The sequence below is a fragment of the Schistocerca cancellata genome, chromosome 1 (assembly GCF_023864275.1).
Source record: "Schistocerca cancellata isolate TAMUIC-IGC-003103 chromosome 1, iqSchCanc2.1, whole genome shotgun sequence".
Classification (NCBI taxonomy): Eukaryota; Metazoa; Arthropoda; class Insecta; order Orthoptera; family Acrididae; genus Schistocerca; species Schistocerca cancellata.
Window position 1 is genome coordinate 152,692,560 of NC_064626.1, and position 144,179 is coordinate 152,836,738.

At 39.6% G+C, this 144,179-nt stretch overlaps 1 protein-coding gene across 1 annotated transcript; it reads left to right on the plus strand.

Annotated features, from left to right (window-relative positions):
- The first annotated feature begins 5,593 nt into the window (after nt 1-5,593).
- Nucleotides 5,594-111,455, plus strand: LOC126167300 (lysosomal alpha-mannosidase-like). The gene is made up of 17 exons (XM_049920466.1): nt 5,594-5,720; nt 47,672-47,774; nt 48,827-48,908; nt 54,230-54,419; nt 55,705-55,906; nt 61,054-61,190; nt 66,571-66,704; nt 75,406-75,625; nt 75,743-75,942; nt 76,083-76,273; nt 90,773-90,978; nt 91,056-91,272; nt 96,714-96,831; nt 96,915-97,191; nt 104,635-104,886; nt 105,221-105,370; nt 111,160-111,455. The coding sequence occupies exons 1-17, from the start codon at nt 5,631-5,633 to the stop codon at nt 111,382-111,384; spliced, it is 2,994 nt and encodes a 997-aa protein (XP_049776423.1). The 5' UTR covers nt 5,594-5,630; the 3' UTR covers nt 111,385-111,455.
- The last annotated feature ends 32,724 nt before the right edge of the window (nt 111,456-144,179 follow it).

Below are 144,179 nucleotides of genomic sequence, written 5' to 3' on the forward strand. Positions count from 1 at the left end.
TGGCCCCTTACGTTTTGATTTTCAGTCATGCAATGAAAATGGGATATGGAATATGCACTATCAATGGTCAACTTGACCATTGATAGAGTAAACATCGATTTATCGATAGCATTATCGGCTGTCGCCTATCCCTACTTTAGTTAAGACAAACTATTGTACCTCGTTGGTCTTGATTTCAGTTGCTGATTTGGTAATCAGGTCAGTTCGTACTTGCAGTTAAATTTGATGTAAGTGCTGTGGTTTGTTATTTTTGTGCTTTGTGTTGTTGTAAATGTTTCTAATTATGGATAAATTTGTAAAAAGCAGGAAGAGGAAAACTGATTTTGATTCGTCCTCTAGCGTTAGGATAACTTAAAAATATGTATGCACTACTATAAAAGCTAATTACCTAAGCCGTTTAATGTTAGCAATGGAGTCGTTATATGGAGGCGGGTAGAACTTTGGGGGTTGCAATATTTCAGTATTTCACACTGCAGTGGAGTGATAAACATAATTAAAAATAATATTAAATTAAAACCATTGCATAAAAATACACTTGAATTTCTTGTGTCTCCCAAAAATCCCTTTGATTAATAAAAATATCGCCCAAACGCTGATCGTTGCATTTCTTTAAAAAAAAGTGATCTGAATTCAGTCATTATTAGCCCAAATGGCAAAATATCACTCAATCTGGTCAGGCGGGTGGTACTCAGTTACGAAAACTGGTTCCGATACGGAGCGATGGGGAGGGGTTTGTGGAGAGCGGACGTGGTATGTGATGAGAGCACATACTATTGTTCATTTCTAAAGGATTTTTTCAGCGGACTGCTTGAATTCGTCCGAGCTGGCTGCGACCTGTATCTCCCTCCTTATCGTCAAAAATCTATTTACGCTCTTGCAATACTATAATAACCGAAGCCAAGAATTTGGTGCACAATTAAATCTTAAAATAAGTGTGCATTTATTCACTATCTGATGAAGAAACATGGACAATTAAAGGAAAAAAATATGTAATATGAGAGTTTCAGCTTTTGGTGTGATGCATTTATTTTATTTGGAAATAATGTACAACAACCAGTTTTTCCCAAAATCTCCACCGAACGGAGCATCTCTGCGCCTTGAGGCGTTGAGCTAGCAATTGGGAGGCGAGATGGTTCGAATCCATCCGCCAGCAACCTTGAAAATGATTTTCTGTGGTTCCCCATTTTCAGTTTAGACAAATGCCGCAAATGGCCCTTACTACAGCCCACAACCAATACCTTCCGATTTCTATTTCTCCTGGCAGATTTCAATTCCCTTACAAATCTAGCCTCTCTCCTTAAATGAAAAGAGCTGTATCGAAGGCGCGCTGAACGTCTCCATGGAGACTCCAGGCACTAAAAGCCATAGTTACATCGGATGGCTGTAAGCGATCGTCATTTTTTACTATGTATCTGTGCACAAAGATGGCCAGTTTGTGGAACGGCGATATATCATATGTTTAAGTTTTACTACAAGAACGATGTTCTATTGTGGAATGTCTCATTCGTAATATCTTTAGAACTGCAAGTCCAAACTTCATAACGCTAGGGGATCTGTAAATAATTGGCATATAAAAGTCAACCTATGTTGTACATCGTAGATGGTTTTTTTGCCATCAAATGTAGTATAAACGTATTATCATGGATAAAAACAAACTCATTAAGGAGGTCGCATACATTAGAGGTCTAGTTGAACTCAGTGCGCGAATAAGTGTTAAAATCCCAAAACTGTAACTCATAGTGCCTGTGTATTCTGTTTTGTTTTATGAATAAATTTGGTTGCCATAGTTTTAAGCTGACTATTGATATGATAATTTTAAAAAGTTTTGATTACGTAAAAAATGGAAGAATTTTAGTGAAGTGAAAGATTCTTTAATAAAATTTGAGATCGAATTTAGGAAATTGGGATGCTTAGATGTGCAGAAGAAATTATGAGTTGATTTCAGATGAGTCACACATTTAAATAAAAGATTCTAAGAGGATAAAGATAGCCATTGTCAAGAGATTTGAACCCATTTAACTTTTATAAGTTATTCAGCCCAACAGTAATATAGTTCTGCTCTAACTTAGTGAATCTTATATTAGAAGACTGAGTTGTATTTTTTTAGCAAAGAAGCAATATGTTATATTTGAATTATAATTCGTTTGCCAGTAGAGTGAAGTTATCATATCGCCAAATAAACAAACATTTAATTGTGCATTTGGATATTTCTTATATATTCTACATATTTAATACTGTTTTGAGAAAAGTTTCTTGCACAATTTTATAGACCAAACACAATTTGTATGAAGGTCTCACGAAAGCAAATTATGTACATAAAAATAACATAAATATATGCGTTTTCAGCATAAAGTGAATAACATAAGTCTTTTTAAGGACTTCTTTAAGAAACTGGACCCCCCCTCCCTTTTGACAAAATCCTGGCTATGTTCTTGCTCACCTCATAGACTCCCTTCCTCGCAGCATTCAGACGGTCACTGAAGTGGAGGGCCTTTTCACAGGATACTGCATGGTAATGTAAGCACATGCTTTGTCCTTTTGAGGGATGAAAGAATCTTACGTATTAAGAACCGTGAACTGCTTGTTCTCCTCATTTCGTGTTTTCTAGGTATTGAATTCAGTAAAACAAAACATAAGTACCGACAGTTGGATTCAATCTTAATCCAGTAATCGTGCAGTTGCTGATCTGTCCACCGAACGAGGCACCAATGTTTCTTTTTAAGTCACTGTACTAAGTACTGATTTTTCCGACCTTTATGGTACCTCCCGAATTCAAGCGCCTTTTTCACATAAGAATCCCTAGGAATGACACACAGCAGATTTTCTTGTGGGTTTTTAGGGGGTGCAGGCTTCGTGCTGAGTGCGAATGAGGCGTTCTTGTTGTTGTTGTGGTCTTCAGTCCTGAGACTGGTTTGATGCAGCCCTCCATGCTACTGTACCCTGTGCAAGCTTCTTCATCTCTCAGTAAGTACAGCAAACCTACATCCTTCTGAATCTGCTTAGTGCATTCATCTCTTGGTCTCCCTCTACGATTTTTACCCTCCACGCTGCCCTCCAATACTAAATTGGTGATCCCTTGATGCCTCAGAACATGTGCTACGAGCCGATCCCTTCTTCTAGTCAAGTTGTGCCACAAATTCTCCCCAATCCTATTCAATACCTCCTCATTAGTTATGTGATCCACCCATCTAATCTTCAGCATTCTTCTGTAGCACCACATTTCAAAAGCTTCTATTCTCTTCTTGCCCAAACTATTTATCATCTATGTTTCACTTCCATACATGGCTACACTCCATACAAATACTTTCAGAAACGACTTCCTGACACTTAAATCTATACTCGATGTTAACAAATTTCTCTCCTACAGAAACGTTTTCCTTGCCATTGCCAGTCTACATTTTATATCCTCTCTACTTCGACCATCATCAGTTGTTTTGCTCCCCAAATAGCAAAACTCCTTTACTACTTTAAGTGTCTCATTTCCTAATCTAATTCCCTCAGCATCACCCGACTTAATTCGACTACACTCCATTATCCTCGTTTTGCTGACAGAATTACAATACCATCGTTTTTATTTCTTCTCCATGGATTTTAATACCTACGCCGAATTTTTCCATCGTTTTCTTCACTGCTTGCTCAATATACAGATTGAATAACACCGGGGACAGGCTACAACCCTGTCTCACTCCCTTCCCAACCACTGCTTCCCTTTCGTGTCCCTCGACTCTTATAACTGCCATCTGGTTTCTGTACAAATTGTAAATAGCCTTTTCCTCCCTGTATTTTACCCCTGACACCTTCAGAATTTGAAAGAATTCCAGTCAGCATTGTCAAAAGCTTTCTCTAAGTCTACAAATGCTAGAAACGTAGGTTTTCCTTTCCTTAATCTAGATTCTAAGATAAGTCGTAGGGTCAGTATTGCCTCACGTGTTCCAATATTTCTACGGAATCCAAAATTATCTTCCCCGAGGTCGGCTTTTACTAGTTTTTCCATTCGTCTGTAAAGAATTCGCGTTGATATTTTGCAGCTGTGACTTATTTAACTGATAGTTCGGTAATTTTCACATCTGTCAACACCTGCTTTCTTTGGGATTGGAATTATTATATTCTTCTTGAAGTCTGAGGGTATTTCGCCTGTCTCATATATCTTGCTCAGCAGATGGTAGAGTTTTGTCAGGTCTGGCTCTCCCAAGGCTGTCAGTAGTTCTAATGGAACGTTGTCTACTCCCGGGTCCTTGTTTCGACTCAGGTCTTTCAGTGCTCTGTCAAACTCTTCACGCTGTATCATATATCCCATTTCATCTTCGTCTACATCCTCTTCCATTTCCATAATATTGTCCTCAAGTACATCGCCCTTGTATAGACCCTCTATGTACTCCTTCCACCTTTCTGCTTTCCCTTCTTTGCTTAGAACTGGATTTCCATCTGAGCTCTTGATATTCATACAAGTGGTTCTCTTTTCTCCAAAGGTCTCTTTAATTTTCCAGTAGGCAGTATCTATCTTACCCCTAGTGATGTAAGCCTCTACATCCTTACATTTGTCCTCTAGCCATCCCTGCTTAGCCATTTTGCACTTCCTGTCGATCTCATTTTTGAGACATTTGTATTCCTTTTCGCCTGCTTCATTCACTGCATTTTTATATTTTCTGTTTTCATCAATTAAGTTCAATATTTCTTTTGTTACCCAAGGATTTCTGACAGCCCTCGTCTTTTTACCTACTTTATCCTCTGCTGCCTTCACTACTTCATCCCACAAAGCTACCCATTCTTCTTCTACTGTATTTCTTTCCCCCATTCCTGCCAATTGTTCCCTTATGCTCTCCTTGAAACTCTGTACAGCCTCTGGTTCTTTCAGTTTATTCAAGTCCCATCTCCTTAAACTCCCACCTTTTTGCAGTTTCTTCAGTTTTAATCTACAGTTCATAACCAATAGATTGTGGTCAGAGTCCACATCTGCCCCTGGAAATGTCTTACAATTTAAAATCTGGTTCCTGTCTTACCATTATATAATCTATCTGAAACCTGTCAGTATCTCCAAGCTTCTTTCATGTATACAACCTTCTTTTATGATTCTTGAACCAAGTGTTGGCATATAAACTTGGACTACGTAGTAACTCCCTCAATTACAGTCACAGTTACAAATGTCTTTCACTTTTATGATCCCAATTGTGCACTCGGTAATGTGAGTGGCTCCTTCGTAATAAAGGTGGAAATTAAAATTTCAGCCACTTCCTGTTTTGTGCTATCAAGCGTCATGTTGCGATGAAGTGGAGAGAATGAAGTGGAGAGATAAGTGAGGGACATTGCTAGATACGTTTTTTACATCAGTAGATTTATCTGACATTTCAATGAATGTACCAAACAAGGGTGTGGTGATGAAGTGAGAGATAAGCGACGGACGTTTCTAGGTTAATTTCATACGTGACTAGGTTTACCGAATATGTTAATTAATGTATCAAATCAGGATGATGAAAATGTTCCTCAGAGTGGCACTGATAAGATAAATGTACACTGTCATTTGGCCTCCAATTCATGGAGATAAGCTGCCAATATAAGTACAGTAGTTTCTTTCGTAACTATGTTACTTGAGTGACAATAGTTGTTGAGACGCATGTTCACGTCATAAAAACATGTATTTGATTTTTATTTTGGCATTACCTGCTTTTACAGTGTCTCTTCCTGTTCGAAGCACCGTAGAAGATTCTACTTGCGGATATAGCGTAAGTAAGACGAGCATTAATCAAATTTGTAAAGCAATTTACATTGTCAGAATTATGGAACCATTTCAGAATTATGAATTATGCCATTAGAAACCTTCATCAAATTACAGAAATACGTATTTTAGACAAACACTGAACGATGTGGCACAGTTGTAAGACACTAGACCCACACTCTTCCCAGTAGGGACCCTGGGTTGAATCTTGGGAGTGTGTGTACGTGTGTCATGTGATTTGCCGACACCTTCACTTTCAACATGCCTAGGATTCTAATAATAATAACAATAAAGTGCATAACTGTTTAATACGATAATACAACTTGCAAAAAAATACAGTTCAAAGACATAGTTTCAATAGGATTCTTTAAAAACTTTGACGAACTCATATGTTATGAAATTAGTTAAAAACTGTAAACAAACCGCCACAATTTTGCAATGTTGAAATAATGCTCCGACATAGCTCTACGAGTGTCCGGTGTGCCCTGTGAATGTGGCAGCATATATGTTGGGCAAACAATTCGCACGGTTGCGGAGCGTTGTACTGAGCACAACCGTCATATAAAACAAAGGGAGCTTGACAAGTCGGCCATAGCGGAGCATTGCCTAGAAAACGGACATAAAATACAAAAGTGTTGGCTCATGCGTCTACATATTGGGACTCCGTTTAAAGGAAGCGGCCGAGATTCGCTTAAACAACAACAATTTCATCAGAGGCCAGGAATACACACTCAGTAGGGCATGGGGACGGGCGCTGGACATCGAAAGAAAGCAGAGACAGAAGCGCGACGCGGGAGCGGCAGTTTCAAACGTGGCGCCTGCCCCTGGTGCCACCCGACGTCACCGGTGCTGCCACGGGCAATAGCTCCGCTAGCTGCCCAGGTCGACTTACGCGCGCGCGCGCCACACTGGATCGATCTGATTGGCTGCTGATGATGTCATCATGCCTATATTAGCGAGAAACCGTTGCAGCCCAGGCAGTCAGTGAACTGACAACAATGGCGGAGATGGCCATCGAAAGCTCGAGGATTTTATTCGAATTGACGCGGCTGGAAAACCGAGTCTGTTTTATTCATGAGACGTATTCTGTGTTAAAAATGGCTAATATTTTTCAGTGTCCTTGCCATTTTCGAGACTCTTCATTCTCATGGTAGCTATTTCTCGGACAGTTAATAGAGAGTTTAGGAAACTAGGGTATGTAAAATACAAACACTTTTTAGGAGGCTTCACATGACCAACTCTCCCCCGTCGCTCTCACGCCTCGTTCATCCGGCTATCCGAATCTCGGGTTTTTGTAATTTCCGTAAAAAAAGTCACTTAAGGCAACTGTCTGGATGGTTCCTTTGAAAAGGACATGTCCAATCTCCTTCCTTACCCCATCCCTATCGGAGTATATACAATGACGGAAAAAATCGCAACACCTAAAAATAATTAATATACAGCAATGAAATTTCAGGAATACACTTATCTAGATAACATATTTAAGTGATTAATATTTAAGTGACTAACACTGCAAGATCGAATATTAACGTAAGCTCGAGATAAGCCATTGCGAAAGTGAAAAGCTAGTACATTAGTAAAAGGGGTAACCGTTAGAATGTTGAGTGCAAGCACGCTAATGTGTATGCATTATGTTGTACAGGTGCTAGGTGTCATTTGTGGGATGGAATTACATGCCTGTTGCACTTGGTCGGTCAATACAGGGACGTTTAATGCTGTTTGTGGATGACGCTGGAGCTGTTGTCCAATGATGCCCCATACATGCTCGACTGGAGACACATCTGTTGACTGAGCAAGCCAAGGCAACATATTGACTCTCTGTAGATCATGCTGGATTACAACAGCTGTCTGTGGGCGAGTGTTATCCTGTTGGGAAACCCCCTGGAATGCTTTCCATGAATAACTGCTCAACATGTCGAATCACCAGACTGATGTATAGATTTGCAGTCTGGGTGCGTGAGGTAACCACGGGAGTGCTCCTGCTTCTATGTGAAATCACACGCCAGACCGTAAACTCCACGCGTCGGTTCAGTGTGTCTAGCATGTGCACAGGTTGGTTGCACGCCCTCAGCTGGACTCCTTATAACGAACACACATCCATCTCTGGCACCGAGGCAGAACCAACTTCCATAAGAAGAAACAACAGACCTTCATCCTGCCCTCCTATGAGCTCCCGATTGACACCACCGGTTGCAAATGGCGGTGGTTTGGGGTCAGTGGAATTCACACAACAGGACATGTGGTTCGGAGCTGTCCTTGAAGTATCCGGTTTGTAACAGTTCGTTGTCTCACTGTGGTGTCAACTGCTGCTCAAATTGCTGCTGGAGATCCCATACAAAGCGCCAGAGTCATAAGGTGAACGCGATGGATTTCCCTCTCGGTAATCCAACGTGGCCGTCCGGACTTCTTGCGACTATACATTCTGCTGACCACCGCTGCCAGAAATCATGTACAGTGGCTACATTCCTGCCAAGCCTTTCTGCATTATCGCAGAAGAAGCATCCAGCTTCTCGTAGCCCATTTAAGGCCCCCACGCACGCTACTGCATACTTGACAATCACGCTTGCGCAAGTGTGCTTGATCAAGCTTGCTTGGGCGTGTGTAGGGTCGAGCATCAGGATTGCACAAGCAGCTTGACGCTTGACCGAATTTCGATTGTGCATGCTTGTGTAAGCCTCCAAGCGTGTCGATGTTTGCTCGTGTGTGCCTAGAGAAGGGAGGCTTGAACAAGCATACATCTGTCATTCGGAGACAGACTGTGGAGAGCGCGCGTTTATTTAGAGTTTGTGTCGTTTCCTTCTTCGTTCTGATGTCGGACCGGGAAGTGTTGGAGGAATTTATTACGTGCTACTAAAGACATCCATGTTTATGGAATAATAAAAGCAAAGAATATCATGATAAAATGAAAAGAAACGCGACATATGAGGTGCTTCTCACAAAGTACAAAGAAATAGAGCCATCAGCAACTAAAGATACTGTTATTAGGAAAATTAATACATTACGAACGAATTACAGACGAGAAGAAAGGAAAGTGATAACACTTACAAGTCAGTCCGCCGCTCGTGGTCTCGCGGTAGTGTTCTCGCTTCCCGAGCACGGGGTCCCGGGTTCGATTCCCGGCGGGGTCAGGGATTTTCACCTGCCTCGAGATGACTGGGTGTTTGTGTTGTCCTCATCATTTCATCATCATCCAGGAAAGTGGCGAAATTGGACTGAGCAAAGATTGGGTAATTGTACGGGCGCTGATAACCACGCAGTTGAGCGCCCCACAAACCAAACATCATCATCATCACTTACAAGTCAGGGGCTGCAGCAGACGAAGTTTACAGACTGTTCTGTGGTACTTCGATCTTTTCAGCTTTTTAAGTGAACAAGAGACACGAAGATGCTCTTCGAGTGATTTACAAGGAATAGAGGTAGTGGTATTTAGTTACAGTAGCACTGTTACAATTAAGATATATGCCTATGCTTTTATTTTTTTATACTATACTGCAATACACATTGTTATCTTTTACATTTTTGTTTACTGCTAATGCACAAAATTATGTTGCCAAGGAACTTGTCCTTTATTCACAGAGTAGTTCATAAATTCCTCCCTCACATGTTTAGCATCAAGTGGAATGTTTCCTGCAGTAGACCTTTGCAATGGTAGCATATTAGAATCCTCTCTTGTTAAGGCATAAGGCGTAACGAGGTACAAACGATTCAGATACGTTTCCTCATTCATCCTGAGGTAATTATGCCAGTCACGAGGATATATCTTCAATTCACTCAGTAAATTTGCATGAGAATACGATTTTCGTTTTTTAAGCCACTCTTTACTCCACATATCGCGTTTCCTCTTTTGTTTTTTCGCGAAAACAGGCGAAAAGGCTGCAACAGCAAGCGCATCGTCGTCTGTGTTCGACTTTTCCAATGTAAACAAACTGATGCTTGTACATGCGTGCTTCAGTCGTGTGGATGCGCGAGGAATTTGTGCACACTTGAGCAAGCACGCTTGCGCAAGCGTGATTGTCAAGCACGCAGTAGCGTGTGTGGGGGCCTTTACATGCACTCGTTAAAACTCAGCGAGGAGTTGATAACGGCGTCTTCGCCGCCTTAACGGCATTGTTGATTAACAACAATTCACGACATCCAATCACAATTGTAACCAACGCTCACGCCCGTTACATCGCGTGTTTAAAGCAAACCTGATTTGGATCGTCACAGCGGTGGTGCTAGCACCACTCTTATGCGACTCACTCGAAATGTGAATAGACATCATCTTTCAGATGTAAAACACGCCTACCACCTTTAATTTACATCGCACAACTCTTCGGTGTTGCGATTTTTTTCCGTCACCGTAATACACTATTACCGCGGATACAAATTCTAAAGATAAACGAAACAAAATAACAGTGCAGCGCAACTCGTGTCTTCTCGGTGAACATCAACAAACTTCATCAGATTCCTAGATAGTGGGTCACTAAACTCCCACAGTTTTTCTGCTACTTCGCTAATGCTGTTCCACCAAGCGGCTGCCACTTAAAAGCGCACAGTAAAACGATACTGTACTCCCATATCCCTTCACGCCACCGGACATGCCCAAGCTTCCCCTTACCCACCACCCGTGCGACCTTCGCCACAACCGCGGCCTGTTGCACGAGCGGGTGTCCCTTAAGGAGCTGCTTATTCTTAACGCCCACCCTATCTTCACCCCCGCGACTGGGTGCACGTCTATCATGTCGCGGAGAAATGGGTAAAAAAAAAGTGGCGTTCCGGCAGGAGGAAGCCTGCCCCAGAGGACCAAGCAGCAGTAAACTACTTCGAAAACCTCAGGAAGTAGCGTGATGCCAATTCCAACGAGAGGCCATCAAACCACCCCAGAGGTCAACGGAGGAACAGCAGCCACGCTGCTTCCCCTCCCTCATCAACTGACTCGATGTCAGTCCGTGAATTAGTCCAGTGCAGTGCAGTACTGTACTGTATGCACTCATCAGCCGGAATATTGTGACCACCGATCTTATTATTCATATAACCCTGTCTAGACGATAGCAGCGTTACCTGGTGAGGAATGGGTCAGACACACGCACGGTGTGTGTACTACCAGTGAGCGCGCTGTCTGCGTGTAGAAAGGGGAAGGCGCACGACATATTTGAGTCTGATCAAGCGTAGATTGTGATGACCTGGAAGGCTCGGCACGAGCATTTCGAAAACCGCACAACTTGTCGAGTGTTCGAGGAGTGTTGTGGTGAGTGTCTTCAACAAGTGGCGAAACCAAGGTGACAAGACGTCCAGACGTCATGGGGTTGCATGGCCACCCCTCATTACTGATGTCTGACTTCGCAGTGTGAATCAGAGTTTTCAACATTGGTGTTCCTGAAGAAATAAATAGGCCTATATAAACCGCCTGGAAGTTGAACCAGTCCTAAGGATAAAAATAACATCTTTTGAACCGTATTTGGAGTTCATAGTGAAAAATAAACAGCTACATTGTTCTCACTATTAGAGGATAATTATAATATAACTGTGAACTGTAATTATGATTTTATTGTTAAAAGTTGACGCTTGAAATACATTTCCAGATGCCAAGTTTGTTTTGTTTGCCGATGATACAAACATTGCAATAAATAGCAAATCAAGTTTAGTCTTAGAAAGATCAGCCAATAAAATATTTGTGGACATTAATCACTGGTTCCTAGCCAATTCTTTGTCACTAAACTTTGAAAAAACACACTACATGCAGTTCAGAACTTATAAGGAGTGTCCCAAGAGTATATGTCTAACATACGATGACAAGAAGATAGAAGAAGTGGACAGTGTTAAATTCTTGGGATTACAGCTTGATAATAAATTCAACTGGGAGGAGCACACCACAGAACTGCTGAAGCGTTTTAACAAATCTCTGTTTGCAATGCGAATTTTGTCAGACACAGGGGATATAAAAATGAAAAAGCTGGCATACTATGCCTACTTTCATTCCATAATGTCATATGGGATTATTTTTTGGGGTAATTCATCAAGCCAAGCTAAAGTTTTCCGGGCACAAAAACGTGCAGTAAGAATTATATGTGGTGTGAACTCAAGAACATCCTGCAGAAGCCTGTTTAGGGAACTAGGGATACTAACTACAGCTTCTCAATATATTTATTCCTTAATGAAATTTGTCATTAAAAATATATCACTTTTTCAAACCAACAGCTCAATTCATGGAATCAATACTAGAAATAAGAATAATCTTCACAAGGATTTAAAGTCACTTAGTCTTGTACAAAAAGGTGTGCATTATTCAGGAACACACATTTTCAATAACTTGCCAGCAGCCATAAAAAGCTTAACAACCAATGAAATTCAATTTAAGAGAAGCCTAGAAGATTTATTGGTGGCCAACTCCTTCTACTCCATTGATGAATTTCTTAGTAAAACCAACTGATTTGTATATAAGTACAACATAACTTCTGCACAATTTCAGTGCAGTAATGTGTTCACTGAAAATTTGTGTGTGTGTGTGTGTGTGTGTGTGTGTGTGTGTGTGTGTGTGTGTAAGTATAATCTAACTTCTGCACCATTTCAGTGCGGTAATGTGTTCATTGTAAATAAGTATTACAGTAGTTGTATTACATGTTTATTACCTTATAAATAAATAAAAAACTTTTTTATTTTAAATTCAGTGCATTAGTATTTGTAAAATGACTCTTAGTGTTCATTAAAAAAATGACGATCATTCCACTTGGGACCTGTGGAATGGTACATTAGCTTATTTGTTTTAGTTGTAAATATTTGTCATGTATTCTTGTTTTTCTGACATGTTCCACATCCTGGACGACCTCCTCACTACGGATCAATTGGAATGAATGTAAATCTAATCTAATAATCTAATGCTGTGTAGACTTTAGAAAGTGTTTTAATTTGCTTCGTTATCAGCCACACGATAATTTGATCTTTTTGCCTCCTATAAGTGCTATTGGGGTCTTGGCGGTATCATTAGAAATGTTAGTCGTGTCAGGGACACGTACAGCACAAAAGCGTACAGGCCGACGTCGTCTGTTGACTGACAGAGACCGCCGACAGTTGAAGAGTGATAGGCAGACATCTGTCCAGACCATTACATAGGAATTACTAACTGCCTCAGGGTCTACTGCAAATACTATGACAGTTAGACGGGAGATGAGAAAACTTGGTTTTCATGGTCGAGCGGCTGCTCATAAGCCACTTATCATGCCGATAAATGCCAAATGACGCCTCGCTTAAGGAGGGTAATCATTGGACGTGAGGTCTGGAACATGACAAGGAATTAGAATTCAGAAAGCGGACGTAATTAGTTTGATACTTAACTTTAATCCATTAATGATGAACGTCGCTCTTGACGGTACATGATTCACAATATTATCTGTTCAGAATACATTCTTGAACAATATGGCGCCTTGCTAGGACGTAGCAAATGACGTAGCTGAAGGCTATGCTAAACTGTCGTCTCGGCAAATGAGAGCGTATGTAGACAGTGAACCATCGCTAGCAAAGTTGGCTGTACAACTGGGGCGAGTGCTAGTGGAGTCTCTCTAAACTAGACCTGCCGTGTGGCGGCGCTCGGTCTGCAATCACTGATAGTGGCGACACGCGGGTCCGACGTATACTAGCGGACCGCGGCCGATTTAAAGGCTACCACCTAGCAAGTGTGGTGTCTGGCGGTGACACCACAGCAATAGTTAAACGTTTCCGTGATGGGTAACGTCTCTCTTGTAACGCCTGCCACTGCAGTTTGTTGACCATCTCTGTAACGCTCCCGCGACGATTAAACGATCCCGTGACGAAACACGCAGCTCTTCTTTACCTCCTCTATCAGTCCTACTTGGTAAGGATCCCAACTGACACTCAAGAATCGGTCGAATGAGCACTTAGTAAGCTACATCCTTCGTGGATGAGTGACATTTTCTTAAGATTCTTTCTGTGAACCTCACTCAGGCATGCTTTTCCTACTATTTGTTTTATGTGGTTATTCAACCTAAGATCGATTTGGATAGATACTCCCAGATATTTTACGGTAGATACTGTTTCCATCAATTTGTCATCAGCAGTGTAGTTGTACAGTCACGGATTTCTATGTACGCATATGTTACATTTATTTACGTTCGGGTCAATTGCCAGGGCCTACACCATTCATCAGTCGTCTGTAGGTCATTCTGCCAAGAGGTACAGTCTTTTGGCACCGCTACTTTCTTATAAACAACCGCATCATCTGCTAGCAATTATAAAGAGCCTCCGGCTCTTTCTGTTTGACCATTCGTATACTTGTAAACAATAACGGTCCTATCACATTTACTTGGAGTAGTCAGGAAATTACCTTTTCAGCTGTCGATTTAGTTATGTTAAGAGCGACGTTTTGAGTTCTATCTGCAAGGATGTCTCGAATCCAGTAGCAGATTTGGTCCGATATTAGGTAAGTTCGGTTCTTTTTGTGCATAAACGGCAGTGCAGGACGGTGTCAAATGCCTCTCTGAGGAACACAGCATCAACCTGAGCGCTGCTCTCTACAGCGCTATGGATCTCTTGGAGGAACAGGGCGAGCTGAGTTGCGGAAGATACACTACTGGCCATTAAAATTGCTACACCAAGATGAAATCCAGATGATAAACGGGTATTCATTGGACAAATATACACTCCTGGAAATGGAAAAAAGAACACATTGACACCGGTGTGTCAGACCCACCATACTTGCTCCGGACACTGCGAGAGGGCTGTACAAGCAATGATCACACGCACGGCACAGCGGACACACCAGGAACCGCGGTGTTGGCCGTCGAATGGCGCTAGCTGCGCAGCATTTGTGCACCGCCGCCGTCAGTGTCAGCCAGTTTGCCGTGGCATACGGAGCTCCATCGCAGTCTTTAACACTGGTAGCATGCCGCGACAGCGTGGACGTGAACCGTATGTGCAGTTGACGGACTTTGAGCGAGGGCGTATAGTGGGCATGCGGGAGGCCGGGTGGACGTACCGCCGAATTGCTCAACACGTGGGGCGTGAGGTCTCCACAGTACATCGATGTTGTCGCCAGTGGACGGCGGAAGGTGCACGTGCCCGTCGACCTGGGACCGGACCGCAGCGACGCACGGATGCACGCCAAGACCGTAGGATCCTACGCAGTGCCGTAGGGGACCGCACCGCCACTTCCCAGCAAATTAGGGACACTGTTGCTCCTGGGGTATCGGCGAGGACCATTCGCAACCGTCTCCATGAAGCTGGGCTATGGTCCCGCACACCGTTAGGCCGTCTTCCGCTCACGCCCCAACATCGTGCAGCCCGCCTCCAGTGGTGTCGCGACAGGCGTGAATAGAGGGACGAATGGAGACGTGTCGTCTTCAGCGATGAGAGTCGCTTCTGCCTTGGTGCCAATGATGGTCGTATGCGTGTTTGGCGCCGTACAGGTGAGCGCCACAATCAGGACTGCATACGACCGAGGCACACAGGGCCAACACCTGGCATCATGGTGTGGGGAGCGATCTCCTACACTGGCCGTACACCACTGGTGATCGTCGAGGGGACACTGAATAGTGCACGGTACATCCAAACCGTCATCGAACCCATCGTTCTACCATTCCTAGACCGGCAAGGGAACTTGCTGTTCCAACAGGACAATGCACGTCCGCATGTATCCCGTGCCACCCAACGTGCTCTAGAAGGTGTAAGTCAACTACCCTGGCCAGCAAGATCTCCGGATCTGTCCCCCATTGAGCATGTTTGGGACTGGATGAAGCGTCGTCTCACGCGGTCTGCACGTCCAACACGAACGCTGGTTCAACTGAGGCGCCAGGTGGAAATGGCATGGCAAGCCGTTCCACAGGACTACATCCAGCATCTCTACGATCGTCTCCATGGGAGAATAGCAGCCTGCATTGCTGCGAAAGGTGGATATACACTGTACTAGTGCCGACATTGTGCATGCTCTGTTGCCTGTGTCTATGTGCCTGTGGTTCTGTCAGTGTGATCATGTGATGTATCTGACCCCAGGAATGTGTCAATAAAGTTTCCCCTTCCTGGGACAATGAATTCACGGTGTTCTTATTTCAATTTCCAGGAGTGTATTATACTAGAACTGACATGTGATTACATTTTCACGCAATTTGGATGCGTAGATCCTGAGAAATCAGTACCCAGAACAACCACCTCTGGCCGTAATAACGGCCTTGATACGCCTGGGCATTGAGTCAAACAGAGCATGGATGGCGTGTACGGGTACAGTTGCCCATGCAGCTTCAACACGATACCACAGTTCACCATGAATAGTGACTGGCGTATTGTGACGAGCCAGTTGCTCGGCCACCATTGACCAGACGTTTTCAATTGGTGAGAGATCTCGAGAATGTGCTGGCCAGGGCAGCAGTCGAACAGTTTCTGTATCCAGAAAGGCCCGTACAGGACCTGCAAAATACAGTCTTGCATTAACCTGCTGAAATGTATGGTTTCGCAGGGATCGAATGGAGGGTAGAGCCACGGGTCGTAACACATCTGAAATGTAACGTCCACTGTTCAAAGTGCCGTCAGTGCGAACGAGAGGTGACGGAGACGTGTAACCAATGGCACCCCATACCATCACGCCGGGTGATACGCCAGTATGGCGATAACGAATGCAGGCTTCCAATGTGCGTTCACCGCGATGTCGCCAAACACGGATGCGACCATCATGATGCTGTAAACAGAACCTGGATTCATCCGAAAAAATGACGTTTTGCCATTCGTGCACCCAGGTTCGTCGTTGAGTACACCATCGCAGGCGCTCCTGTCTGTGATGCAGCGTCAACGGTAACTGCAGCCTTGGTCTCCGACCTGATAGTACATGCAGCTGCAAACGTCGTCGAACTGTTCGTGCAGATGGTTGTTGTCTTGCAAACGTCACCATCTGTTGACTCAGGGATCGAGACGTGGCTGCACGATCCGTTACAGCCATGCCTGTCATCTCGACTGCTACTGATACGAGGCCGTTGGTAGCTAGCACGGCGTTCCGTATTACCCTCCTGAACCCACCGATTCCATATTCTGCTAACAGTCATTGGATCTCGACCAACGCGAGCAGCATGTCGCGATGCGATAAATCTCAATCGCGATAGGCTACAATCCCACCGTTATCAAAGTCGGAAACGTGATGGTACGCATTTTCCCTCGTTACACGAGGCATCACAACAACGTTTCACCAGGCAACGCCGGTGAACTGCTGTTTGTGTGTGAGAAATCGGTTGGAAACTTTAGCAATTTTAATGGCCAGTAGTGTATTTCGGGAATCCATGTTGATTTTTATAGAGAAGTTTTTCGTTCTCCAAAACGTCATAAATCTTCAGGTTAAAACATGTTCCATAATTCTATAACAGAGCGACATCAACAACATAGATTTATAATTACGTGCTTCTGTCCTGCGACGTTGAAAACGGGAATGACCTGCGTTTCTTTCCAGTCACTAGGTACCCTTCGTTGTTCCAGCGACGTACGTTGCTAGAAGGGAAGCAAGTTCTTTCGCATAATCTTCGTAGAATCTTATGGGTACCTCATCTGGTCCTCTTGCCTTTCCACTACTAGCGATTGTAGTTGCATTTCTGTTCCACGATCGGTTATCTCAGTATCTACCTTTTCGACGTTCGTGCAATGGTTAACTTGAAAACAGCCTTAACGTTAGAGAGCCACAGAGATAATTTACATTGGTCATGTGGACGTGGTAAGAACAGACCTTCGCTTTTAGCGTTTTTACTACATCGGAATATTTTTCTTTTCAAGTAAACTCATTCCATTATCGCTACCCCTTTGGATTGCATTCTGTTCTGTATCACCAATATCATGATCATCCTCTTCATATTTTACGTCACCGCTAATTTTCAAAGTAAGTGTTTCTATATTGCATAAAAATATTACAAATTTAAGTAATCATTTCATTTTCAGTTCCACTATCTATACACACTATATTGCAGGTTGCTCCCAACTCAGTTTCTGAAAATGTCTCCTAGAATAATAACTTTTCAGCTTCATGTTCACCACCTTTTGACTGAAAAACTGCCAGAAAATTCTCTCAGGTGTATATCCGATTTTTCTGACATCTGGAAGTGTTGCAATACTTAACTTTTGTAAAAATTCAATGGCTTTAATCAGTGCAGAGTACACATTTTCCTTTACATTTTCGATCTCGCCTGCTTCAGTTTCTGTATATTTTATCAACTTGCTTAACTCTTGACAACGTTTCATAATAGCACAAACGAACTGTTCAAAAATTAATGGATAGGTAAACCAGCCGTTACGAGTTCCAAATCGGCGTTCCATTCTGACGTTTGTTTCGTCTGTCGGTTTTTTGTTGTTGTTGTTTATTCCTCCTGTTTGTATCAACGTACAAAATTCCTCTATGCGCCGCATCGATCTGCTGCTACTTCATCTCCATTAAAATGCGAATCCTCGTCGTAGGTAAAAACGGTACTCAGTAAAATTCGCCATAAGAGTTAGAGGGCCAAACTGTGTCGCCAGTCGTTTACCTGACGCGGCAGAGTCCCCAAAATTTGTAGGCATATCGATTCCAGCTTTCACACAAATCATGTATAATTATCAACATTACAAACTCTGATAACATACTCCATTCAATTAGCGTCTTCTACAGAAACGTAGTTTCTTCATAAACATACGTAGGTTGGAACTTAAATAGTGGCAACCCTGTTGTGGAGACACTATGCAATGATATCTACTATGAAATTAGAATTATATATTAATACCTTCAGCTGCTGACGGGAGTTGAGATGCATCAACGCGGACAGGTGAAAATGTGTTCTTCGACCAGGACTCGAACCCGGGACCTCCTGCTTACACGGCAGACACTCTATGCAGCTGAGCCACCGAGGGCACAGAGGATAGTGCGACTGCAGGGATCATCTCGCGCATGCCTCCCGCGAGACCCACATTCTCACCTTATATGTCCACACACTACATTCGTAGTGTTCCAGCCCAACACACTCATTACTCGTGGAAGACATTCTTACCAAGTCCCGTAAGAGTCCGGGTAATATGTGTGCATCCGCACAGAAGAGGAAGGTCATGGCCGGTATTGCCAGAACTATACAGGGTGGTTCATTGATAGTGACCGGGCCAAATATTTCACGAAATAAGCATCAAACGGAAAAAACTACAAAGAACGAAACTCGTCTAGCTTGAAGGAGGTAACCAGATGGCGCTATGGTTGGCCCGCTAGTAGAGTCCCTATACAGGCTCTCTACCCGCTACACGGCGCTGTCATATGTCAAACGGATATCAACTGCGTTTTTTTTAAATGATAAAAGAAATATGAATGTTTAAGTTGGACCACTTTTTTCGCTTTGTGATAGATGGCGCTGTAATAGTCACAAACGTGTAAGTACGTGGTATCACGTAACATTCCGCCAGTGCGGACGGTATTTGCTTCGTGATACATTACCCGTGTTAAAATGGACCGTTTACGAATTGCGGAAAAGGTTGAAATCGATGTATGGCTATTGTGATCAAAATGCCCAACGGGCGTGTGCTATGTATGCTGCTCGGTATCCTGGACAACATCATCCAAGTGTCCGGACCGTTCGCCGGATAGTTACGTTATTTAAGGAAACAGGAAGTGTTCACCCACATGAGAAACGCCAACCACGACCTGCAGCAAATGATGATGCCCAAGTAGGTGTTTTAACTGCTGTCGCTGCTAATCCGCACATCAGTAGCACACAAATTGCGCGAGAACCGGGAATCTAAAAAACGTCGGTGTTGAGAACACTGCATCAACATCGATTGCACCCGTACCATATTCCTATGCACCAGGAATTTTATGGCAACGACTTTGAATGTCGTGTACAGTTCTGCCGCTGGGCACAAGAGAAATTACAGGACGATGACAGATTTTTTGCACGCGTTCTATTTAGCGACGAAGCGTCATTCACCAACAGCGGTAACGTAAACCGGCATAATATGCAATATTGGGCTACGGAAAATCCACGATGGCTGCGACAAGTGGAACTCAGCGACCTTGGCGGGTTAATGTATGGTGCGGCTTTATGGGTGGAAGGATAATTGGCCCCCATTTTATCGATGGCAACCTAAATGGTGCACCGTATGCTAATTTCCTACGCAATGTTCTACCGATGTTACTACAAGATGTTTCACTGCATGACAGAATGGCGATGTACTTCCAACATGATGCATGTCCGGCACATGGCTCGCGTGCGGTTGAAACGGTATTGAATAGCATATTTCATGACAGGTGGATTGGTCGTCGAAGCACCATACCATGGCCCGCACGTTCTCCGGATCTGACGTCCCCGGATTTCTTTCTGTGGGGAAAGTTGAAGGATATTTGCTATCGTGATCCACCGACAACGCCTGACAACATACGTCAGCGCATTGTCAATGCATGTGCGAACATTACGGAAGGCGAACTACTTGCTGTCGTTACACATATTGCCAAATGCGTTGGGGTTGACGGACATCATTTTGAGCATTTATTGCCTTAATGTGGTATTTACAGGTAATCACACAGTAACAGCATGCGTTCTCAGAAATGATAAGTTCACAAAGATACATGTATCACATTGGAACAACCGAAATAAAATGTTCAAACGTACCTACATTCTGTATTTTAATTTAAAAAACCTACCTGTTACCAACTGTTCGTCTAAAATTGTGAGCCATATGTTTGTGACTATTACAGCGCCATCTATCACAAAGCGAAAAAAGTGGTCCAACTAAAACATTCATATTTCTTTACGTACTACACGAATATGTAATAAAAATGTGGGTTTCTATTTTAAAAAACGCAGTTGATATCCGTTTGACCTATGGCAGCGCCATCTAGCGGGCCAACCATAGCGCCATCTGGTTTCCCCCTTCAAGCTAGACAAGTTTCGTTCTTGGTAGTTTTTTCGTTTGACGCTTATTTTGTGAGATATTTGGCCCGGTCACGGTCAATGGACCACCCTATATACTTATATGGATAGGGTGTCTGTACTTGGGACATGTTCGCTGCGAGACGCCTGGATACTTCCCTTGTTGAGAGCCATTCCTGGCACAAAGTAACAATGCGGGAGCGATCGAACCGCGATATTGACCGCCTAGGCATGGTTGAACTACAGACAACACGAGCCGTGTTCATCCTTCCTTTACGGAATGACTGGAACTGATCGGCTGTCGGACACCCTCCGTCTAATAGCAACGCCACCTAGAGAGAAGGCGAAGGCCTGTGCGCTGAGCAGCTCGCCTGCCAAGAGTAGTACTACAAGTTCCGTCCGTCCAAGAGCGGCTTCTACTGGCAGGAGCTTCTAGAAACGCTTTTCTCTGGCTACATGTTTTATTTCTAGTGTCGTACATCGCTATTTCAACAAAATTTGTCTTATATCAATTATTTCACACACTAATACATTAAAACTTACCTGTTTTTACACTGCAAATCCAAAACTTGTAACGGGATTGATGGCTTCATTAGGCCTATACACATGTTCTTAACTACACACAAATTAGCATTTTTAATAATGAAAACATCAAGATCTCTCCATGTGAAATCCATCAATACAAAATTTAATTTAACATTGATGATTTTATTCTATCAAAATGATGAAAAATCCAAAATTGAATATTTTTTGTGCTTTTTATTTTAGAGTTCTTAATTTTTAAAATGACCAAAATTCTGCCACTTTTGTCTTGCTTTGTAACCTTAAATAGGTCACAACCCCAAAACCATTTGACTTACAGACCTGAAATTTGTACCACATTATTCAGTTTCTTCTACGGTTTAAAGATGTGTGCTACTTTACTAGATTCACAAAAACGCTGAATTCTTCCAAACCCAATTTTTTAATCCTTAAAATTTCAAAATTAGAGTTTCTTGAAATAAATTTTATTTAACTGCAATTTGCTTTGCCAACTGTATCACAACTTTTGCAGACTGGTTCATGACAGTTACGTTAAAATGAAATAAACAAGTTACTTGTGGTAGCAGTTTTTGCAGATGATGTATATAAATTGCAGTAATTTAAAAGAAAAATGCCTTTTGCAAGCTGCACATTAAGTGTTTTTTATTTAACTTGTGCACACAGACCCATTTTGCCTTATTTACAAGGTGTCTTCAGTGGATGTCAGATCAGCGTCTAAAGTTGTTTGGCTTAAGAATTGTAACTAACACAACAGATAATAAATACTATGGAATAAATAATAATAAAACAAAACCATTCAGTTTTATTGACACACTAATGAGCTTCAAGAGATATCAATTGTTGAAAGAAAATTAGCAAAGCACTAGAGGGAGAAAGGGGAGCAGGTTGCAGCAATGCAACACTTATAATGCACGAGTCAAGCATACATATAGCAGCCTTTTAAAATAGTAGTAGTGGCATTTTACACAGAATGCAATAAGATTCAGTACATTCTGAAAACTCCAGCACTAAACTTCACTGTCAGGCATTACTGTGTTTGAATAATGGTATCTCAAAAAAGTGTTGCTTTAAACTAATGAATTTTAAATTTTTATATCTTTTGTCTGTTTCATCTTTTTGATAATTGTGATTTATCCTTCTATGATTTCTTAAGAGGACAAACTGTGGATAAAAAGTGGTCAAAATTTTGTTGTAATCCCTTCAAAAGAAACTTACACTGCATGAGTAAATGCTGAGGAAATGTAACGCATGGACGATTAATCTGAGCTTGCATATTTAAGAAAGATTTCATGTAGAGTGAAATCATCTAATGAAAGAAAACCTGAACTACTGATAATTAAAAGCAAAAAATCTTATGGATAGGTACAACTGAGTTGAAGTATGTCTAATGGCCCTGAGTTTGTGGATGCTGAAAAAGGCTTGTATTTGTTGAAAGCATCTGCCTTCATTACAGAAATCCTCAGTAATAAATAAATGTTTCGTCTCAAAAAATATTGTATAGATAAAGCTGACAAAATAACATTGAAATTAAGTGAAACCTTCTTTCAGGAAGAAACTGGTGAAAATCAGGAAATACTTGGCTGTGATGATACACAAACAGAAATGATTGCCAAGTTTAAACACAATTAGTAAAAATGAAAAATTTTCAGTGTTGACTTTCCTACCCAACTCATATAGAAAAAGAGTCTGGAAACTGCAGGGTGTGAAACAAAAATAGTGGAAGAACAGGGCCGGCTCTTTACTTCTGACCCTAGACCTTGACAGTTTTTGTCTGCTAAAACTGTTCTGTTAGTGAAAATTTTCACTGTAATGATAATACTAGCGGGTGAACACCTGACTAACATGGTTACATTTCTGTGGGAAAAGATGGTGATAGCAAGCCAATGTATGTTGAAAACAAATTAATTTTAAGACATGTAAGAGAAGTGTACAAACTTTTAAGATAAAATTGCATTCTCAAAAAATGCTGTATTAAGGCCAAAAAATTGTATTATAGCTGGAGCTAGTGGGATACTTACTGTTTGCATTTGTTTCAAATCATCAAAATGGAAATTAATGATAGCTGGAGCAAATTTGAACAAAATTCACAAAAAATTTATGAAAATCTGAGGTTTCAAGAACCAGACCAATGGTTGATTTCACATTTACTGACCAATTAATCAGTATTCTTTTTTAAGTAATCGGTTTAATAATCACAATATTTCAGAGAAGTACAGGATAGTAATGAATAAAAATCTTCTTACAATGTGTGTGTACAGTATGTATTCAAACTGTATAAATTCAGATTGCTGTTTACATTTAATGTTCAATTCAGGCTTCACTTACTTCTGTTGAATATGTTTTTCATTCTAGGGACAGCATCCTTCACAATGCTTTGATTTTTCTTTTTGGTAAAATTATTAAGAAATCCATTGGTTGATATCCATATTACTTTTTTGCAAGTATCTTGAGCACCGTGACTACCACATTCTCTTTCCCAGAGCAGTTGATTCATTAAAACTGAATTCCAAGCCAGGTGAAAAACCAGTTCTCTTTGGTTTGGTACTTTAAGGAACTCAGCTTCAAACTTATGACACAATTTCATAACAGTCAGGTAAGTAGTGACAACCACACTGATAATCTGAGAGCAAGGAATGAGTAGTTTTCCTCTACTTACATTCTGTATTAGGGAATACATTTCTTGATCATCTAAAATGTTATCTAACACCAGGATATCTTTACAAAACTCACATTTAGTATTTTTCAAAACAGAGTAGCAACAATACCCTGCTATATATGTAAGAACAGGCAAATCTTCACTGGAATTTTCAGTAAGTTCTGATGGATTGACTACTATTTCATCATATATGGAAGGAATCTCAATGTCAGTATTTGGGTCATCTGAGAAAACATCCTGTATGGACTGTATACTTATTTCGCCAAAAGCAGTTTATTTTAAATTTAGCCTAATTACAGACTGCAAGAGAAGCTTCTTTTCTACCTCATACACCTGCCTGATACTGACATTGTACTGGCCTCCACAATGCCTATACTTTCCAAATCTCTCTTCGAGCAAATCAGTTTGAAATTTTCCAGGTAAAAAGTAGGAAAACTGCAACTCGTTAATACGATATTCAGACAATTTTATAAAGGCCTGTATTGTTTGAATTAATGCTGAACATGTTTCTTTTATTAGTGAGCCCTCAGGATATCGGATGTTTATTTTTTCCCAACTGCTTATCCATTCTAACATTCCTGTAAGATATGCACACTTGGGGTCATCTATTATACATTGTTTTAAAGGGCTCATGAATTCATTGTTTAACCTATTACCCTTAAATGGTGTTTTCACATTCGCTATTTTCCACCATTTGGTAAACAAACTAATGTAATTTGCTGTTTCCATACAGTGAACTAAGGAGTGTTTTGGACCCAGTGTTTGAAGGGCATTAGCTGTGATATCACAGAAAATTTGCAGAGCTAGTTTAGCATTTTGTTTTTCAAAGTTATTTGGTATCATAGCTTTCAAAGTCAGACCATAACAATATTTTGCCAGGTTTTCATGTTCAAGGTCATATAGCCTCAATAAGGTATCAAAACAGGCATAATGTATGCAAGAATCATTTTTTTGAAATGTGGGGTAAGTCATACAGGAATTATTTTTTTGCTTTAACCAATTATGCCAAATGCGCTTCATAATGTGTACAGAGTCAATTACAAAAAACAATGGTCTCATTCAATCTTTAGGATGGTTATATACATAAGAGACTGAAGAGGGATTTGAAAATGATGACATTGCCCTTCTATTAATGGAATTGAACTGCTCGGGGGAACACAATGGTAAGCGCCATCGCCGTGTATTTTGCGGTAGATGGCTAATGACACCACCTGTGGGATGCACAATGCAGTAAACTTCTTAGTAGTTCCAAATTCACTCAACAAATGTCAGGGCGGAGCTTAATGGTAAGCGCCACTGTCCGTCTGTTGCGGAAACATAATGGTAAGTGACAGAGAGAATGGCGGCAAGTAAAAAGATCTCCGAAGTTATGGCAACAGTGAACATGGCAGAAGACGAGGAATATACTTCCAATGATACTAATATCTTCGAGAGGGATCCAGAATACATTCCTAACGATTCAGATGACTCAGAGGTATGTTATTTTGTAAATATACTGTCTTTAGTACGTTTCACGAACATCATGGTAAGTGCATGTACATACCATTATGTTCCTGAAGTACGTTAATTTTGAGGTTATTTTAAAATGGCTACATTTTTTTTGGATAAGTGGTGCGTGAATGCGCATTTCTCATTTATATTGTTACATGTAATAATAATAATGGTAACGGTAATAGCAGTTTTTGTTATTATACAGGTTAATAGCGAATCAGATCATATTGCACAAAACAATGAACAGTGTATCGCTCCTGCAGAAACCATTCAGGAACAGACAAAGAGGTCGTCTCGGAAAAGGCTGAGAGTCGATTCTCAACGCAAAATTAAACCGAAGAGGCGTAATTTGGTCGAAAAGTATGTTCCTCGTAAAGGAGCAACTTTAAGTAAAACAACTGTGGGACCTAATTGCCAGTGCCCTCGTAAATGTTTCGAAAAAGTAGGAGATTTAAATGTGATGAAACTATTCTAAACATTTTGGGAAGTAGGTGATTTTAACATTCAAAATGCATTCTTATTTAGTGCAATGAAATCTAATACTGTTGCACGTCGCCGAAAAGCAGCTGAAGAAAATTCCCAGAAAAACTGTACTATTTCCTACAGCGTAAAAGTTAGTGGCAGTGATATAAAAGTATGCAAGAAAGCTTTTCTTGCCATTCATGGTCTACATAACAATCGCGGTCATGTCGAAAATATACAGAAGAAAATCGCATCCGGATCGACCATGCCACCCCAGGACAAACGAGGCAAGCATACCGTACGTCCGCATGCTTATTCTGAAACTAGTGTTAACCATGTCAGGGAACACGACAAAATACCGAAATACGAGAGTCATTGCAGACGCTCAAACAGTCGTGCCAGATTGTACCTGGGCACACATGCAACAATCGCCTCCTGTTACGAGCACTATAAGAATGTTTTCTGCAAGGAGATGTCCTATGAGCCTGTATCTGCAGACAAGTACAGGCGAATTTTCACTGAAGAGTATAACATAGGAGTAAAGTCACCAAAGAATGATACGTGTAAGACTTATGACATGCTCAAAGTGCAAATTGAGAGCACTGATGGCCCCCAACTGAAAGTAAGGTTGGAGCATCAGTTGGTTGGTTGGTCAGTTGGAATTACACCAACGTCGGGCAGAAGCAGGGCAAGCTAACATTGTCATCCAGACAAAACGACCAGAAGCAGACAGTAATCTACATGTTGTGACTTTTGACTTGCAGCAGACTCTCCCAGTTCCTAAGTTAAGTTGTGGTCCAGCTTTTTACAAAATGAAGATTTGGTTGTACAATCTCAATGTTCATGAATGTGTCAAGAAGAAATAGCACTGCTTTTTGTGGAATGAGACTACTGCTACACGTGGATCAGAGGAAATTTTGAGCTGCCTTTTACGTTACTTTGAGGAAAACGACATAAAAGGAGAGACTCTCATTGGGATATCTGATAACTGCTGTGGCCAAAATAAGAACTGGAACATGGTGCTGTTTTGGAAATATCTAATTTAAACTGGTAGATGTCGTGTGGTTGAACACCACTTCCCCGTGAGCGGGCACACAATGTTGCCGTCCGATAGAGATTTCGCGACAATTGAAAATTACATTCGCCGACAAGTACAAGATGTGTACAGTCCAGATCAGTGGTGCGAGATCATCAAGAAGCCTGCTGAGAAGTATCTATTGCTTGTATATTATATGAAAAGAGAGGATTTCTATCAAATACGACACTCTAGAGAAGCGTTTGTCTTAAGGAAGAAGAGAGTTCATGGTCGAAATGTCAATGTAAGGAAAGTATGTATGTGGAAGGTGACCTCCGAAAATCCATTTGGCATGAAATAAGCTTCAGGAAACGTGGAAGGCAAGGACCAGTTCCTACGCTCCGACTTAAATACAATGGGCCAAGGCTTATTGGAAAGAAGAAAGTTGCTGACGTCCTGTCGCTCCTAAATTACATACCTCCTGTCCACCATGGATTTTTCCTGTCACTAAAGCTAACAGTTTTGGATGAAAAAGACATTAGTAATGAGAGTGATGAATGATTTTGCAGTTTCCGTAAAGTGTTGAAGACTTACTGTAAAATATAATACGTAATGTTCTATCACTATGTGGTGTTAATGGTGTATGGTAATGTAATAATTTTTGTACATATCATTTGTTTTAGTCAGTTCTGAGTTTCATTTATGTCTGTATAGTAGAAGATAGATGTTAGAATCACTACAGAGTAAAAGGACTGTTCAAAAAAAAAAATTCAAATTTGCAGGTCAATTGAAACTTTAGATGCGCTGTACCTCGAAACTGTGATTTTGGCGCTTTCCACTTTGTTCCCCTGAGCAGCTCAATTATTATCTGAAATTACAGACAGTACTTTGAATTCTGTATCTTCAGGACCCAATATTATTCTTTTGATCCATTGATGCAAATTATCACCTGTTAATTTCTTGACTGGTAAAATATGGACATCATCTCTAAAGTTACTCAGTATACTGCTGATCATGAAAACATATGCGGAATTTGCTGTCAAACATTCACCATTAACCATACCAACAACACTTCCTCCTTTATAGTCAAAATATTCTTTTAGATGTATCTCATCTATTAAAAGGTTGACATGATATTCATGTGGTTCAAGAAATTTAAATTTACCTCTCGCATATGATAAAAAATTATTTTCACATTGCTCTTTCTGGGGGCCTATGTTAATATTAGAACATACTCTTTGAATTGTTGATGGATGAGGGACTACAAAAAAACCATAATCCCTATTAAACCTATAAGCACATGGGGAAATACTGTAAGGTAAACAAGAAAATATCATGAATGATGGAGTGTATGAAATTTTCTTTGATGATAGTAATTTCAACTGTTCAATGATAAAGTGTATGTTTTGCTCTTTTCATACTCAGATAAATTAAGTGTCTGCAGAATGTCACATACATAACTCAAAATTTGTTCAATATTATTTGGAACATTAATCTGCATGTCAGCTTTTTCCATATAGTCTAACAGATTACCTAATTCAACAATGCTTGAAACCCTTGTTAAAACCTTGTCCCCATTTAGTCCTATTTTGTTTCTTTGCTTGTTCAGGACAAATAGTGATACATCAAGGCCTTCACTAACAAGAACAGAATATTTTATTACAGGAGAAGGAACTGTCTCAATGTTTGCAAACAATACAGATGTAGGTTTTGTAATGATACTCCAGAAATCAGATAGCTTTAACATTGACAGTTTCGCCTTTAACTCACACAGTGATGCAATGGACTGAGCTTTTAAATATATTTCCCTTTCCTTCAGACTATCCTGAACAGCTGCCTGAATATTTTGCTCTTCAAGTTTCTGTCTCTTTACCTCAGGGCCAATTCTGTAGCTTGAAGGTTTGCTCAAATAGTGAGGGCAGTTTGGAAAAACAGAAGGAACTGCTGTTGAAAGCAAACTTGGTCTTGCAAGTGTGCGAGGAACGTCTCCATTTCTTCTGATATCTTGAGATGTTATAATTTCATGAGGGTGAAAATGCTGTTCCCACACCTACAACCAATAATCCACATGACAATGCAGGACCAATTACAATGATCTTAGTAAATGAACTAATATTACTGAGGGACTAAATTCAAAAGAAACTTTCATATACGTAAATACTGAATATTACATTTTATAACTATTTCTGGCAGATATTTAGGAACTATTAGTTGAGTTATCTTTGACCTCACTGTCTGACCATTCATATAAGGCTACCTGTTCTTTCCCGAGTCACGTTATTAAAAAAGCTGGTTGAGATCATCATTACTTTTTGCAAATATCTTGAGCACTGTGAGTACTACATTCTCTTTCTAGAGCAGTTCATTCATTAAAACTAACCCAAAAAGTATTTAACATGGGAAATAATAAATTGGCCTGCACTAGTAAGTAGTACCACATGTCTCAACCATTAGAACTTGATCAGAGAAATGTATAAGCCTGACAAAGCCAGAGATATATTAGTCTTGGCAATGACAAAGAACATCAGAACGTAATACAAAAGACACACTAAAATTTAATGAAAAAACTAGGCCCACTTCCTTGTTGTAGCGAAAATGAGTTAATTTTGTTACATGTAAATGTTCAATCCTTAAGTAGTATAGTTACTTAATTCCAGTACTGGCTGGATGAAATTAAGTGCAGAAATCTCTATTTGACTGAACATTGGATTAAAAGTACAGACAAAAACTTGTTTGTACAATTTGCTTATTCAGTGACAACAAGTTATGTTTTTGAAGCATCTGCTGTGGCATTTCACACTCACAAACTTCTTATTGCATCTATTTACCAAATGCCAGCTACTGATGAAGAAACAGTCACAAGAAGGTTCTCCACTTTAATTCTAATGACTCCAAAATATCATCATTACAAAATTTTTGTCACTGGGGATATTAACCCAGAAATAAAAAGTTATGGGAGCCTTTATATTTTAGGAAGTAACAGCTTTTTCATGAGATGAGAAAACATTTTATTTTTCAAGCACAGATCAAAAACTAACAAGAATAAACAACTCGTAACCAAGCCGACTACGGCAAAGATAAATATCTATCAGCTGCAGCTTTCACCCGCTGTTTTTGGCGCAGTGGATAAATGACGTCGCCACATCAGCCCCCCTCCTTTTGAAACCGGGTGCACCAGGTATGTGGGGAAAGTTGCACTTGATTTTTCTACCAGCTCTCGTGAAAACATCTGGTGCAGGCAATGGTTGCTCCTGTTCTGCATGTTCTGCACTTGCTGCTTCGTTGTCCTCTTCTGAAACCGAGGGCTCGGCGAGACTATCTGCTGTTTCTTTGGCCTCCACGTTTGAGGGTGATTTTGCAGACCGAGGAAGGAGTGTACCCTCTTCGGTGTAAGCAGGTTTAAGCCGCTCAATTGAGACTGTCTCTTCTTTACCATCCTTATCGATTTTGAAGCTGTGGCTCCCTCTTGTGATTACCCTGTATGGTACAGAGTAAGGCGAAACAAGCGGCGGGCGCACCGTATCATCCCTAAGCCACACGTGGGACGTTGTTTGCAGGTCTTTATGTACAAACACTCTCCGGTCTCCATGTCTGACAGGGTTAGTGGGTTTGATGTTTCTCATTCTAACGCTGAGTTGTCTCGCGAATTGCGTGCATAGCTCAGGGGCGAACGGCTGTGTAGATGCTGGAACGATAAATTCTCCAGGAACCCTCAATTGCTCGCCATAAACCAATTCTGCGGAAGAGCATTGTAAGTCCTCCTTCATGGCCGTTCTCAATCCGAGTAGGACCAGCGGTAGTGCTTCAGGCCATGAAGTGGAACTACACATTAATGCAGCTTTGAGCGTGCGGTGTAGTCGTTCCACCATTCCATTACTAGATGGATGACAGCTTGTGGTGCGTAGTTGGTTGCACCTGCACAGTAGTAAAAGTTCATTGAAAAGTTGGCTTTCAAACTGCCTTCCGCGATCTATTGTTATGTTTTGCGGAACGCCAAACCTGGAGAACCATGAATGCAACAGTGCTTTTGCAACCGACTCCGCAGAAATGTCTTGTATTACAACTACTTCTGGCCACCCGGTAAAACGATCAATGATTGTGAGCAAATAGCGTTGTTCTGAAGAGCATGATAGCGGGCCCACAATGTCCACATGTATATGTGAAAATCTTGCAGATGGCGTCGGGAAGTCAGCAATAGGTGCAAAGACATGTCTGCTGATTTTATTACGCTGGCATGTTAGGCATGCACGCGCCCATGCACGACAATCTTTTTGTATTCCAGGCCACACTACTTTGGAGGAAACTAACTTGGCTGTAGCTCGTACTCCTGGATGTGATAGGTTATGCAGTGCACTATAAATCTCGCGACGATATTGTTCTGGTATGTAAGGTCGCTCCTTTCCTTTTGCTACATCACACCAAATTCCGCCTGGAACATTTGGGACAGACACACGTCTGAGCTGCAGCGCAGTTCTCTGTTCCTCTATTAGACGGCGCAAGAAAGGATCTTCTCGTTGTTTAGACGCTAACTCGGTCCAACGAATTGAATTTAAACTGGCACAATTCCTAGACAGGCAATCTGCGACCAGGTTGTCTTTTCCTGAAATGTGACGCACGTCAGTTGTGAACTGTGCAATGTACTCGACTTGCCTGCACTGACGGTGAATTGAGCTCTGTGTCTCGTTGAAATATAGCTACTAACGGCTTGTGATCGGTAAAAATTGCAAAGTGCCTCCCTTCGACAGACGTGCGAAAATGCTTTATGGCTAGGTAAATAGCAAGCAACTCACGGTCAATAGCACTCCATTTTTAGAGAAAAATGCGAGCGGCTGCCATCTGCCATCAACTTCTTGCTGTAGCGCTGCACCCACTGCTGTTTGGCTCGCATCAACCATGAGCGCTAAAGGAGCGCTCAATCTTGGATGTCCCAGTAGTGTTGCCCGAGAAAGACATTTCTTTAAGTCATGGAAAGCTGCTTCAGCATCTGGACTGCATGGAATTTTACGATTTCCTGTTGTATTTTTACCTGCAAGTAACGTTGTAGGTGGCTCTTGGGCGGCAGCTAATTTAGGTAAGTGACGTCTGTAATAGTTGAGCATGCCTAAAAATCTGCGAAGTCCTTTGTAAGTTGTGGGAAGGGGTATCTGTTGTACTGCTTCAACCCGCTCAGGCAAAGGTGACAGGCCTGCTGCTGAAACCAAATATCCCAGGAACTTAACCTCGCGTTTTCCAAACGTGCACTTTGTTTCGTTAATAATTATGCCATACTCTGTCAGACGGCGGAAAAGCTGCCGCAGATGTTCGACATGCTGATATACAGAACCAGAGAATACTAAAATGTCGTCCATATAACAAAATACGAATGGTAATTCTCGAAGCACCTCATGCATGAATCTTTGCCATGTTTGGGCAGCATTTCTGAGGCCAAATGGCATAAAATTGTACTCAAACAAACCGAATGGTGTGATAACTGCTGTTTTTCTAATGTCAGATGGAGCCATGGGAATCTGGGAAAATGCTTTGGCGCAATCAATCACACTAAATATTTTGGCATTGCTAATCGTACTGTTAAAATCAGTCACATTGGGTACTGGGTAGCGGTCGGAAATTGTGCGGGCATTGAGCGCCCTGTAGTCTCCACATACTCTCCATGAATTGTCTTTTTTACGGACCATGTGAATTGGAGATGCCCATGAACTATCGGACCTACTTACAATACCTGTTTTTAGAAGTCTGTCGAACTCAGCTCGCGCCGCGAGCAGCTTCTCTGGAGGCAGACGCCGCGGGCGGAAGGCAACGGGTTGACCTTGTGTCGTGCTGATGTGGTGTTGAGTATTGTGTCTGCGTTTCCTGGTTGCGTTGACGGGTTCGCTAAGTGCTGGAAAGTCTTGAAGCAGTTTACGAAAAAGTGATTCCTCCGACAGTGCTCTGATATTGCCTACAGTATACGAATCGTTACGACTGTCGGGTGTCTCCTTGCGTGACGCACACGTGTGCGCCCCGCTTAGTTGCGGGTACGAAATCGTATCACAATATCCCGACGCGGATGACGCGGTAGAGGAGCCGGAAATCTTCGTGCGGAAAGACACGGTCACATCGCACTGAACTTGAACCGACGCGGAAGACGCAGTAGGTAATATCCGTTCTGTGGGAACTGTCACCAAACGACAGTTAACCAGGTCGGGCATAAGTCGGTAGTTCCGTAAAAAGTCCGCTCCAATTATAGGACTCGTCACATCAGCAACCACAAAAGTCTATTTTGGATGGAAGTTGGAATTCAGATGTAATGCCAACTGTTTCTCACCATAGGTAGATATTCTGGAATTGTTTGCCGCAGTCAGCACATGTTGCGTTGTTGAAGTGAGTAAATCACCTCTCTTTCTTGGATAAACACTGACTTCTGAACCTGTGTCAATCAGAAACTTCTCACCTGAAGAGAGGTCCAACACGAACAATCGGTGTGATTGGTTGACTGCAGATACCGTGGCGTTTTCACCTCTTTGAATCACGCTATGACTCGGGCGCCTATGTTGTTGTTGACGAACGTTAGCGCCCCTTAACTCCCACCTTTTAAGTTTGGATAGCTGCGGGGTTGAATACATTGACGGGCAGTGTTACCGAAGCGTCTGTGGTACCAGCACCATTGATCTGTAAAATCCTGTTGGATAGCATTTCTTCGTCTTTTCCAACTGCGACTTCGTAGCTGCTGGTGGAGTGAAGTTACTTGCACGTTGAGTTTTGCCACTTGTGCTGCCAGTTGCCGTATGGTGGGTTCGGTCGATGAGCACTGCTGTTGGGAAGTATTATTGCATGTTCCTGGCTCACTGACGTCAGATTCCATCACACTACACGTTCTTGGGCCTCTGTCCTGGCTGTAGTTGAATTTGGAACACGCAGAAACTTCGGTTAAGGTGTTTGCGATGGTGTCTGCCTTTTTTGCTAAGACTTGCAATGGTAAGTCTGTTTCTCCTGCAATGACGGCACGGATGTTGGCAGGAAGTTTACGAAGCCATATTAAACGTAAAGACTCTTCAGGTAGGAGTTCCGGGCCGGCTAATGTACGTAAGGCTTTGAGTACTTGTGACGGAGTCTTGCCGCCCAAATCTTCGTATGCGAAAATTTTGTGCAGTCGCAAATCTGGTGACAACGTATAATGCTGTATGAGAGCTTCCTTTAGCACAAAGTAATTTTGTTGCGACAAGGTTTCTTCTACTTGCTCTATCACTTCTAAATTTAGATATGAAATCACTATATTAAATCTGTCAATATTGTTAGACACCCCACGCTGCCGAAATATACATTCAGCCTGCGTGATGACTGGGTGTTGTGGGCCGTCCTTAGGTTAGTTAGGTTTAAGTAGTTCTAAGTTCTAGGGGACTGATGACCATAGATGTTAAGTCCCATAGTGCTCAGAGCCATTTGAACCATTCAGCCTGCGTAAACCAAAGCTGGGGGCGCGTCGGCCAGAACGCGGAAAGCTTAACATTTCCGTGTCGCGCGTAGGTACTCCCATCTTTTGCGTTAACATCTGTCGTTCCGTTTTGTGGCGAATCAAAGGGCGTGGACCGTGATCCTTGGTCGAACAGACTGTAGTCTTCAATCTTGATTCCACTGCCCCATGCTTTTGTCTCTGAATTCATTGTTCTCGTCGGTATATATATTTTCTTTATGCTTCTGGTACGATTTTTTCGGGGTCACCACTATGGGAGCCTTTATATTTTATGAAGTAACAGCTTTTTCATGAGATGAGAAAACATTTTATTTTCCAAGCACAGATAAAACTAACAAGAATAAACAACTCGTAACCAAGCCGACTACGGCAAAGATAAATATCTATCAGCTGCAGCTTTCACCCGCTGTTTTTAGCGCACTGGATAAATGACGTCGCCACAAAGTATGTTGCTTAAATAAAAAACCAACCAGGATGGAAGCATGGCATGGCAATGAGCAGAAATAAGCAGAATGTGATACCATCAAATTAGGAATATATGACATGATGGCATATGGCTCTAAGATGGAAAACTGTCTACTGATAATTTCAAGATGTTAACTAAATACAGAATTCTCAATGAAGAGAACACTGAAAGAATGAGAAATGACTTCAAACTAATTGAATGGTCCATTATACTGACCAGCTTCTACACATTCATTTCCATCATGAAGCACACACTAGGCTGTAACAGCTCTCTTGTTTCTAAAGATGACACACTGGAAATACCATAATCACTAACCACACACTAAAAAATTTACCAACACCACAACTCAGTAAAATGAGGATATTGTACTGCTGGTGAAGAACGTAACTGCTGACAGTTGTAAGAACAAGAACAACTCTATAAGCTTGAGAGAAATGTACATATTTGAAATTAAAGCAGCAAAAATCAAAGCTAATGAGTACATTTTAAATTCTAAAAAGAAATGTAAACCATCCTGGAACGTCATAAAAAGTGAAACAAACATAGGAAGGAAAGAAATCACTATCCCAATTAACTTCAATGAATATTTTGTGAACTCTGAAAGTTTCCTTGTATCACAAAGTGATGATATATCTTATGTGGGGGCCTTCCTTTTGCAATTATAGAGTAAAACAAATAAAAGAATCAGTTGGAGAAAAACTACTGCTACAGATCTTCCCAACTCAGAAAACAAGCTGAACATCTCCAGAACAGAGGACTACCATGGGCACAGCAACTCGGTTCTAAAATGTATACTTATGGAAATTAGAAAGCCAATGCTCCATTTTGTAAATAAAATTATTGATGATAATCCTTTCCCTGAATGCCTTAAAATTATAGTTACACTTTCAATACACAAAAATGGTGACAGGGACATACAAGGTAACTATAGACCAATATCAGTCCTCCCTATAGTACCCTATTTAAAATCACATGTATAACTTCAATTGATGAAGCTATGATAAACATGGTGAAAAGCTAACAGGCCTAAACATCTAAACCTGCTAAACACAACTCCTTGTTAGATTTAGAAGAGCAGGTCTGCTGACATAGTAATGTAAATCCTCAAATGCAGTTCTCTAAATCAATAACAAAACAATCTCTTTAAACACATTACGTGGAAAACGCCGAACCACATAATGATTCGCTCTTGTTCCATATTAGGCTTCACTTTCATGGAAAGCAAACAACTAAAATCGGACAGGAAATAAAAACAAGTAAGTAAATATTAGTGTTACGCTCATAACTCAACAGAAATTGGCGTTTAGTGTCCTTTAATTTCTGAGAATTCAGCGAGAACATAGAAAATCAAAATTGCAATGGACACGCTTTTAGCTCTAATTTCCCCTTACAGAATTTAAGGTACATTAGTGGCGGTAATAACAATAATAATACAATACTCTCAGAAGATTAACACAGTAAGTGCCAGAGGATGTGTAAATTTAAGCTTATGGCTCACATTGTTTACTTTATATTACAGTATAATCGTACATGAACTTAAATTAGTTACCTTTGTTGTTTTGCTGATTGTTAAATTTTCCCTTGGGATAGCCCGTTTCCACTTTTCTAATAATTTTTCTTCCTTTGGAAATGAAAAAACTTGCACTTTCTGTCCCGTCGGGTAATTGCCTTTACACCCGGTCGCACAACATCTGTATGGCATTTTGTCTGTCACTAACACAAATTCGAACTGTGCATCACATAAATAACGTTAAAAACGTTCGAAAACAGTTACGTTGTGCTGCATTCACATACTCCCATGCACAGCACAACGTTATAACACACTTCTCGCTTCCTTTTGTTATGACTACTCTTGGCTACCCGTCATGCTGTTCGAAGGGAGCACTCAGGCCTTCTCTCTAGGTGGCGTTGCTAATAGGCGCTGCTCATGCATGGTTGTTTACATCTTTTTTTTGGGGGGGGGAGGGGGGGGGGCTTAGTGATATCCCTCAACAGTCTAAGGAACTGTGTCTGTGATACAATATCACAGTCAACGTCAGGAGTTCTGAGAACCGGGGTTATGCAAAACTTCTTTTGATGTGTGTATTTGTCATTGTTGCAAGAAGCCAATCTAACTTGATTTCTCTACTAAACTTTCAAGCGAGTGCAAAGAAGACCTTTGCAAAGAAAACTAAAACCCTAAAAATTATTAGTGTGATTCTAATTTTTTTCAATGTTTTAAGGGTGTTTTTATGTTTTAATTGTTACATGTATAATAAACAATAAAAATATACCAAAAAGTAAAATTTATAGTGCAGGATATTTGAGTTTTCATAGCATTAACATTATTATGTAATATTATGTTGACTTTGTGGTTTTTTGTTTAAATGCGCTTTTTCGTAAAAATAAACTTTAAAATTTATTTGAATATATTTTTTGTGTGGTATTAATGTAATCTTTTACACAAAAAACTGAACTGCTTCACTGAAACGGCTGAATGCAATTTTTATGGCTATTTAAACATAGCAGTAAGACTGCACATGGGACAGAGAATGTAAAAAAAAAAATCACCTGGGAAGCTAAGAGTTAAACAAAACTTGATTTTCCAAATGGACCAGCTTTACAAACTGCTGCAGAGCTGTCAGGAATCAATGAAAAGAATGTCACTCTTGTTTTCATGTAGAGTGTTGTAATACAATCAGTTAAGGAAATGGCCTTTAGAGTTGCCACCTGTACCGATCTTGTACGGATCGTTCCTACTTTTCTATAACTGTCTCTTGCCCCTACATGAGTATGACATGTATGGTTGCCATCCGCCCCGATATATCGAGAGAGTCACCTTTAAGGATCTTCCTGCCTCGACATCCTGTGCAAGACCAAATTTTGTACCGATTTCACAAAACACTGTTACGAAATGGGCCCAAGTACTGAAGTAACGCCATCTGTTTAATAAATATCAAGTCTTTGATTGGATGACGCTATGAGAAATCCGAGATTGGACGATGATTGAAAACACTATTACATACCTGACCAAAAGTGGTGTGAAGTTTTCAGGCAACAATTGTTTTCAGGAATATAGGTATATAAAGAGCTTTTCATAAACTATACGTGACTCGGAAAAGTAGTAGTCTAAACACTCCGTGGAAGAAAGGTGGATTTACTTTCCAAATGAAATCGAAAATCCTGAACGCAAATGCCAACTGCTAAAATCATGCGAGTATTTGTTTTCTATTCCCGCACATAGCGCCACTGTGGGAAGAGTATTTTCACTGATATCGGCCAGTGGAAGAAATCGACTGCCGCCAGGGACTGTGGAATCAATCTTAACAGCGCCAGTTAACTACAGCCTGACTTGCATGGAGTTTTATAAATACGTAAAAGGGAATAAAGACTTGTTGAAAAAGATGAAATCTTCCGAAAAATATAGTGTACCAACTACTTCTGTCGCAACAAGTTCCGTTTAATTGTGTCCTAAATAAAAAGTAATTATATTTAATAAATTTTTTACTTTATTTCTGCACCCCCATCTCAAGCGTGTCCCAACGAGGTCCCAGCTAGATGTGGCAATCCTAACGACAGGACACCCTCAGGTCCCTACTTTTGTTAGTTTACTTGTACTTTTTTAACTGAAGCACCAAAGAAACTGGTATAGGCATGCTTATTCAAATACATATGTATGTAAACAGGCAGGAGACGACGCATCGGTCTGAAACACCTGTAAACGACAACAAGTGTCTGACGCAGTTGTTAGATCTGTTATTGCTGCTACAATGGCAAGTTATCAAGATTTAAGTGAGTTTGAGAGTGGTGTCATATTCGGCGCACGAGCGATGGGACACAGCATTTTGGAGGTAGCAAGGAAGTGGGGATTTTCCTGTACGACCATTTCACGAGTGTATCGTGAATATCAGGAATCCGGTAAAATATCAAATCTTCGACACCACTGCGGTCGGAAAAAGATCCTGCAAGAACTGGACCAACGACGACTGAAGAGAATCGTTCAACGTGACAGGAGTGCAAGCCTTCCGCAAATTGCTGCAAAAAAATGGTTGAAATGGCTCTGAGGGCTATGGGACTTAACTTATGAGGTCATCAGTCCCCTAGAACTTAGAACTACTTAAACCTAACTAACCTAAGGACATCACACACATCCATGCCCGAGGCAGGATTCGAACCTGCGACCGTAGTGGTCGCGCAGTTCCAGACTGTAGCGCCTAGATCCGCTCGGGCACACCGGCCAGCAAACTGCTGCGATTTCAGTTCTGGGCCATCAACAAACGTCAGCATGTGAGTCATTCAACGAAACATCATCGATATGGGTTTTCGGAGCCGAAGGCCCGTTCGTGTACCCTTGATGACTGCACGACACAAAGCTTTAAACCTCACCTGGGCTCGTCGACACCGCTATTGGATTGTTGATGACAGGAAACATGTTTCCTGGTCGGATGAAATACTTTTCAATTTGTAGCGAGCGGTTGGGCGTGTACCAACCTCATGAATACGTGGACCCTGCATGTCAGCAGGGGACTGTTTATGGTGGTGGAGGCTCTTTAATAGTGTGGGACGTGTGTAGTTGGAATGGTATGGGACCCCTGATACGTCTAGATACGACTTTGACAGGTGACACGGACGTAAGCATCCTGTCTGACCACATACATCAGTTCATGTCCATTGTGCATTCTGATGGACTCGGGCAATGCCAGCAGGACAATGCGACACCCGACATGTCCAGAATTGCTACAGAGTAGACCCAGGAACACTCTTCTGAGTTTAAATACTTCCGCTGGGGCCGGCCGTTGTGGCCTAGCGGTTCTAGGCACTTCAATCTGGAACCGCGTGACCGCTACGGTCGCAGGTTCGAATCCTGCCTCGGGCATGGACGTGTGTGATGTCCTTAGGTTAGTTAAGTTTAAGTAGTTCTAAGTTCTAGAGGACTGATGACCTCAGATGTTAAGTCCCATAGTGCTCAGAGCCATTTGAACCATTTTTTACTTCCGCTGGCCACCAAACTCCCCAGACACGAACATTATTGAGCATATCTGGGATCCCTTGCAATGTGCTGTTGAGAAGAGATCTCCACTCCCTCGTACTCTCACGGATTTATGGACAGCCCTGTAGGATTCTTGGTGTCTGTTCCATCCAGCACTATTTCAGACATGCCACGTCGTGTTATGGCACTTCTGCGTGTTCTCGGGGTCAACTGACACTGCTGCTTCAGCAACGAAGTCATGCATTGTTTTAGTTAGATATTAGCTATAGAATAAATTAATATTTGAGTCCCTTATTCATGGATAGCATCTGTTCCACACTCCTGTGTCCACTAAGGATTCACACAGCGTGCAAGGAAGATATAACTCATACAAACTTTGTAAATCAGTGAAAAGGTGCAGTAGACACTACATAATTTTGAAGCCGCTGCCTTCAGTCTAGTTATCTTCAGTGGCGTCAGTGCTGTGCAGACTTTAGACAAAAGTGTTCAGACAATGCTAGAAATTCAGAAGCAGTTTGACAGGACACGGTAACAAGTACAAGTTAAGTCTAAGACGAAAAAGTTTAGGAAGAGCAAGAAGGTATTATTGCTGCAGGTCAATCACGTGAGGGGAGTGTAAGAACTGGTAAAGTGATTACCAGGTAGGCTCTAACTAGCATTTTTAAACCAACTGCAGGGCTCATTGGTACCAACTCTGATTTAGTTCTTTGGCAAACGATGTTCGAAACTTAAGATCATATAAAAATAGCTTGGCGACATCCCCAATTCACTTCACCACAATGAGTGAGTGAACTCACCATGAACTATACAGAGGTACTCATATCTTTGCTGCAGGCAACATGGCTACAGTTGTCTACAGTTGTTTCCACTCGTTTCGTTATATCTTATGTGAGTCCAAGAAATTTTATTTGTAAGATAACTGAGCAAAAAATGTATGCAGAAAAAAATGTAACATACACGATGCCATAGGGGTGACCCCAAAAAAGAAAAAGAATGACAATGTGAACATATCTTTGGGAACGACGGACTCATCAACACAAGTGCTGGAAACTGAAATCAAGATGGACTAGTACTTACTGCTTGACTCAGGATCATAATCTACAATTATTAATCTGCCACAATATGGAATGATAGATGAAAATGGACGATATGAGAGTACATGTGTATGATGTGGAGATGTTAGGCTTCCTGTATTCTGGCTGACGTGATCTCAGCTCTGGGTCTTGCAGGCCAAATGAATATTTCAACAGTGTAGGATGTCCAATACCACTGATAGATTTAATATTTTATATCAGGATTTAGAAGTGATAGGGGAAATAGAAGAAACATTGTCACAATAAAGTTATGCTGCACTGAAAGAAGCTCTCACACATCATTACATGTTATCATCAGAGCTGCAATTACAAAAAAACTTTTGGAGATTAAAATGTGTCAATCAAAACTCTGTCACTAGCACTCAAAGTTCTACGTACATTAGCAGGCCATGAGTATCTGTCTGAACAATCTTTATGTACTTTATGGCTTTGTAAACTTCCAGCCAACATCCACAGTCATTGCAGTACAGACAGACTTGCCATTGCAAAGAACCCAGATACGATTGTAAACAACTTAAGTGAAGTTCCAGCAAGTGCGAGAATCAACAACAGCCAATGCGGAGACCCCAGAATGTGCCTAGTTTTGGAAGTGGACATCACTGCCCCCAGAACACTCATGAATACTTCACACCAGCAACAAGCATCGACTGGGCCCACCATGGAGTAGCTAACAGCACAAGTGGCAAAATTCAATGTGCAAGTACAAACAGCAGCTACAAAGTCGCTGTTGGGAAGAAACTGAAAAATTTCATCATACAGAACTCGCTGGAACAATATTGCTGGTAGCATAGATGTTTCAGCAATTGTGCCCATCAGTGCTCTCAGCCCAGCAACTATCCAAACTTCAGTGATGGGCATCAAAGAGAGCTAACATCATACAGCAACAGCACAGGTGCCCAGACCACAGTGTGATAAGAAGATGTGTGAATGTCACGTTATGTGCTGTCAACCAGTCACAGCAATTGTTCATGTAGGATCAGTCATCAGGATGAAGAGTTTCTTAGTGACGCAACTTCAAAGTAGGATCTATCCAAGAATGACTGGTCACACACTGACAGCAACAATGCAACATGTGCTTACTACAATCAACAACTCCAGAATCTCTACCTAGCATTACACCTGAATCCCAACTTCCAGCTACCATGGACTTTTGTGGTTTCAGACGTGCCTGATCACATAACGGGAGCAGACATTTTACATAACTATTGACTTACACCCTACATGGTCAGTAGCCAGTTGTTTCCAGTATCCACAGGAAAGATTTCATCTACAACATCTTCCACGCCCAGCCAAGTACAGTACGACGTGCCAGAGACTTTCTGCACGAAGATATCCAGCACCTCTACTGCGTCATTTGAGCTGCAGTATGTTGATCCACACAAAGTTGTCCAGCACGTTACCATGTCATGGGAGCTGGAATATTTTGATCCAATTTCATACCACAACATGGGACACACATGTGTCTGTGTGTCATGCAAGTGAACTCCATGAATATTAGCAATTTGCGTACTGTAGGCAATGTCATAGCATTATCTGAGGAGCCATATTTTGATTCCTTGATTCAAGGCTTTCGAGCACTCACCATCCCACCTGTGCCACCAAGAAATGCTCACAAAACAGTCAACACAACGTCCACAAGCCACATGAAGAACCCTTCACATTCCACCCACAGTGTCTGCTTCCATATATCCTACTTGTAGTGCAAATAGAGTTTGACTGACTACTGAAAGCAGGTATTGTGACCAGATCAGATAATCTACGGGCCTCCTCAGTCCATGGAGTTCATAAGAAAGATACACTCCTGGAAATTGAAATAAGAACACCGTGAATTCATTGTCCCAGGAAGGGGAAACTTTATTGACACATTCCTGGGGTCAGATACATCACATGATCACACTGACAGAACCACAGGCACATAGACACAGGCAACAGAGCATGCACAATGTTGGCACTAGTACAGTGTATATCCACCTTTCGCAGCAATGCAGGCTGCTATTCTCCCATGGAGACGATCGTAGAGATGCTGGATGTAGTCCTGTGGAACGGCTTGCCATGCCATTTCCACCTGGCGCCTCAGTTGGACCAGCGTTCGTGCTGGACGTGCAGACCGCGTGAGACGACGCTTCATCCAGTCCCAAACATGCTCAATGGGGGACAGATCCGGAGATCTTGCTGGCCAGGGTAGTTGACTTACACCTTCTAGAGCACGTTGGGTGGCACGGGATACATGCGGACGTGAATTGTCCTGTTGGAACAGCAAGTTCCCTTGCCGGTCTAGGAATGGTAGAACGATGTGTTCGATGACGATTTGGATGTACCGTGCACTATTCAGTGTCCCCTCGACGATCACCAGTGGTGTACGGCCTGTGTAGGAGATCGCTCCCCACACCATGATGCCGGGTGTTGGCCCTGTGTGCCTCGGTCGTATGCAGTCCTGATTGTGGCGCTCACCTGCATGGTGCCAAACACGCATACGACCATCATTGGCACCAAGGCAGAAGTGACTCTCATTGCTGAAGACGACACATCTCCATTCGTCCCTCCATTCACACCTGTCGTGACACCACTGGAGGCGGGCTGCACGATGTTGGGGCGTGAGCGGAAGACGGCCTAACGGTGTGCGGGACCGTAGCCCAGCTTCATGGAGACGGTTGCGAATGGTCCTCGCCGATACCCCAGAAGCAACAGTGTCCCTAATTTGCTGGGAAGTGGCGGTGCGGTCCCCTACGGCACTGCGTGGGATCCTACAGTCTTGGCGTGCATCAGTGCGTCGCTGCGGTCCGGTCCCAGGTCGATGGGCACGTGCACCTTCCGCCGACCACTGGCGACAACATCGATGTACTGTGGAGACCTCACGCCCCACGTGTTGAGCAATTCGGCAGTACGTCCACCCGGCCTCCCGCATGCCCACTATACGCCCTTGCTCAAAGTCCGTCAACTGCACATACGGTTCACGTCCACGCTGTCGCAGCATGCTACCAGTGTTAAAGACTGCGATGGAGCTCCGTATGCCACGGCAAACTGGCTGACACTGACGGCGGCGGTGCACAAATGCTGCGCAGCTAGCGCCATTCGACGGCCAACACCGCGGTTCCTGGTGTGTCCGCTGTGCCGTGCGTGTGATCATTGCTTGTACAGCCCTCTCGCAGTGTCCGGAGCAAGTATGGTGGGTCTGACACACCGGTGTCAATGTGTTCTTTTTTCCATTTCCAGGAGTGTAATTCGTGGCGAGTATGTGGAGACCATAGGGTGTTCAATGCCAACACAATTCCAGTGCTAGAATACCCAAATTGACTGATTTTAACAGTACCATTAGCAATGCCAAAACATTCAGTGTAATAGACGGTATCGAGCTTTTCCCAAATTCCCATGACTCCATCTGAAAAAAGCAGCAGCGATCACACCATTTGGCTTATTCAAGTGCAATTTTATGACATTTGGCCTCAGAAATGCAACCCAAACTTGCCAACATCTAATGCATAACATACTTCGAGATGTATACCACTTTTATTTTGTTATATGAATGACATTCTAGTATTTTCTATTTCTGTAGCATATTGCACAGATGTGAACAGCTTTTCTGATACCCACAGGCATATGGTATAAATATTAAAGAATCAAAATGTGCGTTACAGAAATTTGAGATTAAATTCCTGGGGTTTTTGGTCTCTGTGACAGGGTTGTCACTATTGCCTGTGTGGGTCAAAGCAGTACAAAAATGCCCCTTCCCACAACTTACAAGAGGCTTCACAGATCCCTAAGCATGCTGAACTATTACCAACATCAGTTGCCTAAACTTCCTGCCATCAAAGAGCCATTTACAGCATTACCCGCCAGCAGAAATACTACAGAATCAGTAAAATACAGTGGACTTTAGACGCTGAAGCAGCTTTCCATGACCTAAAGAAACATCTATCATAGGTACCGCTGCTGGGACACCCAAGACTGAGCACCTCTTTACTGCTTATGGTAGATGCAAGCCAGACAGCAGTGGGTGCAGCTCTGCAACAAAAAGTTGATGGAAAATGGCAGTTTCAAGCTTTTATGTATAATAATCTGACTCAAAAGCAGCAAAAATGGAGTGCTATTTATCACAAGTTACTTGCTATGTAGTTAGCTTTCAAGCATTTCCACACATCTATTGAAGGGAGACACTTTGCAATTTCTGCAGACCACTGGCTACTAGCAGCTATGTTTCAGTAAGATACAGATCTTAGTTCACAATGGCAGCGCAGGCAGGACAAATAGATTGCACAGTTCTCAACTGATGTGTGTCACATAGCAGGAGTGGAAAGTTTGGTTGCAGATTGCCTATTTCAGAACTGTGCCAGTTGAAACTCCATTCACTGGGCAAAGTTAATGTCAAAGGAATAAGAAAATCTTCTCTTGTGCCATATTATACAGGAACAGCAAACAGCAATGCATCTCAGATGTGTTTCAGTCCCAAATGTGCCAGACTATATTTGATGTGATGTAGTAAAGGGAAAGCAGTGACCCTACATAATCTAACACTTCCAAGAATATGACCCACAGCCAAGTTAGTTTTTATCACAGTCATGTGGTCCAGACTACCAAAACACTGTCACACATTGGAACAGGCACATCTTCATGCCTATTGCTCACTTCCCAATGCTGCGTCAGCAAGATTTTTTCACATGCATAGGGATATCATAGAGTCACTACCATACTCCATGGGACAAAGTCATTTGCTCATGATCATTGATCATTTTATCAGGTGCTGAGAAGTCACTGTAATCAAAGACATATCTGCTGAGTCAGTCATAACAGCACTAGTGCATGCAAAGTTCTCCAGGTTTAGCTTTCAGCAAGATATTACCGTGGGACTAGACTGAAAGCCATCTTCTCTAGGAACTTTTACTACTGTGTGGATGCAACCACCTTCACACTACAAGCTACCATCCAGCCATCAATGAAGTGGCAGAACAGTTTCACTGCAAGCTCAAAACTGCCCTAATGTGCAATTCATGATATTGGTTCTGAGCACTGCTGTCATTTTTCACAACATGGAACATAATTTTGCACACTACAGTTTTCTGCACTGTAGTGTAGTAATAGACATACACACATCAGTCTCTCCTGGCATCCTTCTGTTATAGTGAAACAATATAGTCTTCACTATAATATAAGTATACAATTGTGCCCATGCTTCCTTTCTTCTATAATTTACTTCCTGACACTTAATATTAGCCAATAATTGAGGATTATCTCTCCACTTATTACGGTTTCAGTTTCCAGCCCTGTGATGCACTTCACACTTGGCTTTTGCTGATTGCTTCTCTGCTAGCACACTACTGACCTCACTACAGCTGTTTTGAGATTAGTTCCCAAACTTCCCATCCATAGTGCCATTTGTCATTGGAATCCTCTTACTTTATTTATCATCAGTGTTTATATATGTATTGCTTATTATACTGCTTAATGCACACTTACATTTTCGTTTATGCCTTATGACAACTGCAATTGTGTAAGGTTTTGTTTTATTATTTTATCAAACTTTTACCCCACCCTGAGACCAACCTCAAGTATTGCGTGTCATTAGCTGATTAGCACAACTTCAGTCATGATGTTTGCACTTGTTGTTTGGCTTTCTTATACCATTTTTGTGCTGGCACTAGGTACCACATACAAGCATTTATGGATCTATTATTGTATTACATGTTGTTCTTGTATTTTTTAGGACCACAGCAATTTGCTACATGCATCTTATTTTTGACACTCACAAATAATGTGATAATTGTAAGTGTGTACAATTTTTATCTTTAAATTTTTAAATTTTTTAAATTTTCCCTCTTAAATTTTTTTATTCTCACTTAATTTCTACTATTTGTGGTATACTTTTTTGTACAGCCTTCTGAAGGCGGTCACTAGATATCGAAACTGGTAAAGGGAATAAAATGTCTTTTGTGTAACTGGTTGCCACTTATTTCAATAAATACAAATACAGTTGCTGAAGATGGATAAAAACTATATATTGATTTTTATGTTGTTCACATCTCCCATACAATGGTAACATGTCCTTCAAATTAAGATTAACACCATATCTGTGAATTAGTCCATTTGAAATGGGGTACCTGGCATAAAAATTATAATCTTTCAAAATAAATAATCAAACAAGTAAACCCTGCATCAATGTGGGACACACAGCACCAGAAAAGGACAGAAGCCTGTGTTTATTTGGTCCTCTAAGTCAATCCACAAGATGTGTTCAGGTGTAGCTGAGAGCAAACTATCAACAAAAAGCAGGCATCTGAGTCTCTGCCCATTAGGCAGTTTTAATCTGCCACACATTCCAAATTTTTCACTGTATATAACACAATTAAAAGCAATATCAAGTGAATTAATTTCTTTTTTGTTTATTATTTTTTAGTTAGTTACTGTGCTTAACCCAGACTCACTAGTATAGAGAAAGCTATGAAATCAGCCCCCACATTTTCAGAGAGAATGAATAATAGTGTTCAGTTGAGGTGAAGTATCATGTTCTGAATTATGATGATCCCGTTTTAAGTGAAGAATTTGTGAGACCATTACAAAATCTTCCAAAACAATGATTACTGTCACACCATGGCTACCTAATATGTTGCTGACAAAATATGCATGGCAGTTATTTACACATGCTAGTTTGATAGGTGAAACAGTCATCTCGTCTACTAAACTGAAAACTAATATTAAAGTAAGCTGCTAGTCTCTGCCTCAGAATGGGATCGTCACTTCCTTATTGTCTTTGCTAGTCCAGATCTCGACAACATGCATTAAAAAGACAAATGCTATGAATTTATTGAGACCAAAATTCTTGTTCAGCTCCTAAAACAAAATAAGGTTCACTTTTGATAATGAATATACCAAATGATAAATTGTATCCCTATTACAATGGGATTAACAATTTTCACAAACAGTATTGTATCTGGAAGAAATGTATTTTATTTACTTTGTAATATTTTCTCATTCCAGGCATGCCATGCTACTGAACCAGGATACATTAATATACATATCATACCTCATTCCCATGATGACGTTGGGTGGCTAAAAACAGTTGATCAGTACTATTATGGACGTAAGTTGCTTGTTATGTGTCAGAAACAATTTGCTGATACAATTACACACTTACCAGAACAAGTACTTTTATGTTTTAAATAATAAGCTATGCACACACAAAACTGAAGGAACTGTGGTTATATTATAATGCCTCCAGGCAAACTGTAGTCATGTACTACATACTGATGTTTTTCATAGTTAATACAATAACAATGGGATGAATAAAGGCAAGCAGTTACTACATAGTGGAGGCATTGAGCAGCAGACAGATCAAGAAGTTGACCACTGTACTATTTCACTTGCACCTTCCTTCATACACACATACAGGGACTTGAAGGTATGTTTAGTGTAGTAACAGGACAACAACTATCAAAGACTGAAGCTGTATAGGAGATTCATGAGCCTGAATGAGAAGGTAGCTATACAGTCCCCACCTCTGAATATCAAAGAAGCTGGTTTTGGGGGGTGAGGATCCATTTAGAGTGGGTTGTAAAGTAGGAGTTGTTATCAGTCATATTGTTCTGAGTGGCATACCCTGCCTCTTGTTTGTCAATCACAGGTGACACACTTTGGCAATGGCCTTTCACACAATTGACTTATAGTGCGTGTTATACTTATAACACAGAAAACACCATTTACTTTCACTACGTAACATTTTATTGGCACACGATAAATCAAAACACAAAGAAATAGATTTCGACAATCACGGTAACAGTCATGACGAATGTCTCACACCAACTAGTCAACAACCAAAGTAAGTAAAAACGAAGTACAAAAAAGCAAAGATATTAATATTTTCTGGCAGTTCTGCCACAGATTCATTAGGTGGAGATCATGACTGGATATATAGCTGTGCAGCAGCTATAGACAACTTGATATAGAGCATGGCATGATGACTTCCACAAAGGGTGGAACTTAGAAAGTTGAGCTACAATGCTCATTTTCTTGTGTAAATAATCATTCACTACTCTTTGACTTTGCTATATGGTGAATGATTGGCTCTACTCATTCCATTGTTTACTTTTGTCATAACAACTTCTTGGTTGAATAATAATGATTTAAATTTTTCAGTCAAGCAGAATGTGCAGCTAGCTAAAGTGAAGGATATAATTGACACAGCACTGGATGAACTTGAAAAGAATTCTGACAGAAGGTAAAATAGAAAAAAATAGTCATACATATCATTTAAAAGAAATGACATATCAGAATGAAGGATATGAAGTTAATATTAAAAGGAAATGCTCATTAAATTGAAACTACATGTACCTGAAGGCATCTAAACTGTACTTAAAACTGAGAAATATACAGTGTGGTTCAAAAAGAATACCACAACTTTAGGAATTTAAAACTCTGCAACGACAAAAGGCAGAGCTAAGCACTATCTGTCAGCGAATTAAGGGAGCAATAAAGTTTCATTTAGTTGTACATTTGTTCGCTTGAGGCGCTGTTGACGGCATCAGCGTCAGTTGATGCTAAGATGGCGACCGCTCAACAGAAAGCTTTTTGTGTTATTGAGTATGGCAGAAGTGAATCGATGACAGTTGTTCAGCGTGTATTCCGAACGAAGTATGGTGTTAAACCTGCTGATAGGTGGTGTATTAAACATTGGTATAAACAGTTTACAGAGAATGGGTGTTTGTGCAAAGGGAAAAGTTCTGGACGGCCGAGAACGAGTGATGAAAATGTAGCACGCATCCAGCAAGCATTTGTTCGCAGCCCAGGAAAATCGACTCGCAGAGCTAGCAGAGAGGATATCGTGTTTCGGCCACCTCTCCCAGCCACCATTGATGATTTGAAACGAGAAATAACAGCAGCTATCCAAACTGTTACGCCTGATATGCTACAGAGAGTGTGGAACGAGTATCGGGTTGATATTGCTCGAGTGTCTGGAGGGGGCCATATTGAACATATCTGAACTTGTTTTTGAGTGAAAAAAAAACCTTTTTACATACTCTTTGTAATGATGTATAACAGAAGGTTATATTATGTTTCTTTCATTAAATACACATTTTTAAAGTTGTGGTATTCTTTTTGAACCACCCTGTATAATTAATTCAAAATTCTCTTCCACATAAGCAATTTTATTTAAGATGGTAAGGTATGATACATCTCATCATCCCATTTGTGTCACAAAAATCAATGTGAATTTTATTTGTTTTGATATAACAGTGACTAAATGTCTTATAAAAAACTGAAAAATCAACAGTGGGAGTTTAGGAAATCATTTTAGATGTTAATTGTTACCAAACTTACAAATGTTAGGATATGAGATTCATATTATAACTGTATCCTTTTCTGCTTGAGATTTTCATTAGATTTAGTCAACAAGTAAACATATAATTAAGAGTTGTTGGGAGAGAACTCAACCAGCCACAAATATTGTTAAGAAGCTTTATTTTTTTACAATGATCAGTTTTGGGTCCATTATACACATCTTCAGATAGCTGCACATGTTTCAGTAAAGTATCAGAATTGTCAGCAGCATGTTGTGTTCTCCTGCACTACATAAGAAAATGTAAGTTGTTAGCACCACATACTGTAAGTTGTTAGCACCACCAGCAGTATGCCTGACTCGACTAACATAAAAAAAACATATGCTAGTATGCAGACAACTGAAAACATAGAAATTGTGTGAGTTATGTGTGCTTACATAACCTTTTTGATCAGAGTCTTCACTGTTTTGTGGTCCAGGTAGTGCACCACATGCAGTTCTGTCACTCTAAACACTGTGACAGTATCCATGTGGAATCATTGCCCCAAAAACTCTGCCTTAAAACACTCAGAAAAGTTTGTTTCTTACATTGTGGAGTATGTAACCACTGCGCATTACAATTTTGGCTATGTCCTTCTGGTTCCTTCTAAAGTGAAGAAAACTGTTGTACAGCATGAAGTGGATGGTGAAAGGATGAGGATTCCTCTTCCACCTTCAACTGAGTTGTGCTTTCAGGGAGGCACACTGGCACATTCCTATTTTTCTTCTTTACTTCACACTAAGTAGAGTCTCATATCATATCCTATAAAATACCTATCCTATAAAATACCTATCCTATAAAATACCTATAAAATGTAAACTACACCATTTCCTTTTTAGTCTCACTGCCATCTTCACTGTATGCAATAGGGATCTGGCTTGCTTTAATTGAGAATGTTGTCAATAATTTTGGATTCAAATCCATTATATTTAGCAATTATTTTTATTGTATTAAGCTCCTCATCATAGTTTTGGGACACGGGGATAGAAAGTAGATGGTGGATGCCGCATTTTTGTTGACTGTTGGATGTTGAGAGAGAGAGAGGTGGGGTGAAGAGTCTTCCCAGTAGATTTTAAATTTATGGCTGCTTTTTTGCTATCTATTCATGTCTAGGAAATTAATGGTGCAACATCCTAACTCATTTCTGACCTTTATATTAGTATGCTACTGGTTCATATTTTCCAAGAACTTCCAGAGTTGTCTAATGGAACCTTTTCACATACAGAGAATATCATCAACATATTTGTAATAATGTTTTGACAGTGGGGTTCACTCTTAAGAAAATCAGTTTCCCATTTCCCACAAACACTTGTGCTAGCAAGTGGGATAAGGGCGAGCCCACTGCTAGACCATATGCCTGGTTATAACAGCTCCCTTGAAAACAAAAATAATTTTGATTTAAGCAACATTCTGCCATACTAACTATGCTCTTCTGTTTATCTGGATTAACGTTGTGCAAATACAATGATTGTGACACAGTATCTATAGAATGTTTCACAGGAGTGTTTGATAACAACCTGTGTACATCAAAAGAGACTAATTTTCCATTTGTTGGAATCTTAATGTCAGTCATATTGTTTACCACCTAACAAAATAGAAAGACATCAAAGATATATTTTTGAAAATTTATAATTATTTCAAAATTGGACCAAAGTAGCCCAAGTTTCTTTGTGCAGTTTAATATAAAAACTATTTTAAGACAGGATAATACCTTTGGGCTATGTTACCCCTTTACAATTTATTGTGTTACTGTATAGGACTGTAGTCAACCAACATTTATTTAAGGCATGCAAACCACCCCACCACAGCAAGTAGAAGCTCTCAACTGTTGTACAGAATCAAAACTGTTCTAAAAAGTTTATTAGAATAGGTGCTAGGTAGGAATGAATACTTTTTCAAAGCCGGGGCAAAGTTACCCCTGCAGGAGCAAATTTGCCCCATTTTATGGTATTTTTGTAGAGTTCATTGTCAGTTGTAGTGATTTTCATTTGATGTCATATGTATAACTGAAAGAAATTGGCTGGCATTTTAAGATTATAGCCAGTTCTCAGAGTTGAGGGAAAAAGTCAAACTCCAACTAAAGCATTCAAAACCTATCAGTTACAAATAATAGTAAACTGCTACCCTCAGATATATCACATTTCCAAATGCCAAATTTTGTGACCATTGTTACATCATGAAAAATCACAGATTTCACTTTACTTTTTACTTTATTGTTTATGCAAAATTTTCCTGTCATAATAAGTTAGTGATGAAAATGTTAGCATGGTGGGTGCCGTGACAGCTGATTGTGGACAACAAGCATATTCTACTTTCAACATTAAAGCTACTTTCTACCAACTTACTTAAGATCCAAATGACTTTAGGTTCTCTTGTTAGATTCTTGAGTCAATCTCATTCAGAAAGAGATCAAGAAATTCAAACACATCTTTCTTAAATTTTCATTCATGATGTAAATCTTCATGAATAGTTATTTTTGCTATGGGATTCAATCTCACTGATATTTCTATGACTTTGATGTATTTGGGTCTTTCAGACTTAGTTTCGTATAATAATCTTTCGCTTTCTCTAACAACATATCATACACTACTACATTCCTAAAAAATGTCCAGAGCTTTTTTTACTATGTCTACAAAATGTTTCACTCCAGCTGTTGTGTGTTGGAATATGACAGACTGTATATGCCCAGAAAAAGTAATTTACTTTGAGCATCTCCAGGTTGACACAAAGTACACAAAGAGTAGGCCTAAACCTCTGACCAGCCATGTCCATTGTTCGATCTGCCATAAGTCTGTAAAACAGAGAATTTATTATCTGCTGCACAGTGTATCATGTGAGTCATAATTTCCAATATTTTGTGTCGTATGATTGCACCCTTCACATAATGCAGTGCTTCATCCAGATCTTCAGTTCTAGCACCTCATTCTTCCTCTCACTGAGAAGTGTCATGAAGTTCCAAATGTTCATTTCATGACCTCTCAGTGTGCTTTCTGTTTAACACAGGAGCCTTAGCAAACTGGTTATTACCAGTAAAGCAGTTCCAGGTTTCTTCTCATGTTCAGTGTGGTGCAGTTTGACTGATCTTCACATTGCTGAATAACTGAACAGATTTTTTATAGAAAAGACTCTTCACATGTATTTTGAACTTTTTGGTCGTTTTTTTCCAGTTATAAATAACTTATTTTTTAAAAAGTGGCATTTGTTTCTGTGGTCTTCTCTGGCTGATTGCATGGATAAACCTAATGCAGTCATAGCAGAAATTTCCATCCCAGGAATCTATGATTGCACAGGACAGAATGTAGTTGGAGTTTTAAGATGTTTAACTTTGTTTGACAAATAGTAATTTCAAGAATGCAACTGTTTGATTCAGTTATACTAATATTGTATTTGTTGAAATAAAGCATAATTTTTATTGCTGTCTCTGCCTCTGCAGATCATGTAGATCTCTTAAGTGTATTTGCAATTGGTGGGGGCGGGGGGGGGGGGGGGGGAGGAAGGGGGGGGGAAGGGCAGGAACACCAAGAGCATTCATCCTTGACTGCCCCCTCCCCAGCCTGCAGCATGATATACCATTGGTGAAAGATCCCAACAGGTAGTTAAATGTTGGGGCAAAACATGAGTGCACAAGCATAAAGCAACCCTCTCAAGCTGCAGCAATCTGATAACAGCACACACTGTAGACATGTAGAGAACCTAGGATCACAAGTAGTCTGCCAAACCCAGTGGTGCAAACTAAGGATGTGGCTCTTTATTATGTCTTAGGAATCAGAAGTCCACTGAACAGACTATTTTTACTACCCTTTCACTGAACTGTATATTATCAGTGCCAATCAAAAGACCTTGTTTCAAGGATGGATGCTTCATATTTTGTCACCTCAATTAAGGCCTTGTTGTGGCTGTTTACCAACAGTGAACATCATTGTCTGCAGCTAATGAGCAGGCACATCATAAGAGCCTCCCACAGCTGCAGTAACACTGTTCAGCACAACACCTAGGAGTGTCAGTATCCATTTAATTGTGGAGTAATATGAAAAACAGCTGTGTACTGTACATTAAGTGAGGTTTTTGGTATCTGCTGTGCTTTATAAAAATGCTCTGTTTACAATGGTTTTAATTGAACTTAAATTATATATCTGTGGTAGTGTAAGGGTGTGAATTGTTTATATGGGAATTATAAGTAACATTTCCCTTTCTAAAGTTAAATGTTTATTTTGAATTTCAGATTCATTTATGTTGAAACAGCTTTTCTTTGGAAGTGGTGGCTAGAAAATGATGAAGACAGGCGACAGTTAATGAGGGACCTTATTAACTCAGGTCAGCTGGAAATCATTGGAGGTGCATGGAGTATGAATGATGAGGCAGCCACTAATTACCAGTCTATAATTGATCAGTTTACATTTGCCCTCAGGCAAGTTAAATAGATATTACTCACCTTCATTTGCCTTCCTTCCTTATAATCTTCATTATCTGTCTTTTGTCAGAAGTGACCTGTTGCAAAGGTGCAATGTTGAATTAAATATTAGTAAAATAAGACATACATAGAAATGCATACAGAATTAATGAAATGATTTCTAGGGTTTTGTGCCAATAACTTATTTTGTACCAGTAATAATAAAAGATAAAATATTACTGTTATATTTTCATGTACCTACACATTTAAATTCACAGATTTCTAAGTATGTTAACACCAACATCATCACTACAGTTTACCATTTGTTTGAGATATTTTACTTATGAATAAGAAATTCCAGAGGAATGTGGTGTAAACAGGACTTTGTAGGTGCTCCATAATACTACATAAATGTATTGAAAATAAAATTTTGCGAAAAAAAATTGATTATTTTTGGGAGTTGAAAATCATAACAGATGGCAAAAATCCAGCTGGTTTGGTACAACTCCTTCTGTAATTAAATAAAATATTCTGACTATGGGCATGTAATTTCTGTTTATTATTGGTACTGAATGGCTTCTGACTAGGCATACATAAAACAGCTTATAGTGTTCTCTGTAAAATTATGCATGTGCTTTGTTTGAAATAATAGATAAAAACAGGAGCTGTGTAGCATAAGAGGATAATTTAAACCATATAGGAAACCATTAATAAGGCTTTATTTGTTTGTTAATCTCATATGAGACTCTTTTCTCATCCAACCAATTGTGTCATTCATTAATAAATGAAGGCAGCTGTAGTGCACAGAAACGACAATGTAGTTCTTGAAAATGGAATTCTATCTCAATAATGCTGTTTACCTACACAGAGAAATAAAGTATCATGACAAAAGATGACATACTGCAAAATTAAGTTATAATTTTATTTGTTGACTGTAATGATTTTGCACCAAGTCTCTGGGAATTTCCACTGCCTAAAGTGAATGATGATTGTTCGACATTAGTTCAGTTTTACTGAAAGTAGTATTTCTTTATTCATAATTTGGCCATCAGGTCCTCCTTCCTGTTATGAAATATTGTTCATGTTCTTCTGTAAACTAATGGTCAAAAATGAACTTAGTTATAGCATTATAGCATTATTCATTTAGTTAATTTTCACTGATTAGAAAACTAGACAACATTATTTTGCTCCTTGAAGCATTTTCTTTGCAGGAGAATATTTTTTTCTTCCTTTTCTGTTGATGTACATAAGTGATTCCCTCTTCACAGATGTGGACACTAACATTTTCAAACCAAATTTTCAGAAAGCTGAATGATTCCTTTGGTGCATGTGGCCGCCCCCATGTAGGTTGGCAGATTGACCCATTTGGACATTCCAGAGAGATGGCATCCATTTTTGCTCAGCTTGGGTATGATGGTGTCTTCTTTGCAAGATCAGACTATCAAGACCGTCAGAGACGATACCAGACAAAGGACACTGAGATGATATGGCAAGGCAGTGCTAATCTTGGTATGGAATCTATACGGCAAGCAATAATTGCTTATCTGTATGACCATCTTGAATTATCAGATTTCCATTCCTTTTAAATAAGTGTAACTAGTCACTCACTTTGGCTCAGATAGGTGTTCATTTTTTCAGGACACATTTTTTTTCAATAGTTGCCTGCAACCCTAAAAACTTTAAACTTCTAGTAAAGTTTATGTATATACACCCTGAAGGATTTACTTGTGGCCAGTGCTTGATGTCTGCACAGCTTCATAACACAGTTTGTATAAGTACACATTTCCTAACCATTTTTGTTTTTTGCAGATGCATTGTGGATTTGGATTCTATAGGAAAAAATATGTAACTTTTGTATTTAACATTTTGCAGTGTGACAGATGAAGCTGTAATTGACAAAAACCAAAATAGGTTAAAAATAGTAATATCTCAAGAAACAAATATCTTACTTGGATCCCAGGAGGTCAGAAAGGCATTTATTACAAAATATTTAATGAGAAACCTATTTTTTAAAATCAAAATATACATTAGTTCTTGGCAAATCACATGAAGTTCAGGAACTTTAAAAAGGAGTTTTGTGCAGTTGCTGCATGAACACAAATTCCATCCACATTACTTACCATTGCATCAAGAACTATATGAGGATGACTTTCAAAATCATTTGAACTTTTGCAATTGGATACAACAAAAACTAGAAGCTATGATGATTTTATTACACACGTACTTTTCTCTGACGAATAAGCTGTTACAAATAGTGGTCAATTGAATAAGCAAAATGTGCATTACCGGTTAGTGCAGAATCTCTATTGGAGAAGATAAGTCAAGCATTATCTGTGAAAGGTGGAAAAAGTCATTTATTGTGTTCACTTACTTTAGGGGGAAAAAAGGACAGGTATGCACTTGCACACACACACACATATCCATCTGCACATACACAGACACAAGCAGACATTTGTAAAGGCAAAGAGTTTCTCTTTTCTTTTCAAAATTCTTTCAAAAGATAGCCTATGACAGAATGGTGACTAATTTAATTGAGTAGAACTTGTTAACAGCCTCTTAGTTCTGCTTTTGTGCAGGATTCTCATTAGAAATGACAATACCAACCCTTCATGGTACAAGATCTCTGTAAAGAGACATTCACAGAAACGACAATTATTGTGCAAAATGAGTAAAGGAAAGCATAGGGCCATAAATTTAGAAATGCTGAATGAAGTGTGTTTTGCTTATGAAGGGGAATCATGCATGGCACCACCTCAAACAACTACTTTAGGAGAATCTTATTAAAAGATCTCTCACAAAACCCAAATAAAACCTTGTCAGTGTCAAAATCTGGGGCACCAAAGTTAAGTGTCCAGACACTCATGAATGACAGAGGAACAGAAACTGAGAAGCCTAATCAGAATCAGAAATAGCGATCTCTGTCTTCAAATGTTCCTTTATAAAGGCAGATTCATGAGTTGTATATGAAACAGAAGAATGGGAAGGAAAGTGAAAGGGTATTGTGGAAATTAAATTACTGCACGCACACACACACACACACACACACACACACACACACACTGGGCTGGTTAGGAACTGTTCCTGGATGATCAAAGCGGTTAAGGCAGCCATTCATTACAGGCAGTAAATCCAGCTTCAAGTCCTCGTATGGCGCACATTTTAACTTTCACCATTGCATTTCCACAATTCCTTGTGCAGTTGGAAGTTACTAATTTCCCACCTACCCCTTCCTTTTCCCTTCCATACCTCTTTTCATACACAACATATACATCAGCCATGTCGTCAGAGAGATACCTGCTTTACTGGACATAATAAGCTGCATTTCAGGCTTTCACCCATTTTCAATTGAAATAACTGTGATGAAGATGTAAATATATTATGCCAAATGAAGATTGGTGAAAGCTCTTGTTGTAAATAAAACTATACAAAAAAAACATGCTGTTTGCTGGTATGTCTTGAAGTAATTCAATCTGCAGCCACAGGGTTCAATCACTTTAACATTGATAAATTAATAAAACACACACACACTTTATTTATGTATATATGCCAGATTTTCATCAAAGATCATCCTATGACATTATAAGTATTGTTAGTTTGCATACACCAATACTTTTCACTAATGATTGCAATTACTGTCTTCATTTCTGTGAAATCAGCAATTGAGCTCTTTTGATAGCATCTGGGGTCATCACAAGAAGTTTTTATGAGTGACACTTCCTTGCCAATACACTGTAATCATCATTTGAATGTTCTGAAGCTGAATCATAAACTTTGGAGTTTAAGTATTTAAAGAAACAAATTATATCTGCTGTGAAGGTCATCAATAGTCATGACTCTTTTATCATAATCTGCACTTCATTTCAGCAACATAGCTATTTTTATATTATAATAGCCTAACAATGCAGAATGCAAACAATAAGTAACAACAGTAGTGTGGCAGAAAATTGAAATTTGTGCAGATTGTGGTGATGCACCCTGTACTACAGCCCTCTATGAATGCAGTGGGCACAGAGGCATTTAAGCTATCATTCTTCCCACATTACATATGTGGATGGAATGAAAATGAACTGCAGTATGTGGCATAATCAGAAATACCCACTGTGGTGCACTGCATAGTGATTTGTCAAGTATTGATACACATGTAGATGTGGATGTAATACATACAAACTGGCCATGCCAATGTTGAAATGCACTGTACAAGAATGATGATGTGCTAACTGTCTTATGGGAGTGTGTGTGAATAAGTGAAAAGATCAGTGACTCAAGAGGCAATGGCAGATATGAATAACGGGATGGGAGAACTGTGTGCTTACAAATTATAATAGTGAAATAGAAGATCAGTCAGTAAGATGGTGCTATAATTGATAACTCTACCACATAGCTCAAAATGAGTCAAGGTTCTACAAACAGTATTATCCATGTTGATTTCCACTGCAGAAAACTGTAAGAGATGGATACCAATGTAGATGTCTAATTACTGTAAAGGCACACTGTATACAATGACTCAGGAGGACATGAATTGTTATTCATGTAAAAAAGAAGTCTCTTTCAAATGAATTGAGACATGTGATCAATCTAGGATGCACAATTATGAACAAGTGACTAAAAAACAATCAATAGAGTGAAAGATCAAAAAAAAGTGCAACATCCATGCACCTACTGGGGAAGTTACATAGATAAACTTTTGGGATGTAAAGAACATGTTATTGATGCACTTTTATGAGAAGGGTCGTGGAGTGACTAGTGTTGACTATAGTGACAAGTTGGTAAGGCAGTTGAAGCTAATGATACCATGTGACTATGCTACCTATAGTTTTTTAACAAGGTGTCCATGGCAGTAAACACTTCATACAGATGTGTATACTAAGTATATATTATCTGATCTAAAGTATGAAGTGTTGAAACATTCACCATACAACCCAGACTTTAGGCCATTAGATTTTCAGATGATGATAAAGTCATGGAGACAGCGCAAAGATGATTATGAGACATTTTAAACAGACCATCCCTTTATTGGGCATCCACAGTCTTGTTGAGAGATATGTTGCAAATCAGGATGACTGCTGGAAAATCAGGAATCAGCTATTTCTGCTAACCTTTTTAAAAAGGTTGTATTAAAATTTCTGTTATTTAATTATTGGCACTTACCTTCACATAAATTTTTAGTGATGTGTGAATTAAGCATGGAGATGAGTATATTGAAACATATACAGTCTTTGGTTAAAAATCATTCTGTTTTGCCAGGGGGGAGTGTTGCACCTTGGAACACTTTTTAGGTTTTGGCCTCTAGCCAGCCCTGTAATAGAAGTTTGATATGTTTCTTATTCCATTTTAAACTAGGCCATTGACCTTTTATGTGCTGCAGACTTTTTCTGAAATCACAAAAATTACTATAGGAAAGTAACATAAGAAATCCACTCACCAAGCAGTGGCAGAGTACCATGCACACAAAAGGGTTTAACTATTAGAAGCTTTCAGAGCCAATGGCCCCTTCTTTTGGCAGAAGAGTTGGAGGGAAGAGGGATGAAGGAAAAGGACTACAGAGGTGTAAAGAAAGGGATTCAGTCCAGAAAAGTCACCCAGAACCCTGGGTCAGGGGAGACTTACTGGTCAGGACGAGAAGGAAAAATATTTGAAAACCTTTCCCTAAACCTCTCCAATCCTTTTTCTTCACCCTTCTTCCTTCCCCTTCAAACTCTTCTGCCATAAGAGGGAGCCACCAGCTCCAAAAGCTTGTAATAGTTAATCCTTTTGTGTGTGTGCTCCCCTGCCACTGCTTGGCGAGTAGTTTTTTTATCTATCCAATTATATTATATTATCAGTAATTGATTATTTTCGTTTTTATACAGGAAAGTAAGGTTTTTTGAAAAGTGAAAAAATGTTCCAAGGTACAACATGGTCATGTACCTAGGAACAAATATTTTGTTGAAATTTAAACTGTTATAATCAAGAAAATATTGTCAATACTGGATTTATTAATCTACCAGTTATGTTATTACTTTACTACACTCAAATAATGAAAAAGTAAAATAAATATAAGTAGAAATTTTATCAAAAGCCAGTTCCAAGCAAAGTACATTTTGAAACAGAAACTATTGGAAACTAGTACAAATTTCCATTTTCAGCACAGGTAAAATTGTTAGGACATTAAAGAAACTCAGCTGATTTGCATATATCACATGTTCCGTGGCAGATGACTTCTTCCATTTCAAGGTACGAGGTGGTGCGTGACTGATGAAGTATGTCTCAACTATCCATAAACTATATAACTAGTTTTAAAAATATATAGAACTTTACTCACCATAAAATTCTGTAACTGAAAAATTAATAGTATCTTCCACACAGTTTTCAATATATTACACAGCATTTTAATATGTAAAACTCAAAATATTTGAAAAAAGCTGCACAAAACACAACTTCACATCTCACAACAATAAAAACAGTACAAAATGCTGAAAACATATTATGACAGGCTCTAGTATACATTCCTTCATGTGATTGTAAAATCAGAAACACTGTCCAGGAATTATCATGTCCCTAGGTACACTAACAGCAATGTACAACACTCTGCGCTTCTCACGTATTCATAATTTATGTCTTTCCTGTCATGTTTTACTTGCTTTGCCTCAGTCTGCTGACAGAAATGTGTGTTACAGGAACATCATCCAGGCTGTTTGCAGCAACTTTTAATAACACTTATTTCCCACCAGAAGGATTTTGTTTTGATAGCAACTGTGGTGGAATCCCAATCAATGATGATCCGCAAAGTCCTTCATACAATGTGGATGCTAAAGTAAGATGACAGACTCTTAGCAATATTGCAACTACTAGATAATATTACTTTAAGTATGTACACATGTGTGTGTGTGTGTGTGTGTGTGTGTGTGTGTGTGTGTGTGTGTGGTATATATATACATGCACACAACATTGAGGGGAAAATTCTAATGAACATAAAATATCAACTCTTATGTTCCCACAGCCTACTGCAGCCAATTTGAGATGTTACAGGTATAATGACAAAATTAGATTTCATACAATTTAGAGATATGCAGACATTCCTTAGAGCCAAAGATACCCCAATTTCCTAACTAACCACCGAATTGACAGCAACAATCATAATAACTAGAAAGGATTGGTTGATAGAACACATCCTCAGACATCAAGCAGTAGTCAATTTGGTAATGGAAGGAACATATTATAGAAGGAACCCTATGCTTGGATTACAGTGAGCTGGTTGAAGTGAGTGTAAGTTTCAATAATAATGAAGTGATTAAGAGCCTTGCATAGCATAGAATAGCATTGATAGCAGCATAAAACCATTTTTTGGACTGAAGACCAAAAGAAGAACAGAAAATACTATTCATGTTGGTCTTAACAAGGTAACTGCTGTATTCTACATAGATATATGTCACAATAGCACATACTGGAATATATTAACATGAATTTGTTCAGTGTTACTATGTCACATACATTGATAGTTATTTACAATATCACCTTTTCAAAACTTATGCAATTAAAACTACATTACTTCCTATTTTCCACTCATAATTTCTGTTTGACTTATAAATAAAGAAATATTTTTCAGTTTTAACTTTTTTACATGATGAACAAAGGAATTGTTCTGATTTTTATACCACACTGAAAAATACAAATTAAGCTTATGAAGGGAAACCACTAAGAGGAAAATATTTTATTGTAAAATAAGGCAAAGGAAACCACACACTGGTAGTGGATTGATGCATGGTGCACAGACACATGCACTAATAAAAAAAATACTGTTTTCTAATAAGTGTTTTCCATTATTGGTGTCTGTATTCCATGTATCGAACTGCTACAGATGAATGGTTGACTTCCCCTATTTTGTGTATTGCTCAATAGAGGAATTACCATTATTGTTACAAAAATTTTTTATATATCTTTTTTTCCAAATTGGTGATGTTTGCATATGTATCATTGCACCTGAATGCATAGCATATCCTCATGATCACTACAAGTTAGTTTACAATTTTACTTCGTTTTAATTTTGACAATGTTTCACTATTTAAACAAATTTTACTTTCTTCTTTTTTCAAGCATGCATTTCCAAAAAGTTCATGCAGATACTAAAGATCTTCCAGATCTCTTTAACTTTGTTTATATAGTGACTAAAACTTAATAGAATAACAGTAGCCTCATATGCAGGAACTCTTTATCATGTTCAGACTAAATACAACATATTAACCCACCAAAAAAGAAAATAAGGTTGCGAAGAAAACTATCTCTATAAAAACTTTGCAAAACATTAAATAATGGAAACTCCAGGATCAAATATCAACAATATTAGGAAAATGATAGATTACTTCTCACTGTAAAGATGGCCCATTGAATTGCAGACAGGCACAATGAAAAGTCTGTTACACATAGCTTTTGGCCAAAGCACTCTTTAGCAAAGAAAACACACACACATTCACACAAGCAAATATGTCTCATGCACACATATTTTAAATACTTTTGCATGTCTTAACTTTATTTCAAATTTCATGCATTATTTCATAGTGCATGCAGCATCCTACTTTATATCCCTTATTATCACATTGTCAAATAACCTATGGGGGCTGATAACCTTGTTGACAAGTGCACTTAAACCACAAATACACACACCAAATAATCTTCTCATTTTTTGTGCGTATTATCAATGATTGAATAACACCTACCTGTAGGTCCTTAATAGGTAATATTATATTGAGAATATGATATGTATTAATATTAATATAATGCTTTTTCTGAGTATCATTTACTAACCACCAGTTGGGAGACTGATGCCAACAATTTGGTTCCCTATTGGCTAAGGTCTATTCTAATATTACAGTGACATATCCAAGTTTCGATTGGCTGATTGCTTCAGCTATGGCTGCCACCTCCTCAGTTGTCCAATGGCTGATTTTAAACATGCCACCATCCTTGTACAGTTTTTATAATGTTACTTAAAATCCATCTTGATTGCAAATTTTAATTCATATGACCAGTTTCAGTTCATTCAGAACCATCTTCAGATCTGATATGTATCAGATCTGAAGATGGATCTGATATTTATCAGATCTGAAGATGGTTCCAGATGAACCGAAACCGGTCATATGAATAAAAAATTTGCAATCAAGACAGATTTTAAGTAACATTATAAAATCACTGATTGCTGTTATCCCATAAGACATTATGTCTGTTTTTGCAAAGCTTGTACAGTTAGTCTGCAAACCATAAAATTTACACTTATTTCCATTTACTGTATTTGTCCATGCACTCTTCAATCTTACCACAGTATGCAGTCACTTCGTTTAATAAATAGTAGTTGCTTGCTTCAATATGTATAACTGAATCTGCATAAAAGTATGATGTCACTGTCCATATATTTTCACTACTATTGTGGATAATTTCTTTTTGTGATCCTCATCCAACAGGCACCAGATGTTAAGTTACTGACCTGGATTTTACCTCGGTAGTAGCACTGTTATTCATGAGTGTCTTGGCTCTTGCAGTAATGTGGTTCAGTGACCAGTTTGTTAAATGATGAACACAATACTGTATATGAAACTTCCTGGTATATTAAAACTGTGTGCCGGACCAAGAGTCAGACTCAGGGACTTTTCCTTTCACGTCCAAGTGGTCTACTGACTGAGCCTTTCTCTTTCCCAGCCAAGTTGTTTCATTCTGAAATTGCTGTATAAGTTGCGATCTTTTCACATTTATCAACCTCAGTCATTTAAAGATGATCAGAATGCAATAAATAATTTTAACAGTTCATATATCACAGTAGAGCACCAACAATGCAAATGTAGTGCCAGAGTGGCAACATTTTATAGTACTCTTTCACTGTGAAGATACATCTATTAAACAACAACACATAGATTTCAGTTTATTTATTTGCATTGTCTTTGCATGGAGCCATCACAGTGATGGTTTTTGCAAGCATTAGAAATAATTGTATCATTATAATTATACTTACAACATATGTTACATATAGCAGTTGATGCATCTTCAGAATCTCAGCATGGGAAAAATACATAAAACACAGTCTAATGTATGGTCCTATCTAGAATGAGAAAGTGGTAAAATTTTTTTTTAAATACTTTATAAAAGCCAGAGTGAAGGGGCACTTACAATTAGGAACTGTGGTTAATGCATTAGTCATGACTCATACCATACGAATAAAATCCTAAATCTATTATTGTACTTTTAATATTACCAGAAAAGGAAGCAAATTATAGGACACAAAAATATAGTAAGCAAAACAGCAAGTCTGTTTAACTATGAACTAGATATTTAGAAAAAAGGTAAAATTATGAGTATTATTTTATAGATATTATTCATACTTCCACAGGAGTTCACAGAGCTCACCAAAATTAGATAACAAAGAAATTTTCTATATCAAATAGTTAGTAACTTAACAATGTCATCTATAAAAAGTGGGCATTTTTAAAACCAGAAAAATCATGGCTAGAAAACTATCATACTGCATTTTACAAATAAGCACCACTTAAGGTTCAAACTTTCTGGAACATGAGGACTTTGATTATGAATAATTTTTGGAATAAGTTGGTATTAGAGAAAGTAAGATTTATGAGAGAATAGGAAATTGTGTGCTTTCAGATGTGGTGTATCACTTTAACAACAAACATCCATTTGCCCATTAAGAACTTCACCTCCATGTGTTACTTACAAATCTTAAATCATGTAATTTCCCTATGAAATATTTTTCAGATAAAATAATTAGACAATTGTCATCAGTAATTGGGAAATTACACCATGATTTATAAAAGTTAATGAAGCCATGCTTGATATAATAAAGTAGCTAATTTGTGTGACAGTTCTATGCATGTTAATCATGAAATAAAATCAAATGAAGAACAATTATTGCACTGCCAGGAGTGATACAAAAACTAAAAAATTGGTTCGAACTTGCTCTCTAACATGCTTACTTTCAATTATCAATGCAGTGGTGTACCAATATTGTATTCTGTTTCCACAACTACCATGCAGAACCATTAATGTTTCACTTTTTTCTTTCCATGCAGATGGCTGGTACAATTTGAAACTATTTCTCAGGAAGTCATTGTTGTATACCTCTGATTAAGAGAAAGTTGTTAGCTTGTATCCCATGTAGAAGCATTCTTCAGCCAACAAACTACACTAGCATTAGTACTAGTGGATTCATAAGAATAAGAATACATATTATAGATCATCTGTAAATGCAATAAACAACAGATTATTTCAGCAGCATGTGTGCAGGATTGTTTCCCTCACTGCTACAGTCACTCTGAATTTTTCTCCCTGTAACACAGTTTCTGAGCTGATAAGTGGAAACTACTTTACTAAATAATAGCTCTCGCTGTTGTAACAGGTTTGAGATGTGATAATATCTTTTGTACTGGTTTGTCTTTCTAAGACAGCCCATTTCTCTTTGTCACCCCTATTTCTTTTTACTTAAACTGATCTCCCATAAGTTTATCTTGCATATAATTAGAATGTTTTAGTTATACAGCAATAATAAAGAAACTTCCAGTGAATATTGAACTTCTGGATCCAAAAATTGATGAATCTATGTAAAACCACTGAAAATAAAAAAATGGACATAAATGACACTCAGAACTCTAGGTCAAGCGGAATTTACAAGGTAGAGGAGATAATGAAAATAATTCCATGATACAGAAAAGATTTGGATGCAGTTTTATTCTCTTATTTCAGCTACGGTATCCATAAAACAATGATATGCACTAAATGTGTCATATGTAATTTGATATATTTTTGCCAATTCATGCAGTAAATTACAGTGGACAATTCTCCTTCATTCCAAAAATTTGTACTGGAGGGGTGTCATGACGCTCACTATCCATACAGCATTCAGATCAAAAAGGCGCAGCATTTCTGTTTACATTAGCCTGGTCAAGAAAACTATTCCCCATAATATTTACTTCATATTACAAATATATCGAGCAATTCACTGCAGTTGTTTAATAAATCTGAAAATAGCACCATAATCTCAAGATCAAAAATACAATTGTGTGTTGAACACATTTGCTACTCATACTGAAACAAAGAGAAATATGAAACACTATTCTTCATTAAAATGCTTAAAGTTTCAGCGTGGAGCTGATGCTGATACTGTTGCAAAATTAATGACATTATCTTATTTATGACAGGTAACAGAATTCATTGCATATATAGAGGAACAGGCATCTTATATGAAGAGTGATCACGTCCTTGTCACAATGGGAGGAGATTTCCATTATCAGGAAGCTGCATCTTGGTTTGTCAACCTCGACAAGTTAATAAAGTAAGCCACAATTATATGTCAAACAAAATTTGATGATTCTTAACTAAGATAAAATATTTGCAACAATAAAAAATTCAGAATAGGATCTAGTGTTCTTCTACACAAATTAAAGAGTTCTTTAGGTTATTGAAAAGCAAATTTCATGCTACAGTAGTACATTCTTAAAGCACAAAAATTGGTTTCTATAAAATCTCATTTGATTACACACATTCTTAATATGAAGGCTATGAAATACAATTTAAAACAAAAAATTAGAAAAGATGATAATGAGCTTATTAAACAATTTTATCTGCAGTTGTATATTATGATGTTAATATGAAAAACAACTACAGTCCTATCATTCATTACAGATAGTTTTTCAGATAAATATCCACTTGAAACATGTCTCTTTATTTAGTTATGTAACCATTTATACAGTAATTTCGTTGTTGGACAACATAGTTGGTAGTCATCTTTGGATAATCATGCTGGCCTGCAGACTCCCTTGTGGACTTTTATTGGTTGAATAGCTGAGAATTGACAGGCTTCTTAAGACAGTTTTCCTGCTGTGTGATACACTTTTCAGCAGATGTGTGGTCATTGTGTCATCTGAGTGGACATGTCCATTTATTTCTGATAATGTAGTACATTTTATTAATAAAGAGATTCACATACATGGATTTGTTAATTATTTTAGAATGCATTCAGTTTGCTTTTCCGTTTCTATTTAGTTTTATTGGTAGCTTTTTGATCAACACAATAATTCTTGTAATTCTCATGTATGCATAATTTTGCAACACATGAAGAAATTCCAACCAAAATAATACATATGCGGCTTAATGTCTGACAAAATGCACTGTGGACATAAAATGCTCCTAGCACATCTAGGGTTGAGGTGCAGCTGTGACGGGGATGCCAGATAAAATGGATCAAAAATTAATGGCATAACTGCTGAATCCATAGTTTTTAAAACATGTAATTAAACTCAATTCATTTTTTACACTATAAGCCTAGACAGATTCATTCCTTTTCCTATAACTTTATCTCATTTGCTCATTCATATGCACTGCAGTATCATAGGGATGTCATCAAATGTACATGTAATTTGATACAGTTAAGAACCTACAGTACATTAAGATTATTGAGCTATATTTCAGTATAGACCTATACATTAAGATACAATAATTTGACTTAATAATGATATATTACAATATAATAAACACAACAAGGTATACAGAATAACTAGTTATCTGTTTCACTATTAAAATTAGTTTCCAAAATTTTTGTAGACTTGATTCATTCTAGAATAGTATCTGACCTCAGAAACTATAATATCTTCAGTAAGTCATAGTTTGGATTTCAGAAGATTTACTAACTCAGAATGCCATTTACGCATTCTTTCACAAAATTTTACAAACCTTAAATCATGAACTAGTACTGGTAGGTGCTTTCTGTGATGTATCTAAGTGGATATTGAACTTCTGGATCCAAAAACTGATGAATCTATGTAAAACCACTGAAAATAAAAAAATGGACATAAATGTCACTCAGAACTCTAGGTCAAGTGGAATTTACGAGGTACTATGTGACTCACAATATACTTGTAGGAAAAATTAGGTTTTATAGAATTTGATGTTATAGCCAACCAATGGATAATGTCATATCTAACCAAAAGAACTCAGAAAGTTATACATAACAACTTAACCAATGAAGCAAGGGAGAGTATTTTACTTGTATAAATCATTTATGAGGCTCTGCAAAGTTCAGCTGTCGTCCATGGTTATTTTCATGTATGTAAATGTCCTCCCATCTAACATGCGACATGCAGAATTAATTTTTCTGTGGATGACACTAGTACTGGAATCAATCCAAATATATGTACATCAACAGAAGAAATAGCCAACAAGATTCTAAAAGTATTATTTAGTGGGCTTCTGCAAATGGTCTCACTTGCAATTTCAAAATGATGCAACATATTCCATTCTGCACCTCTTAGAGATAATACACCAAGGGTACATGTAGCTTACGGTGAGGAAACAATAACTAAGGTGGGAACATCAAAATTATTCATGCTAATATTAATGAGAATTTAAACTGAAAAAAAACCACACTTTAGAACTCCTAAAACAACTTAGTTCAGCCACGTTTGTACTTTGAATCATGGCAAATCTTGAGAAAAGACAAGTCAGCAAGCTGGCATAAAAAAAATGGTTCAAATGGCTCTGAGCGCTATGGGACTTAACATCTGAGGTCATCAGTCCCCTAGAACTTAGAACTACTTAAACCTAACTAACCTAAGGATGTCACACACATCCATGCCCGAGGCAGGATTCTAACGTGCGACTGTAGCGGTCTCGCGGTTCCAGACTGAAGCACCTAGAACCACTCGGCCAAAGCTGGTATATTTTGCATATTTTTATCCAGTGGTGTGACATGGAATAATGTTCAATGGTGAATCATCTTTACAGATGAAAGTTTTCATTGTTGCAAAATATGTAGGAATGCTTGGTGTGACAGTAAGCTTGATGCAAACACCGTGGATAGTGTTGTACACCTTTATAACAATCACAACTGCAAAAGCACAAAATCAGAATACTAACATAAATAGGTGCTTAAACCCAAAATAACATCAAAGATTAAAAGTATAAAAGAGATGACACATTTCCTAGTTGAAGGCATTTATTATAGTTGATTGTTTGGTTTCCAACCCTTTTTCAAAAATCCGGAGCCCCTTAAATGTCAGGGAATTGGTGTTTTACCACTCACCCTGCACGAGTCCTCAATATTGGTACTTCCAGCAGCTATGGCTGGTATTTGCTGCTTGGGCTGCTGCTGTTGTTGGCAGTCGGTCATGCATGGACTGGCAGAAGGATTCGCGTGCAATGGCCAACAAGCAGTGAGGATGTGCACTGGTAGTTGTGTTTGTCTTGGCCACTTGCAGGAGTGCCAGTTTAAGATTCTCAATGGAGACCACTTAATCCCAGTTATTGCCCCATATCTTGAAGCTGTGGGGGCCACTTTGCTTAACTGGAAACGGACCCATATAACACCGTGTAGATGGAGGATGGTCTCACTCATCTTGAAGCCACACATGGGAATTGTTGAACAAGTCCTTATCCATAAAAATGGCTTTATCCTCTAGCAGCTTGGGTAGTGTCAGATGGAGAAGTGCCATAGTTTCACATATGTGGCACCTAAACTCTGAAAACACCACTGTCACACAGAAGTCGATTGGTATGTCCAACAGCAATTCTGCTGGTAGCTGCAACATTTTGTCATAGACTCATTGAGCAGGAGTGTGCCCCAGTCCTCCTTGAGCGTTGACTTCAGTCCTAGCAGGACCAGCAGTTGGGTGTTTGCTCCTATATCAATAGTGCACATCAGTGTCACCTTCACAGTACAGCAAAATCTTTCCAACATTCTGTTGCTGGAAGGGTGATAATTAGTTGTATGGATGAAGTTGCACTCACAGATATGAAGAAGTTCCTGCAATAATGCTGTTGCATGCTGTCTGCCCTGTCAGTTGCAATACTTTACTGTGCATCAAATCTTGTAATCCATCCACTGAGTACTGTCATGGCAGCTGTTGTGTCAGTGATGTCTGTGACTGGACATGGCTCCAGCCATATTGTAAAATGATCTACTACAGTAACTAAATAGCCATTTGAGTAATGTGGGGCCCCTACCAGATCTTGCTGAGGGCATGATGATGTTTCATGTGGGGTTGGTGATGTGTCGCACCACTTTTAATTGTTGACATCTCTCACATTGTTGTGCTTACTTGGGGTTTTCTGTTTCATTCCTGGGCACACCACCATCCTCATCAGCAGTTGCATCATAGCTCTCACCCTTGTGTGAAGGACCAGGAATACCTCTAAATCTGTTTGGTGGAAATTTCTGGGAATGAACATATGTGTTATACTATGTGTGACATTACACCACAATGTTAAATATCCTACTGACATTTTTAATGCTTGAGTGTCAGACAAAATCGTCCATTTGCTCATAATTCACATAATTCTGCTGAAGAGTTTGTGCTTGGGCCATGTGGTTCCAGTTCACTGTTTTTACACTTGCATAACACCATTATAAGCAATCGGTCACAATGTTTTTGCTACTGGAAATGTGACAGACATTCTTGGTGAACTGTGAAATAAAATTGGTATGTCTGAGGAGTCTCGGCAAATCTTTTGGAGTTCCCTTGCTGAGGATAGACGTTATTGGTGCATCATCTGCATGAATAGCGAAAGTGCAGCCATCTGTTAAACCTCTGAAGCGATAGATAGCTCCGTGTGCTTCAAAAAGTTCCCTCTATATAGTATTTCAAGCCTTTTGTGCAGGTGTAAGCAACAGGGAATAAGCTGAGAGGCCGCCAAGTGCTGTCAACAAGTTGCTTAAGTATTGTCCCCACACTGGCTGGCGCCCACCATAATGGTTATTGGCACATTAATCTGAGGGCTTGTGAGCAGTACTATCCTCACAGCATACTCCTTTAGTCTGTCAAATACTGCTAACAGCCTGTTGTCCCAAGGAACCTTTTTTATACCAACCACGTATTTTCCCTTGAGCAGTTTTTTTAATGGTTCCAACAGTGTTGCTGCCTGGAACAGATTCTGGCAATAACAATTAAGAATTTCAGAAACTGCCTGAAGTCCACAAATGTTGCTGGAAGCAGAATCTGTTGTATGGCTGACACACACTCCATCATTAAAGTTAACTCATCTGCTGGTATCTTAAAACCAAGGAACTTTACTTCATTCTGTCAAAAAAAAAAAAAAAAAAAAAAAAAAAAACACACTTGTCTAAACTGATCATCAAGCCAGCTTCTGGGAGTCATAAAAAACTTGCTGTAAATGAGATTTGTGTTACTCCTGAGATTTTGAAAAAAATAAGGGTGTCATCAATATAGCAAAATAAAAATAACATTGATCATTCATGTAGTCAATTTACTGCCTTTTTGGGTGCAATGTTTGAGTAGTTGCTAGAATGATTACGAATAAGTTATTTATGTAGTCAGCTAATTTCTGATCCCTTATTAATTAGCCTCCATTATCTGATTATTTTGTGCCATATTGATCCTTGCCTTTTTGTGTGTTTTATTTCTTATGCTATCTAATAAAAAACTGGGATTGGTAGTAACTAGGCAATGGCAAACAGTTAGTACTAAATATAACAATGTATAATTGATACCAGACATTGCCTACACATTTTCTATATCTTATCTGCATGACAGAAAGCAGATCATGATCATTACATTGCAGTGGGTGTTCTCAGTTTGAAGCCTCAGACATATTGTTTTAAGAAATTCTGTATTTAGTCTTTTGTTGTTCCTTGATATACATTTTTGATCTGTCACTTGCAATGCCACACATCTTTTGCAGATGAGACAAGTATACATATAAGAAACAGAGTTAGACCCCTTAATGCAAGGGCAACTAATAAATATTTCAAAGTATTAGCATTTGTTTCTAGACAAAATGACTATAGACAGATTTTGGAATGACAATAAATTTAGTTCAGTAATTACACAGAGGGCCAGAAGCTAAAAATTTAATCCACTCAAATAATGAATTACAAAAAAAGACAGTGTTCAGTTTTAAGGACTACACATATTGAATCGGAACACCTGTAATCTACAAGTCATGAAGCAACTTGGTTCAGCTTCATTTGCAGTACAAAGGGCGCTCAAAAAGTTTTGCAAAGTCGTCTAATTTTTTTATTTTTTGCAGGAGGAGAATGAAATTTTTTGTAAACATACTTGGAACATTAAGCTATACATTGAGCCTACTCAATGTAGCCTCCATCAGCTGTGACACATCTGGCCCAATGTTCTTTCCATGACGTAAATGCACATTGGTAAAATTCTGCGAATTGACTTTTACACCATCGCTTGACACAGGAAATAAGGTCTTTCTCACTATCAAATGTTTTACCATGCAGATGGGCTTTCAGATGACCAAAGAGGTAAATATCAGATGGAGCCAAGTCCGGACTGTAGGGAGAATGAGGAACAATTTTCCAACCCATTTTCCTGATTTTCTCATACGTCATAAGGGCTGTATGGGATTTGGCATTGTCATGTTGTAGTCTGAGAGCTAACCCTGAAGCTGTGTATTGATGGGTATTGATGGCACTTTGCAGCTTGTCCAATGACAAACAGTAACAGTCCCAGTTAATTGTGGAGCCAGGTTCCAAAATGTTAATGAAAATGATCCCAGAAGAAGGAGGCCATCACCTTTCAGCCTGCTGTTCATAAAAGTCTTGGTTTCTTCTTCCAAGGGGAACCCAGATGACATTACTCCATAGATTGGGTTTTGCTCTCAGGTTTGGACAAAAACAACCACATTTCATCCTCAGTAATAACGCTGTCAAAACACTATTTTCACTCTTCAGTAAAGGTCATTCTCATCATTTTCATTTCTCTTGTCAATAGTCTAGGCACCCAAGTGCACAGATTTTTCTGTATCCTAGTAACTGTACCAATGATACCACACTACCCATGACAAACACACTGCCCATGACAAACACACTTCCCATGACAAACAAGTCATTTCAGCAAGCTGTCGTGTCATGACACATCTGTCATTTTGGATGATTTGATCAGTGGTCTCCTTATTCACATCACTCATTTCTGTCGATGGTCTACTGCATCATGGATTGTCCAGTAGAGGGAAATCACCATGTTTAAACCTTTGAAACCACCACTGGATTCTGCTGTGATCCACTGTGTCCTCCCCATAAACAGAGAGCAACTTCGCCAGTTTTGAAGAGGAACCCCATCACCGAACGTTGTCGCAACCCGACATCTACTTCACGAGCCATTATGAGTCACCTGTAAATAAAATAAAATACTTTTATACAACAACTTATAGCTAAATGTTCCAAGTATGTTCACAAAAAATTTCATTTTCCTCCTGCAAAAAATAAAAAAACTAGAGACTGTGCAAAATTTTTTGAATGTCCTTTGTATATATGACAATGCTATTGATAAGTGACAATGATTGTATTTCTTTATTGTACACATCTTCATTCGCTAATGAGAAAAGATTAACTTTTAGAAAAATTTTCAAATAATGGAAAGCCCAGGATAAAATAACAATACTATGAAAAGGATAGACTGCTACTCAACATATAGAGGAGGCATTTTGTTGCAGACAAACTCAATGAAAAGATGCTAAACATTTATGCTTTTGGACAAAAAAGTCCTCCTACTGAAACAGAAAACACTCACACATTCAGACAAGCACAACTCACAAACACACAGTCAGTCTACGGGCACTGGGGCGTGACTGAACTGTGACTGTGTCTGACACTATCAGCAATTTGGGGTGGCTGGTTGGTGTTTTGGGGGGGATGGGGGGTAAGGAGGAGGCATAGTTTAGGGAGGGAGAGGGATAACAGGTAGGAGTGGGGGAGAATGCTATGCTACTGTGGGAGCGTATAGGAATGTGGTGGGGCAAGATATGCTAGTTGATGGCGATGCTAGTTGATGGCAGGAGGCTATGCTTGAGGGTGGGGGGGGGGGGGGGGGAGAAGAGAGAAGTAGAGAAGGGGAAAAGACTAGTAGTGCAGTAGTGCATTGGTGGGATAGAAGGCATGTGTACTGCTGGAGTGGAAGCAGGGAAGGGCATAGGTAGGTGGAGGACAGGGACTAGCAAAGGCTGAGGCCATAAATGTTACATGAATGAAGGATATATTGCAGGCAGAGTTAATACATGCACAATTCAAAAAAGTTGCTATGGTAGGAAGAATCCACTTGATGCAGTCTGTGATGCAGTCCTTGAAGTGAAGCACATAATGCAGTGCGTTCAGCAGGTGGGTGGTACAGCTGCAGTTTGGCAGTGGCTGCTCATGAGGACAGATAGCTTGTTAGTTGCCTTGCCCATGTAGATAGTGGCAACGTGGTTGCAGCTTACTTTTGAGGATCACATGGCCCACAATGTATCCCCATAAACACTTCAAGAATTTAATGTCTGTACATATGGAGTTAGACACATGCATGTGTATCTATTCAACACCTATCTCAATGTGTGACATCACTTTTAGGTGTAATAGTGGAGATTAAGTGCATTAAGGAATTCTATGTTGGCTTACTTCCTTCAGAAGACTTGTTGAAACTAATGTATTAATTAAAATATGGACAATCCAGGATGGAATGTATTATAATTGTGAGTCTTTTTGTTGTGCCTATCTGTGACTCGGCACCTCCACTATATGGTGAGAAGCAGCTTTCTTTCTCACAGTAATGTATTAATTAATTTACACAGACTGGGAACACTGCCTTTGAGTAATTAAAATATGGACAATCCAGGATGGAATGTATTATAATTGTGAGTCTTTTTGTTGTGCCTATCTGTGACTCGGCACCTCCACTATATGGTGAGAAGCAGCTTTCTTTCTCACAGTAATGTATTAATTAATTTACACAGACTGGGAACACTGCCTTTGAGTAACTCAGTAACCATCTTGTATATTTTTTTAGCTATATCAGTCTCAAATCACACAAAGTACATCATTAGTACTGCTCTTGAATAAAACATATTTCTTCCATTTATCAGAGAATTCTCTTCAGGGAATACGATTTGTGTAATGTAAATGTTTTTTAATGTACATTTAAGGCATATGAATCAGGAAACAAAATTGTTTTTTGTGCACAGAAAATGTGAGAGCAACAGGAAAACAATTCTGAAGAAAAATGCACATGTGAAAATATTGCTTTTAGGTATGTGAATGAACGGCAGACAGAAGGAAGTAAACTGCATGCATTATACTCAACACCATCATGCTACCTGAAAGCTGTGAATGATGCAAACATAAAATGGGAACTGAAAGAAGATGATTTCTTTCCTTATGCTGGTGATGCTCATGAGTACTGGACAGGATATTTCACATCAAGAGCAACTAGCAAATATTTTGAGAGACAAGGAAATAATTTTCTTCAGGTAATTACAAGTATAGCTTGAAGGATAATTCTGATAATTACATCAGTTTTTTTTTAAATATTGTAGTAACATTGTTGGTAAGGAAATATGTCTTACATGAAAACTAAATTATTTCAGGTATGCAAACAGCTGTATGCATTAGCAGATATTGAGGACACATACAGTGAGGACTTAGAAAAATTACAAGAAATTATGGGAATTTATCAACATCATGATGCCATTACAGGGACAGAAAAACAGAATGTGTGTGATGACTACAATCTCATGCTTTATGATGGATTTCAGCATTGTGGAAAAATTGTCGATAGGGCATTGAAGTAAGTAATGCAATTGTTTGAAATTCATTGTTCAAACACTGAATGATTTTGGAAGAAAATATATAATCTGGAAGTAACATTACAATAAACATAGAACAACTGGGGCCTTTGTTATTATGTAAGTACATTTCTGTTTACAGTAAGATATCTGCAGGTGGTGACTCCACACTTTCATTCTCATCATGTCTCCTCAGCAACATAAGCCAGTGTGATATATCTGAGAGTTCATTGAATTTTGTAGTGACTGTGTATAATCCTTTAAGCCAAGCAACATCCTATTATGTCCGTATTCCTGTGCAGGATGGCACATACTCTGTGACAGATGCAAATGGTAAGTAACAATAGGATTATTCTATTATTATTAAGCAGCAATGGTGGTAGTCTATTATTATTATTATTATTATTATTATTATTATTATTTCACTGATAAACCAAATGGGGCACAATTATAAATTTCATTTGCTTTCTGACATTTTCTTCTTTATACAGGTCTCCTGGTCATCCCCCACCCCCACCTCCAACCACCACCAGCACATTAGACATTCCAACAATTTACCAAAATATGTGGATCAGGGGTGTAAATTCCACATGACTTTAATGTTTCTATTTAATTTTACCAGAATATAGGCAACTGGTATTGGCCTGTTTAAATTTACATAAACACTTTGTCTGAAGCATTAAACAAAATATGTAAGAGGAGTAAGTGGAGGGGTAGAGCTTTTTTTAAGGCCATTACTTTTCTCTTGATATACACATATAAACTAAGAGAGGAGTACTTCCAATATTTATGAGTGTGAGTTGATTAGAACTGCTCATAATTTGTTGTTAGTATACTTCACAGAAATAGCCAACAGTGGTTGCTTCTGCCTGTTAATGTGTTACTGGACTAATTTAATCCTTCTACACTGAAGAAGAATTTCTGAATGTTTAATAATGTGGTGTGTGTGCAAATGAGAGAGAGAGAGAGAGAGAGAGAGAGAGAGAGAGAGAGAGAGACAGAGAGAGAGCAGGGTGCAGGTGGGGAGGGGAGTTAGATGGAGATAGACTGAACATAATTAACTATAAATTGGTATGAATAAAAATCATGTAAATGGTCAGCATGTTACCACACTTTTCACTGTTTGTGGAATATATGTGAAAGAATGAATGAAGGTCCGTGTCTATTACTGGTTTGTCATCTTGGAAGGTCCCAAAAGTTGTGGCTGTTGCACTTAAGAAGTCTTTGTTATGTATGTCTTTCGAAGATTTTCAGATAGTTTTACTATCGGTGTTTGCAATAGATATGACCAACTGTCAGAGTCTAGTGGAGAGGAATCTCTAGTAGCTATAGATGCAGGAAGTATGCAGCAGACCTCAGCAGTTACGGTGGCTAGGACAGTTGCAAAGTCTAAGAGAAAGAAGAAGGTTCTGCTGTTAGGTAGTTCTCATGGTAGAGGTGTAGGCCAGCAGTTGCAGGAAGTGTTGGGGAGTGAGTACCAGGTCACCAGCATTGTGAAGCCTAATGCTGGATTGGCTCAGGTGACTGTTAACATAGGGGGGTTATGTAGGGATTTTACTAAAGAGGATCAGGTAGTGATTGTGGGTGGGGCTGGTAATACTATTGATAGGGATGGGGAGTATGACATAGATGGTGACCTGGAAAAGATAGCCACTCAGACTGGCAACACGAATGTGCATTTCCTGGAACTGTTTCAGCGTCACGATCGGCCTCATCTTAATACAGCCATCAGGCATAATAACATGAGACTTTGGGGTGCGCTGATGACAGAAGGCATGAGACACATTTCAGTGGTGTCGGTGGAGTCTATCAGCAGGACAGGTTTCACTAGACATCGCCTGCACCTCAACAGGTATGGGGAGGTTGGCAAAGCTTAAAGATGACAGCATAGGTGGGGTTGGTGGGATCACTCATGGGAAAATTCCTGTAGTAGTGGGTCTTAGAGCTGTACTTATTTTAGATTGAAGTCAGTTGATAGGTATTCCTGCTTAAGGGAAGTCTCTCTAACGAAGGAACCACTTTTGACAAAGCTTAGGTATCCAATTAATGAGGGAATTAGTATATTTCATCAAAATATACAAGGTATTAGAGATAAAGTTAGTGAACTGCTTATAGATGTTGTCTCTGAAATTATTGGTATATCTGAACACTTCTTAAAGAAGGAGATAATTCAGAGGCTTCCTTTACCAGCATACAGGTTGGCTGGCAACTTTTCTAGGAGCTCTTTGCAGTGTGGGGAAGTAGCCATGTATGTGAAAAATGGTATCCCATTTGAGTCAATTGATGTTTCAAAGTACTGCACTGAAAGGGTGTTTGAATGTTGTGCATGTGTGGTTAAATTTAGTGGAGCTAAACTTCTAACTGTTGTTATTTATAGATCCCCAGACTCCGATTTCACAACATTTTTGCTAAAGCTAGAGGAGGTTCTTGGTTCACTTTATAGGAAATACAAAATGTTAGTTATATGTGGTGACTTCAATATTAATTGTATAAGTGATTGTGCAAGAAAAAGGATGCTGGTAGACCTCCTTAATTCATATAATCTTATGCAAACTATATTCTTTCCAACGAGAGTGCAAGGGAACAGCAGAACAACCATAGACAACATTTTTGTTCATTCCTCATTACTAGAAGGGCATTCTGTTAGCAAAAAGGTGAATGGCCTTTCAGATCATGATGCACAAATTTTAACTCTAAAAGATTTTTGTGCTGCAGCACATTTTACATATAGTTATCAACTTCTTAGGAAAGCTGATCCAGTTGCTGTAGAGACCTTTGTAAACCTTATCAAGGAACAAGAGTGGCAAGATGTTTATAGTGCTGATACAGTAAACAATAAATATAATGCTTTCCTCAAGACTTTTCTCGTGCTCTTTGAAAATTGCTTTCTGTTAGAACATTCAAAACAGGGTACTAGCACAAACAGGCAGCCTGGGTGGCTGACTAGAGGGATAAGAATATCCTGTAGAACAAAGTGGCAATTGTATCAAAACGTTAGAAACAGTCAAAATCTAAACACAGCAGCCCAATACAAACAGTACTGTAAGGAGCTTAAAAAAGTTATTAGGAAGGCAAAAAGTATGTAGTATGCAGATAGAATAGCTAAGTCTCAGGATAAAGTTAAAACCATATCACTTTCTGATTATAGCAGGTGAACTAAATAGAAACCTAGTCCCAACAGGGAATCATATAGCACTTGTAGAAAAAAGTGTTCTGAGACTATTACCTGAAATGCTCCTCCATGATACTGACAAGAGGGAGATTGAGTTAATAATTAAATCACTAAAGACCAAGAACTCTCATGGATATGATGGGGTATCTAGCAGAATACTGAAGTATTGTTCTATGTATGTTAGCCCAGTACTTAGCCATATCTGTAACTTTTCCTTTAGGAGTGGTCGGTTTCATGACCGTTTTAAGTACTCGGTAGCGAAGCCACTTAAAAAAAAGGGAGACAGGGATAATGTTGACAATTATAGCCCTATTTCTATGCCATTGGTATTTGCTAAAGTTATTGAGAGGGTTGTATACATAAGGTTACTGAAGCATTTAAATTCACATAATTTGTTGTTCAATGTACAGTTTGGTTTTAGAAATGGTTTAACAACTGAAAATGCTATATTCTCTTTTCTCTGTGAGGATTAAATAAAAGGTCGCGAACCCTAGGTGTTTTCTTTGATTTAATGAAGGCTTTTGACTGTGTTGACCACAAAATATTATTGCAGAAGTTGGACCATTATGGAGTAAGGGGAGTAGCTTACAATTGGTTCACCTCTTACTTTAAGAACAGAAAGCAGAAGGTAATTCTCCGCAATATTGAGAGTGGTAGTGATGTTCAGTCCCAATGGGGCACTGTTAAGTGGGGCATTCCCCTAGGGTCGGTGCTGGGGCCACTGCTGTTTCTTATTTATATAAATGATATGTCTTCTAATATTACAGGTGATTCTAAAATATTTCTGTTTGCTGATGACACCAGCTTGGTAGTGAAGGATCTTGTGTGTAATACTGAAACAGCGTCAAATAATGTAGTTCATAAAATAAGTTCGTGGCTTGTGGAAAATAATTTGATGCTAAATCACAGTAAGACTCAGTTTTTACAGTTTCTAACTCACAGTTCAACAAGAACTGATATTTTGATCAGACAGAATGGGTATATTATAAGCGAGATGGAACAGTTCAAGTTCCTAAGCATTCGGATAGATAGTAAGCTGTTGTGGAAAGCCCATGTTCAGGATCTTATTCAGAAACTAAATGCTGCTTTATTTACCATTATAACAGTATCTGAAATAAGTGACATTTCAATACGAAAAGTAGTCTACTTCGCATATTTTCATACGCTTATGTCATATGGTATTATTTTTTGGGGTAATTCTTCTGATTCAGGAAGGGTATTTTTGCCTCAAAATCATACTGTTCAAGCTATGTGTAGTGTAAGTTCGAGAACCTCTTGTCGACCCCTATTCAATAGTCTGGGAATTCTGACATTGCCCTCACAGTATATATTTTCTTTAATGTCGTTTGTTGTTAGCAATATTAGCTTATTCCCAAGAGTTAGCAGCTTTCACTCAGTTACTACTAGGCAGATATCAAATCTGCATGTGGAATGCACTTCCTTGACTCTTGTGCAGAAAGGAGTGCAGTATTCTGCTGTATCCATTTTCAATAGGCTACCACAAGAACTCAAAAACCTTAGCAGTAGCCAAACACTTTTAAGTCTAAACTGAAGAGTTTGCTCATGGCTCACTCCTTCTATTCTGTCAAGGAGCTCCTGGAAGAGCTGAAAAATTAAGCAAATTCATGTGTTACACTGTTGATTTTCTTTATTTAAACTTACGAATTGTCGTCTGAATATGTTTCTTATATTTCATTTTATCTGTTTCTACTACTGTGTTATAATTTCATGTATTGTCTCATTCCATGACCATTGATCCCACAGAACAATAAATAAATAAATGTCATCCAGACATAGATTTTCTATGGCTCCCCTAAACTGTTTAAGGCAAATGTTAGTATGATTTCTTTGAAAAGGACATGACCAATTCTCTTTCTCATCCTTTCCCAATCTGATCTGGTGCTGCATTTCTAGTTGCTCAATCATCAATGTGATATTAAAGCCTAATGATCTCCTCCCACCCTCTAACATAGTTGCTCATGCTTATTAATACTGCAACTAACAGTGAACAAATCATTTAATGTTCAGATCATTTAAGTTCTTTCAAAATTTTAAATCCAGTGTTAAATACCAATATTTTATTGTATTGCTTACAGAGATCCATGACAAACAACATTTTGAGAAATGCTGGAAAAATACTCTCAACCAGTGTCATCTAAATCTTCATCAACACACTTCACATGCTGAACCCACACAGCTGACTCATTTAAAATGTTCATATTTGATATATATATTTTATACATCTTACGAAGATACCTAAATGTTCATGGTTAATAAACATACAGATTTAAAGAAGGCATCACACAAAATTAATTTTACTGAAGAATGTGTACCATAATTGCAAAGATTCAGCTCTTCCACATCATTGAGGGAAGTTGCAGTTATGATCCATGTAAAACATAAATAAATAATCTGCTAAATAGTCAGAGAAAAAGAGAACAATAGACAAATTATATAAAGCAAATGAGAAAAGAGCAGAGCTACATACATACACTGGAAGCCACTCTGAAGTGCACATCAGAGAGAACTTAGCATTGTGCCACCTGTTAGTGTTCCTTTCTATTCCAGTTGTGTATGGAGGGCAGAAGAATGACTACTTACATCAGCCAGCCACGGCATGCGAAACTCCATGCATGCAGTGTATGGGTTGCGGGTGGGTCAAGGCCAGGACTGTCACTTGGCTTTGCACGATCCCTCCCAAAAGTAACTGTTACAGCATGATATTTCATTTAGTATTCTGGTGTGGCATTTTTCAGTTGGCACTACTCTCTGAGTTCAACAGAATTGCACTCTCTGCACTATTTAAAGCTTGCTATTTGTTCATAGTATGAAAGAGTGTTGACTGGTCCATGGCTGTCCACACAAAAACAGGCAATCTAACAATCTATCATTGCAATCCGTTACAATGCTGGGAATGACAGAAGAGAGCAATGAGATTCCTCAGTTCACTTAAGAGACAGATACTGTGTATTTGTTTGCTGCGAGAGGACATTACAAGATCAAGCAGAAAGAATTTAAAGATTTAGTTGACAATGAAAGAGCAAATAATTACGATACTTGACAGATAGGGTTCATTATTCTATACACTGAAGAGCCTTAGTGCTACATATGCAGGCTTGGAGCACATGAAGAAACTGATGGTATAAATAGTGAAATTTCCGAAATCGCATATGTTATTCCATTGTCAGTTGCAACAGTTTTCAATGGAACTGAACAAAGACTGTGGAGACCTCATGTATTACTGCAAAAGACTAAAAGACTTTGATTAAATCAAGGAGAATGCCTGGAATTTTTTGATTTCAAACTCACTAATGTTGAATTTATGAAGGAAAAAGTAGTGCAGGAACAAAAAGTAGAACATCTGGAATGGAGTGCAGACTTTGCATTTGAAGCGGACTTGACTGCCCACTGCCCACAGTAAGACATTGCAAGGTAGCCTCTTTTTGATTTGATAGGTGATGCTTTTAAAAAGAAAATCACATTGTCGAAGGGACACATTCTGACAAAGACAGTCCAGTTCCCTAAGCTCATGTTAAAGAAAACATGAGGTTTCAAGAATTCATTGTGTCCTTGAAAGAATTGTAAGGATAGTTTCATAAAGATTTTGAGGACACTGTCAATCTTTCATCTGTTACTGAGCTGTTTTCAAGATCATTTGCCATTTCAGTTGAAAGTTTTTCTGTGTGTGTGCAGATGTAACTGAGTGACCGATGGGGTAACTCCTTTTTAATGGCAAATCTTTTTACATTAAAACTTCCCAAGACATCTACATTGCTTTCCTCTAGTAGAGTTTCCAAGTCTCCATAACAAGATTGCAAAAGCACTGCAATAATTTGATTGATATATTTGTGTGAAAGACCTTTTTTTTTATTATAAACCTAAATAAGCCATGATTACATGGCAACTTGAGGGTGAAACTCTGAAACTGTCTGTATCTGTCCATATGCCGACAGTTTGTACCAGGTAAAAATTATGTTATATCTTCAGTGCACTGAAAATAATTAAATGATACTGAAAATTAGTTCTGTTTTGACATATGTTGTTGAAAAATGACCAAATATGAAACAAAGTAGTATGCGGTGCAACCGCAGTCCCACTTAAATGCAGCAAGTGTGCAATTTTCCCTCTTCTCCCTCCTCACACTTGAACGGCAAGGTGTGGTGTGGTAGAAATGCCAAACAAGGCTGAGTGCTTTGGCACTTGGGTCCGGGGCATGGCCTCCAAGCCGAAATCTTTGCTGCCCCTGACTTCCGTGCACACTGTAATTAGTCTTATCTTGTATTTGTAGTCCCTAGGAAACAATATGTATAGAGCTGAAATATATTTCTAGATTATTCACTTAATACTGGTTCTTGAATCTTTGTAAGTACAATTAGAGGTTACCAGGATAATCTGCATCTATCTTCAAGTGCCTGTTTTTTAACATTTCTGTGACGCTCTCCTGGAATCAAACAAACCTGTGACTATCTGTGGCTCCCATCTTTGAGTATGTTTGTTATTCCCCATTTGTTCTGTTTGCTATACATTCTGCACAAGTGAGCAACATTGCAAGATGGTACACAGAAGTGTTTTGTGAGCAAGTTCCTTTGCTGATTGACTGCATTTTCTCAGTATGTTTACAATGTACTGAAATTGCCAATTAAATTACCTAAATCTAAGCCTATTGAAGGGTCTTGTTATTTGAGGAAATATGAGTTTGGCTTATGATCTACAATGATCTTAAATTGTGAACCAATATCTCTTGAATTGCCATTCTACTAAACCGTGTAGTTCTTCTGAAGGAAGACTTCTTCTCCGATGCAACTGTATCTGTCCAGAAAATCTGAAGGTACTTATCTACTACTTCAACTTTTTACTAAATTATTAAAAACTACTTATTATCATATAAATCAAAGAATGGAAAATCCAGGATGGAAATGCAGTGTGGTTTCATTTGCTTGAGACTGCAGTTGTGTATGTGAGTTTTGTGTGTGTGTGTGTGTGTGTGTGTGTGTGTGTATTGTTGATGAAGGCCATTGGATGAAAGCTTTAAGTGTGAAGGTCTTTTTGTTGTGTCTATCTGTAACTCAGTATCTCCTCTATTATCATATTTATCCACTAGTTACAATAAGCAAACAATTCATATGATGTTTGCCTTTAAACATGAACTGCGGGATTACATGTGATCAGTACAATGTCATGGTCTAATGGATTTCACATTTAGACCCAATGTTTCATCCTCATCTCTGGAGGGATTTTCAAGGAGGATCTTGGCCTCTTCATATGTCTGATTCACACCCTGGCTCATTGCTGACTGCAGCAAAATTTCATTTACACATGTTCCCATGCAGCAGGATGAGCCAAGTATTTTGAATACTCGAGCACAATTAGACATTGTTGATTGCCCTCATCCGTTGTGCTGTCACCCTATGGTGGAAAACTGGTACACATCTTCATTCATCACAGAGACTGAAATGTCATTTACTTCCATGCCCTTCTCTTTCCTCTTGAAATTCCTGGGATATTTTACAATTTCTATGGTCTCTATGTATAGCCTTTCATGTTATCCACTTGAGGCTGCCAGTACTTGAGTCCTCTCAAAATGAATGTGGTGGTTGATAAGAGTCAAGCACTGGTGGCCAGAAGTGGATACCAAGAAAGTCTATGCAGAGAGGCCACAGAGATTGTAAAACACACCAGGAATACATAATACTTTCCTGGGTGGAGATCATCATTCATGATACTGTACATGTTGTGCAACAATCACTTTACCACACTAGCTACCTCAACAACTGCAGACATACTTCACAAGCCACTGTATGGTCATGGTGTAGGTTACCTTGTACCACTACTAGCAAAGGGATGCCAGCAGGTTTTCATCTCAGTAGGGGCAAAACATTTTCTCCATACATAACGTTTAGAAATTTTGAAGACATTGTTATCTGCTCATTGTTTTCTAATATTAGTTTCTAAAGTGCACTTTTAGTACATGGGCAATTTACACTCCTGGAAATGGAAAAAAGAACACATTGACACCGGTGTGTCAGACCCACCATACTTGCTCCGGACACTGCGAGAGGGCTGTACAAGTAATGATCACACGCACGGCACAGAGGACATACCAGGAACCGCAGTGTTGGCCGTCGAATGGCGCTAGCTGTGCAGCATTTGTGCACCGCTGCCGTCAGTGTCAGCCAGTTTGCCGTGGCATACGGAGCTCCATCGCAGTCTTTAACACTGGTAGCATGCCGCGACAGCGTGGACGTGAACCGTATGTGCAGTTGACGGACTTTGAGCGAGGGCGTATAGTGGGCATGCGGGAGGCCGGGTGGACGTACCGCCGAATTGCTCAATACGTGGGGCGTGAGGTCTCCACAGTACATCGATGTTGTCGCCAGTGGTCGGCGGAAGGTGCACGTGCCCGTCGACCTGGGACCGGACCGCAGCGACGCACGGATGCACGCCAAGACCATAGGATCCTACGCAGTGCCGTAGGGGACCGCACCGCCACTTCCCAGCTAATTAGGGACACTGTTGCTCCTGGGGTATCAGCGAGGACCATTCACAACCGTCTCCATGAAGCTGGGCTACGGTCCCGCACACTGTTAGGCCGTCTTCCGCTCACACCCCAACATCGTGCAGCCCGCCTCCAGTGGTGTCGCGATAGGCGTGAATGGAGGGACGAATGGAGACGTGTCGTCTTCAGCGATGAGAGTCACTTCTGCCTTGGTGCCAATGATGGTCGTATGCGTGTTTGGCGCCATGCAGGTGAGCGCCACAATCAGGACTGCATATGACCGAGGCACACAGGGCCAACACCCGGCATCATGGTGTGGGGAGCGATCTCCTACACTGGCCGTACACCACTGTTGATCGTCGAGGGGACACTGAATAGTGCATGGTACATCCAAACCGTCATCGAACCCATCGTTCTACCATTCCAAGACCGGCAAGGGAACTTGCTGTTCCACAAGGACAATGCACGTCCGCATGTATCCCGTGCCACCCAACGTGCTCTAGAAGGTGTAAGTCAACTACCCTGGCCAGCAAGATCTCTGGATCTGTCCCCCATTGAGCATGTTTGGGACTGGATGAAGCGTCGTCTCACGCGGTCTGCACGTCCAGCACGAATGCTGGTCCAACTGAGGCGCCAGGTGGAAATGGCATGGCAAGCCGTTCCACAGGACTACATCCAGCATCTCTACGATCGTCTCCATGGGCGAATAGCAGCCTGCATTGCTGCGAAAGGTGGATATACACTGTACTAGTGCCGACATTGTGCATGCTCTGTTGCCTGTGTCTATGTGCCTGTGGTTCTGTCAGTGTGATCATGTGATGTATCTGACCCCAGGAATGTGTCAATAAAGTTTCCCCTTCCTGGGACAATGAATTCATGGTGTTCTTATTTCAATTTCCAGGAGTGTATACTACCAGTCACCCCGGTGGAATCTTTGGGTCTTGGTGATCCTGTGCCACTCCACTATCTGCATCCAGTTCTTCCTACCAAGCAAAATGGTGCATTGGTTTGCACACTGGACTCGCATTCAGCAAGATGATGGTTCAAACTTGCATGCACCCATCCAGATTCAGGTTTTCTATTATTTCCCTAATTCACTCCGTGCATATAGCAGGATGGTTATTTTGAAAGAGGACAGCCAATTCCCTTACCCATCCTTGACACAATCAGAGACTGTGCTCCTTCTTTAATGACCTTGATGTTCATGGGATGTTAAACCCAATATTTCTTCCTTCTTCATTTATCCAGTTCTTCCAGTTTGACGCCATTTCCTTACATTCAGTGATACCCTTCACTCTGCAGTCTGGGGTCATCTCATCTTGCCATCTGCTTCTTGGTAGTCCCAGGGGTTTTGAGTTTCCATCTTCTTGTTATATATCTGATGGACAATTCTGTCAGGGTCCATTCTGACAATATGGCCTACTCATTGTAAACGTCTTACTTTGTTGATGTTCACTACCAAGGGTTGCTCAGCCAGCTTAGCTAGTTTTTCATTGGATCTCCAAACAGATCTTTTTGTTGCTTGGTCAAATGTTGGCCCACAAACTTTTCACTTTCTGTGCACTTTATTTTCTAAGTCTGAGAGATGGCGCTCTTCTCTTTTATTCATGCTCCATGTTTCCCTCCACACAGCAGCACTGGGTTAATGACTGTGTTGTAGTGTTTCAACTTGCTTTTCCTGGTCATGAGTTTGGAGGGTAGAAGTGTTTGACAGTAAAAGTAAACTTTGTCTATGTTCTGTAATCTAATTTGGTATCAAGATGTCTTCTATTGCAATCATTTACATTTATAACAAGATATTTGATGTTGGGAGTGTTCTTGAAAGCCTAGTTTTCTATGTGAGTCTTAACATTGTCTTGCAGTCATGTTTTTCCCTTTGTATGATTATATGTTTTAATTTTCTTCATTAATTTTTAAACATATTTTTGTGACATTGTGTTTCAGTTTCACCACTGTTACTTCCTGTTAAAACTATGTCATCTATGTAGGTAGTTATATTTGATGGTTATCTGTGATGTTTCCATTTGTTGCTTGTTTGGTTTCTCTTACTACTTTCTCCATTACAAGGTTGAAACTAAGTGAGGATCTCACCTCACCTGGCTTCTGTCCAGTTTTCTTCTCAAAACAGTTTAGTAATGACCTGCTCACTGCCATCTCCATACACATTTTGACCAGGCTGATGAGCTTAGTAGAGACTCTATTTTCAGTCTAGATCCACATTCAGTTTTAATGAGCACTCTGTTGCTGCCTTCTGAAACAAAATGAACAGCTAATAGATATTCTAGTTATGTTCCCATATTTTTTCATTTATGGTCTTGATGCAAAATAGTGTTGATCTATTTCTGCAAAAAGCATTCTGGTAGTCTCCCATTCTGTCCTTGGTATAGAGTGTGAGTCTTTGCAATATTATACTTGACAGTACTTTCTATGCTGTGTCTAGTAGGGAAATTCCTCTGTAATTTCTTCGGTTTCATTTATCTCCTTTCTTGTTGTAGGGACAGAGATTGATTTCTTCCAGTCATCTGGTATTTTACTATCTTGCCATATTTTAAGAATAATATGAAACAATTTCTCATGAAGTTTATGATCACTCCACTAGGGTCCGGCAGATTAAGCTGCTTTGTGTTTTTTTAATTTTTTCAAATTACTGATTAGATGTTCTTGTGTTGTCATTCACAGGAGATTCAGCAGTTGGCAAGCAACTTTGCTCGAGTTTAGTTTTTGTTTCAGGACAGTTCAGTGAGTCATCAAAATATTCTTTCCAAGCCTGTACTATATCATCTGATTCACTCATAATGTTACCATTGATATCATGAATAGCTGCAGTCCAGTCATACCCCTGCTTATGTTATTTATGGTGCCATATAATTTGTGGATGTTCTTTGCTTTCTGGTCCTTCTGAATAGTCTGTAGAGTGAGTTCGAGGTACAACCTTTTGTCTCTTCATAGGGTCTTGCTTGTTTCCATCTGTGCCCACCTGTGGCCCTGTTCTAGTTCTTGGTTTATACTATTCTGTAGCCATTCCTTGCTGGCTGTGATGCTAGCTTTTACTGCCATTTTGCATGTATTGTTGAAACATTTCTTCTTTTTTTGTTCTTCTTTTGGAGCCAGTAATGTGTTTTCAGCTAACTTCCTTGTCTGACAACATACTTTTCCTCACTTTCAAGAACCTCTGCATGCTACTGTCATATACTATGATAGCTTTGAGATGGTTCTAAAACAGTTTTCATAGATCTTCAAAGAATGAGATTTCTTAAAGAAAAACATAGCAATTTTAAATAAATTATTCTTCATACGAAGTTTTTCAGTACTCTTATTTTATAACTCATATTACATATGTTTTTATAGCATCTTTACATCATTTTATTGATATTTTTGGGGCATTTTAGTGGTACTTTTTGTGGTATTTTATGTCATAAAAATCTGGGTCCTGTGGTTGCAAGTCCTAATCCATCTCCATAAACTACATGTTTTCTAACTAGCTGCCATTGCCCCATATGGTGGTACTCTCATAAATATATGCTGCGGTGGCATCAAGTCAAATGCTGTTCAGATGTCAAGAAATACTGCATCCACTTGGTTATCTTAATCCATGACTTTCAGGATGTCATATGAGAAAAGTGCTAATTGGGTCTCATGTGAACATTGTTTTCAGAATCAGCTTTGATTGGCATAGAGATACCTCATTAAGCTTGAACTCATAATATATTTTCCAATTCTACAATATATTAACATCAATGAGATTGGACAGTAGCTTTGTGGAACACTTCTGTTGCCTTCAGTGGTACAGCTTTATTCTGATAAATTGTGGGAGGAGTATCTCATAAAGTACTCTTTTACTTTGTTTTTGAACATCTGGAAATTTCTGAATTCCTTTCCAATCTTTACAGACACCATCTTACAGACTTAACTTACAGACAAGAACTTAAAACTCCATTCTGAACCCGGGCGGGGATGCATAATCTGTAAGGAAATCTTTTTTACCTCTAGCATTACAATTTTGAATTTCACACATCATCCTAAATTAAATTTTATTATTAGCCATATGTGCTATTAGAAAGTTCATATATTGGCACATATATATTAAGAACCATGACGTCTCTGAAGAGGGACTCTACACAATATTCTTACCGCATGCTTCTGTAGAAGTGTGCTGCATTGGCCCAGAAAATTATGCCATAGGACAGTACTAGGTGAAAGTATGCTAGCAATCCTGACTGTAGGTCAACATGATGGATGAGATTATTCAGTGGACAGCAGGTAGAAATTGTCTTCTTCATTAACTTAGCCATGTGCTGGAGCCGTCTCAGTTTATAATCCATCTAGATTTCTAAGAACTTCACCCATGGAGCCTCAACAGTAAACATTCATTGATCTCTGCTTCTGGACTTGTAAATCACTTTAATTTGTTTTGAGTTGTTTAATATGAGGTTTTTTTTAAGATTAAGGGTTAAGCTGTTTGCTGTGAATCAGTTGTGAGCCTATTTCATTATTCACCTTGCTGCAACTGGTGTGGATATGTTTGGGCCCTTTATTAGTATGCTTGTGTCATCAGTGGACCTTATAGTTCTTCAGGAATCCCACAATGTCTTGCATAAGTTGGTCTGTTATTAAACCTTCTTATTCACTTTTATGTCAATGCACTGGAATGTAACAATATAATTTTATAAGGATATCAAAGATGTTCAGGAGGTGAAGTGTTACATACTACCCACAGATCACTTAGTTCCTTCCTCAGAGAAGAATGTGGAATGGGTTGGGGAAGGATGGAAAATAAGGACAGGTCTCACAGACTCCAGGTTGTGAGGGACCTACCTGCTGTGAGGAAGAGGAGCGACCAAGATGAAACGGATAGCATCAGAGTGTGTCTATTGTCTCTCTTTTAGTACTATTAAATGTGACTGCTGTTAGTACTTGGAATTTTGCCTCAAGAAAATAAGAACTGGCCAGACATTGTGTCTCTTTGTGATTTCACAATTTTCTCTTGTGAATTTTTCTTTTCATACAAAATGTAATGTAGTAGTTAGTGAATTGCCCAATATTTTTGACAGCAATGAAATCAGACAGTTATTAAAATAATTGCATATATTGTTCTCTTTTATGAATTTTGTATTTAATAATTCTATCATTAATGTATTTAATTTCAAATCCTATTTTACTGCAGGTAATGAGCAGATAATACAGTTGGTACCACTACCAGATGCTATTTACAATGTTCCTGGAAGAGACAGTAATGCAACACAAGAAATTGTCTTTCAAGCCACTGATGTTCCAGCATTGGGCTATTACTCGTACTATGTGTCTAGTACAAAACAAGAGAGAAGTTATTCAAACATTATATCAGAAAATGCAACATACATTGGAAATAATGTAAGGTTTTCAAAACACTGAATGTACAGAAATGATCATTTTGGCTGAAAACGATCTAATGTAGTATGTTTTTGTAGTACTTGCAGGTAATTTTGCATGAAACTCAAGGGACTGTAAAGTCTGTAATAATCAATGGAACAGAGTTACCACTTAGCCAAAATTTTTATTACTATGAAGGATGGGCAGGAACTAATGCAGGACCTGATATGAGATCATCTGGTGCTTACATTTTCCGACCAGTAGGATCTGAAGCAACCATGGTGTCTGGAACTGCGACAGTCAAAATATACAAAGGTTAGCTCTAAAATGTAATAACAAAACTTCAGAATTATTTTTGTTAACTTATTAGTAAACTTGTCAATTATTTTTGAAAGGCCCAGTTAAATATGAAGTTATTACATAGCCAGTCTTGTAACCATACTGTATTCCATGTTCCTTCAGTCTATGATTTATTGTACTTCAGTAATATATTTCAGTCATCAGCAGTTATTGTAGCTTTTCTTTGTATTATTGTTGTATCAAACTGAAAGTTCTTTGCTCACATTTTGCACAATATACTGCAAGATATGTCCACCGGTTGAGCCACTGAAATCATATACAGGACTGGCTGGGTACAGATTCCCGTTCAGCTTGAAATGTAGCAGGCTGAATCTACTAGCATGTTTGCAACAATTTTGATATAGCTTGGACTGGCATATTAGATTTTCTTTTTCTGGTTTTATGTAATGCAGTAAGCTCCAGATTATCTGACTGTTGATTATCCATGCATAGTTCAGTGATTCTAGGGAAAAGAAAATGATTTCTGTAGTATTCTGTTATAATTAGAATGAATATATTTGTTTGGAATGCAGTATTATTTGTGTGATTCATGTGTTATAACCAGAAGACAAGTACCACCAGTCAGACATCCTTGAAGTATTTTTCCATTGTTTCCCCTTTCAGCTTAGGTAAATGTGGTGACTCTGCCCTTGGGATAGGTCTGTGGCCAATTTTCTGTCCATATGTTCACCTAGCCTCTCCCTTGGAGATAAAGATCGATAACTTACCACTCACTTAAAGCCAAGAGTAAAGGAAAATGATTTATGTTTTCTTCAGGAGTAATTTCTTTCAGAATTATTACTCTGTGTTAATATGAAATGAAAGCATATCATTAAACATTGCCATGAAGAATGCACTGTTAACTGCACTTTTCTAATTGCTGACAGATCTCAATAATACTATAGCTTCTCTAAAGTGGATCATTGACAACAAGTGTTAACACCTATCACATTTATTGCTTAAGTTCCACACAACTTATATGTTCAAGGTAGATAATAGATGCAAACATATTGTTCTATAAATCAAAATTGAATTAGAAATTATAGAAAAGTCAGAAAAAAGAAGAAATCTTCACAAATGTTTCTCAGGACTGTGGGATTGGTGTAAAAACAGTGAGAGATTCAAACACAAGCTGTTAAATTCTGTAACCGAATGTGAGAGCCATGCTAGAGTGTCAATGTATAAGTGTCTGAAAATTTCAACTCACAATAAACTAGAAAAGGCACTGCACTTGTGGTTCCAGCAGAAGAAGTTCCCTATCAGGTCAGAAGTAAATAGTTAAAGTACAAAAGTTACCTGAAACTCTGAAGATTGAAGGAAAATAAAAGCTTCATCAGAACGACTGACTCAATTTAAACATTGCTATAGGATTAGAGAATTTGTCATTCAGAGCAAGTAGCTTGGTAGTAACATGCATCACTTTATTCATGTAGTGTATTTTGACAAATGTAGTGTATTTTGACACATGTAGTGTATTTTGACAAATGTAGTTTTGCTTCCATTGACAGTCAGAGTCCTGTTGTACATTGAGTGACACTGACTTCCTGGAAAAAAGAAATCATAAAAATACAGAGCAAAATGAATTTTTAAATATCCTGCAATAAATACCTATCTCGCCAGTGTTAACAACAAAATCTTTGTTGAAATTTAATATCAATTTTAATGTCTGGGTTCAAAAAGTGTCTGCAGCAGCCGAGGTTTCTTAGATTGTCTTTTCTTTTCTTCAAACAAATCTTGTCACTTTTCAGTGAAAAATTCTGTGCTTATTTATGAATCTATGAACCCATTCGTCAGAAGCTTTAAATTCAAAATCTGTAAACTGTTGTGCTGCTGCTGAAGCCCACTGTTGTAAATTCTGTGTAGTTACTTGCTGATGATTCTCTTGGGCGTCAACAGGACAATCATACATCTGGGAACTGATTGCTGTGTATTTATCGAATTGATTGCCTTCTTTTTTATGCCTTCTTCCCATTGGGGTATATATTCCTTCTTCCTTAACCAGCTGCACCTTTTTGTTTTGTAATGTTTGCAGTTTCCATATGGGATGAGCCTTTACGATATTAAGAAAGATAATTTTGTAATTCGAAGAAAGATGGTCTACTTCTCTTGAATTCTTTTCTTCTGGTTCATATTCATCCAATGAGATGTGTCTTCGGCTTTTCAAAAGGTTTGCCTTCACAGTTCTCATTTTCATGAATAAGTTCATCACAAGTCACAAGTATTTTTTCAGCCAACATGTCCATAGTAGATCTGTAAATCTCCTCACCATCAACATTGCTTCACGAGAAAGCGTCATTGAATATTCCAATGCAATCAAATTATTTGCAGCAAGCAGGCTTTTGTAATAAACAACTGCATCTTTTAACATCATCTTTGGCACTTCACTGCATAATGAATCTGCAGCTTCTGATACTTCTGTGATGTTTTCATTGACAGACATTTTTAATTCACAATATTGTAAAAATTACAATAATGTTTCACAGTGCAGAACACTCCAATCTCTGCAAAAGTCAGGAATGAAAAGGCACTGTTGCAGGTAAGACCCATTGCTCAATTAGTTCCATGTCAGCCTTAACAAATCCTAACCATTAGCCTGTTTGTATACACAACAGGGCAACAGCTATACTCCACTTTTCCATGAAGACACTAGTTCCTCAAATTTACAGTGAATATTTACAACCTTTCCACTGCTTATAATATTGCACAATTTTGTGATAAGATTGTAATGACAGTAATTAATGCTTTAATTTACCTCCATTAAAAATGCGTTTTAAGTTATTCAAATTTTTAAAAAGAAAGTATTGATGAGTATAATTCAGCCTCTAAGTAGCCAGTGACACCCATTTCATTTCATAAACAAAATAAAATTATTTATGATTTAGTTGATAATGCTTTCAGTCATTAACTTTATTTAAAAGTAATTATATTCAAGTACTACACTACTGGCCATTAAAATTACTACACCAAGAAGAAATGCAGATGATAAACGAGTATTCATTGGACGAATATATTATACTAGAACTGACATGTGATTACATTTTCACACAATTTGGGTGCATATTTCCTGAGAAATCAGTACCCAGAACAACCACTTCTGGCCATAATAATGGCCTTGATACGCCTAGGCATTGAGTCAAACGGAGCTAGGATGGCGTGTACAGGTACAACTGCCCATGCAGCTTCAACACGATATCACAGTTCATCAAGGGTAGTGACTGGCGTATTGTGACAAGCCAGTTGCTTGGCCACCACTGAAAAGACATTTTCAATTGGTGAGAAATCTGAAAAATGTGCTGGCCAGGGCAGCAGTCAAACATTTCCTGTATCCAGAAAGGCCCGTACAGGACCTGAAGGGTAGAGCCACAGGTCGTAACACATCTGAAATGTAATGTCCACTGTTCAAAGTGCCGTCAATGTGAACAAGACGTGACCAAGACGAGTAACCAATGGCACCCCATACCATCACGCCACATGATATGCCAGTATGGTGATGACGAATACACACTTCCAATGTGCATTCACCGTAATGTCACCAGACACGGATGCGACCATCATGATGCTGTAAACAGAACCTGGATTCATCCAAAAAACTGTCGTTTTGCCATTCTTGCACCCAGGTTCGTCGTTGAGTACACCAACAACTATACCATAGCAGGCACTCCTGCCTGTGATGCAGCGTCAAGGGTAACAGCGCCCATGGTCTCCGAGCTGATAGTCCATGCTGCTGCAAACATCGTCAAACTGTTCGTGCAGATGGTTGTTGTCTTGCAAACATCCCCATCTGACGACTCAGGGATTGAGACGTGGCTGCATGAACCGTTACAGCCATGCAGATAAGATGCCTGTCATCTCGACTGCTAGTGATACGAGGCCTTGGGATCCAGCACGGCGTTCCGTATTACCCTCCTGAACCCTCCGATTCCATTTTCTGCTAACAGTCATTGAATCTCGTCCAATGCAAGCAGCAATGTCATGATACGATAAACCGCAATCGCGATAGGCTACAATCCGACCTTTCTCAAAGTCGGAAACGTGATGGTACACATTTCTCCTCCTTACACGAGGCATCACAACAATGTTTCACCAGGCAACACCGGTCAACTGCTGTTTGTGTATGAGAAATCGGTTGCAAACTTTCCTCATGTCAGCACATTGTAGGTGTCGCCACCGGCGCCAACCTTGTGTGAATGCTCTGAAAAGCTAATCATTTGCATATCACAGCATCTTCTTCTTGTTGGTAAATTTTGCGTCTGTAGCACATCATCTTCATGGTGTAGCAGTTTTAATGGCCAGTAGTGTATTTTGATACTGTATGCCATAGTCAATGTCAATAGTATTTTCAGTCAAATATTTACTATGAACTGAATTAGAATTTTGAATAGAAATGTTATAATTAAAATGTTTTTACTTAAATCTTAACTAAGTAATCCATGAAAAAATATCTTTTATGTAATTAATCAAAGTTGTGTCAGCTGTAAAACTGTGTGGAGTACTATGCACCCTTGTATTTGTAGGATACTGTACATGTGTGTGTGTGTGTGTGTGTGTGTGTGTGTTGTATTTTCTGATGAAATCCATGCAATGTAAATTGTATCTGGATGAATAAACTACTATTACTATTACTACTACTGCTACTACTACTATAATATTTATAACAATTAAGAAAACAAAATAAAATCGAGTCTGCATGTAGGATCAAATCCAGATAAGCCATATGATGTTCTAGCACACTGCTGACTGAGCTATGTCACCTATATGGTTGAACAGTACTTCTGACCGTATGACTTGCGTATGAGCTATGCTGAAAACTTTAGAGCCCTTTTTCTCAGAATTTTCTTGATAGTGTGCTTTAAGACTTCTATGAGTGGTTGCCCATGAGATATACTACCAACCTATGAAGTCTCATCCCAAACAATTTCCGAGACTGGAAGTTCCACTTGTTAGTGTAACTTTTTACAGATGTAAATGTGACTTCACCACACTGTTTGTTTTAAATGTCATTAAATGAGTCAAACACTCAGCCTGTTCACCATAACTCAGAGAAATACAAGTAGCCTATCACTGAATCAGATGAACTATTATTTAGTTTTAGAAAAGAATAGGCAGTCCAAAACCAAAAATGAAGAGCTTATAGATAGAAGGGCCACATAAATTTCAAATTATGTGATTTAGATTTTCTGTGGTGTCCCTAAATCACTTGAGGTGAATATTGAGACAGTTCCTCAGCAAGCCCAAGGCTCATTTTCTTTCCCATCCTTGCCAATCTAACTTAATGCATCATATCTAATTAGTATGCAACTGAAAAGATCTATACCTATGCTCTTTGTTATTTGTGTATCCTGTCATGCGCTAGTTAGGTAATAATATGATATCAAATGTTTAATAATTTATATTATATTTAACTTAAATTAAAACAGGTGATGTTGTGGAAGAAGTGCATCAAACCTTTAGTGACTGGATCAGTCAAGTTATTAGGATATATAAAACTGAAAAACACATTGAATTTGAATGGCTGGTTGGACCCATTCCCACCGAGTATGTATTGCTTTGATCCTAAATGCTAATAGAACCTACTTCACTGAGACTAATTTATTATATAATTCATCATCTGCTTACAGGGATGGGGTAGGGAAAGAAATAATTTCCCGTTTTAATACAAACCTGGTCAACAATGAAACATTTTACACTGATTCAAATGGCAGGGAAATGATACAGAGGCGAGTCAATTACCGATCGACATGGGATTATGTTGTAGAGGAACCTGTCTCAGGAAATTATTATCCTATAACATCCAAAATAGTAATAAAGGATGAGAATAAAGGCCTAGAAATGGCAGTTCTGAATGATCGAGCACAGGGAGGTTCCAGCCTTCGAAATGGTGAAGTTGAACTAATGGTAAGATGCAAGAAAAGCAATTTTCAAAACCAAGTGTGTAACGAACTCAGAAAGTTTTAGAATGAATGTACTACTTCTATTTGCTTACTAATTTAACAAATAAGGACTCAATAGCCACAATATGAAGCCTTAAACTGCACTGGCTACTGCTACTGTTTCCGTGAGTATTAATGTTATTATTTGAGTATTCATGTTATTATAATTAAAAACACACCAAACAATTGTATTGTCTTGTTTTCATTCTTTGACAAGCATACTATTTGTAGTATAACTTTCCATTGCTACAGCTGTGATGTTTGCTCTCTTAGTCATCAAACACAAGAAGTGAAAGTTTATCTACAACTTGTACAGAAACCAGACTGCAATTATAAGAATTGAAGAACATGAAAGGGAGGTAGCAAATGAAAAAAGAAGTGAGACATTATTGTATCGTTTGCCCCCATTGCTCAATTTGTACATTGACCACAAATTAAAAAAAAAAAAAGAAGAAGGAAAAATTTTGAAAAGGACTTCAGAGTTCAGGGACAAGAAATCAAATCATTAAGGTAGACAGTGACACTGAAATCTGTTAGAGAGTGTAAGAAACTTGGAAGGTTAATTGAACAGAATGGATATAAACAAAATTAAAACAAGAGTAACGAAATTTAATCCAATTAAATAAGGTGTGGCTAAGGGAATTCAACTGAGAAATGATATACTGAAAATAATAGGTGAGTTTTGCTACAGCAAAATAACTGATGACAGAAAAAATAAAGAGGATATAAAATGCAGACTGGCAATAGCAAGAAACCAATTCAGAAATAGAGAAATATGTTAATATTTCAAACAAATTTAAGTGTTGAGAATTCTTTTCCCGAATGTGGCCTTTTATAGAGTCATATGCGGACAATAAAAGAGTAGAAAGTTTTGAAATGAGAAAGAATGCTGAACATCAGATGGGTTTATCGGATAACTCATAAAGAGCTTCTGAATCAGACTGGGGGAAAAGAAATTTTGGCAGAACTTGACTAAAGAAAGAGATAGGTTGCTAGAACACTTGCTGATTTATCTTATTTCACTATTATTTCCAGTGTTAAATGGGAGGACCTTTACTCACTCATTATTATCTGTTTATACTTTACGATATCCATCACTTGAAATTTTTCTCCAATTAAAGAGCTTAATTTCAGTATTTCTTTATTTTGCTACAACATTAACTGATTACAAAAGCAAGTCTTTTTGTACCAGTCTTCTGGACAAGTCAGAGCCTTACTTACTAGAGTTATATATTATTGCCTGGCGTTATTATCTACACAACTTTTTCTAAATTTAGTTGAGAGAACAATGTTACATATAGGTACTACATAAATCTATTTGTTATCAGCAAAGAAAAGAAGTACTCCAAGCTTTACACCGACATAAAACGTACACAGATAATTACTCACTACTACAAACATACGCTGAGAAAAGAAGATCCTACAAAACACTAACAAGGGAGAAGAGAATGGCACACAGGGAAGAAGAGGGAAGAAGACGAGCTGAAGAAGCCAGGAGAGACCCATTCGTTGCAATTCCATAAAAGCATGGAAGAATGGACGAGACATTTCAAAGACATTCTCAACAAAGATGGTAGAGAAGGAGCACAGGTAGCAAGTCAAGAGCTCACACCGCAAGAGATGCCAGCCTGGTCTCCACTCACTCCAAATGAGGTCTGAAACATCATTGAGCAACAAAAAGGAAGAAAGCAACGGGACCGGACATGCTTTACAACGAATACCTTAAAGACACAGCCCATCTGCTAGCACCAACCTGGAAAAAACTTTATAACAAATGAATTGAAACAGCAAAAATCCTAGGCCACTGGAGAAAATCAATAGTAAGGGTAATGTACAAAGGGAAGGGTGACCCAAAGGAAACAAACAAATACAGAGGAAGAGCCTTGGAAAACAACCCTTTTAAGGTATTCACAAAACTAATCACAGGAAGAATAAGACACACTTTGGAAGACCACCTCCCAGAATCTCAATTCGGGTTCAGGGAAAAAAGATCCACTATCACAGCAGTGGAGCTGCTTTTAAGAAACATATGGGAAACCATCAATAAGAAGCAAAAATATTATGCTGTATTCATAGATTTCACAAAGGCCTTCGACCTTCTTGATCGATCATTAGTAAAAAGGATGCTTGACGAAACCTTGGGAAGAGACAGCGTCTGGACAAGGATCATAAACTCCATAAATGAATGGAATGAGATAAGGATCTCGGACAACCTCGACCTGTCTGAACCTATAAGGCAAACAAATGGAGTACTCCAAGGAAACCCACTAAGCCCGCTCCTGTTCATTCTGGCAGCAAAGGAAATTATGGAAATCGCTCAAGACGAAGATGTCGAAGCATATGCCTACGCAGACGACATTGTGATAGGCTCAAAAACCTTAAAGAAACTACAGGAGACTATAGAAGAGGTGGAAAAATGGTGCACAAAACAGAAGTTCGTAATCAACATCGACAAGACGGAAATGATGGTATTCAGACCAGGTGGGGAAATTCCAAAAATGACAAGAATTGCACTACAAGGAAAGCAAATATCTATCACAAAAGATTACAAATATCTAGGGATAACACTCCAGCCGTCCGCAAAGTGCTTCACTAAACACACAACAGAGAAAGCGACACAAGCCATCAGAGCGATAAACGAAATAAGTTCCATCAGAACACTAAATCTAGACACAGCTAAGGCACTCTTCAAATCAAAAATAATACTGATACTGGCTTATGGGATAGAAATCATATGGATAAACCTCAATGAAAATAACTTAGAAACATTGGAAAGAGTAAAAGCAACCTATATCAAAAGAGCATTAGGGGTAGCAAAAACCACAAGATCAAGATTAGTCTACCTTCCCGCCCGAGAATCTTTCCTCATAGAGGATTTAAGCACAAGGTTCTTACTTCCCAACAGCATCGGAGAACCTACTAAGATCACTACTCAAGAAAAGAGAGGAAGTACCAACGGAATTCTATGGATCTGGGGCCATGATCGACCGCACTTGGACAGCAGCAAATTTTGAGATGAGACATATACTTACAAGACTCGCAGTACACGGATTCCACCATGAAATTTGTGCAAATACAACATACCACAAACCATCAAACCTTTGCAAGTGTACACTATGTTGACAGTCTTGTGAGAGATACCATATAAAAATATGCAACAAGAGGACCAGATCAATTAGAGACTATGCAATACATGGTTCAAATGATAATCTGTTATAATACCTGCACTGAATGTAATCTACTACTAAGAATTATGCAGACACTCAATACATCCTTGTAATTCACTCTCAAATAATTGTAATCTAATGTATAACTATAATGGCTATTTTGCTGCAATAAATCATTTATAAATCAATTTGCTATTGAAATACATAAATTAAGAAATTTACTGTTTGTGACACAGTCTTCAGATCTGAGATTCAGATGTTTACAGTTTGTCGAACAGTCTAAGATCTGAGTTTCTTATATCTGTAGATAGATGGTCTTCCATCATACAAGTGTACTAAATCTAGAAACTCATCTATTGATGCAGTCACGGACTGTGCGGCTGGTCCCGTCGGAGGTTCGAGTCCTCCCTCGGGCATGGGTGTGTGTGTTTGCCCTTAGGATAATTTAGGTTAAGTAGTGTGTAAACTTAGGGACTGATGACCATAGTAGTTAAGTCCCATAAGATTTCACACACATTTTTTTATCTATTGATTACACAGAATTGTTTAGGAGCCATAATTTTAATTTCTTTTTTTGTTCTGTAATGGGAAGTTTTTAGACTTTAGGATGGAAGCAATTCAGTACTTTTATGCCAGCATAGTGAGGGTTTTTCTCATAAAGTGTTGTTCTACGAGAGATATTGTGGGGTCTCTCTCTACCTCTAATGTTGTGATCGTGTATTTCTTTATTGAGCGTTTTGTTACTGTTTACTGCCATATTGACTATATTAACTATATCTAGGTTATGAATAGTTAGTATTTTAATTCGTTAAACAACTTTCTGCAGGACTTTCTTTCCCATAATTCTAATCGCCTTCTTCCGTAGGATAAGCACACTTTTCATATTACCTTTACTGCTGGATCTCTATACCTCTCTCTCATAGCTTAGATTGGATTCAAATAGCGCAAAATACATTTGCCTCAGAGTGGTAATGTTATAAAAAGGTGTCAGTTTTCTTAGGGCATATATGGTAGTAGACAGCTTTTTGCAAAAATCATTGACATGATCAGACCAGTTGTAACTCTGCATCAAGTATCAGGCCAAGAAATTTGGCTGAGTATTCTTTTTTAGGCTTCCAAGATCAAATTCAATATAGAGAGATTTATTTGGATTTAATTTTAGTTTGTTTTCATTATAATACTGCAGAATTATGCCTGCTGCAGTATTGGATTCCACTTCAAGCTGTGAATGGCTTAGACTGCTGCATATTAATGTGGTTTGTTATAGACAGAATATCATTATCATAAATAATAAAAGTAAATGGTCCTAATATTGACCCCTGTTGAATACCAAAATTAATGTCAGTGGTGTTTGGTTTGTATGCTCCCTCAGTAGCGCTAATAGACACAACCTGCTTCCTATTTGTCTTGTACTATCTAATTGAATTATGGACTGCACCTTGAATGCCATAGTTCCACTGTTTGTCAAGCAATATGATCATATCAAAACAATCAAATGTTTTCTGTAAGTCTAGAAACATTCCACATACATGTTCTTTATTGTCTATTGCTTGAGTGACATTTTCGATCAAGTTGGATGCTGGTGTAATGGTGGATGACCCCTTGACAAACCCATACTGCCCCTTAGAAATCATTTTTTTGCTTTCCAGGAATTTCTAGATTCTTATGTATGTTACTTTCTCAAAGATTTTGGATATTATTTGAAGAATAGATATGGGTTGAAAGTTTTCTACTAGATTTCTGTTTACTTTTTTAAAAATAGGCACAACTCGAGCTATTTTCATCTCATCTTGAAATAGACCATCTTCCATATGAAATTTGATTATTGCTGATAAAAGTGATGCAATTTTAATTATTTTTTCTTCACTTGTTGGTGTCAAAATATACTTCCTGACACTGGTGTTCCTCTGAATTTGTATTTATGATTTTTAAGCTGATTGTTTATGCTGGAGCCAACAAAGCAAAGTAATTGTTAAAGAGATCTGCTACCTTATTATGATCAGTTTCTATTGCACCATTTATCAGCAAGTGATTTTCAGTTGTATGTTTCCCGGATTTACCAATTTCTCTGTATACTAGTGACCATGATGTTTTGGAAATATTATTTGAATTTTGAATGACTCTTTCAAAGTGTTCTTGATTTACAGAGATTAGGAGGTCTACATAGCACTTCTGATACTTTCTTCAGAGATTAGGAGGTCTGTATAGTATGTCTGATACATTCTGAACCCTTCTTTGAAGTCATTTCACATAGCATACTCATACAATCTTAGTTTCTCTCTAGCCTCAGTGACTGAACTTGATATCCAGTTTTGGATTACAGCATGTGACTGGACTCTTGTTTATTAATGGGTAGGCTGGGTTGAGAATGTAGTATACTTCACTTGAGGATTTGCCATAACTGTAATGTGTCATTAGAATATTGTTCCAATCAGCATTACTTAGCATGTTATTCAAATGAGTTATATTTTGGTCTGTATTCATCTGAACATATCTATGGTGACTGTGTGTAGGAACCTTTTTTATGTTCACTCCTAATTCTACTGCATGGTGGTCTGACAAAGCACTTATAATAGCAGAAGATGTAAGACCATAAAGATGAATACCAGTGATTATGTTCTCTGTTGCAGACTAGCATGTTTCAGTCTCACTGGTTGCAGTGTTTATCAGGTATTTTACATTATATTCAAGCTGAGTATATTTGAATAGTCTAGTGTGTAACTTAGCAGATAAGTTACACACTAGACTATACATTTATGTTGAAATCTCCTATAATTACTAACTTATTCAGGTGTGATATAAAAACATTCTCTATCATGTCACAAAACTTTGTTAAGAAAACTTCAAAGTTTCCATCTGGCAGTCTATATAAATATATAACATAAATTTTATCACTTGGTATCTTTATATGTGCTGCATATAATTCAATAGCCCCATCTAATGAATATTTACTTACATTTACAGAATTGAAATCAAATCTGCTTTTTACATACATTGACACACACACCCTCTGATGGAAGATCTGCAAAACTTATTAGCTAGTACCACGTTTAGAGGTTTAAAAAGTTCTAATTTGGCATCAGGTAACCAATGTTCACTAATAGAATGCACATCAGGCATAGTTTCATTTACAAACACGTCTTATTGTACATATTTATTGCTCAGGCCTTGTACATTCTGGTGGATTATTTTAATTTTGTAGATTTCTCTGCTTTCCCATCTTAAATAAGGTTATATCTCTGTTTCTCTTGTAAGCTTCCTCCTCTTCCTGGTTTTCACTAAAAATCATTTACATCAGATTGAAATTTTGTGATAATACTTGACAATAGAGTACCAGCTATGAAACTGTTACATTGCAGCTACTGTTACAGTTGTAGCCTCACTATATAGTCTGAAAAATAGAAAGAATTTGCTATTTTAACCATGCACATTTGTGCTTACTGATGACCAACCTAACATGGATTAAACATTCAGTCTTCAGGCATTGCTTGAAAATGACTCACATTTGCATCCTCAAAAACGTAATGAAATACGGGAATGTTTCTACCTAGCTTTTAGAGCTATCTCTGCAATGAAAGTATTGAAAAATTCAATTAAACAATGGAAACTCCAGGTTGGAATATCAACAATGTAAGAAATATATAGACTGATACTTACCATAAAGATGACACATGAAGTTGCAGAAAGGCACAATTAAAAGACACTTATGCATTAGTTTCTGGCCACAGACAGCCTTTGCCAGAAACACATACCACTCATTCACACAAGCAAGCAACACATCAGCACACATGACCACCAACTCCAACATCTCAGACCATATTCTGCCTGCAACTTGATGTTTCATCTTTACAATAAGTAGCAATCTATATTTTCCTTACACTATTAAAATTCAATTATGCATTCTTTGTAGAAGGGAGTCTTATTTGTGGAATTTAACATTGCACTTCTTCTTAGCTCTTTTCACATATTGTTTCACAAATTCCATTACAGCACTGTAACAGCAACAATTAAAATTTTCGTAAACCTTTTTATATTAGCACAGTCAAAACCAAGAAAGTGTGGCAAGTGTGTCCACACTACAGGTTATGATGAATATTTTCATTTTGTTTCATATTTAAATGAGTATTAAACAAAATCTGTAGGAATCAGTGTGCCATTTTATATAAGATTGCATTTTAATTGTTTACTGAGTTATAACTTTATCTCAGAATTACGTTTTGCATTTTGATTATGAACCTTAGATCCATCGTAGACTGCTCTATGATGATGGAATGGGAGTTGCAGAACCATTACGAGAACAAGCATTTGGCAAGGGTTTAGTTGTCAGAGGTAAGCACTGGCTGTTAATGGGCAACATAACAGGAGGTGATGGATGGAGTCTTGCAAGTCAAGAACGTTTTCTGGCACAGAAGAAACTCCTGTCCCCTTGGGTTCTGCTCAGTAATGCTGACAATGTTGCTTTCACAGAATGGACAAATTCACATGAAACTCAGGTTTGTATGCAAAAAAATATGTTATGGATATGCTTCTCACATATCAGATTTTAAAATAAATAGAAAAGTACTTATTTCTCAGGGACACATTAATACAAACTAATCTTTCATGTAGTCACTTGTTTCCCTTGGATTAATGGGACCATTTAATGGGATAACTTTATATGGCTCGGCTGCATACTTCTCTTAAAAATGCACTCAACAATCACTATGTATTTTTGGAACATTTGAGGTGACAATAACTACCTACTTTTTGAACACCTACTTTTAATGTGTTTTTTATTAACTTGATAAATGATTCCTGTGTAATTCTTAACTGTGTATTATCATCTAGTTTTCAGGTCTGAGACAAGAACTTCCACAAAATATAAAGATATTAACATTGGAACCATGGAAAGATAACTCATTGCTACTACGCTTGGAGCACATACTGGAAAATGAAGAAGACACAAATTTATCTCAGCCTGCTACAGTAAATTTAGAGGTTAGAAACTACAGTTGACAATCCAGCAAGGATTAAAATATTTGCTGCCTGGGGAAAAATTATCAATGGAGTCTCAAATGGTTTAACTTTAGGCATACATCTGTGAAAATATTTTATTTTAATGGTCCTCCATTTAACATATGTCAAGCAGAGTAACTACAATAACACAAGATTCGTAATTACTGATATTAGGGAGACAATAAAAGAAGAAATCAGTAACTCTTCATATAAAGTCTTTGTTGTTGCAGCCAGAGGAAAGGGATTCCTATCAATCTGGTAACAGGATCATTAAGGCCACTGCCGTACTTAAGTTGTGGAAGTCCGGGGGAGGGGGGGGGGGGGGGATGCTACAGGGCACTTACAGTATCAGTAGGCCTTGTATACTTAAGTTGAGACTGGTTGCATCCAATCAGGTAATATTATATATATCCAACTGGATTTGCTGAATCTGATGATTTCTTTCAGCAGAAAATATCAATTGATAGCTTTTCTTTTTGGTGTGGAGAATGCCAGAATAATTTTTATTCATCTAGTTACCATGAATTTTTTATTTTATATTTATTTGGTGAATGGAAAAAAATATATGTGCTGACAGATTGACCTGCAGCCAAATCAAAGGCCTAGATTAAGTAGGAATGTAGTACTTTGGTTGTGAATTGGCAAACCCAATAAAAGCAAATGGAAGACAACTAGGTATCCTGACAGAATGACCTGTAGTGTAGGCTGTGGCCACATAATATTGGAATGTGGCAACTAGCTTGTGGCATGATGAAGCCAATGAAACTCAACACGACAATACAATTGCCATAATTGACGTGTAGCATAGCCTGAGATATCCGTTCATTATGAAAATAACCTACTTTTATGTCTCATTTACAATTTTGCCAAAAATATGACAATGTGATTACATTCTAAGCCAATAATACAAAATAGGAGCTAACTTTATTAACAAACAATAGAAAATTATTTTATTTATGAATGACAGAAAATTATTTTACTTAAGAATAGTAAGAATTAAGAATGAGCATTCTGATTCTCTATCAACAACAGAAGCATGATTCATTGTATCCAGTGTCCACCATTCATCATGCAAATTGTTATCAGCATTGTCACGCAACACAACTGCTCCTGACACCATAAATGCACTTTTGCTTGGTGAAGGAGAGGATCACTTTAGAATCACAAGGTCATGAAGTAACTGAGTGTAAAATGTGTCCAACTGAACAACAACTTAAAATGGGTCAAATAAATAGACAAACTAATAATGACACTCAGATTGCCATATTTTGCTCTTAGAAGTACCTTTCATTGTGTGGATCTAAAGACAAGACTGTTGCCTTATTTTGCATATGTTCAATACGGCCATTTGCTGTTGTTTTATGGAATTATTTCTTGAGGCAGTGCACCTAAAGACGTTAATAAAGTAGTTAAAATGTTTATTGAAGACAAGTGAGCAGTAAGAATATTGCAGAGATCTCGTTCTCAGTGATTTTGTTTCTCATAGTAAAAATCAGTTTCAATTCAACCACGATTTGTGCAGTCGCAATTTAAAACAAAAATAACTTTCATATTTTGAGAGGGTAAAAGAGTTCAAATATTTTGAAATAGTACTCAGTGAAAGGAATGAGACAGACAAGGAAGTAATGGCAAGAATTCAAGCAAGAAACAGGTAAAGGTTTGCACTCAGAAAACTGCTCAAGTCCCAGTTCCTGTTGAGATCCATGAAGATTAGGATCTACAGGACAGGAATACAACCTGTCATCCTTTACAAAGCATAGGCCTGGGTTCTTAACACAAAAGGTAGAGAGAAAACTTCTGGCATTTGAGAATACTGTTCTGAGACAGATTTCTGGAGCAATGAACGATGGACACAACTGGAGGGAGGGGAAAGAACACAAATTGCATGAGTTGTACAAATTGTGGGGCATTGTGACTGTGAATACAGAGAGAAGACTGAAGTGATATGAGCATGTAATGCATAGAGAAGGCCAGATCACCAGTCCGGTCATGGAAGAAGACATCAGAGGCAGCAGACAGGTGAAAACCATGGCAGAGAGGATATGAGTACAATAGGACTAGCTGGAAAAGAATACATGGGCTGAAGGAATGGAGGAGGGTTACGGGTGAGGTCAAAGACTGACTGCAGTTTGTGTGGCCAGCCCAGTAGTAGTAGTAGCAGTAGTAGTAGTAGTAGGAGTAGTAGGCTTCAGTGTGGAGTTGTGTACTCTGGTACAAATCCACTCAACAGGCTTCCATCTAAAGCAAGAAGTTGAGAAGTCCAATCAATTTAATAGAAAATTAAAAACATATATCATTAGCCACTTCTTCCAGAAATTATCTTATTTCATAGAATCAAGGATTGCACATTTGTGTCAGCAACATGGTAGCTAACATAGTTCACTGTAAAGCTGCATTACAAGTAGTAATGCACTGTAAACATCCTCGACTTGTTCCATATTACAGAAACTTAATCTGTACATTGCATTAACATATTAGCAACAGCCTATCATTCCTTAAGATTATTTTTCTGTTTTTGTTGTTGTTGTTGTCATCTCTAATCCAAAGACTGATTCGATGCACCTCTCTGTACTAATCTGTCCTGTGCAACTTTCTTTACCTCAGAAACAGTAACTTACATCCACTTGAACTTTCTTATTGTAGTCAGACCACAGTATTTCGTCTGTAACCCCCCCCCCCCCCCCCTTTCACCACCTCCTGCCTCCCCTCAGCTTCCAATCACCACCAAATTAAGTATTCCTTGATGCTTCAAGTTTCACCTATCAAATTATCTTTCCTGTTAGTCAAAATGTACTACCAGTCTACCCTACATTTTTCTTCTGAAGCACCATATATCAACAGATTCTATTCTCTTATTGCCTGAATTTATTTATTGTCCATATTTCACTTCCATACATGGCTATGCTCCAAATACTTTCAGAAAACACTTCCTACCTTGAACTTCATATTTAATGGTAGCATGTTTCTCTTACTCAGAAAAGTTTTCTTGTTATTGCCAGTCTGCAGTTTAAATCCTCTTTACTTCTGAAATGGTTAATTATTTTGCTGCTCAAATAGCAAAACTCCTATATTACCATCAGAGTCTCATTTCTTAATCTAATATACAGCATCACCTGGTTTAACTGGCTACTCTCTGTTATCTTCGTTTTAATAGTGTTGAAGTTTGTTGTATAATCTCTTTCCAAGACATCCACTTCATTCACCTGATCTTCTCAGTCCTTTGTCATCTCTAATAGAATTACAATGTTATTAGCAAACTGTAACATTTTTATTTCTTCACCTGAACTTTAATTTCTTTTTTAAAGTTCTTCTTGGTTTCCTTTACAACTTTCCCCATCAACATATTGAAAAACATGGGGGATAGGCTACAATCAATACAATCCTGTCACACTTCTTTTCAACTACTGACTCCTTTCATACACTTTGACTCTTATAGCTACTGTCTGATTTCTGTGTACACTGATAACATCCCACTTCTCAAATTGTATCCCTGATAACTACAGAATTTCTAAGAGTGTTTTCCTGTCAATATTGTCAAATGATTTTTCTGAATCAATACATGTAGGTTTGGCATTCTTCAGTCTACACTCTAAAGTAAGTCATAGGGGAAATAGTTCCCCCTATCTTTTCTTACATTTCTATAGAAATGAAATTGATTTTTTCCCACATCAGCTTTGAGTAGTTGTTTAATTCTTCTGTAGATAATTTGTTAGTATTTTACACGCTTGGCTTATTAAACTAATGGTTTGCTAATACTGACACAAGTCAACAACTCACTTTCTTGTCTTTGCAATTATTACATTTCTCTTGAAGGCTGAAGACATTTGGCCTGTCACATACATCCTACATACCAAGGAGAACATTTTTATTTTGGTTAATTCTCTCAAATGTTTTAATAATTCTAAGGTGATGTTGTCTACTCAAGATGTCTTGTTTTGACTTATATTAGACCTTTCAGTGCTCTGTCAAATTCATCTTGCAGTATGGCTTCCCCCATCTCACCATTATCCCATTTCCTCTTCCCTTTCCGTAATATTGTCTCCAAGTTTCATTCCTTTATAAATGGCAATTAAATGTAACTTAAAATTTAGAATAATAGCCGTTATTTTTAAATAAGATTAGAATAGATTAATACTTGTTCCATAGATCATGAATACGACAATTCGTAATGATGTGGAACGTGTCAGGTTAATAAAAGATGTCTGTACAAGATATTACATTACACAAAATATTGCATGACACTAATGTTTAAGTTTTTTTCCCTTAATTTATATCTAAAAATTCAGCCAATGAGTAGAAGGAGTTGTCATCTAGAAATTCTTTCAATTTATTTTTAATTTAAATGTTAGTTGGCTATCTGTCAGGCTTTTGGTGCTATTTGGTAGGTGACCAAAGACTTTTGTGGCAGCATAATTTACCCCTTTCTGTGCCAAAGTCAGATTTAACCCTGCATAGTGGAGATCATCCTTTCTCCTGCTGTTATAGCTATGCACACTGCTATTACTTTTGAACTGGGTTGGATTATTAACAACAAATTTCATAAGTGAATATATATACTGTGAGGATCCCTAGATCCTTAAATAGATGTCTGCAGGATGACCATAGGTGGGCTCCAGCAATTATTCTGATTACACGTTTTTGAGCAATGAATACTTTTCTACTCGATGATGAATTACCCCAGAATATGATGCCATACGAAAGCAGTGAATGCAAGCAGGCATGATAAGCTAATTTACTGAGATTCTTATCACCAAAATTTGCAATAACCCTAATAGCATACGTAGCTGAACTCAGACGTTTCAGCAGTCCATCAATGTGTTGCTTCCAGTTTAACCTCTCTGGGTTGGATTATTAACAACAAATTTCATAAGCTTATGTTAACTCAGTTATATTGAACAGCTGCTGTTTATCTCCTAATTGGTAGCTTAATATTAATATTTTTCAAAAGAAGTAGTTACTTAGATCGGTAACATCAGAAGCTAGTTTACAATGCACTACTAATTGTCAAGCAAATTTATAATGAACGTTGTTATTTACTGTGTAAGTAACAGGAATTTTTAACCCTTGAATACAGGCATCCACATAATTTTTGGACTCTGTGGTTAGTAAGGTTTGCTTGCAATTTTCTATTTAATTGGTGAGAATTCTCAGGTTCTTGCTTTATGTCAGATGGGAGTTTGTTGAGTACCTTTGGCCATAGCCTACATAACTCCACTCTGGACCATAGACAAGGACAAGATATCTACATGAAAATTATTTCTATGTCTTGTATTGTGACTGTCTTGGTGTAGTACTTTAAAGAACTCTTCCTCTCTTCTGCTGCAATTAATAATTCTTACTTCATATTATTTTACTGACAGAATGAAATCATATGATATGTAATTATGGTAAAACCAGGTGTTTCAACTCAAACACAGAGAAAAATTCATATGTTTCATAAAGCAAAGAAACTAGCACAATGGTAATATAAGTTTTAAAGCAATATGAAAATGATAGATGGCTATGTACCATGTAGAGAAGACACTGAGTGGCACAAAGAAAACACTGCTATATATCTGTGCATACATACAGCAGTCTTTTTATTATGCTTGTCTGTGACTCAATGTCTCCTCTATTTGGCGAGTAACAATTTATCCTTTTCATATTATTGTTGTTCCATCCTGGACTTCCCATTGTTTGTATTACAATTTTTGTCAGATGCATCATTCTGCAACTTCCATTTCTTCAACATCTTGCATCAAATTTGAGACTCATACTGTCATCTCTTTCAGGCTTTATTCACACCATTCAGTATCTCATCTATTAGAGAGACAACACTGGGTGGAAACCAGTGGCTGGAGGACAACACACGGCTGATATGGGTTGATGAGGAGGGTACTCCATCAACCACCAGGCAGTCCAAGGAAGACATACCTAATGTGACACTGGAGCCCATGGAAATATGCACATTTGTAATAGAAATTGATTATCAGAAAGTGCACCATAATAAACACTGAGTAAATTTCTTTGGGGAGACTAAAATAAAGTTCGTTCTTAATTAAACTGATTAATACTGAAATCAATCTCAATTAATCTGTGCCCAGCAGTACCACTCAGTCTGAATATACACATCAAGTATCACCTGACTGTAGAACTATAAACACAAATAAGAATGTTATATATTGAGTGTAACAATATTTCACAAACATTCCATACAGAAAGAAATGACAGAAGCCAATAATACAAATTTCAAGCAAAGCAGTTAACAACAGGAGTATTTTATGAGGTGTGTAAGTATCATTTTTAAATATGCCCACTATAGCATTCCAGTTAAAGACGTACATGTACAAGCTGAGTACCTGCATCATTTGAGTCTGACATACACCATAAGTGAAACATTCATCAAAATTTACCTTCATTTGTGCCCATTTAATGTGCCCTACATATCTGATTATTTTAGAGAACTCAAATTTATTTATTTAGCTCATGGCACGAATCACAGTTTATAACGGACACCAGTAAGGTACATAAATTTGTAAATGTGGAAGAAGAATACAAACAAAAGTTACAGACAGATCACAAATATGCAAAGAAAAATATATCTATAAATATGAATTTAGATATAAATATACATACAAAGACACAAAAGTCTTAATTTCTGTATAAGAAAACAAGATACCCATCACAAATGTATGTTCAAATTGCTACTATAATCAGTGGCCTTTCAGGAAATCCAAACTCTCACTGTGGTACTTTCTAATACAGTATACCTCAATGATGTGTTGAATTTTTTGTCTTTCAGCGCTGCAATCACTTTCAGTAAAAGTAACCATCTGCCATTTATACATGGAGCCCTCACAATGTCTGTGGTTTACTCTTATTGTATTTAGCCCAGTCCACACTCTCCTGGGAAATTCAAATAGACTAACTGGTGTGACGTATACAGTGCTCATAAAATGAATGCTCATAAAATGAATAAATATGCAGTACATTTATTAATGAAGTCCTTACCTTATCTGAAAACTGTTTCCCCCCAAAACTAAACTGATTAGACCAAAGTCCACAAAAAAGTCATGGAATACTTGAAGCATAAAAGTATCTTGGAGGACAACAAGGAAACTGTACTTGTCAGTCTGAAACATCTCTAATGGTAATGATGTCACTCACTAGAAGGTATACTGCAAAATACACTGAAGAGTCAAAGGGTAGGGCCCCTGCAAGCAAGCAGAAGTGACACAACATGACATGGCTTAGACTCAGCTAACATTTGAAGTAGTGTTGGAGGGAACTGACACAATGATCCTGCAGGGTTGTCCATAAATCTAAAAGAGCATGACGGGGTGGATGTCTCTTCTGAACAGCATGTTGCAAGGCATTCCAGATATGCTCAATAATGTACATGTCTGGGGACTTTGGCGGCCACCCGAAGTGTTTAAACTCAGAAGAGTGTTCCTGGAGCCACTCTCTAGAAATTCTGGGCATATGGAGTGTTGTATTGTCCTGCTGAAATTGCCCAAGTCTGTTGGAATACACAATGGTCATGAATGGATGTAAGTGATCACACAGGATGCTTATGTGTGTGTCACCTGTCAGAGTCATATCTAGACTTATCAGGGGTCCCATAGCACTCCAACTGCACTTGCACCACACCATTACAGAGCCTCCACCAGCTTGAACAGTCCCCTGCTGACATGCAGGTTCCATGTACTCATGAGGTTGTCTCCATACCTCTACACGTCCATCTGCTCGATAAAATTTGAAACGAGACTCGTCTGACCAGGAAACATGTTTCCAATGATCAATAGTCCAATGTTAGTGTTGATGGGCCCAGGTGAGGCATAAGACTTTGTGCCATGCAGTCAAGCGTACATGAGTGGGCCTTCAGCTCCGAAAGCCCATATCAATGATGTTTCATTGAATGGTTTGCATGCTGACACTTGTTGATGGCTCAGCACTGAAATCTGCATCAGTAGTAAAATCGCTCAAAAGAGGAAAGGCCTCTGGACCTGATGGGATACCAGTTCAATTTTACACAGAGTATGCGAAGGAACTTGCCCCCCTTCTTGCAGCGGTGTACCGTAGGTCTCTAGAAGAGCGTAGCATTCCAAAGGATTGGAAAAGGGCACAGGTCATCCCCGTTTTCAAGAAGGGACGTCGAACAGATGTGCAGAACTATAGACCTATATCTCTAACGTCGATCAGTTGTAGAATTTTGGAACACGTATTGTGTTCGAGTATAATGACTTTTCTGGAGACTAGAAATCTACTCTGTAGGAATCAGCATGGGTTTCGAAAAAGACGGTCATGTGAAACCCAGCTCGCGCTATTCGTCCACGAGACTCAGAGGGCCATAGACACGGGTTCACAGGTAGATGCCGTGTTTCTTGACTTCCGCAAGGCGTTCGATACAGTTCCCCACAGTCGTTTAATGAAGAAAGTAAGAGCATATGGACTATCAGACCAATTGTGTGATTGGATTGAGGAGTCCCTAGATAACAGGATGCAGCATGTCATTCTCAATGGAGAGAAGTCTTTCGAAGTAAGAGTGATTTCAGGGGAGTGTCATAGGACCGTTGCTATTCACAATATACATAAATGACCTGGTGGATGACATCGGAAGTTCACTGAGGCTTTTTGCAGATGATGCTGGGGTGTATCGAGAGGTTGTAACAATGGAAAATTGTACTGAAATGCAGGAGGATCTGCAGCGAATTGACGCATGGTGCAGGGAATGGCAATTGAATCTCAATGTAGACAAGTGTAATGTGCTGCGAATACACAGAAAGATAGATCCTTTATCATTTAGCTACAAAATAGCAGGTCAGCAACTGGAAGCAGTTAATACCATAAATTATCTGGGAGTACGCATTAGGAGTGATTTAAAATGGAATGATCATATAATGTTGATCGTCGGTAAAGCAGATGCCAGACTGAGATTCATTGGAAGAATCCTAAGGAAATGCAATCCGAAAACAAAGGAAGTAGGTTACAGTACGCTTGTTCGCCCACTGCTTGAATACTGCTCAGCAGTGTGGGATCCGTACCAGATAGGGTTGATACAAGACAGAGAGAAGATCCAACGGAGAGCAGCGCGCTTCGTTACAGGATCATTTAGTAACCGCGAAAGCGTTACGAAGATGATAGATAAACTCCAGTGGAAGACTCTGCAGGAGAGACGCTCAGTAGCTCGGTACGGGCTTTTGTCAAAGTTTCAAGAACATACCTTCACCGAAGAGTCAAGCAGTATATTGCTCCCTCCTACGTATATCTCGCGAAGAGACCATGAGGATAAAATCAGAGAGATTAGAGCCCACACAGAGGCATACCGACAATCCTTCTTTCCACGAACAATACGAGACTGGAATAGAAGGGAGAACCGATAGAGGTACTGAAGGTATCCTCCGCCACACACCGTCAGGTGGCTTGCGGAGTATGGATGTAGATGTAGATGTAGATGTAGATGTAGAACCGCTCGCTCACCGATAGATCTGTACCTACAGATTGGAAAATTGCGCAGGTCGCACCAGTGTTTAAGAAGGGTAGTAGCAGTAATCCATCGAACTACAGACCTATATCATTGACGTCGGTTTGTAGTAGGGTTTTGGAGCATATACTGTATTCAAACATTATGAATCACCTCATAGGGAACGATCTATTGATACATAATCAGCATGGTTTCAGAAAACATCGTTCTTGTGCAACGCAGCTAGCTCTTTATTTGCACGAAGTAATGGCCACTATCGACAGGGGATCTCAAGTTGGTTCCATATTTCTAGATTTCTGGAAAGCTTTTGACACCATTCCTCACAAGCGACTTCTGATCAAGCTGCACGCCTATGGGGTATCGTCTTAGTTGTGCGACTGGATTCGTGATTTCCTGTCAGGAAGGTCGCAGTTCATAGTAATAGATGGCAAATCGTCGAGTAAAACTGAAGTGATATCAGGCGTTCCCCAGGGAAGCGTCCTGGAACCTCTGCTGTTCCTGATCTATATAAATGACCTGGGTGACAATCTGAGCAGTTCTCTTAGGTTGTTTGCAGATGATGCTGTAATTTACCGTCTAGTAACATCATCCGAAGACCAGTATCAGTTGCAAAGTGATTTAGAAAAGATTGCTGTATGGTGTGGCAGGTGGCAGTTGACGCTAAATAATGAAAAGTGTGAGGTGAGCCACATGAGTTCCAAAAGAAATCGTTGGAATTCCATTACTTGATAAATAGCACAATTCTCAAGGCTGTCAATTCAACTAAGTACCTGGGTGTTAAAATTACGAACAACTTCAGTTGGAAAGACCACATAGATAATATTGTGAGGAAGGTGAGCCAAAGGTTGTGTTTCATTGGCAGGACACTAGAAGATGCAACAAGTCCACTAAAGAGACAGCTTACACTACACTCCTTACCAGGTGGGATTGACGGAGGACATCGAAAGGGTGCAAAAAAGGGCAGCTCATTTTGTATTATCACGTAATAGGGGAGAGAGTGTGGCAGATATGATACGCGAGCTGGCATGGAAGTCACTAAAGCAATGACGTTTTTCGTCGCGGCGAGATCTATTTACAAAATTTCAGTCACCAACTTTCTCTTCCGAATGCGAAAATATTTTGTTGATCCAACCTACATAGGTAGGAATGATCATCAAAATGAAATATGAGAAATCAGAGCTCGAACAGAAAGGTTTAGGTGTTCGTCTTTCCCGCGCGCTGTTCGGGAGTGGAATGGTAGAGAGATAGTATGAATGTGGTTCGATGAACCCTCTACCAAGCACTTAAATGTGAATTGCAGAGTAATCATGTAGATGTAGATGTAAATGAGGAGTCAAGCAGCATATTGCTCCCTCCTACGTATATCTCGTGAAGAGACCATGAGGATAAAATCAGAGAGATTAGAGCCCACACAGAGGCATACTGACAATCTTTCTTTCCACGAACGATACGAGACTGAAAAAGAAGGGAGAACCGATAGAGGTACTCAAAGTACCCTTCACCACACACCGTCAGTTGGCTTGCGGAGTATGGATGTAGATGTAGATGTAGAATTTGCGGAAGGTTGCACTTTTGTCACAGTGAACAATTCTCTTCAATCAAAGTTGGTCCCATTCTTGTAGGATCTTTTTCCCGCTGCAGCGATGTCAGAGATTTGGTGTTTTACCAGATTCCTGATATTCATGGTACACTCATGAAATGGTCGTAAAGTCCCCACTTCATTGCTTCCTCGGAGATGCTGTGTCCCATCACTCATGCACTGACTAACACCACATTCAAACTCACTTAAATCTTGCTAACCTGCAATTGTAGCAGCAGTAAACATTCTAACAACTGTGCCAGAATCTTGTCATCTTGCATAGGCATTGCTGCCTGTTTGCATATCTCTGTATTCGAATACGCAATGCCTATATCAGTTTCTTTGGCACTTCAATGTATTTAAGTAAGTACTATGGTGTGCTGAAAAGTAATGCTTTTGAATTTTTTGTGTGAAAATTATTAAAGTTTTTTAAATAAAAAAAGCCTTACTAACACCCATTATACATCTTTATTCTTCATGTCTACATATTTATTTCTCAACATAATCATTCTGGTGATGAAACATGTTTCTCCCAACAAGAGAACAGTTTATTCATACCATCACTGTACAATGTTTGTCTTTGTTGACAGAGCCACAACCTCATCTCTGCTTGCACCATTTCATCACTATTTGAGGTATTCTTTCAGTTTTGGAAACAGATGAAAAACAGATGGGGACAAATTGGGACTGTATGGAGGATGACTGATGCCAGTGCTCTGAGGCATGGAATTGCTGTTGATGTCCCTGCACTCATGTGTAGTATGGGACTGTCATGCTGAAGCAGAGGGTGTTCCATGTGTGGATGTACTCTTTGAATTCATACCTTTGGTTTTTTGAGGATTTGTTTTTCATGCACTGACAAGTTACATTACACATACTGCCATGTTACATGCTACAGTTCAGAGCCTTCTAGCAGCATATGGTTGTAACTTGCTTCAGCAAAGTGGGAAAGTCTCCCAAGAAATTTGTATGACATGTAAAACCTCCACTGATATTGAGAAAAGAATAAAAAATTCAAAGGCACAGCCTGGTAATACAGACATCAAACTATACATATTACTAGAGACAGATAATTACATCAAGTAGTTATATGCAATATAGTGAAGGAGGAGACAGGCAGAACTGGAGCTGAAGAGTGGCAGATAGTTTAAGAGTAAATGAAACATTGGTAACATGTGTGCAGTGTTACAGAACTTTTTGACAATCTTTCATAATTCTTACTGAAATGACGGGCTTGTCAAGTTCAGTAGATTTTGCCATGGAATGTCTAAGATTACCATTCTGAGTAACTTCACCTGTATGAAAATGGCACTAACTACACCAGAAGTCACTTAGGCTACTTCAGTCTGGAAAAGCTTTCATTGTTCAGGAATACATATTTTCAATAAGTCATCAACAGCCATAAAAAGTGTAAGTATTAATAAAATTTGGTTCAAAAGGAGCAGTTCATTTTCCAACAGCCATTGAGCTGTGACATTTGCAGATATGTATGCTCTTCTCTCAAGCTGTTCCATATTTTGGTCACTATTTAGTATTGTCATGTCATCAGCATACAATATTTTCTTTTCTTCCTCCTCAACATCTATATCATTAACAAACACATTAAATAACAATAGCCCCTGCAGTTCACATTCATCAATTTTCAGCCTCTTATTCAATTTTTCTTCATCAACATATTCAAAACCATTGTAACTTGTTGCCCGATTCATAATTTGTACAGTTGTTATTTCTTTATTACTGAAAACTTGAATATCACTTTCTTCAATATCTGGAAGAATTTTTCTCCATGATCAAACTAGTGTAACTGGATGGACTTCCTGCTAGGCACCAGAAATCCCATGAATGGCATCCAAAATTATCAGCTTATTCCAGAATGCCACCAAATTATCCTAATCAACTAACATTCTCAGTAGATCAACCTAGTAGCACCATTTTACCAATGCAATTCTGCCTTGATCAACTGGATTTATAATGACAATCATGTTATGAGGTAAAAACTTAGTTATTATGGGACCATCACCTCTAATCAGGATGTGAAGGGGCAGTATCGAACAATAGATTAGTCTTCTGTGGCAATCCTTTCGCTTCCAGAAATCGCTGGACTTGTGGTACAAAATATGTGTGGAACCAGATTTTGAAAGTTTCACTACCTGTCCACGCTTCTTAACGTTGCTCTTAAAAGCAAGGGTTCTGGTTGGCAGACATTTCCATTGCAGACCACTTTTGTCTGCATTATATATAAATTTGGCCTGGTATGATATTCTCTTCTTTCACAAAGTTTTGGAACTCTTCTCAGAAGGAATCAGCTGCTGCAACATTTGAATTATGCCACTCTCCTTGCACAGTAAGTTTTCAAATCCCATTAGATTGTTTGAATCTGGTTATCGATCCAGGTGTAGCATTAAATTCTCCTTCCAACCTTAGAGCTTAAATTCTCCTCCAACCTTAGAGCTTAAATTCTCCTCCAACCTTAGAGCTTAAATTCTCCCTCCAACCGAAGAGCTTCATGAAAAAAATTAGTCTTCTTGGCACACATTGTGCCTGAAAATAATGAAACCTTCTGCTCATTTTTGGATAAAACATTGCAAAATACCAGCATGTAATCCATTGAATGTAGAGCTCTTTGCACTTTTTCAAGAAGATGGTCCAGAACTGGAATTACATTTTCTGACAAAATCCTATATTTTCTGTTTTTTTTTTTCTTTTTAATGTCCCAAACAGTCTGAATTCCAGTACCATAATGAGCACTTCATTCTGCAGCAGTTTCCCCCGTCTCAAATCTTTCAGTTAATTCTAATTTTTGTTTTAATGCCAACATTTGTTTCTTTCATTTCTCATCATCTCTTTTACAAATTTCTTTTAACTTTCTACATTGACACTCTTATATGTAGATTAACATCAGAAAACTGAGTTTGTATTTACCATTTTTATTTTTCATTTTTTATTTCATGAATAATCTGCAAACCAGATATTTCATACACAAGTTATTGGGAGAGCACTGCCTATTTCTTACTGTAAATATAGTTTTTATTCTTGTTTTATGACATTTTCTACACTCTTGAGGGTTTCTCCACCATGGATCTACCGAACAAAATTTGCATCTAATTTAATCTAATCTGAAATCCCCATAAAGGTTAAAAACATGCACACTAACTTGTTTTCACTGTATAAAAGATGAAATTCAACAGTGAAGTTTATGTGACAAAATAATGAGAATGTCTTTCTTCTAACATAAGTTGTAGGGTCATTAGTTTGAAAGTTTTTTTTTTTTTTACAACTTTTCCTCCGGCTTGAATCATTTCTATTGAAACACCATCATACAGCTTTCACACACTTTAACACTAACTTTTGTACACAGTTACGAAGTGATAAATAAAGCTTGGTTTCTGACAACAGCAAAAGAACAAATCACCGACTTGCTCATCCCAGTTGGTATGTATGAGTATTGTCTACAAAAGGAAGGCTCCTGGTTCATACCCTGATCTGGCACACAATTTTAATCTACCAGAAATTTTCAAAATGCCACATAGTTCACTGCAGAATGTAAGATTCTACATCTACAGCTGTATTCCACAACCCATCTTGTGCTGTGTGGCGCAGTGTACCCTGTCATTGGCTGCTTTCCTTGTTCCACTCGTGAATGAGTTTTACACAAATAGTCCGCAACAATAATACCGCGTCTATGGGTCAGGAATAACGAATAGTGATAATGAGACTAGACAATAAATCAGTGTGTACTAGACTTCTGGATAAAATTATCTATGAAGCTTTAGTAAACTGATGGCTGGTTTTAGCATTAAAGACATTATCTAAGCATTGCTTAACTACTATCTCAAGGTTGACTATGAGAAATGTGGTCCATAAACAAAGCAGCGTGTCAAATCGTGTATGTATTATGTAGTCCTATGGGATATTTGTAACTAGTAGAATTTTCATATTGGTGTGTGTCATAACTTGCTGTACAGTGATCTTACGGAATATATCTCACTTTTCTGATCCTGCAACAGCAGTGGACTTTCTCTTGTTGTGGAATAAAAGGATAATCTGACTACATTGTTGTGATGTCTAATTTCAGGACAAGCTGCAATGGGTTATGGAGGGATTCTTGCAATACTATGTCTATCTTAAATGTGTGTGTCCAAATACTAGTTTTCTTGCAATTTACAAGAATTATGCCATCTTAGTTCTCGATACGATGTTATATGTACATAGTTTGCGCCTTTCTGTACGAGTTTAAATTATATTGTTACGTAGTGATTACCAACTTTCGTTGATTGACCCTCTATTGCTTTTATGAAGTGGTAGGGAATGCCTACTCACCGAGGGTTGTTAATTGTTTCTGGAATATTTCTTCGCTTTTTCCTCCTTAAATCCTTGGGGCTGACCTGTTTGCCACTGATACGGATAGTGAAGCGAGTTCTGAATACTCTAGTGTAGATCCAGGCACTGTTTTGTCGCTTTTGCATTGAGATTTGGTTCCCCCATCAACTCAAAAGCATTTCCACTGTGTCGAAAATAACTGACATCTTTTTGTAAATACCTTAAGTGTACGCTACAGCTCCCCCTTCCCATGAAAGTCCCACTAGAAATGTGGGAGTATAATTTCACGTATGTTCGTCAAGAACTACTAAGAACAATCAATATTGAGCTCAGAGACTTATGACACACACAGGACATAAATTAATTACATACCTTTCACAACAAAGGTTCACTCATATCACCTCGATTTGCAGTGCAGTGTTAAAAACACGCCGTACATCGTGAATACTATCAAATGGGCGCCAAATAAATTATATGAAGTGCACTTATTTTGCACAGAGTGTAAATGCATAACACTATATGGAAAATTGGTATTTCTCATCGTAAAGTTTGATACAGTATTCACACACGGCATATCTATTGTACTTCGACGGTATTCACACATGGCGTACCGTATCTATTGTACTTCGAAGACGTCATTGCATCAAACCTTGTTACGTTTTGAATTAAATGTTGGGCTCAAAATTATTCTGCTACCAAACGTTGGCTTTAGTCATATGAACTGGACCTCCTTACTTTTTTAAAGTCTTCCTGTATTAGTACACACGTTTATTGTCTTGCTGATTCGATAAGGGCAATAGGAAGGGTTGATCAAAGGAAATGGAGTCTGTGTAAAATAAATAAAGCTGCTGATGCAGTCAGTGGTGGCTGCTAAGAGCACTTGAACACCCCAACTTTTGACATCTTGTAATGTAGATGCGGTAATCCGAAATACATGGCGCTAAATCTACCGCTGTGCTACATATTGCTGTTCTAGATTCGGTGAAACTTGGCATAAGGGTCGCGAGGAGCTTCTGCGCATGCGTAACTGGCGTGACATAATTGCCTTACGACCCAAATACATACGGATTTGATAAGCAATGTGAACGGATTATGGTGTGCACTGCTAGCCCTTACCACTGTATTATAATCAAATAAATAAATAAATGGAAAGAAATTTAAAGTATAGTACAATTGCATTATTAGAAATGTTCTGTGTGTACGAATTTACGCTGTTGGAACTTCCTCTGTTACATTTCAATTGTAGATGCAGGCAATTGATTTCAAGGACACTAGTGCATGTCAAAAAATGAAGAAAATCCTTCACTTCAACAAAAATACTGTTGTTAAGTCTTCTCTTATTCAGACTCACATATAATACACAACACTCGTAATACTTCATACTTAGAGCTATACATCTTAACCATCCTTCTACATACGAGAGAGTGAAACAAAATCCTGTAGAAAGAAATATGAATGACGGTTTTTTTCCATTTGTTTACGCCTTACCGCGCATTCATAATTAATGTCTTTGCCGACACTTATGGTTGATCGCTGTTTCATTTTTTTAAAAATAAATTTTGACTTTACCATAACCGGGGGCTCATTCACCATGTACCTACACAATTGCCCCCACACTGTACGATGACATGGTGTGGAGACGTACAGCGTTTTTGCATGTACATGTTTACATTTACATTTGCAGACGGGGGTCGATGCCCTTTATTTGTCGGCTTCTCTTTTATATAGTGGAATGGATATGCCAGCTTATCCTATGTATGTTAAAGTTCTACAAGAAAGTGAAAGATTATATACATAATATGATGTTATAATCACGATCGCAACAACCATGTTACTATTATATTCGATCTTGGTTCTACAGGTGCTCACAAGAATCGCTAACAACATCCATATTAAAAACTATACAAGCCTTATAAGTAGAGGTATGACATTACCTCCGAATGAAGTGGCTTTTCCAAATACCGCGACACTGAATATCGGTAGCGATCGCTGGAGTGTATATTACCAGACAAACAGTGCAGTTACACGTCGCCGGCGGTGTAAGCTCGTAATACAATCACCGAATTCAGAAAATGGTTCAGCTAAGGAACGCAGCTTGAAGCCGGTATTTGCAACTTATTCATGATACTGTTAGATGTTGCTCCAGTATTTGTAATGCATTCTGTCTCGATGCCATGTCAGAAGTTCTGCGATATATCGACTGGGTTATAGGCGACAGTTCATCGAGAATGATCACAAACAGTAGATGGTGTGCTGATTGAGGTCATAAGAAATGTACACAGGCTTTTAGAGATCTCTAGTGCTACGTTTTCCAGTAGAAATGCTGTCTGCGATTTGGAATCAAGTGTTTCCATTCAACCACATACCTGCGTTGGATTCTATGGAAAAGTCTTTTAATGATTATAGCCACTACTGAATCATATTTCTGGCACTCACATATCTCGAAACGAGTCACCTTTTTCGAGCCTATCTGCTACAATAAACTTCCAACGTGGTTTTAGATAGGCCCTGTGCATCTTCCAACTGCTCCTCAGACTCTGTCCTACCACCCTGTCAGCTATGCACATGTGAACGTTCCAATTTAAGTCGAACTGAGAGGAATTAGAGAGGGGTTTATCTACCACATTCTGCAGCCCATGTAGAAACAGGCTAAGCTGAGTTAGTGCGACAGGGCTGTGTTTTGACTATGTAATGAAAATGCGAACATGTTGTCGTAGCTCTGCCAACCATGTACGATGTGTAAGGTCAGCACCAAACGAAGCCTGCTCGTGCAACATGACATAGTATAAAGACAGTACGAACAATTACGGGGTTGTTTCTTATCGGGAAAATTAGGAAGACTTTAACATCATACAGGTACTGCAGTCCGAAGCAGATCTGCATCGCTCAGGGTCCATTCACATCTATCACCCCAATATTCTATCATCGTTATTCTGTACCATCCAACAGAGAAAAATTACAAACTATAAAAGCTCCGATAACTTCATCAGATATAGAACTCGATAAGATTTTTAGCGCATCTCTGTCTCTCTTCCGATATATCGAAAACAAATGCAGTCAATGTGTCAGCATCAAGCACATGTGGGGATCCTATTAAATATACAGGTATTCATCCTCAGCAGCAGGCAGCCAGTGATCGAAGTCGCTTGCACAAACCAGTGTAAAGTGTCAGCGCCGTACAATAGGAGGACGAAGACCACATCCCACAGATTTATTATCAGTAGCAAAAGAGGTTCCCTGTGTCGTTGTTTGAGCATGACATCACTTCTCGTGCCGTGTTCTAAAATTGCTTGTAAATGTAGTACAGCTGCCAACACCTAGTGCAAATGCACTATTTTTCTGGTCAGGTGGCATAGTTGTAAGTAGGCTGTTTATATTTTCTTATTGGCAACGTTACGTAGCGCTCTGTATGAAAATCACTGGCTGTGCTGTGTGCAGTCTGTGGCTAGTTTGCATTGTTGTCTGCCATTGTAGTGTTGGGCAGCGGCAGCTGGATGTGAACAGCGCGTAGCGTTGCGCAGTTGGAGGTGAGCCGCTAGCAGTGGTGGATGTGGGGAGAGAAATGGCGGAGGTTTGATATTTGTAAAAATGGATGTCATGAACTGCTGTATACATTATGACTGTTAAGGTAAATACATTGTTTGTTCTCTATTAAAATCTTTCATTTGCTAACTATGCCTACTAGTAGTTAGTGCCTTCTGTAGTTTGAATCTTTTACCTGTATTTAGCTGGCAGTAGTGGCGCTCGCTGTATTGCAGTAGTTCAAGTAACGAAGATTTTTGTGAGGTAAGTGATTTGTGAAAGGTATAGGTTAATGTTAGTCAGGGCCATTCTTTAGTAGAGATTTTTGAAAGTCAGATTGCGTTGCGCTAAAAATATTGTGTGTCAGTTTAAGCACAGTCATGTACAAATTTTTCTAAGGGGACGTTTCATAGTATACAGGGTGAGAAGTATTTAAACCAACAAACTCTGGGAGGTTGTAGGGGACATCAAAACAAATATTTTTCCCCTCATGTCATTTTTTCCCATGAGGAATATTTTAACCGGTAGAGGAAGATTTGTCTGGCGGCAACAAACACTTTTCCATTTTTTTGTGACCCGAGACAACACATTAACACAACCCAATTTCAATTACAGTAGATTTTCAAAAGTGCCTCCATTGACACGTAAACAAAGGTTACACCGTCGGATCATGTTCTGTTTGACACGTGAAAAAACCCCAAGAGTATCCTGAATTGTTCCTACTGCTGCTACTCTCCAGGCAACCAGATCCTCTTCTGAGGCAACAGGAGTTGCGTAAACAACAGGTGTAACAAAAAGTCCGGAGGGGACATATCTGAGGATAGAGCAGGCCCTGGTGCAGGACCGTCGGTCGAGGAATCGACGCACACGACGACTGAAATGTGCCGGCGCCCCGTCATGTTGGAACCGCATGAGTTGTCTTGGAGGAAGCGGGACGTCTTCCAGCAATTCTGGCAATGCTCTGGCGAGAAAATTGTAATAGTGCCTGCCATTTAATGGCATAGGTAGCAGATACGGCCCAATTAAACAGTTCCCAACAATACCGACCCACACATTAACGAAGAACCGCACTCTATGACCGCTAGTAACTGTGGCATGTGGGTTATCCTCACTCCAAACATGCGAATTGTGCATATTGAAGACTCCATCACGCCCGAACGTTGCTTCATCGGTAAACAACACAGAGGATGGAAATGTAGGACGCATTTCACACTGTTCCAGGTACCACTGGGAAAACTGTGCTCTGGGTGGATAATCAACTGGTTCCAGGTTGTGAACACGCTGTAAGTGAAATGGACGTAACAATTGCTCTCGAAGGACTGTTCTTACACTCGTCTGATTCGTCCCCATGTGACGTGCAATTGCACGAGTGCTGATTGAAGGATCCCGCTCCACATGCTGCAAGACAGCTTCCTCAAATTGCAGCGCTCTTAGCGTGCGACGGCGTCCCTGTCCAGGTAATCTGCTAAATGACCCGGTCTCACGCAGACTTTGGTACACAGAAGCAAAGGTCGTATGATGCGGGACACGGCGATTAGAATATTGTTGTTGATAAACCCGCTGTGCAGCTCGTCCGTTGTGGTGCGGTACGTAGTACGCACCAGCCATATTAGTGAACTCACTCCAGGTGTATTGCTCCATTAGTAAACAGAGACAATGCACTACTACACTGGTGGACAGCAGCTGTCTACAACTGAAGAGCGTAATACAACCTCCACCGGTTTAAATAATCCTCATAGGAAAAAATGACATTAGGGAAAAATATTTGGTTTGATGTCCCCTACAACCTCCCAGAGGTTGTCTGTTTAAATACTTTTCACCCTGTATGTGGGATCCTACCAACTTGTCGCTTATAGGGTGCCTAAAGGATGCTGCTTTCTCGGGTAGCTATACAAAAATTGAAACACATCACATTAACAGTTTTTATTACAATAAAGTTCGATTGACAACACTTAGAATTTGCAGCGGTGTTGCACGTGATGGGCGACATGCAATCAGGTGAGAGTCCTTTGCTGTATACAATGATCATGCAAGTTTGTCACACAGTTTGTGGATCACTAATAATGGCTATCATAGTGCTCTCTTCTAGGGCTGGGCTACTACTGTGCCGGTCTGCTAACAGTGCCAATCTTGTACTGTCCTGATACTGTGCGGCCGTCGCTAACAGCTGCTGCTGTCATGGTGCAGTCCTAGTCAGTGAGCTATTGGCTGATGTCGTCTCACTGCCTTCTCTACTCTTTTGTACTTCAACTTAGTGCCGGCACTTGCCGATATGCCGGAATATTCCTCTCCCTCAAAGCGACGGACCGTCGTCGTGTAGGGAGTGAGACTACAGCCGGGGAGGCAGCAGCGTGGGCGCATCGCTGGGCTGGAAGCTGTGGCTGCAGGGAACATCAAGCTTCCAGCCGTACCCCGCAATCCGGCCTTCACTCGGGTGGAAACGTTTCTTGGGAAACGAGCAGATTGGTACGCGTCCACCATCTGCTGCTATGAACCAGATGAAGAAGGCAGCGGCTGCTGTGGTGTGGGCGGGTCCAGCTCCATCGGTGGAACGAGAGGCGAAGGTTCCGCCTCCATGGGGTCTACATCTACATCTACATTTATACTTCGCAAGCCACCCAACGGTGTGTGGCGGAGGGCACTTTACGTGCCACTGTCATTACCTCCCTTTCCTGTTCCAGCCGCGTATGGTTCGCGGGAAGAACGACTGCCGGAAAGCCTCTGTGTGCGCTCGAATCTCTCTAATTTTACATTCGTGATCTCCTCTGGAGGTATAAGTAGGGGGTAGCAATATGTTCGATACCTCATCCAGAAACGCACCCTCTCGAAACCTGGGCAGCAAGCTACACCGCGATGCAGAGCGCCTCTCTTGCAGAGTCTGTCACTTGAGTTTGCTAAACATCTCCGTAACGCTATCACGATTACCAAACGTGTGACGTAACGCGCCGCTCTTCTTTGGATCTTCTCTATCTCCTCTGTCAACCCGACCTGGTACGGATCCCACACTGATGAACAATACTCAAGTATGAGTCGAACGATTGTTTTGTAAGCCACCTCATTTGTTGATGGACTACATTTTCTAAGGACTCTCCCAATGAATCTCAACCTGGCACCCGCCTTACCAACAATTAATTTTATATGATCATTCCACTTCAAATCGTTCTGCACGCATACTCCCAGACATTTTACAGAAGTAACTGCTACCAGTGTTTGTTCCGCTATCATATAATCATAGAATAAAGGATACTTCTTTCTATGTATTCGCAATACTTTACATTTGTCTATGTTAAGGGTCAGTTGCCACTCCCTGCACCAAGTGCCTATCCGCTGCAAATCTTCCTGCATTTCGCTGCAATTTTCTAATGCTGCAACATCTCTGTATACTACAGTATCATCCGCGAAAAGCCGCATGGAACTTCCGACACTTCGTCCGACAGTATCGTGATGAGACCCTCTGGCGGCTGCTGTGGCCGCGCTGTCCGCTGGATCCGCGAATCTAGGGGAAGAGACACTGAACGATCATCATGCACATGACACAGACGAAGTTGATTTTGATGGCGGCACTGCAAGCCATGTGGGCCTGAAATAAGATACACTACTGGCCATTAAAATTGCTACACCGCGAAGATGACGGGCTACAGACGCGAAATTTAACCGACAGGAAGAACATGCTGTGAAATGCAAATGATTAGCTTTCCAGAGCATTCACACAAGGTTGGCGCCGGTGGCGACACCTACAACGTGCTGACATGAGGAAAGTTTCCAACCGATTTCTCATACACAAACAGCAGTCGACCGGCGTTGCTAGTGAAACGTTGTTGTGATGCCTCCTGTAAGGAGGGGAAATGCGTACAACCACGTTTCCGACTTTGAGAAAGGTCGGATTGTAGCCTATCGCGATTGCAGTTTATCGTATCGCGACATTGCTGCTCGCGTTGGTCGAGATCCAATGACTGTTAGCAGAATATGGAATCGTTGTGGGTTCAGGAGGGTAATAGGGAACGCCGTGCTGGATCCCATCGGCCTCGTATCACTAGCTGTCGAGATGACAGGCATCTTATCTTCATGGCTGTAACGGATCGTGCAGCCACGTCTCGATCCCTGAGTCAACAGATGGGGACGTTTGCAGGACAACAACCATCTGCACGAACAGCTCGACGACGTTTGCAGCAGCAAGGACTATCAGCTCGGAGACCATGGCTGCAGTTACTCTTCACGCTACATCACAGACAGGAGCGCCAGCGATGGTGTACTCAACGACGAACCTGGATGCACGAATGGAAAAACGTCGTTTTTTCGGATGAATCCAGGTTCTGTGTACAACATCATTATGGTCACATCCGTGTTTGGCGACATCGCGGCGAACGCACATTGGAAGCGTGTATTCGTCATCACCCCGCGTGATTGTATGGGGTGCCATTGGTTACGTGTCTCGGTAACCTCTTCGCATTGACAGCACTCTGAACAGTGGACGTTACATTTCAGATGTGTTACGACCCGTGCCCCCCCCCCTCATTCGATCCCTGCGAAACCTTACATTTCAGCAGGATAATGCACGACCGCATGTTGCAGGTCCTGTACGGGCCTTTCTGGAGACTGAAATGTTCGACTGCTGCCCTGGCCAGCTCATTCTCCAGATCTCTCACCAATTGAAAACGTCTGGTCAATGGTGGCCGAGCAACTGACTCGTCACAATACGCCAGTCACTACTCTTGATGAACTGTGGTATCGTGTTGAAGCTGCATGGGCAGCTGTACCTGTACACGCCATCCAAGCTCAGTTTGACTCAATGCCCAGGCGTATCAAGGCCGTTATTACGGCCAGAGGTGGTTGTTCTGGGTACTGATTTCTCAGGCTCTATGCACCCAATTTGCGTGAAAATGTAATCACATGTCAGTTCTAGTATAATATATTTGTCCAATGAATACCCGTTTGTCATCTGCATTTCTTCTTGGTGTAGCAGTTTTAATGGCCAGTAGTGCACATGCAAACGCCAAGTCGACGGACGATCTTGCCTCGCGCCCACTGTGTGTTGCCGCTAAAATGTGAAAGACAATAACATGCGACACGAAGCGATACTTGCGGCCTTTCTTCGGTGCCGGATGCTGAGGAGGGTGAAGCAGGTGGAGCAGTGTTCGATGGCGGCGTCCGTGAAGCAATTCCGCCGTCGAAGGTCCATCTCGAGTGCGAATGATATGAGACGAGAAACAGGAGCAATGCTTGACCCCTGGTGTGTGCAGAGCGAAGTTTGGCTATCTGCTGTTTGAAGGTTCTGACAAAACGTTCCACTTCGCCGTTTGACCGTGGATGGAACGGTGCACTAGTCAGATACTGTATGCCATTGCGATCACAGAATCTTTCAAACTCATTTGACGTGAACTGAGGGCCATTGTCTGACACTATCATTTCACGTAAACCTTCTAGGCAAAATATCGATGGCAACACCTGAATTTTGCTACTTGACGTTGTCGAGTTCATTGGCACAGCAAAAGGAAACTTGCTATATGAGACAACCACAATCAATCATCGAGTATGCCAAAAAGGTGCCGCAAAGTCTATCTGCACACGTTGCCATGGTGACTGCAACTTAGGCCAAGCAAAGAAATTTTGTAGCGGAGCCGACCGATTTTCCGCACATGTGTGACACTGTGGCGTCATCTGTTCTGTTAGGGGGGTTCATACCCTGCAAAGTAGTGTTGATGCTCTAACTGTTTCGTACGAACAGTCCCCCAGTGTTCTTGGTGGAGTAACGGCAACACTTCTTTTTGCAAAACTTTAGAGATCAACACACGTGACTATTCACTGTCATTTTGAACAAGAATTACACCTTTCTGTACAGCAAGGCTATGCTGACGGCAAAGTTTCGACGCACTACAGAGTTCTGTACACTATGCAAGGAACAAGGCCAAGATGTGCGAATATATTTTAGCAAAATGTTCAAATCGGAATCAACTTCCGTGGCCTGTGCCATTTTCTTAAAGTTCAGCAGAATAGACTGAAACAATTCAGAATCCTGAGCATCTATATGACGAGAAGTGCAGCAGAAGCATCAAAGTCTGTATCAGGGCCAATCTAAAGACGCGAAAGTGCGTCCGCATTACCATGTTGAGCTGTCGGACGATACACTGTCTCGTACTGGTATTGAGACAACAACAAAGCCGATCTTTGTAATTTAGAGCAGTTCGTACAGAAACCGGTTTCGCCGGATGAAACGAGGACTGCAAAGGCTTGTGATCCGTTACTAAGTAAAATTTTCTGTCATACAAATAGTGGTGGAATTTGGTGACACCATACGCAATAGCCAAAGCCTCTTTTTCAATTTGTGAATAGTTACACGGAGCTTTGGACAACACTTCTGATGCGAAAGCATTAGGCCTGTCTTTATCACCAATTCAGTGTGAATGCACTCCACCGATTCCGTAAGAGGGAGCGCCAACCTGCAGTACAACTGGTTTGTCAGGATCAAAGTGAACTAAGCATCGATCACTGAGCAATGCCTCTTTAAGTTTTTGAAAAGCTTCTTGGCACTCATCTGTCCAAACAAAGGGGACATTCTTGCGACGAATGAGATGCAATGGAGCTGCGATTTGTGCAGCATTCGATTTGAACCGAATACAATAGATGGACTGCAATTCTGTGATATTGCGAAGAACTGGCAAATCTCGCATGGCTAACAAATGCGACTGCAGAAGATGTACACCTTGACTGTTGATGACAAGACCAAGATACTGCAACTCAGGTTTAAAAAATCGTACTTGTCCAGTCTACACTTTAGTCCTGCATCAGACAACACATGAAACAAGTAACGTAGATTTGCAATATGTTCTTCAGGTGTAGAATCTGCTATGACAATATCGTCCAAATTGTTTGAACAGTTTGGCACTTGCGCAGTCAGCTGTTCCAAAAACCGTCGGAAAATACAGTGTGCGGAAGCACTGCCAAAACACAAACGCCCAAATGAGTATTAATAAACACACTTATTCAGATTTTCCATCAAGTGGTATTTGGAGATACGTGCCGTGCAAATCAATTTTTGAAAAATAGCGTCCAGCGCCTAATCTGTCCATGAGATCCTCTGGGCGTGGCAATGGATTAGTATCAATCACAGTCTGTGGCTTGACTGTAGACTTAAAGTCAACACAGAGGCAAATGCGACCTGGAGGTCTGGGGAGCAAAACCAGTGGACTTGCCCACTGACTAGCTGATATGGGAGCAAGAACTCAAATGGTTAAAATGGCTCTGAGCACTATGGGACTCAACTGCTGTGGTCATAAGTCCCCTAGAACTTAGAACTACTTAAACCTAACTAACCTAAGGACATCACACACATCCATGCCCGAGGCAGGATTCGAACCTGCGACCGTAGCGGTCGTGCGGTTCCAGACTGTAGCGCCTTTAACCGCTCGGCCACTCCGGCCGGCAGCAAGAACTCCATTATCTTGCAATTCTATAAGTTCAGCAGCAACTTCGTCCCATAATATGATGGGAACAGTTCTGGCCCGGCATAATTTTTTGCTCAGCATTGTCTTTCAGCGTAATATGTGCAACAAAATTTTAGTTTCAGAAAAAGGTTCCAGAAATTCTTTTAGCAAGCTAATTTCACTGTCTTTTGCATTGAATGCAGAGACAGACAACACATTGTCCTGAATGTTAAAGCCAAACAAATCAAAAGAATCAAGTGCAAATATGTTCTCACACTTGCATGATTGTAGCCCTGTAAAAGTCACTGTTCGCGTATGCGAGCGACATATAGCAGGCAAAGTACACTATGTGATCAAAAGTATCCGGACATCTAGCTGAAAATGACTTCCAAGTTCGTGGCGCCCTCCATCGGTAATGCAGGAATTCAGTATGGTGTTGGCCCACCCTTAGCCTTGACGACAGCTTCCACTCTTGCAGGCATACGTTCAATCAGGTGCTGGAAGGTTGTTTTGGGGAATGGCAGCCCATTTTTGACAGAGTGCTGCACTGATGAGAGGCATCGATGTCGGCATTCCAAAACAACCCAAAGGTTTTCTATAGGACTCAGGTCAGGACTCTGTGCAGGCCAGTCCATTACAGGGATGTTATTGTCGTGTAAGCACTCCACATTAATGACATTGGCTTTGTGACTAGATTTTTGTGAGGGGGCCGAATTCTTACGTTTGTTCCGTTGCAAACATATGGATTGTACATGTCGTTTCCTACCACAAGTGTAGCACTGAGCCTGTCAGGAAGGCAGTCTTGGCTTTTGTACTACGAATAACGCCGAGGGCAAGACTTAATTCTGTTTGCCTGTATAGCTGCCTGTTTAGCGAACTGCTTATGCGAAGTGGAAGGTTGTTTACTCGGGGTGGCGAGCTGCTGCCACCGCCGAATGGAACGAACGCAACGAAGGGACTCCACCTGACAAATAGCTGGTCGCTCAAATTTAAGAGCCAAAAGGGCACCGGAGCGTATTGGTCTAGTATTTGCACTACCTGCTGAAATGATGGATCAGACAGTTTCAAAATCTGTTCTCTGAGTCTGACATCAGGTACACTGTACACGATTGCATCACGTAACATAACATCTAAATATAAAGTACCGCAAGCACATCTGAATTTTCATTTTCGTGTCATACTCTGAAAGTCTGTGACCCATTCGCGATGAGTTTGTTCTGACCGTATTTTGGAATTAAAAAAATTGATACCGAGCTGCTATCACATTCACTTGTTGGTCATAATACACTACTGCCCATTAAAATTGCTACTCCAAGAATAAATGCAGATGATAAACGGGTATTCAAATGGTTCAAATGGCTCTGAGCACTATGCGACTCAACTTCTATGGTCATCAGTCACCTAGAATTTAGAACTAATAAAACCTAACTAACCTAAAGACATCACAAACATCCATGCCCGAGGCAGGATTCGAACCTGCGACCGTAGCGGTCGCTCGGAACGGGTATTCATTGGACAAATATATTATACTAGAACTGACATGTGATTACATTTTCACGCAATTTGGGTGCATGGATCCTGAGAAATCAGTACCCAGAACAACCACCTATGGCCGTAATAACAGCCTTGATAAGCCTGAGCATTGAGTCAAACAGAGCTCGGATGGCGTGTACAGGTACAGCTGCCCATGCAGCTTTGACATGATACCACAGTTCTTCAAGAGTAGTGACTGGCGTATTGTGACGAGTCAGTTGCTCGGCCACCATTGACCAGACGTTTTCAATTGGTGAGAGATCTGGAGAATGTGCTGGCCAGGGCAGCAGTCGAACATTTCAGTCTCCAGAAAGGCCCGTACAGGACCTGCAACATGCGGTCGTGCATTATCCTGCTGAAATGTAGGGTTTCGCAGGGATCGAATGAAGGGTAGAGCCACGGGTCGTAACACATCTGAAATGTAACGTCCACTGTTCAGAGTGCTGTCAATGCGAAGAGGTTACCGAGACATGTAACCAATGGCACCCCATACCATCACGGGGGGTGATAACGAATACACGCTTCCAATGTGCGTTCACCGCGATGTCGCCAAACATGGATGTGACCATGATGATGCTGTACACAGAACCTGGATTCATCCGAAAAAACGACGTTTTGCCATTCGTGCATCCAGGTTCGTCGTTGAGTACACCATCGCAGGCGCTCCTGACTGTGATGTAGCGTGAAGAGCAACCGCAGCCATGGTCTCCGAGCTGATAGTCCATGCTGCTGCAAACGTTGTCGAACTGTTCGTACAGATGGTTGTTGTCCTGCAAACGTCCCCATCTGTTCTTAGGGATCGAGACGTGGCTGCACGATCCGTTACAGCCATGAAGATAAGATGTCTGTCATCTCGAGTGCTAGTGATATGAGGCCGATGGGATCCAGCTCGGCGTTCCCTATTACCCTCCTGAACCCACCGATTCCATATTCTGCTAACAGTCATTGGATCTCGACCAACGCGAGCAGCAATGTCGCGATACGATAAACTGCAATCGCGATAGGCTACAATCCGACCTTTATCAAAGTCGGAAACGTGGTTGTACGCATTTCTCCTCCTTACAGGAGGCATCACAACAACGTTTCACTAGGCAACGCCGGTCGACTGCTGTTTGTGTATGAAAAATCTGTTGGAAACTTTTCTCATGTCAGCACGTTGTAGGTGTCGCCACCGGCGCCAACCTTGTGTGAATGCTCTGAAAAGCTAATCAGTTGCATATCACAGCATCTTCTTCCTGTCGGTTAAATTTCGCGTCTATAGCACAGTCATCTTCGTGGTGTAGCAATTTTAATGGCCAGTAGTGTAGTTCATTAGCGAAACAAGTACTTGGTCATAACACAGGTCACTTGGAGTGGTGTTGGGAAAAAGTTTTTATAAGAGCCTAAACATTGCACTTCCTACTGTTGATAACAGATATGGAAGTTTCACTGTACCTGGTACATTGTGAACGATGACGAGCGCTTCAAACTGGAACAATCCCTCGAGCCTTTCCTCGTCTTGTTCTCAAAACTGTCGAAAAGGCAGCATAGCAGTAGTGTTGCGGTAGGTGGTGCTTGTTCCAATGTGTGCGCAGCGTTGGTCAGTAGCTGCTGCACCATGTTGTGGAACATAGAGATTTGTTGCGTCTGGAAATGAAACATCTGCATTAGCTGTGTAGCATGTAACACTTGCGGCTGTGGCACCTGAACATGGAGCGCGATGGGCGGGGTGGGCATTTTGGAAGACACAAATGCAAAAACAGACAAGACATGCAAGCAAAATATGTACAAAGAGATTAGATTAGATAGTACTTGTTCCACAGATCATGAATACGACACTTCGTAATGATGTGGAACGTGTCTATACAAGATATTACATTACACAAAACATTACATGACACGTAATACTTTTAATTTTCTTTGATGGGAGTTGGGGAAATTACCCATTTACTATATCCATAAATTCAACTAATGAGTATAAGGAGTTGCCATTAAGAAATTCTTTTAATTTCCTTTTAAATGCTATATGGCTATCTGTCAGACTTTTGATGCTATTAGGTAAGTGACCAAAGGCTTTTGTGGCAGTATAATTTATCACCTTCTGAGGCAAAGTTAGATTTAACCTTGAGTAGTGAAGATCATCCTTTCGCCTAGTGTTGTAGTAGCCATGTACACTGCTATTACTTTTGAATTCGTTCCGAGTGTTAATAACAAATTTCATAAGTGAATATATATATTGTGAGGCTACAGTGAAGATCTCTAGCTCTTTAAATAAGTGTCTGCATGATGACCTGTGATGAGCTCCAGGAATTATTCTGATTACACGCTTTTGTGCAATGAACACTCTTTTACTCAATGATGAGTTACTCCAGAATATGATGCCATACGATAGCAGGGAATGAAAATAGGCGTGGTAAGCTAATTTACTGAGATGTATATCGCCAAAATTTGCAATGACCCTAACAGCATAAGTAGCTGAACTCAAAGGTTTCAGCAGATCCTTAGTGTGTTTTTTTTCAGTTGAACCCCTCATCAATGCATACACCTAGAAATTTTGAATATTCTACCTTAGCTACCGATTTCTGATCGAAGTCTATATTTATTAATGGTGTCATTCCACTTACTGTGTGGAACTGTATATACTGTGTTTTGTCAAAGTTTAATGAGAGCCCATTTGCAGAGAACCACTTAATGTTTTTCTGAAAAACATCGTTTACAATTTCACCAGTTAATTCTTGTCTGTTGGGTGTGATAGCTATACTTGTATCATCGGCAAAAAGTACCAGCTTTGCATCTTCGTGAATATAGAATGGTAGGTCATTAATGTATATTAAGAACAGCAAAGGACCCAAAACCGAACCTTGCGGCACCACATTCTTGATTGTTCTCCAGTTTGAGAAATCACCAGTTTTTTCCATATTATGTGAACTGCTTATTTCAACAAAGAAATCTTCTGAAACGCCCACCTGAAAAACACTGATTAGCAAAAACGACACGAAATTGTTAAAGCAAATGTGGGATACCTCCCACTGTCATCTGCAGGGTGCCTAAAGGATGCTGCTTTCTTGGGTAGCTATACAACAATTCAAGAAAATCACATTAACAGTTTTTGTTACAATAAAGTAATATTGACAATACTTAACTTTGAATTTACAACAGTCTCGCAAGCGACGTGTGACATTCAAACAAGTCAGAGTCCTCTGATATATGCAGCAAGTTTGTCACACAGTTTGTGGATTACTAACAACGGCTATCGTAGTGCTCTCTTCTAGGGCCGGGCCAGTACTGTGCCAGTCTGCTAACAGTGCTGGTCTTGTACTATCCTAATACTGTGCGGCTGATGCTGGCAGCAGCGGCGCTTATATTCTCTTCTTGTAGAGGCCGCTCCTGTATGGTGTAGTCCTACTCAGCGAGCTATTGGCTGACGACGTCTTACCGCCTTCTCTACTCTTGCGTTGCTCATCTTCATCCCGGCGCTTATCAATATGTTAGAACAGTTTAGCAGTATACTCGAATGCATCCAGTCGCCTCCATCCACATACTCTACATTTGCAGCGCATTTTCTCTGTTTTCTGTATGTCTGTGTATGTGAATGTGTCACAGACAGCTCCCAGGACCTGGTCCTCCTTCTGGTGGACCCAATTTCCAACATAGAACACATTTTCGGACGTAACGCGTTGTTGGTTCACCTTCAAGCCCTATCCCAGATGTGAGATGTGGTAGATCCGCCTCTGAACGTCGCTCTGGATATAATGCGTGGCAGATCCAGGTGTGGTATATTGTGGATCTGCATCCAAGCATCACTTCGGACATTGTTTGTGGTGGATCCACCTTCAAACCCTACCACCGACACGGCATACTGTGGATCCGCATCCCACCATCGCTCTGGATATGACGCACGACGGATCCACACTCTACACTAACTCGGGTCTACTGCAGGTCCTGGAAGCCATTCGCGATACATCCACACACAAAGACAAACAGAAAACAGAGCAAATGCACTGCGCTGGCGACTGGATGCATTCGAGTTCAGTGCTATATTATGCCGCCTGACCAGAAAAAATAGTGCATTTGCGCCAGGTGTTGGCAGCTGTACTACATTTACAAGCAATTTTAGAAAACGGAACGAGCAGTGATGTCTTGATCACATGGGTAGAAGTGATATAAAATCGATAGAATTACGAAAAACGACGGAAAATAAGCATAAATTGAGGGAAAATACACCAAAATGCAGGGAAATTGAGGAAGTACTTGCGTTTCTTCTGGTTCGCCCAGAACAATTCTTGTACATGGGAACGAGTATGCGACAGCAAGAGGAATACGAGAAAACATTGATGTCAAAGCGCTGTAAAGCAGGGAAACAGTCACTTTTTTTCCGTCGAGGTAGCATTCTACTGTATGTCTATTGAGCTAACAGTGATACACGCGAGTTGACTTGGTTATGAGCTGTAGATTAAAACTGAAGAAACTGGAAAAAGGTGGGAGTTTAAGGAGATGGGACCTGGATAAACTGAAAGAACCAGAGGCTGTACAGAGTTTCAGGGAGAGCATAAGGGAACAATTGTCACAAATGGGGGAAAGAAATACAGTAGAAGAAGAATGGGTAGCTCTGAGGGATGAAGTAGTGAAGGCAGCAGAGGATCAAGTAGGTAAAAAGACGAGGGCTAGTAGAAATCCTTGGGTAACAGAAGAAATATTGAATTTAATTGATGAAAGGAGAAAATATAAAAATGCAGTTAATGAAGCAGGCAAAAAGGAATACAAACGTCTCAAAAATGAGATCGACAGGAAGTGCAAAATGGCTAAGCAGGGATGGCTAGAGGACAAATGTAAGGATGTAGAGGCTTATCTCACTAGGGGTAAGATAGATACTGCCTACAGGAAAATTAAAGAGACCTTTGGAGATAAGAGAACCACATGTATGAACATCAAGAGCTCAGATGGAAACCCAGTTCTAAGCAAAGAAGGGAAAGCAGAAAGGTGGAAGGAGAGTATAGAGGGTCTATACAAGGGCGATGTACTTGAAGACAATATTATGGAAATGGAGGAGAATGTAGATGAAGACGAAATGGGAGATACAATACTGCGTGAAGAGTTTGACAGAGCATTGAAAGACCTGAGTCGAAACAAGGCCCCCGGAGTAGACAACATTCCATTAGAACTACTGACGGCCTTGGGAGAGCCAGTCCTGACAAAACTCTACCATCTGGTGAGCAAGATGTATGAGACAGGCGAAATACCCTCAGACTTCAAGAAGAATATAATAATTCCAATCCCAAAGAAAGCAGGCGTTGACAGATGTGAAAATTACCGAACAATCAGTTTAATAAGCCACAGCTGCAAAATACTAACGCGAATTCTTTACAGACGAATGGAAAAACTAGTAGAAGATAACCTTGGGGAAGATCAGTTTGGATTCCGTAGAAATATTGGAACACGTGAGGCAATACTGACCCTACGACTTATCTTAGAAGAAAGAATAAGGAAAGGCAAACCTACGTTTCTAGCATTTGTAGACTTAGAGAAAGCTTTTGACAATGTTGACTGGAATACTCTCTTTCAAATTCTAAAGGTGGCAGGGGTAAAATACAGGGAGCAAAAGGCTATTTACAATTTGTACAGAAAGCAGATGGCAGTTATAAGAGTCGAGGGACATGAAAGTGAAGCAGCGGTTGGGAAGGGAGTGCGGCAGGGTTGTAGCCTCTCCCCTATGTTATTCAATCTGTATATTGAGCAAGCAGTGAAGGAAAAATGGTTCAAATGGCTCTGAGCACTATGGGACTTAACAGCTATGGTCATCAGTCCCCTAGAACTTAGAACTAATTAAACCTAACTAACCTAAGGACAGCACACAACACCCAGTCATCACGAGGCAGAGAAAATCCCTGACCCCTCCGGGAATCGGACCCGGGAACCCGGGCGCGGGAAGCGAGAACGCTACCGCACGACCACGGGCTGCGGACAGTGAAGGAAACAAAAGAAAAATTCGGAGTAGGTATTAAAATCCATGGAGAAGAAATAAAAACTTTGAGGTTCGCCGATGACATTGTAATTCTGTCAGAGACAGCAAATGACTTGGAAGAGCAGTTGAACGGAATGGACAGTGTCTTGAAAGGAGGATATAAGATGAACATCAACAAAAGCAAAACGAGGATAATGGAATGTAGTCGAATTAAGTCTGGTGATGCTGAGGGAATTAGATTAAGAAATGAGACACTTAAAGTAGTAAAGGAGTTTTGCTATTTGGGGAGCAAAATAACTGATGATGGTCGAAGTAGAGAGGATATAAAATGTAGACTGGCAATGGCAAGGAAAGCGTTTCTGAAGAAGAGAAATTTGTTAACATCGAGTATAGATTTAAGTGTCACGAAGTCGTTTCTGAAAGTATTTGTATGGAGTGTAGCCATATATGGAAGTGAAACATGGACGATAAATAGTTTGGACAAGAAGAGAATAGAAGATTTCGAAATGTGGTGCTACAGAAGAATGCTGAAGATTAGATGGGTAGATCACATAACTAATGAGGAAGTATTGAATAGAATTGGGGAGAAGAGGAGTTTGTGGCACAACTTGACAAGAAGAAGGGACCGGCTGGTAGGACATGTTCTGAGGCATCAAGGGATCACAAAGTTAGCATTGGAAAGCAGTGTGGAGGGTAAAAATCATAGAGGGCGACCAAGAGATGAATACACTAAGCAAATTCAGAAGGACGTAGGTTGCAGCAAGTACTGGGAGATGAAGAAGCTTGCACAGGATAGAGTAGCATGGAGAGCTGCATCAAACCAGTCGCAGGACTGAAGACCACAACAACAACAACAAGCAAGTAGCAGCAGGTAATGGATACAGGACACAAGATGTTACACGTATGTTTAACAAGATCAAAAACAAATCCGCGGGTATCAGTAACGATTCTGGGAAAATTAAAATTAAGAAGAAGTTTGTCACCCTGACATACAAAGGGCGTGTGTCGGAAAGAATTGCTGAATGCTTTCCAAAAAACATCGCTGCGGCACTCCAGAATGAAGGGCAAATGACACATAGACTAAGACATAAACCAGCAACGACAAAGCAAATGAAATACAACAATTCCGGAGGATATAAGATCAAATGTGCTGAATGTGACAGTTATTATATAGGACAGACAGCGCGGAATTTTGAAATTCGATACAGGGAAAATTGCAGTCATAGCAATCGGACAGCATTTGGAGCACATGTAAAATATAGTAAACATGAAGTGAGTAATATAAATGGAGGTGCTACATAAAGCTCCAAAAAGTCTCTATCTCAGCGTGCTCGAAGAGATTGAAACATACGCTCATCAAAGAAAAACCCCAGGCGTACTACTTAATGAGCAAAGTGATTTTATGCACAGGAGTTATCATGAGATTTTTAAAGACCTGTTTTAGGCTTACTCTTGAATGCAACAGCACGCTCCAGTAACAACTAGTTGCAGCGGAACGGCCCTCAGCGTACTGGCGGCGAGGTGAATTGGGCACGGCGGAAGTGGACTTGGCGTGGCGTTGTATTCGTTCTAACGTAGGGGAATCCTCTCCACCACCAATCAGAACAAAGAAGAGTAAACGCACATTTTCGAAAGAATATCTACATTTTAATTATATTTTTAAGTTTCTTTATAAGGAAATTTTAAATTAGTGTAAATTATTTCGGTTCATGGTCCACTCAAAAAAAAAGATTATTCATATGTTATTACTTTAAAAATTGTTTTATTAAAAAGTATATTCGCCATTAATATTGTAACCTCCCCACAATAATTTATAATAAATAATATAAATAAATATCCTCACTCAGTGTAACCTCAAAACAAAATTCTTTCACAGTGTAAATTACGTCGTTCACATTCAGTGTAATGTCCCAATAAAAAATGAATTCAGTAACCTGGTAATAAAACAATGTAACTAACCTCTCAATTAAATTGTCGCTTACTTATGACATTTCAGTAATTCACTGTGAATTTAACTTGGTAAATTTTGGACGAAAGCAGTGCTGCGTCATGGCCCTGAAAGATCATTCTGAATAAAAAAAAGGAAAAATTCTTACCTCAATGAAGTCGCCGGATATACCTGCTCTTACAATAAATTTTTCCGGCACAGCTCTGTGCAATGCTGGCCGACCTATCTGTCATTTATGAAAGGAAGCAACTGATTTTTCTATTGCCATAATCGGGATGATCATGGATGGGAGAAATTAGTAAATTCTTTAAATCGAAATGAATGGTTGTTAAAAGTTACTTTTTATGAGGACGATTATTATTACGAGATTTTTAAAACATTTACATGGGACTTAAGATAACATTACTACATATGCGCGAAGCTGCATTTTACCTTATACATTAATACTCATGCTCCTGCATCGCTGCACCGCGACCGGGCCAGCCAACATGATACACCAGACCTGACCAGAGCAGACTCCAGACTAGCAACAACTTACTGCTACAGCTACACAGTTCCTGCTGCAGTCAACACTGCTCTCTGGTCAGAGATTTTCTTATACCTTGCAAATCGCAGGCAGCGCATGAGCAATACACTTCTTACATAACCCTCCACTGGGGGGGGGGGGGGGGGGGGGCAAAAATTTGGCAGCGATGGAGAGTCAATTGGACTTGCCATGAGCAGCAAATTTTTCTAAAATCTTCTTAATTAACTAAGCTGACAGTCACAGAGTATATACATATACACTCCTGGAAATTGAAATAAGAACACCGTGAATTCATTGTCCCAGGAAGGGGAAACTTTATTGACACATTCCTGGGGTCAGATACATCACATGATCACACTGACAGAACCACAGGCACATAGACACAGGCAACAGAGCATGCACAATGTCGGCACTAGTACAGTGTATATCCACCTTTCGCAGCAATGCAGGCTGCTATTCTCCCATGGAGACGATCGTAGAGATGCTGGATGTAGTCCTGTGGAACGGCTTGCCATGCCATTTCCACCTGGCGCCTCAGTTGGACCAGCGTTCGTGCTGGACGTGCAGACCGCGTGAGACAACGCTTCATCCAGTCCCAAACATGCTCAATGGGGGACAGATCCGGAGATCCTGCTGGCCAGGGTAGTTGACTTACACCTTCTAGAGCACGTTGGGTGGCACGGGATACATGCGGACGTGCATTGTCCTGTTGGAACGGCAAGTTCCCTTGCCGGTCTAGGAATGGTAGAACGATGGGTTCGATGACGGTTTGGATGTACCGTGCAGTATTCAGTGTCCCCTCGACGATCACCAGTGGTGTACGGCCAGTGTAGGAGATCGCTCCCCACACCATGATGCCGGGTGTTGGCCCTGTGTGCCTCGGTCGTATGCAGTCCTGATTGTGGCGCTCACCTGCACGGCGCCAAACACGCATACGACCATCATTGGCACCAAGGCAGAAGCAACTCTCATCGCTGAAGACGACACGTCTCCATTCGTCCCTCCATTCACGCCTGTCGCGACACCATTGGAGGCGGGCTGCACGATGTTGGGGCGTGAGCGGAAGACGGCCTAACGGTGTGTGGGACCGTAGCCCAGCTTCATGGAGACGGTTGCGAATGGTCCTCGCCGATACCCCAGGAGCAACAGTGCCCCTAATTTGCTGGGAAGTGGCGGTGCGGTCCCCTACGGCACTGCGTAGGATCCTACGGTCTTGGCGTGCATCCGTGCGTCGCTGCGGTCCGGTCCCAGGTCGACGGGCACGTGCACCTTCCGCCGACCACTGGCGACAACATCGATGTACTGTGGAGACCTCACGCCCCACGTGTTGAGCAATTCGGCGGTACGTCCACCCGGCCTCCCGCATGCCCACTATACGCCCTCGCTCAAAGTCCATCAACTGCACATACGGTTCACATCCACGCTGTCGCGGCATGCTACCAGTGTTAAAGACTGCGATGGAGCTCCGTATGCCACGGCAAACTGGCTGACACTGACGGCAGCGGTGCACAAATGCTGCGCAGCTAGCGCCATTCGACGGCCAACACCGCGGTTCCTGGTGTGTCCGCTGTGCCGTGCGTGTGATCATTGCTTGTACAGCCCTCTCGCAGTGTCCGGAGCAAGTATGGTGGGTCTGACACACCGGTGTCAATGTGTTCTTTTTTCCATTTCCAGGACTGTATATATATATATATATATATATATATATATATATATATATATATATATATATATGTGCAGAACATGAAATGAAATAGAGTGCACATGCACTGAGTGCAGAACATATCAAGCAATGACAAAATGTATACGCAATGAGTCCAAAACATATTAACAAATGACATAAAGTGCACACGCCCTGTATATATCTCTACCATTTTACAAGAACTAGGAAAGGAAAGGTAAGGATTGCATCATGGTTGTAGCACAGTAGGTTTCACGTAGCTGCACTGAAAGCCCATATATTTCTACAGAAGCACAACACCAAGTGAGACAATCTGAAGTTCTCTTCCCTGAAGTATTAATCAGTGTAGCCAAGACACTGAAATGTCGTATTAATATTCAATGTTATCATTTTGGTAGTACATTAGGTACACCAAACAGTGGGACCATAATAACATCCCCATCGTTCAAGGTGGTGGACAGCATGATGTGTCAACACCACACTCTTGCAGAATTGATATTTTTTCACCAACGTAGAATTAGTGCAAAATCCAAATATAGTGCTCCATGATCATGAGGATGGACAGGACAAACGGATATTGCATTTAGGTCAGAAGGTGAAGGACATTAAGTCTTATGCTAGTCATCATAGAGAATTACACTAGTCTATCAACTGATTTGAGTAATTGTTGGCACTCATTGCCTAGTTACTAAACATTTCTGTACAGAACATTATTCATAAGTTGGCACTCATTGGCCAGTTACTAAACATTCCGATGCATAATTCAGAAGTCATCATTCAAAACAAAAATTAATGGCATAGTATTTACATAATTCATCTAATTATAGTAATCATTGGCACTCATTGGCCAGTTACAA

Coding starts and splice junctions, on each gene's coding strand:
- LOC126167300 (XM_049920466.1), top strand. CDS start 5,631: ATGTATTTGATTTTTATTTTGGCATTACCTGCTTTTACAGTGTCTCTT. Junction 61,191..66,570: donor CATACAATGTGGATGCTAAA/GTAAGATGACAG, acceptor TATTTATGACAG/GTAACAGAATTCATTGCATA. Junction 105,371..111,159: donor CTGCTACAGTAAATTTAGAG/GTTAGAAACTAC, acceptor CATCTCTTTCAG/GCTTTATTCACACCATTCAG.